This window comes from Triturus cristatus, chromosome 6 (genome assembly GCF_964204655.1).
Source record: "Triturus cristatus chromosome 6, aTriCri1.1, whole genome shotgun sequence".
NCBI lineage: Eukaryota > Metazoa > Chordata > Amphibia > Caudata > Salamandridae > Triturus > Triturus cristatus.
In genome coordinates, this window is record NC_140589.1 from 1,168,709,740 (window position 1) to 1,168,853,918 (window position 144,179).

Here is a 144,179-nt window from a genome sequence, read left to right on the forward strand (position 1 = left end):
ATGGCAATATGCCTAAATGAGCAAAGGGAGTATGCTGCTGTGGTCGCTGCCACGGACTTGGGGTCACTGCCATTCAGGACTCAGGACACAGTTACACATGTGGGATCGGCTTGTGTTGAGCAGGGTTAGAGGGACCACGTGCCGCCGGCCTTGCATATGGAAATATGCCTAACTGATCAAAGGGAGTATGCTGCCATGGTCACTGCCACGGACTTGGGGTCGCTGCCATTTAGGACTTAGGACACAGTTACACATGTGGGATCGGCTTGTGTTGAACAGGGTTAGTGGCACCACAAGTCGCCGACCTTGCATATGGAAATATGCCTAACTGATCAAAGGGAATATGCTGCTGTGGTCGCTGCCACGGACTTGGGGTCACTGCCATTCAGGACTCAGGACATAGTTACACATGTGGGATTGGCTTGTGTTGAACAGGGTTAGTGGCACCACGTGTCGCCGGCCTTGCATATGGAAATATGCCTAACTGAGCAAAGGGAGTATGCTGCTGTGGTCGCTGCCACGGACTTGGGGTCACTGCCATTCAGGACTCAGGACACAGTTATGCATGTGGTATTGGCTTGTGTTGAACAGGGTTAGTGGAACCACGTGCCGCTGACCTTGCATATGGAAATATGCCTAACTGATCAAAGGGAGTATGCTGCTGTGGTCGCTGCCATGGACTTGGAGTCACTGCCATTTAGGACTCAGGACACAGTTACACATGTGGGATCTGCATATGTGAAACAGGGTTAGTGGCACCACGTGCGGCCAGCCTTGCATATGGAAATATGTCTAACCGATGAAAGGGAGTATGCTGCTGTGGTCGCTGCTACGGACTTGGTGTCACTGCCATTCATGACTCAGGACACAGTTACACATGTGGGATCGGCTTGTGTTGAACAGGGTTAGTGGCACCACGTGTCGCACCTTGTGTTGGACAGGGTTAGTGGCACCACATGTCGCCGGCCTTGCATATGGAAATATGCCTAAATAATCAGAGGGAGTCTGGTGCTGTGGTTGTTGCCATGGACTTGGGGTCACTGCCATTCAGGACTCAGGACACAGTTGCACATGTGGGATCGGCTTGTGTTGAAGAGGGTTAGTGGCACCATGTGTCGCCGGCTTGTGTTGAACAAGGTTAGTGGCACCTCGTGTCGCCGGCCTTGCATATGGAAATATGCCTAACTGAGCAAAGGGAGTATGCTGCTGTGGTCGCTGCCACGGACTTGGGGTCACTGCCATTCAGGACTCAGGACACAGTTATGCATGTGGTATTGGCTTGTGTTGAACAGGGTTAGTGGAACCACGTGCCGCTGACCTTGCATATGTAAATATGCCTAACTGATCAAAGGGAGTATGCTGCTGTGGTCGCTGCCATGGACTTGGAGTCACTGCCATTTAGGACTCAGGACACAGTTACACATGTGAGATCGGCATGTGTGAAATAGGGGTGGGCGGAATTTGCGAAATCCACTTTCGCAAATTATCGCGAAAATGTTCAGAATTATCACAAACATGCGGAAATATCGCGAAGATGCAGAAGTTTTTTTCCAGCATGTTCGCAAGATTTTCTGCATGGTTGCGGTTCGCCAACTTACCCATGTGGTTGCTCGCGGGCGCGGCCATCTTGTTTTCAGTTGTCTCGCGGTGCATGATCGCGAGAAGAAAGACGTGATCGCGCGACGCATGACATCACTGTGGGCGCGAACTGTCGCGAGACAGCGCAAATGGCTGAAAACAATACAACATCTCATGGAGAACGCGACCGGATCAAGAAAACTTGTCGGCGAACGCAGGGATTCAGGTAAGGCGATCGCGCGCGCGCAAGAATGTATCATTTTACAGCACGAGCAAGAATCAAATTATCGCCAAGCTGCGGAATGCGGAAATTTTGAAATTTTCACGCTTTCCGCGGAACGCGAAAATGTCAAATTATCGCAATTTCCGCGAACGGAACTAAATTTTAGCCCATGCCTAGTGTGAAACAGGGTTAGTGGCACCACGTGCCGCCAGCCTTGCATATGGAAATATGTCTAACCGATGAAAGGGAGTATGCTGCTGTGGTCGCTGCTACGGACTTGGTGTCACTGCCATTCATGACTCAGGACACAGTTACACATGTGGGATCGGCTTGTGTTGAACAGGGTTAGTGGCACCACGTATCGCACCTTGTGTTGGACAGGGTTAGTGGCACCACGTGTCGCCGGCCTTGCATATGGAAATATGCCTAACTACTCAGAGGGAGTCTGGTGCTGTGGTCGTTGCCATGGACTTGGGGTCACTGCCATTCAGGACTCAGGACACAGTTACACATGTGGGATCATTCGGCTTGTGTTGAACACCAAAGTCCCTCACACTGCCAAAACCAACCTCCACAAAGGAATGAAGGTCGTCGCCAAATGGATGAGGAACAGCCGACTGAAGCTGAACTCGGACAAGACGGAGGTCCTCATCCACGGTTCCACCCCTTCGGCCTGGGCTGACTCCTGGTGGCTGACCACACTGGGAACAGCGCCAACACCCACCGACCACACACGCAACCTAGGGGGTCAACCTCGACTCCACCCTCTCCATGACTAAGCAGGTCAACGCCGTCTCCACCTCCTGCTTCAACACCCTCTGCATGCTCCGCAGGATCTACAAGTGGTTCCCCACTGAAACGAGAAGAACGGTCACCCAGGCCTTCGTCAGCAGCAGGTTGTACTACGGAAGCGCCCTCTATGCAAGAACTTCAGCCAAACTCCTGAGACGGCTGCAATGCATTCAGAATGCCTCTGCACGTCTGATCGTCGACATCCCCCGCCGCAGCCACATCACACCCCACCTGAGAGACCTGCACTGATTCCCCATCAACAAAAGGATAACCTTCAAGCTCCTCACCCACGCACACAAAGCACTCCACAACACCGGACCAGCATACCTCAACAGACGACTCAGCTTCTACATCCCCACCCGCCAGCTCTGCTCCACCCGCCTCACCCTCGCCGCAGTCCCCCACATTAAAAGAATGACTGCCGGCGGCAGGTCTTTCTCCCACCTTGCCGCCAAGACCTGGAACACCCTCCCCACCCACCTACGGCAGACCCAAGTCCTACTGACCTTCAGAAGACTCCTCAAGACCTGGCTTTTCGAGCAGTAGCAGCACCCCCCCACCCCCAGTGCCTTGAGACCCTCTCGGGTAAGTAGTGCGCTTTACAAGTGATATGATTGATTGATTGATTGATTGATTAGTGGCACCACGTGCCTCTGGCCTTGCATATGGAAATATGCCTAACTGATCAAAGGGAGTATTCTGCTGTGGTAGCAGCCACAGACTTGGTGTCACTGCCATTCAGGACTCAGGACACAGTTACACATGTGGGATCGGCTTGTGTTGAACAGGGTTAGTGGCACCACATATCGTGCCTTGAAAAACTCTCTCTTATCTGGAGTATCACAAATTAATTTCCTCTGATTAATCAAATTTCCATTCTTTAAGAAACATCCATCAGATCCAATTACAGCATATTTCACTTTATTTATTTTCTCTGTAACAGTTTTTCTAAAACTATAGTGCTGCAGTATTTCATATTGACATATGTTTTCCAGGTATGGACTTCAATTTGTATAGTATGCGAGGAACAGGAATTGAGTTATCTGCAACATATCGTATGTCCATATTTGTATTCCACATCTTCAAAATTACTGGATTGTAATCATTAAAGTACTTTGATTCTTCTGTTCTTTTTATATTATAAGTATTTTTGGGTGATTTTCGAGTGATAGTATGCCTCACTGCTGACATAAAACTGTTCACTCTTCCTTGCGATGACTTATGGTGCACTGAGTTAGTAGTACCTTTGGCGCTCAGCGTGTATGTACCCTGCGATGATGTGTTGTCCGGGAGGGCCGCATTCAGAGCAATGTCTTTTGTCTATTGAATTCTGCCTCAGTAAGGCGACGTGTCGATCTCTTGTGGTGCACTGAGTTATTGGCATCTGAAGTACTCAGCGTGGGCGCACCCTGCGATGATGCGTGGTCCGAGAGGGCTGCACTGGGAGCAATGTATCTTGGCACTGCATGGGTCATCTGCAATCGCTACTCCATCTGAATTGTAAGGCATGCTGTCCGCAGTGTAGATCGAAGACAAGATGTCATCAGTAATGTCATGAGTGATGTCACTGACCATGTCATGAGTGATGTAATATGTGACGTCATCACCAGTGCAATGCGGGCACGCGAGTTATAGTTAGCTCAACTAACTATAACAGGCGAATTTGTATGGTTTTATATGAGTCCAATGTCCAAGTAACTATAACGTCCCTATGGTTTGTTCAGTGAATATATATAGATACACATACATACTAAAAAAATGGGTAACACGGGCGTTACAGTTAGGAAATAAAACTGAACAAATAATTCGAAATTCACTGAAAATAGAAATTTTAAATGGACTTTATAGTTAGGCTCAGATTTTACACTCACAAAACTATAGAAATTCAGTAGTATAGTTATCTGAGCTAAGAATAGCTTAGGCCTCTGCAATGTTATGCTTATGACCTCACTCATTACATCACTCATGACATGGTCAGTGACATCACTGATGTAATCTCTTAATTTTAAAAATAGCCCTGGTGGATGAGCCTACTAAGGCTCCGGGAGGGCGATGCACGGCCCACTCCCCTTTTATAAAAAAAGACCACAGGGTGTGGTGTCCCCAGGGCATAATAAGGCTTGTGGAGGAGGGCAACTTGCCCCCTCCCCTTTAATAAAGAAAACTGCATTTTGCAGCATACTTAGAAAGAGGAAAATGCTTCAGTGGCTTTCTTCCTGCACAAAACGTTCCTGCCTGTAGCACAGGAAAGGGTGCCTGCGCAGGCTAGAGCCAGGCAGCAGGTTGTGCACCAGTGCAGACAGAGAGCAGTAATGCTCCGTATCTTGATAGATATGGGATATTCCTGCCCTCTTCATTTAATGCAGCACAGTGATGCAAAGTATCGTAATGCGTGTCTTTGCAAGACATATTGATAAATATAGAACCAGTTGTCCCTGTCACTTTCCAATGGTCCCCAAGGATAATTGCCAGTGGCAGCTCCTCCGCGATAGCAGAGGAGCGTTGCCCCACTGCCTGGCTCAGAGCCAGCAAATGTAAATTGAAATTATGTTTTTTCATCATTTTAATTTACATTTGCCAGCTCTTATCCAGCAGTGTTTGGAGGGGCAGGCCGAGGCATGGGAGGTGTGAGGAGGAGAGCTAAATGCACTCCACTCCCTAAGTGCGCATATATGTTTTAGCCGGCTGTCTCAGTCAGACCAAAACACACATGCGCACTTAGGTTTTCTCTAGCCCAGCTGCATTGAGCAGCCGGGATGGAGAACCCCCACAGATTCCCTAGTTTTAGCAGGGTGTCTTTCCTGCCTACTCACACCAATCTCAGCGCTGCTCTGCAGCACAGGGATTGGACAGGGAGTCTGTCCCAGGGGCTGCTGGGACCAACAGGCAGGAAGAAGAGAGGCAGCGTGAAGAGGCGCAACACTGGAGGCAGCCGGTGGCAAAAAGGTAAGTTTTATTTTTTTATATTCAATCCCCCGCGCGATGCCTCCTGCGCAACCCCACTCACCCACCACCCTTTGTTTATAGCAGCCGCCACTGATGATTGCAGCAGGCACAGGGAGGCTTGAAGAGAGAGAAAGAGCGAGAGAGAGAGAGAAAGAGAGAGATGAAGGGAGGGAGGTATGAGGTAGAGAGAAAGCAGTTAGAGAAGGAGGAGAGAGAAGACAAGGAGAGAGAGAGAGTGGATGAATGGAAAGGGAGAGTTTGAAGAGATAAAGAGAGCAGGGCTGGTTTAATTATTTTTGCCAAAGTTTGTTTGGTTTCCTAGATCGGCCCAACTGCTTACCATGGGTAGTGAGAGTTTGTACATGTTCTTGAAGGTACCCACAAAACTCTGAACTTACTTATTTAATTTGACAAATTCCTTACAAGGTTTAATGTTGACTTTCACAATTGTCCACAGCCTGGTCCTGGTCCTGTTCCTGTACTAAGATGCCTTTTATTTGACAAAGAACAAAATATCAGTTGGCTTTTCATTTACATCCTATTTTATTATTGTATTTATGGTGTACAATTATAAGAATTGAATGCCGTCACGGCAATCCCCATCTTTCTAGTCGAGTGATTTGGAAATGATACTAAATGAAGAAGCTTCTCATATGAAAGGGCAGCACTGAGGATCTCATGGAATTTAACCTAATCTCAATGCAAAAAGAAGTAATTTTACATTCACTGTTCATTAGATCTGTAAATAGTGCCCCAAGATGGAGTACTACATCATAGATTGTATAGTAAAACTACAGAAAGAAATACTCTCCTAGAGTACCGAATCAACCACCTAAGAAACTGAAGGTAAGTCTGTCCTTTTTACAGGTTCTGCGAGTGCCAAAAAATTGTGGATTTATTTTTTTTAGAATCCAATGTTCTCAGTCAAAAAACTGTTTGAAAGACGGTTCTGATGCAGATTGCTGTAAATTACCACGACATGCCGATTAAAATCTGTTTACACAGTGAAATAAAAGCATATTGCCCACAGCTGGTCTTTGTTACCCTCATAATGGACTGCAACCATAATAAAATATTTCAAATTGACCTTCATAGATGATCAAAACTGCCAGTTTACTGACACCCTAAATTGCGAGTCTATCTCACACTTCCATCACACTGTTATGTTATGAGTCCCATAATATGATAACCGCATCCCAATGGTCCTCACACATGACATCAAAACAATTCCCATATAGAATAAAAGTGAATAAACAAACTTATAACCACACACCCTACACAGGGTATTGAGCTACCCATGTAGGCATATGCCGTATAGCAGTAGCATACGCTATCTAAATATTTTATTACAATACACTATAATGCCCTTTGTTCAAGAAATGGCTTATGAAAATGAAACGTACGAAGCATTTCGAAGAAGCTTATGCTAAATGGGTGGGGCAATTAAGAAATTTTCACCGATTTGGGAAAATTTTGCTGATTGTTAACTTGATGATGGATAGTGCTGTATATGTTTTGTTATTTAATGATCAAAATGTTTTATTTTCGATCAAGTTCGTAGCTTTGTCAATTGTAAGTATTGTATGATTCTTGTTAGCTCTGCTCAATAAAAAAAAAAAAAAAAAAAAATACAATGCCCTGTTTGGCTAAAGCCCTGATTGACTGGTATTCTATTTGAGGAAAATACTCAATAAGTGGTTGTTTTATGTATATGTGACATGACCACAAGCCACTAAGAAAATTATCTGATATTTATCACCTGTATCGGGAGATAGATTAATTTGAAAATAAGCATTTTAAGTCCTACACCTGTTTAAGTGACTAGGTGGACAAATCCCAACTGCCCCTGTTTGTGATGATAAGCTAGTCCTGCAGTGCAAGTAGTCATGTTCACTTTTAATTTCGAACAAAAGTAAAGGAAATTGTTAACCAAATAATTTTTTCTGGCGTCCAGCGGAATCAGGATCAGACTTCCAGAACTGAGAAAAAAAATTGCTGTTGCTGCGATCTGAGGTAAAGTAAGCAGACTGCCCTTTATGATGAACTCCCACCTTAATTCTGCCTTAAACCAGCTCTGAAAATCCTGGATCCACTGCTTCAATTGCCGATGTTATACTGTACAGCTTTTGTGCTCATTACCACCTTCCCTACTGGAGAAGCCAGTGTGCTTTTCATATTATAAGTGTTGACCGTAAGTTACTGAAAGTCTATAAAATTAAGGTTTACTGCCTTATTGAACATTTTAAGGAAATAAAAGCTCTATTGTATTGAAAAGGTTATAACAGGTGGTGAGGCCTAAATGGTTATGAAGGAGTTGCTTGTCACTGCCACTCCTTCAAATACTCTGCATTCATAGCATCAACATTCAGCAAGAAAATGGTTGACATAAAGAAAATTAATCTCAAAGAGGCCATGGACCCTGAGGAATCTAATTTGGGACCTGAAGCTTGGCTCCTGTGTGCTGTCGACAGGTGGACACACTAGGTGGGCTGAAAGTCTTAGTGGTGGGGCGAGGTCATCATTGACCCCCACAGAAAGGCACCTGGCTGCTGCCCAACCTCAATGCTGAACCTTCAGTGGCTTTGAGCTATCTTGGAAATCATTTGTGCTGGGCTAAAGAGCCTGCTGGTGCCTTATGAAAGGATAGCATATGGCAGGCAGAAGACAAAGGCCTTTGGTATGAGATGTTGTCCTGAATGTACAGTTACAGAGGGCTGATCTGGTGCAGAGAGATACCTGAAAATAAACAGGAGTTGGGCCTAACTAGACAGGGACCCTGGGGCCAATGCATGTTGAAGGAATTTGATTTGTGTCGTTAGCATATCAGTGTTGAAGTGTGGTGGTAGAATTGATTCGCTAGCACTGGAGAATTGATGTGATTTTGGTATACCTGCTGCATGGATGAGAGATGAGGAGAATAAGGGGCAATGCATCCCTGAACAGTAGGCCTACCATTGGTGCATCATGAAACAGCCCTCTGCATTCCCTAATTTATTAACTGGACACATTTTTGAGGACTCACGACCAGCAAACATCAATGAATAGATAGCTTTGATTTTATTGGGTCTATTCTGCCTCCAGAAATAGCAAAATCCAGTGGTGGTGTAGAAGTAGGTGTATGTTGTAGCTAACGTTCTCATGGTGTGCCCCCTTCTAAAGTGCTTTCAGCACTCTTTAAATGGCAGGCAACAGGGTGAAAAGGGGTTTCTATCAAAGTGTATGAAAGGATGTGTGATCCAACGATGCATTCAGGAGATTCTGTGCTCCGGAGGTGACTGACAGGAAGATCCCCCACTTCGGTTGGATCTAATACATCAAGTTGGAATTGGATAACATGAAATCGGTAGGCAGCAGGATGTCCTCATCTGGATACATGTCTTTGAGAAGGAGGACCTAGTATATTAGGCTAGGAGGAAGGTCTCATCCTTTGGTATTGCAGGATACAGCTCTTTTGGATTTGGCTTCTTCCATATGTCAATGACACAGGAACTACAAATCAGTTACAGAGCATCTGAAGACACAGAATATGTATTACCAAAGGGGTTGTCAGTTCTGCATCTTTGGCTGGGAAAGAAGAAAGTGAGTGAATCACTTACTGACCTTGACAATGCCTACGCATCACTGATAACCCAAAAGCTGCAGCAGTGGTAAAATAAAAACTCACAGTGCTGTTCTCTATGCTGCCATGCCCGGTGTGGCACATAGTCAGAACCCGCTGCACGAAGAGAAGACCATAGCTTGAATATATGGCTGTGGAGAAGGCAAATATACTCTGACACCTGAGGGCAGTAGGTATAACCAGTGGTAGCCCGTGGGACTCCAGGGCTCATTCCCTGAGTCCCAAAAAGAAAGCTGAATCCCTTGAACTGACCAACCTGTGCAGCAAGACTTATATTGAAAATAATTGCCAGAAGGAACAACAATGGGGGTGCTGAAGTCCAAGAAGTCATGGAGTTCATTGTACTTGACCCTGCACATTGGTGATCCTTAAGTGTGACACTAGACATATTTGGTTTGCATAGAGTTAACCTGATCAATAACCTTATGCAGGGTTTTAAGTCAATCTAGAATAGTTCCTTATTCTTAACATCTCACTTCCTCATGAATAAACTCCTGAACTACAGGCACTCTTCCCATTTCGATTGGACAAATACTCAGTCACCTACTTGGGGGTCCAACTCACTCCACTAGATGATCTAGCGGTACCGGGTAATTATTCTGTATTGCTTTATTATATATTTAGAGACATAAATAATGAGCACAAGAAAGGGTTATAGTGGTTTGGGAGGATAGCTGCTATAAAAATGATCATGCTGCTTCTGACTTAATTTCTGTTTCAGGCAATTCTCTTTGTTGTATTTCATTTTTGCTGAAACAATTCCAGTTCCAAAACACTATTAATGACTTTGGGCATGATTTACAGTTTGGTGAATGGGTACTCTGTCACAAACATCGATGTCTACCATGTTTGTAGAGAGAAAGTTGCACAATAATGTATGCCTCATCAAGGTTAGTTTAACAGTGGTGCAATTTTTAAAAGTCTCCACATTTCCCATCTTTTCATGTGTGCTGCACTGTACGGCACACATACAAACTAGGAACACTATTAAAGTATATTTTGTGTACTGAAAGAACACACAAACCCTTGCACCATGGTGCAAGGGTGCATGCATTTGAAAGGAAAACAGTGCTGTATCTTAGTAGATATGGTGATGTTCTGCTCTCCACCTTTCATGCCACAAATGGCAGCAACTTTGGTTGCTGTGCTGCATTATGTAAAACATTGCTAACTATGCCCCATAGTGTTCTAACAACCATCCCCCAATCATTGGACAGTGTGCATACATTTGAGGGGGTAGATTTACTACTTTAAATTCAGAATTAAAAACATTTGGAAAGTATTCATGGAAAGGGAGTGACAAATGTGCTATTCTGAGTCCGAGCCTCCAAAGCTTGTGGAGATTGCATAATTTGGAGGAGGCATATTTATTGTTCTATTTGGAATTGATCAAAGATTTAGAAGAGTTTATAATTGATCAGGAGGGGTAAAAGTGTGGCAAATACTATTTGAACTCGAAATGCATTTTATTTTTACATTTTAATGTGCAGAAATACTAAACTATCACATAAAAGATGAACCACAAAATAGTTAATAAATTAATATAAATAATCAAAAACAACTCCCACAATAATAACAATATAGTGGGCACACATTATCAAACTTTACATTGTTTTCAGTTTTGAAAAATTAACATTCAGAATAATTTCTACAAATATTTGTAATTTTTTATGTTTGTAACCTATAAAGAGAACAATTAGAGTTGAACTTACACAGAACATTAAAATATTGCCCACTCTATCCCCCGATAAACTTTATTAGCGGACAAATAAAAAAGAATTTTGAATATGCACCATAAGATACATGAACCCCAACGTTTTTAAAAGTTACACCGAAAAAATATATATTTGTTGATAATCATATATTAATAATAATAACATGTAATATTGGACATTTATTTACATATTTATGAATTTCGAACCAAAAAACTATCCATTGAAACTTTCAAAATATTCCACATCCGATGAAAAAGAATTTGAAAAGTTAACAACTAAAAATAAATTACAAAAAAAACACAATTGAAAATGAACCCCCCCAAATTATGATAGTATTAAACATCTGCCAACTTGATCCCCAAGTAAACGCCCAATCTATAATACATAAAATAGTAATTTGTAACCTCCAACAAAACATTAACCTCAATACTTTTTAAAAACTGATTATTAAAGATGTATTTATTAAAAGAAAATTATTAAAAAATAAAATGGAAATCTAAAGCATTTTCATTAATTTATATTACCCAAATCCTCGTAATTGCACAACTCACATTAAAATATAACATAAACAAAAAAAGTTCCATACTTTAGACTAACACTCAATAAATTGCATAGTTATTTTAAAGAATGTAAAATAAACATAAAAGTAAAAAAAATATGCAAATGATATTAATTGTCACAATATTTTAGCAGACTAAATTATACAAAACATTGTAATTAGGTGCCAAAATGATATATTAATCTTTTGAAATTATATGCAGTATTATTTTTGCAGTCAAATATCACTACCCCAAAGTATTTGTAACTCAATATTCAGGCACCATACTGCCAGAACAGCAGTTCTGTATCTCATATTTAATAGCCTAAGAACATGCATCTTTTGTGGAGGTTGGCAACGGAGATATATTTGACTTCCAACTTGCACAAAAAGATGAGGGTGAAAAGTGTTCATTTGATTGTTTTTAAATGTGAAGATTTACATGGTGGTCCTTGTCATACCTGTTATTTCAGTCTACTGCAAGTGCATTTTTCAACTTCTTTATTTGTTAACATGTGAAGAGGAAGGAATCAGGAATTGGTTGTAAATCGAGTTTCAAATAGTGTCATTACATACAGCATTTAATTTCTAAGAGTCATTTTAAGGTTTGGTTTGTACAGGGCTTGTGCTATCTAAGCTTAAAAGGGCTTGGAGCACACCCATTACTTACTTTACTTAGCATTGAATGGCTCCATGTTACCTTTACTTACCATTGGCTGGCTTCTATGTGCCCCCCATGTCAGTGCATCCTCCTTGCCTCAGTCTTCCTCCTGGGGGAGCAAGTCTTTATCGTGCAGTGGAGCCTGGACCAAGAACTGCTTGGGTGGCCAGTGTCCTTCCACTGCAGACTCCCGCAGGTACTCTTTTGGCTCTCTTTGTACGTTTGCACCATCGTTGAGGACCTACACCAGAATTCCAGTAAAGCAGTCTTTCTGCCCAGGGTCCTCCATAGGCATGAATGTTTCACCCCCAGGAGTATACCTCCTTCCTGGACAGCATTGTGCGGCATCCGGGTGTGCTCTTTTGAGGAATTTCCCTTTCTGCTGTGTGCTTGGTGCTATCCCCAAGTGATTCCCGAACTTCTTTGTGTCCCTAGGCACTCTGCTCCTGTGCCTGACAGTTCTTTCTTACCTGTGGTTTGATAGTTCTCAGTCCCTCATGGTTCTCGTCCTTGTCTCTGTCAACTCTAGCCCTGTTCCTTTTTTCCTTCAATCTTTCCTTCATTGTTATTTCTATTTTCCCTGTAACTCCATTTTCTTTCTTTCTTTCTTGCTTTCTTTTCTTTCTTTCTTTCTTTCTTTCTTTCTTTCTTTCTTTCTTTCTTTCTTTCTTTCTTTCTTTCTTTCTTTCTTTCTTTCTTTCTTTCTCTCTTTCTTCATTTTTCCCTTGCCATTTTATAAAGCACAAACTAGGTCCAAGTGCTTTTGGGGGCTTTACATTGGTAGTAATTACATTACACAAGGTTAGATTTTGTTAAGGCACCGAGAGATTGTCTTCTTTTCTCCCCAGTTTTTCTATTTCTCCATTTCTCTCTCCCTCTCCCCAGTTTTTGTCGCCCCCTTTTACCCGTCTATCATCCTTAATCATCACCACCATCATCATCATCATCATCATCAAATACTTTATTCAATTTTAAGAAATGATTTCATACAAATGTACATGGAAAGAAAACCACATCATCACAGTTATACATGGGTACACCTGTTATACATGTGATATACAAATATGGATTTGTTCAATAAAAAGATATTATGATTAAAACCGACAAGAAAAAACATCTATGGCCAACACACTGATAATCCACCCTAGCATCCTGAGCTATAAACCGCCATAAGAAACCTTGACGCATAATAATGAAATTCTGTGTAGCGAAAATTTGCATCTAGAAAAGGGCAAGTCTAACCTGATAAAAGCCAGTAGTTACAAATAGAGTTTAAAAAAACTTGTGTTGGAGGGTTTTATAAAAGGACATATGAGTAAAATGTGTAGTGTTGCATATTGAGAGCTGATCACAGGACCATGAGGGCAGACAATACTTATACCATGCTCTCTCAAAATAGTTGATAGTTGAGATTATTGTACAGTTAATTAAAGCCTTTACAATCATGCAATAAAATTCCTTCTTTTTTTAAAACGTTTTTAGTGACTTAAAATAGATTGTTTTTAAAACACAATAAAATTCAATAAAATGTGAACCAGAAGTAATTTTAAACAGTAAAAAGAAGAAGTATCGAGCAAGCTAAAGTGCAAGGGTGTTCTACTTGTCTTATGACAAGAAGAGATGCTGTTTGCAGAGCGTCTGCTTGCTGAAGTTTTACTCAAATAAGGCGATGCATGCATAGCCATGGAGTGCTAGGGGGAACTGAAAGTTGGGTAGCCGTGGCTATAACTAACTATAGCGTAAAGCTATGGAGCAGTGCAAACCCTGCGAGGTACAGTGAGTTGCCCAGCAGCGTTAGTCTGGTGCCTAGCAGCAGTTTGATCAGAGGGGCCAAGCTGGAAGCAATGATTCTTGAAGATAATGGGTGCGAAGTGCTGGCAGCGAGTACGGCATCTTCTAGGGATTGGCGACAAGCAACGGTGTTCAACCTGACTTGCGACAGGGTAAGCTGATGTGTGCTGAAAGTGCTGTTGTTCGGCCTGACTTGCAAGAGGGTAAAGTGCTGTGTGCTAAGAGTTCTGTTTTTCAAGAGTCCTACTGTAAGGTAAGGAGCAATGCCTTTGTTGGAGATTGTTGAATGCTAAGTGTTGTGATATATACGGGGGCTTGCAATGGATTATGCAATAGGGCTTTGAGTATTTAGAAAGAAAAGTATGGTGAACTTAGAAAAAGAGGGTTGGAGAAGATATTGAACCTAGTGCAAGACATTTAAAGTGCATTGTATACATATTTGACATTACTAAAGTCCCCATTTGAAGCAGCTGCACAGTCCTTAAATTGCATGATGTGCCAGTCTTAACGCTACTGAAGTTCTCATTTAAGGCAGCAGGACAGACCCCGTTATCCATTCACTTGTAATACAGTCTGCGGGCTGGGTGGCCTGCCTTTTTCAAATTGTTTCTGCGGCGTATAAGTATTTTACCAGGCAACAGGGTAATTCCCCCATGGCGCGGGGGCAGCGCTGCGGTGCGTGTGATGAGTCCAGCTCGTCATAAGGCACAGTGGAGCTGTGCTCATGACGAGCTGAGCTCGTCACGACTCCGCCCACTGATTGATTCTCCCGCACAGGCGGGGAATCAATCGCGCGTGGGCGTAGCACGGCCGTTATGACGAGCCCAGCACTTCTCCCTCTCATAGCTTCACTTCTGTGGCTGATTGAAGGCATGAGCTTTGCCTGCATCACTCTGATCAAGGGAAGTAGATATGGGCCAGAGATGTTGTTCTTAAGATTTCTTAGTGCCACAGCGGTCATTAATCCCTTTTTTATGGCCTCCAGTTGAGCTGTGTACTTTTCTTTATCATCGATGATGATTACCAGGTACTTGTAGTTTTGTAGCTCATATGACGCCAAATTCCAGCGAGGCTGTGTCTTTTTTTTGCACCAGTTCATGCAGAGAGTTTTTTTTTTTCTCTGTTAATGCTGAGTTTGTTCTCCAAATACCGAGCTGTAGTATCAAGCAGACCCTGTAGGCCCACTGGTGTCCGGCTTATGATGGCCAAGTTGTCTGCGTAGAAAAGATTAGACAGCTCTAGGTCGCCTATTTTGGGAGCGTGAGAGTTTTTGTCATTGCGGGAGATTGAAAGCTCTGCCATGAAAAGATTAAAGAGTAGCGGAGCAAGCACGCAACCTTGCTTTAGTCCGTTGGTGGTTGGGATCTTTTTTGTTAGATGGTCTCCTGTGCCCAGTTTTACTTGCACCCAGGTGTTGCTGTGCAAGAGGACTAGCTGTTTTAGTAGTAGCTGTGGAATGTTTAGCTTTTTTCGTTTTTGCCACTATAAGTTCCTGTTTATATGGTCGAATGCTGAGCTGTAGTCAATGAAACATAGATACAAGGGCTGTTTTATGACAAGTGTGGCATCTATCATTAGTGAGAGGGTCATGATGTCGGTGGTAAACCCCATGTTATTACAGAAGCCTGTTTGGTTTATCAGGAATGCAGAGATTCCCGTCGCCCACGATGTTAATTCTTGTAAGAGCAATCTGGCGTAATATTTGGCTTCATTGTCAAGTAGAGCTACCAACCGATACTTTTTTGGGTTGTCCCTGTTGCCTTTTTTGTAAATGGGGGAGATGATCGAACCCCTCCATGAAGATGGTATCATCGATGAGCGCAGGATTGATTCCAAGGTCGGTTTCAATACAGATGCCCTGTAATTTGGGTCTTGTTGGAATAGTATGGGCGGGATCTCGTTTGGTCCCGGAGCTCCCTCGCGCCTTCCCTTTGAAATTCTTTCTCTCAGAATAGAGCAGCTGCTGAAACAAACCCAGCCTCAAGTAAGTCAATAAACGACACTGATGATTTGGTATTTCAAGGAAGAGATATGGCTCTATCCCAGATACTGTTTTTGCCATGACAAATTTCCTATATGATGTTTTGGCCAAGGCTGTGGCTTCCCTCTCGGCTGCCACCCTGAGAACAAAGGTCTTTCTGAACTAGACAATATTGTTTTTGATAATTCTCTGTAGGTTGGAAAATAACCCCGGTCTTTCAAGAGCTCTAAACATTTCCTTGATATCAACTAGCCAAGGAATATTATGCATATTGTCCAACTTAAATCCGAGATAACTAGTCTATTGACAATTAATTCTTCCTTCATCCAGACAGCACACCACAGCAAGATGGGTCACAACTGAGTAAAATCAGTAACATAGCTCATCCCTATCTTCATGTAAGATGTCAGTACTCTGTCCCCCCATAGGGCCCTAAAAAGTGTTTTCATCACCGTCGTTGATCCTAGATTCTTGTAACCCCAAATCGTACAGCCAAAATCTCCAGCATAGTTTTCAATAGCCTTTGGCCCAAATGGGAAGAGAAATCATTTACTCCAGCACATTAAAATTCGTAAATAGGTATCAACATTATCAATCTTACTTAAGAACTGGCCCTGCACAGAATAATTGGCACGTTTTTGTGTTTTTCAACCCCAGGACTATCTTGGATGTAGGACAAGATTCTATGTTCCTCAGCCCAATGAACTAATCTCTTTACTCTGACCCTGCCTATGGTCTTGAGCACAAATTAAAGAGTTAGGCCGATAACAGGAAGGGTCATTCCTATGCCTCTTCTTGAACACAGATACAATAATGGAATGGTGCCAAGCCTCACGTAGGGAGCTACTAATAGCAGCATTAATGTTTAGGGTAAGGAGAGGGGCCCAGAGATCCACAAAGATTCTAAACAGGTACCCGGAATCCCATATGCATCAGGAACATTCCTAATGTCAAGGAAACAATAGCATTCCTAATCTCCTCTCACTGTGGCGCCAGTTTGGCACCCAAGCCATGGACAAAGGAGGAGAGACTAGGTCTTCCCCTGATATCAAGCTAAAAAATGGACCTCTCAAGCCTGGGCAGGGTCTAGAGCGGAACAAGGTGCTATCTTTCTGAAGGCAGGGAAAAATAAGGTCCTCCCACAGCTCATTCTTTACTTTCAGCTTCGTATGCTTTACTGTGGCTCTATAAATAACCCTACACTTGCTTACCTCCCCCGTGTCACAAGTTTTCTTTTTTACCGTGGCTAGAATTACCTTTGGTGTCTTAGTACACGTATTATCAACCCATCAGCATGAAACCTGATGACTGGACCTCGCAGTCCTTAGAAGGGCAGTATTAATGTAGGTACACATCTTATCAAACACCAATAAACTAGTGTGGTGAGGGTCCTCTGCATTCAGAGACATGTGTATCTCCGGAAGCAGGACGTAAATAACTTAGTGATAAAAGTCTCAGGGATAATTTTGTTCCACTTCAATCTACATTGAGCTTTAAGGTGGGAGACATATTCTTCACTCTCCGTGTCTCAATAAAAGCTGACAGGAAGAGGGTTATGGTCACTGGAAATAAACCAATAGAGAACTATATGTAGTCAATAAAGAACCCATTTCAAGTTTTTACATCGAGGATTTTTTGCTATCATATAGAGTAAGTAAGTAGTATTGTGTTGTATATATACTGAATTTTGGAATCCAGGCATGAGATACTATATAATTTTAACTTTATTATTCTTTTTCATAGATCTTTTGCCCTACTATCCACTCTAGACTTTTCTCTAACTCTTCTGTCCCGTTTCACCACTAATTTAATTTTTATCCATCATATTTCTTTATCTTTATTTGTTTTCTCCTTCATCCTTCTCTTTTGTTCCAATTGTGTATATAATCAGACTGTATAGGGGTTGTATATAATGTATGTATATTATGTGTATAATGAGGTTCAATTGTATATGTTGTGTATGTCACATTAGTAAGTCTATTACCGTTATTCATTGTTATTATTCATTCTGTAGATCTAGCTGTAAGGATTGTATTAATGTGTATATGTAAATATGTATCAAAAACCGTATAAAAAACGACAAAAAAAAGACAAATTTTTCCAGTCTAGGAGAAAAATGTAACCATTATATTGTATGTTTTTTATATATTTTATACAGTTTTAAAGCAATAGACGGCCTCCTGACGAAGGCTACACTGCCGAAACGCGCGTAGTTCTACATCTGCCGCATTGCTTGTATCAATTGTATTTGTATATATTGTCTGTCTGATTATCTAGTGATGATATATGAACTTGTACATAAAAGAATAAATCAACAATAATAAAACACTAAATGAATGATATACATACAGAAAATGAATAAATAAATATCATATTTATATTTTTCCAACTAATAACTGTGTATGGTCTATATTTTTCACTTGATTTGTCATGAATAGTTGACTGTATGGTTCACACCTAGATGCTGGTTTTTGATAGATTCATTCACTTGCTATAGCACTTTTTACATAAATAATTCATTTCCTTACATATAGCAAGTCTATTAGGTTTGTAGGGGTCCCCTTCTTTCTAAACAGTCAATAAAGAACCCTTCTCCAAGACCCTTGAAAGTAGGGATGCTATTACCTAAGAGCCTGCTCCCAACACTCATGAGGTTAACCAGATTATATCTGCTAGACTGCTCATTCATAAAATCACCCTGTGGATTATGCTTGAGGTGAATTTGGCCTTGAAACCCACCAATATCCTTCTCACATTCCTCATAAAGATAGCAACCTCTACAGGGGTGAAGATTAAAATCACCAAGGATCAAAAAACTTTGGTAAGGCAAGTGGTACAAAATAATTTGTAAGAAAGTACTAAGTGAAATCAGCATATCCCCAGACTTTTGCCATGAATCGTATTATAGATAATAACACACAAAATCCTTGTGTTATTTTTAAAGGAGAGGATAACGCCTAGTATATGGGGAGAAATACCAACAATCACTTCCATTTCTTAGGACAGGGTAAGTTTGACAAAGGCCACTAAGATGCACTTGCCCTCCGACTGGGTAAGGTGTTTATTACAAAGAGAATCATATCTACTTAAGTGAATTCCTCCTCTTATTCCAGGTTTCCTGGAGCCAAACATTATCTGAAGGGGAAAGTGTCTTTGACCAGTCAGGTACATTAGATCTCTCCTGCAAACCTGGCAGGTTCCAACACATGACCTGGGAGGCCCTAGAGGTGGTTGACCCAGAAGTGGTAACTCTAATATCGAGGTCCCTCCCCAGTCAATCTTGATCGTTCAGTCCACTTTGGTCTCGGCACAATTGGACATAGTGTCCTGGAATCAGCATGTCTTGTAATCCCTCAAACAGATATAGTCAAAGGTTATTAAATGAAAAAGAATATAGTTTTCTTTTTATTTTAATAGAAAATTTGGAAATTACAGAACAATGTTTTTCTTTGCCAGAAGCAAGTGCATAGAAACCAGAAAGTGCCCATGCTGCTTATTGTTAAATAGGCTAATACCAGACAGACCAGATTTGCTGCCTTTAGCTGGTGGAAATATTCTCCCTTTTAATGATTTTTAATGATGCAGCAGTCATAAGTTGCGTGTTCTCATTGTACGCTATTGATTAAGCCAGTTCAAGGATATTCTCAATGATCCTCATTGCTTGCAAACAGTGGGACGCATGTTTCAATGCAGCCATGCGCATAGTGCTATTCAAGTTTAACTGATCATTTCTCTTGGGACCTTACCATGATGGCCTTTACCCAAGCATCACAGAGCGCAGCACCTGTCTTCTGTCCCTTCAGGGTGTAAACAAATTAAATTAACCTGGCATTTAAATCAGTTAGTGCTTTACTTTCAGTCAGCACAGTATGTTATTCTGGGCATAGTGATGCAAGAAACATCTGATGGCTAATGTTTCCCATGGATGTAACCTGGAATGTGGGGGATTCAGATGATGATGGGAGGTTGATGTAAGTGGAGATGGTTACACAGATGTGGCAGTGGCCGGGTATGATTATTATAGAATAAATATTACTTCAAGCATTATCTCATTGTGCTGTGGGATATATTTTCCCATACTGCTCAGGAACAGAACATGGCAAACCTTGCTCACTGTTTCTGTGCTGCACTGTCTAAAAATAGCTTAGCACTACACCAGTAAACTGTACCACAATATAACCCACATGATTGTCACTGTGCTATTTCTATTGCAGAGTTTAAGGACAGAAAATACATGTGGTAGGTAGGAGCCTTATATTTCTGAGACAGGCACAACCATAGTGTTGGGACGGAAAAGTCCTCTCCATTGTAAGAGACATGTACCCCTGTTGGGAGTGGCCAACTGTATTGTGGTCTGGTCTCTTGATGCTGATTTTTTTGTAATAGGTCAACATGAATTATGCATGTGCATCATGACATAGGCCTGTCTCATGGATTGTGTTCTTGTTGGACCTGGAGGAGCACCTAAAGAACTACCCTTCTAGTTGTGGAATGCTAACAACTACACTAGGAGTTAAACAGTGGAGGCTTGGTGGCAGCAGCATACCATGTAGTGATCAGTAGTAATTCACAGCTCCTTTTTACACTGTGCCACTGGAATAAGGCCTACAGGCTCACTCGACTTGTTTAAATGTTCAGCTACTGTGTGTTTTAATCACCCCTGGCCTACATCAGGTGAATGTAGAAGTGTGAGCATGATGAAAACATGTGCTGAGCGCATGTGGGCCTGCAAGGAATGCACCATACCTAGGGTGAAGTGTGGTAACATAATATATGAAGACCGCAGTATTAGGCAGTGGGTGTGCTGTGAATGTTCCCTGAGTGTCTGCACGAGTACATAACATGGAGGACCTTGGGGAGCCCAGGCATGCCTGGTGAAAACATGAGGTGGGAGGGACAAGCACTGGATGAGGGGAGAGCCGGGCTCCCCTGTGCATTTCAAAGGGCCTTTTGATTCAATCACATATCACAAGGAAAGGGGCCTTGACACTTCTCAGGAAGAGGGAGATGGGGCTCTGGTCACTACCATGAAACTTATTGTGGGTTCATCAATTTCAGAGTCCTGCTTGCTGTGATAGACATCCTTCAGGAGGAAGAAGAAAAGAGAGGGATGTCCATTCAAAAGAAAATGAACCACAACATAAAACTTCAAATGTTCAGGCACTAAATCACATTTGTGTGCCTGCAAAAGAACAATAAGTAAGGAAGCCTGAGGCCACAAACTTTGTCATCTGCCAAGCAGCCAGCCCGGCTGTGTGAGGAGGAGAAGCTCAGCAAGACTTCTTACTGTGATCAGGACTAGGGGCATGCCTCCTAGTCTTCCTGCTGGTTGAGGGGACACCACCCATCGAAACCAGGATGACTTGCCCTGAAAACTGGAGTGGCAGCACCTGGCTGCTCACCAAGACTGATGCACCCGTGAGGAAGAGGAGTGCATTGGAGGAAGTTGAGTTTCAGAAGAGAGCTCTGGCGGGAAGACTCTCTCAGTCCAGACCTGCACCATGAATTGGACTTCATTGCTGAACCTGTATGCCAGGAGGGGCCATCGTGAACAGAGTTAGAGGAGTGCATTGGGAGAAACCCACTCTCTGCACTGGTTGGGATGATGCCTGTGTAACGAACTAAGTAGGCAATCCACTTGCCAGGAGGGGCCACCACTGATTGACTACTGATTGTGGCGGGAGAAGCCCAGCTCCACACTGATTGGGCTATTGCCAGTGTGCTGAATTAACTTGGTGACCCAGTATTGCAGGAGGGGCCACACTGACTATCCATATGAGGCTATCATAACTGGAATCTGAAGGCAGGAGTGGTAACCCTGTGTGCCAGGAGGGGCTGCTAGAGACACCAAAGCCAAGAGGTCTGGGACATTGCCTGGGATTGGTAGCTGCTGTGACCAAGTTGGAACTTAACAGCATCTTGTGGACTGACCCAAAGGAACCCTGTTCGAGAAAGGAGACCTACCCCTGCCCTCTTCCAAAGGAAGAAAGACTTTTTGCGTGACCACTGGAGCTGGAGTACCTCGCCCGTCTGACTACCACAGGTAAAGAAAGTACACACCTGCCAGGTGCTGCAGCTTGCGACAGTAGGTGGCTGACTCAGCTGATCCAGAATAGGACTGTGCAGCAATGCAACAGATTACTTGGCTGCCAGCGTGGGTTGGCCGAGAACTGGGCCTTTGGGCCCCAGGGTACATACCATTACTGGTGCTGCTAAACCCTAGACTTTAAAAACTGAACTTACTTGCAGAGTCTGAGGAAAGAATTGTTGATTATGGTCTATTAGCTTATCATCCCTGGATGCGGCCAACAGTGAAAGGGGAATAAGACCGAACCAGTTACACTAGAGATGGGAGTACAGGGAGTAGTTTAACAACTACTAAAGCCTCAACTTCAAGGGAATTGTGTTATTGGTTTTTGAATGTCATAGACTTTTGCTTGTGTAGAGTTACAATAAAATACTTATTTTTATACAAAAACAAGTATTTGACTGGATATTGATTTATTGCTGTGCTGCCCTCGCGTTGACTTATGAGTCAAGTTCACTGAACTACATCTGAGTTTCCCCTGAGGGACCCTTGACTGCTTGAGCTACACTCCCCAGCTGAGAGTCAGATGCAGAACAAGGGAGGAGTTGACCCAGCTGAGCAGGAACCATATTAGGGTGGGTCCAGAACATCAGGGGTACACAGCCTCAACACCTCGGTTGGGCCCAGTAACACCTGCATATTAGGTGGCCCCACAAACAGGGTTCCGACACATGGAAATATGAATTCAAACAGTCTTATAAAGGGGTGTGAAAATCTGTGCAAAACAACATTTTGGAGTTTGAAATATTGTGATTCCTCATCTGAGATCTTTGCTGATAAAGTGTGTTAGACCTGACATCCTTGGCGTGGGTTTTTCCCCTATCTTTTGCCTCTGCTACCTGGATTTTTGATGCTGTGATGGATTTCGTTTTTGCTGGTTTAGATGCTTTGGACACCCTGCCACTGCTAATCAGTGCCAGAGTGTAAGTGCTCCCTGTGTAAAATATCATATTGATTGGATATACCTGATTGGCATATCTGTGTCACCATGAAGTCCCTCGTAAAGTGCACTGTGTGTGCAAGGGCTGGTGATGACAGATGCTACTAGTGGGTCTGCAGCGCTGATTGCGCCACCCACCTGTGTAGCTCTAAAACAGTGTCTCAGGCCTGCCACCGCAGGCCTGCCTGCAGTCCCCGGACTGCCATATCCTCCTGGCCAGTGTCCACACTGACCGGGCCTAACCCTTCCCTTTTTATACACGTCAGTCATCCCTATGGAAGGCCCAAGGTACCCCCCTGGGCAGGGTGCAGTGTATGTAAAAGGTAGAGCATGTACTAGTGCAGGTAACATGTTCTGGTAGTGAACAACGGCCATTTTGTGTGTTCACTGCTGCAAGGTTATCTTGCTCCATATGCTACCATGGGGGAGGCTGGTGCCAATGGCTATCCGCCTACCTTCTCATAGGAACAAGATAAGACATGAGTGTTTGATATCCCTGAGCTCAGCATTTAATAACACATCTTTTAGGAGAGGTTGTTTTTAAATCCTGAGTTGGAGAATAGTACTTTTTAGAGAGTAGCTGTTCTCTTGTCTGACCCTTCTGTGTGCCTGGGCATGCTTGTGGATTGACTGTCTGGCTTGAGAGTGACAGGGGCTGGGGATCCCCCGGGAAGTTGGCTGAGTCAGCCCTCTGTTGAATGGTGACATTTGCAAGGAGAGTGGAGGGAGGGGATAGTACCTGGGAGTGAATAGGGCTGTGCCTGCCTACCACGGTGCTGGCTCCACCTCCTGCTGGGCGGCTGACGACTCTGCCCCTCACTCTGAAAAAAAAAGTAGAAGCCAGGAAAACAAAGTGCTCCAGCAACACCCAGAACTGGATCAGACCGGGCTCAGGACCCACTTGCACAAAGACTTCAAAGACTTTTAGGGGTATAAGTAAAGGACCCCTGACAACGGATTGTTAGATTCTACCATCAAGAGGAACCTCTGCTGAAAGACGGACCGCTGAAGAACTAACGGAAGATTGCCTTGCTGTGTGCTCTAAGGGCTGACTTGTTCTGCTGTACAACTGAAGCTGAGGAGGAGAATGGGTCTGCTGTGTGCTGACTCTACCCACTTGACCAAACAAGACTTTGCTGTGTGCTGTGTCTTAAACCGAATCTCCAAGGGCCTGAGAAGAGCTGGCCTCCTGTTTCGCAACCCAGGGATAGAAAGGTTGCCCCGAACCCAAGACTCTGCTGTGTCCCCCCTGCGCTGCTGTGTGCTGCAGGGACCGTGGACTGTTCTACCAAGCTTCTCAACATCTGCCTGTGAAGTGGTCTGGCTGCTCTCTGTCTTGCTGGAGAGTGCCGCACTGACCCGGGCCTGACACCGGTTGCCGCATCAAGAAGACCGACGTGCTCATCGGCACGTGCCTTGCCGCGACCCGGAGGCCTGAAGCAGATCGAGAGTCGTACTTCCCTGCTCTACGAAGCCGCACTGTGAGTGGCTGACTCCGGTGACGTCGACATCGTCACTGGGGGCTCGTTGAGGGAGTTGTGGAAACCTTGCACCGAACAGCCAGAGGAGCGCTTTTACAACGAGCGCAGTGACACCGTCGGAGCAACGTAGCTGCCTAAACAACAAGAGCCTACGAACTGATTCATTCTCAGTGAGTATCGAATCACGCAAGAGACTAGAGACTATCGTCTTGAGATCCCGACCAACCAAAAAAGCGAATATAGTGTAAACCTGTGATGCTTGATTTCAACTGCGGAAACTAGATAAAGATATATTATTTTTGATATAACTCACCTGTGTGGTCTAAGTTTGTGGTGTGCGGAGGGGGGATCATTGTGGTGTCTACGTGCAAATACCTTACACATTGCCTTGGGGATAAGCCTGTCTGCTCGAGCCAAGCTACCTAGAGGGTGAGCAGGGGTTATCTACCGTGTGTGTCCTTGTACCCTGACTAGAAGCAAGGGTCCCTATTTGGTCTAAGGTGTATACCTCTGCCAACTAGAGACCCCCAGATCTAACAAAGTGTGACACCTGGAAAGTGCAATTTGAAAAAGAAACATACATTAGCTCTTAACTGAAAGTGCCTCTTCACTGGTTTCTGAGGTTGTTCAAGAGGTATTATGGTTTACCAATTATTTATGCATTTCTCAGAACTGTTCACTTTTCAATTGGTCATTAAAGTGCGATGTCATGTTGCAGGCAACATGCAGAACATCCTCTTTTACAGTTGGTATGTTCCTTTGGCTATGCCATTTGCCCATTTTTATTTTCAGCAGTTGCACTTCCCAGGGCACAGCATGCCCTCGTGGAAATGACGTCATCCTAGAACAAGAACAATAATCCCTTCTGCTCCATCGGAATGTTAAATGCATCAAAGTCATACAAATACACTTCTCTTTATAATGGTGTTAGTAGGGAGAGAGGAATATATGGGGATATGGAGCCTATTGGAGTAGCATTTCTAAGAATTCTTAAAACATATGGAGCACCCTACAAATGTAGGGGATATATGCAGGGAGGGCAAACTCAATCTTTGTTTTTCTTCTTCTTGTATATCTAAGCACTACTCACATACACAAATAGCACACTGGAGAAATGGGGACCATAGTTAAGGCAGACTACATAGACCACTAGGCAGGCTCATCAATGAGGTGCAGATAAAATGGTCCAAACCCCATTACTGAAGACAAACTGGCATCAATTGTCTTTAGATACCAAGTGGACACGTCATTTGTAAAACCTTTAGCCATACTTGACCCTTTAACTTACAGCATGTGTCATGTCAGGAATTTTACTTTCAGCTTTCTAAGTATCTACTAAAAAATACCTGCTTGCAAAATGTTGTTAGCTAAAAAGCCAGAACCAACTCAAAGTCTCACAAATGACTTTGAGACACTTTGCAGCTGTGCTTTAATCATGTCACAGGGTGGTCATGCGAACAGTAGTCGCTCATGACAAAAAGAGTATCACTTTGGGCTCACCCCTACTTTCAATTCCCAATGTGTAAAATACTGTGAACTACATTCAAGAATATGCAGAGCATCTCTTGTGGTGTGACATCCACTACGGCAGAAGAATTTTATGCATTATATCATTCATTTTGACATATGGTGTATGATAATCTACAAGGGAGCAAATTGTGTCCTGCTGTTTGAGAGATGATTACAAAATTAATTGTACTTACATTCCAGCTGTATACTCCCATTTCAGGTCATAACAGGAATATTTTTTTCTAGATTTTACTGCACACAGGATTATTAGGTGTAGAAAAAGCAGACGCAGTTCTGCCTGCTGAATATGCTGACATCCCTGCCTTGTAAATAGCTTGGTTATAGGGAAAAAATGTGGATATATATGTGATAATTCAGAAGTCCCCTTATTTTATTCTGATCATGGGACATTAACTCATAATTGCATAGAAATAGAAGAGTAACACCACACATTACCAGGAATTTCAGGTGTAGAGTTGCCACCACCCCTTTACAATTCAACTTTAGGATATAGAGACTCACTATTTCCCCTCACTAATGGTATTTCAGGTATAAGTCAGTGGAACCTAGCAATGTTTTTTGTCTGCATATTGTAATAATGATACCTGGTACAAAGTACCCTCGCCAAACATAATAAGACTATTGCATATCCCCAACAAGTTCCATGGTGATGTAAAGGAATAAGGCTAAAGTCTGAATTCCTTAATCAGGTCATAAAGTTCCAAAGTGACTTTCAGTATCCTTATAATGTACTGTACAGGCTACTTTAATCCTAATAATACACGATCACACTATCACTCTTCCGACAGACCACTTAAATCCTTGATCTTTCAAATGAAAAAAAATAGGTTGATTGCATATGTGAAGGAAAAAAAGGATCTGTAGTGCAAGATTTAACACATCACAAAGCAGTGATATATTTGTTGCAAAAGCTATTAGAATCAGTTTAATACAAGTCAGATTAAGAACAAACTCTGTAGCTCAGCATGCATAGAAACGTGCAAAGAAGTGCTATCTTTCCCGTAAATACTTCAAACTGTGAAACCGAGTTGCCATAAATATTTATTTTCTGCTAACCACTGTTCATATAAAAAACAGAGCAGAAAAAGGAAAAGCTAGGTTTTGATTTAGTTGTTTAAGCTGCAGTTTTACATATGCTCTGCGTCCTGCCTTTACCCTTGCCTTCTCGGCCTGGCAACAGGCATGTGGCATCAGAAATAAATTGCAATAAGTTATTACAGTTGAGCAGCTACATCAATTCTTTATTACAGGTGCCTAGAGATATCACAAATCATTTATAATAAGGAAATTAGAGATGCGCGTTCACACAGTGATTGCAAGCTTCGATGCATTATAAGATGAGTAATCTAGTGTCTTCTCAGAGAGAAACACAATGCAAATTGTGCACACACTTAATACCAACAAGTGTTTCTCCCCTTCCAGTCTCAAACAGCTATACACTGTGCTTCTGTCTAAACCCCTTAGCAATAGGTGATTTCCAATACCACTGTGCTTAGCAACAGGCCCCTAGGCAACCACCTAATGTTACAAGGTGTGCTGACATGTTTACAGGTTACCATGCACCTGCACCCGTGCACTGGTTGTTATGCCATCGCTGCCTTGCAACCACAGTAACCATGCCCAACATTAAATAGCCTTGTCTGTCCCATTAGGAAAGGAAGACCATCTCTACCCACCTGGGAGTTGTTTCCATCTCAACGCAATTGTCCCATTGATAAATAGGCAACTTAGTGACCTAGAAAGTATTAATATATGCAGGAATTAGCTTACAAAGCTCAGAGGATCTGAGAATGAATGCTGAGCAGAATTTTGCTAAAGTTGATGCTTACTATGCTCCTATTATACTTTGTAATTCTGATAACCTTTGTAAGCCTTTTCCTTAAAATTATTAACATTCCGATCTATAGATTCTGTAACAGATTATGGTAGAAAATACAGCCACAAATATATTCTATTTTGTGCATGAATTGGTTTGGGAAGGGTTCATAATGGGGTAAACCCATCACAAGTCCTTTAAGTCCTTTGCTGTCTTCAAAATGTCTTTCGGTCAAATGTGTGAAGAATACAGTGGTTGGTGTGAGATACTCAAAACTCTGGGGGTATTATTTATGCAAGGCTTGTGTCACTTTTACACCACACAACATGATACATGTGTGAAGCAAACGTCTAAGTCAGATTTTTGAAGCCACGCAAAGTCACATTTGGACCTCGAAAAATCTACACATCCACTTGCTATGGCAAGTCTGATTTTATCAGTTCAAGCTATTTTTAGCACCTACTCATCCTTTCTGGTGAGTGAACTTAACCTGGAAAGGAACAGGTGTTCTGTTCATTCAGACGGTAAATGAGCAATGAAGACACTGTTAAATCTTGTTTTCATATTGACACATTTGCAGTATTCAAGAACAGCGGTCAAGTGTCAGTTTGTCTTTTTAATAATTGTTACTTATCTTATGATGCAAAATTGTGTTTACTTTCCTTTCCCTTCCTATAGTTAGAGGTTTTTGTCTAGCAATCTGTCTGACAATCAAAAGGCGCTAAGATGTCAGGTTTTTTTTCTAACATACAAAATGTAAACATCTTGCAAATGAACAGTGCAATTATTTCAAAATATATCAGGAATTACGAAGTAACTTTTTTTGTAATTCAGAAGTTTAATACAAACAAAAAATTATATAGGAGCAAAACAAATCAGAACATTTTACTTGGTGATGTGCAAATGAGAAATATTTGCAGAAACTCAAATTTCTGAACATTGTTTGTACACTATATAGTTTTATCAGTAAAACCACATCAGTGGGAATTTTGTGGCCATTTCAATGAAAAGTCTGCTGATTGGAAATAGGTGTACCACCACTTCATGCTTCATGTATGTATTTATTAAAAGTGATAGTTGTTAAACATTATTTGAGAAACCTTCCTGAACCTGCCCTGATGACAATGCGGTAAATGAACTAAGAGACATGTTAGAGGTCATGTGTATCCTATATATGAGTAGATTTGTATTATATATGGATCAAATGTTTAGTCTATTCATTCAAACAAAAGTGTTTTGTGCAGCAGACACGCTGAACTCACACATTTGAAGGTGCTCTCATATGTGATAAAGAAGAAAATGGCAGCCCAGTGAATTAAAATATTTGCCCAGGACCACATCATTTGAAACCAGTTTATAGCTCAAGAGCATTACAATTAGGTCGAGTAGATTATTTAAGGCACTAAACCTACAGTTTAGTAACATTTGTATGATTTTTCTAGGCCTGACTTTGTGAGGCTCTGAGTGGTTTTACAAACTCTTTAGTAAAGCAATGCAGCACAAATTGCTGCTCTGCTTTACTCTATTCTGGGATGGCATTCCATGGGCAGAGTGTGAGAGTTTCCACACAATTCACATGGATTATGATGCATTCCCAGATTTATAAGAACTTGTAAACCTGGCAATGCCCCAAATGTTTACACCTTCACAGGGGAGGAGTAAGAATGAGAAATATCTCTATTTCTCCTCGTTTCTTCCTCTTTCTATGTGTGCTGCATTCTGCAGCACACATAGAAAGAGGGATATTACTCCCAGGATTGTTTTTGTGCAGAAAGAGGCCCCGTCCTACACAAAAACAGTCCTACATGCAACACAGGCACCCTTGCACCATGGTTCAAGGGTGCCTGCGTTGGCTTTACACTGCCAAAAGGGCACCAGTGAAAGAGAAAGGACAGGAATGCACCGTTTTGACCTAAATACAGCACATTCCTGCCCTATACCTGTCACGCAGTGCTGCAAGGTGACTTGCTGCGCTGCACTGAGTCACAATCTCATAAATGAGCCCCTGGGGTTACAGAAAGCCACAAAGCCGACAAAAGGTAGAGGCGTGCAACACAATAATAAAATGTTTGCCATGTATTCCCAGCACAGAAAAAAATATATTCAGTTGGTCAGTTCATTAGAATGAACACATAGGAGCTAGATGTCACATGGTTTCTGCACCAGAGCCCTTCAGTCCTAGAGGAGAATTATGTTTTATTTCTGTACTTTAGGACATAAAACGATTGATACTGACAAATGATTCACAGTGAACAAAGGTTCTTGATTGGTTAAGAGTTTAGACTGCTGGCAGGTGAAGAGGTTGTGTTTTTTTGATGTCAGAGATTAAGCTGCCAAGGTATGCACATTTGGCATTTCTATTTTGTAACTGTATTGTATTGTAATTGCATGTATATAGCACTTGCTACCCCTGATGGGGCGCCTAAGTGCTTTTTTGGCAAGTAGAATGCTACTCCAGAACCCATAAAGGATTAGTGGTGAATTAGTATAGTGAAATATAAAAGTAATTTGAGTGGTTGATATGTTAGTCAGTTATTTGGATTAAGGAGAATAGTAGAGGGACAGAAGAGGGAAAAGGTTTGCATTTATATACCACTTGCTACCCCTGACGAGATGTTGAAACACTTTTTTGGCGAGTAGCACGGTACTCTGGAACCCATAAAGGATTAGTGGTGAATTAGCATAGTAAAATATGAAATTAATTTGAGTTGTGGACATGTTAGTCTGTTTTTTGGATTGAAAAGGATAGTGGAGGAATAGAAGGATTTAGAATTTTAATGTGGTTTTTTAAGGTCATAGCAGTGGAAGTAGGATTGGGATGAGTAAAAGGGAAGCGGAGGGGCAAGAGTCAGAGGGAAGGATTTAGAAAGGATTGTTTGGGAGAATAATAAAAGAGGTATGAGATGATACAAGGAGGGGTAGAGTAGGGAAGAGTCAAGAGAGGGTTATTTTGGGGATCATAGTAGTGGTATGGAGTTTGGGATGCGTGAGAGAGTGGAGTTAGAGGATATATTGATAGAGGTAGAGAGGCTGTGAATAGCCAGGGGGAAGGCCCTTCAACTGGACACTCCGACTAGCCAGGGGGCAAGCCCTTCAACTTTTATGCCAATTGAACTCCATTTTAATCACAAAGAGGTTACTGGAGCGACTAATGAAAGCAAGGGTGGCAAAGCTCCCGGTCCTGACGGGCTTCCTATTGACCTATTTAAATTAACACCCTCACTATGGTCTCCCCTAATAACACGTGTTCTCCAAGCCTGCTGCAAGAAGGGTTTTATTAAAACTTGGTCTGCATCCGTAATAGTACCGATTTTTAAAAAAGGGAATAGGGAAAACCCAGCATGCTACCGTCCAATATCTTTACTTGATTCTCTGATGAAGGTATCAGGAAGGATAGTCCTGAACAGATTTCAGACCTGGGCAGAGGAGAACAATATTTTAAGCGACGTCCAGTATGGTTTTAGAGAGGGTCTCGAAACAAATGACCAGGTTTTAAATTTAAGTATCTTAATAGGAAAATATACCCAGGCAAAAGCAGGAAAACGTTATGTAGCATTTGTAGACCTCACAGACAGTGTCATACACAGCCAAACTATAGGATATTCTGGCGGACTTGAAGGTCAGTCAGGTTTTGGTCCAGTTTCTAAAACAACTATATTCAAGGGCCACTGCTAAGGTGCGGTATGGAATCAAAGGGGAGTGTACTGCTTCATTTTAAGTGGAGAGGGGAGTGAGACAAGGCTGTGTCTTGGCACCGTTCCTGTTCACTTTATATACAAACTCTTTGGAACAGGAACTGTCAGGAAAGTCCAGAGACTCGCCGTATGTGAACAAACACCCGATTGTCTCCCTCCTCTACACAGATGACGCAGTACTCATGGCCCGCACGCAGCTTGGCCTACAGAAGGCCCTTGCTTCGTACTCCAGCTTTATGGATGACCTGGGACTCAAATTAAACACAAAAAAAACTTTTATTATGACCTCTGGGCGGGGGATGAAAAAATGCAGTAGTCTCCCCTTGGGAGATAGCAAGGTTGTCTCCACTAACGTCATTATATATCATGGTGTTGTGTTTGAGCAATCAGGTTTATGGCCAGCAGTCAAGGCAAGGAGCTTTCTTTTTATGAAGTCGACTGCGGCCTTTGTAAATTTCTCGAGGAAACTGGGCAAAAGACCCCAGGATATCCTCCTAAATATATATCATGCAAAATGTATGAGCATTGCGACATTTGGGGCGGGAGTTTGGGGTTTTTATGACGCATCTTCTACACAATGCATGGAAAACGCTTTTTTAAGGTATATTTTAGCAGTACCTGTCACTTCTCCAGTTTTTAACTGTCATAGTGAGTTGGGTATTCCCTATATTACTGATGTAATTAAAGTACAACCGGTGCTTCTCTGGCACCATGTTTGGACTTCCATCTTTACCGGCCTAAATAGGAAAATTATCAAGGACTCAATGAACTTTGTTTATGCAAGATTACTTGGCTGAAATATATTAAGAATTTTATGAGTGATTTGGGCCATCATGAATATTATACTTCCCCAGAGTCACTAAACTCTATTTCAAGGAAGGAACTTAAAGCAATTTGCATGTCCCATCTTGAGTCGCTTAGTGTGGTCGCTGAGATGAATAAATGTATGGTAGTCCAACATCAAATTACCTTGATCACATATGAAATCCAACCGTACCTTTTATGCTTTACTGGGGGATTCGACAGATTTCTTTTAACACGTTTTAGGTTTGGCATCTTTCATCATCTAATTAGCTACCCAAAGATAAATGACTGGTCCAGCAATCTCAGCCCCTGCCCTCGCGACAATATTTCCCCTCAATCCACTATCCACAATATTTTATTCTGTAAATACTATGATAAGGAAAGATCAAGATGGATTATGCCCCAACTAAAGGTGGGGGGATGGAGGCAATGTCGTCCAGTCTTTTTGTATTTGCAGTTGCTGGAAAATGTGTATTGTATAAGTGTAATGGCCGGCTTTCTAAAGTACATCTTGAAAGCAAGGAAAAGTATAAATGGCTAACATTTTTTTTGCCCAGTTTTTAAATGTATTAATACGATCAGCTTAGCATTTTTTTATCCAATGAATTGTGTAATATGTGTATATTTGTATGTTATCTGCTTGCTTTTATGACTTTAATGGCTAAAATCGAATAAAGCATATTCTGATTCTCATAGAGGTATAGGGTGAGAAATGGGGTAGTGCATTGGAAAGAGTAGTAAAATGAGGTTTGAGATGAGTCAGAGAGTTGAGGTAAAGGATATATTGAGAGTGGTATAGGGTGAGAAATAGGGTAGTGCATTGAATATGCTGAATTAGAAGAAAACTGATATATATATATATTATTTACTGGCGGTCGCCAGTAGATAGTTATAGTTAGGACCGTGTTTCCATAGGAAATCCGCAACATTCTATTTTGAATAACTTTGGCGCCGATTGACGAATCCTCGCGAAATTTTCAAAATAGGTGGGGCGCTCCGCTCCGCTCCTTTCCTGAAAGTCTCGGGGGGATTCGTCAAGCGGGGCCTGAGAAAAAGGGGGGTCCCAAAACGCGTTTTCCCCATGCATTTTTCCATAGGACCTTTAGTCCAAGCTGCAGCCCGAACGGCTGAACAGAATTACTTGAAATTTGGCAGAGAGGTAGTCCTCAGGTCAGGGATGTGCCTTTTGCAGGTCTGGTGTAAATCTGTTCAGTATTTCCTGCGAAAATAGCATTTAAATCAATATATATATCTATAGGCGCGCTCCGAGCGCGTACCGTAAGCTTACCGTACGCGCACGCTGCCGTGCGCGAGCGCGATTCTGATTGGTTGTTAGATCTTAGTAAACATTCGAATCGGTCGAAACCAGGAAGTGTCGGCCGCCATTTTGTCTCTCGCAGTCTGAGGGGGTGAAAAACAAAGGTGGATAACGTGAAAAGGGGGCAGGCTGGACAGTTCCTGACCCCCTAGCCTTGGTCAGGGGGTCCCAGAAGGACCCCCAAGGGCAAAAATGTATTTTAATTTTTTTACGAAAAATCGCGGAGTGCGCGTAGCGTACGCGCACGGTAGAAACGGAAAAATTCAGCGAACTACGTAACGGTACGCGCACGGTGAAAAAACTTTAAAAAAATAAATAAATAGATACATAAATTAGCATTTAAAAAAACCGTACAAATTCACTGAAAAAACCATAGGTTTCACACACGTTTTAGTTAGGAATTAGCATTTAAAAAACCTTGCAAATTCACTTTAAAAACCATAGGTTTCACACATGTTATAGTTAGCTGGGCATTTCACTCGTGAAAAACCATTGAAATTTCCACTTTATAGTTAGTGCAGGCAACTATAACTCACGCGACCGCAATCCTCTGTTGATGCTAATACTGTATTTAGGGGGGTTTGGAAAAGCACTCACCTGACGCCGTGGACATCACCGGACACCTCCTGCTGCATTCTTCCTGGGGCGGTCACGCTGTTGGTCTCCCCCGCCGCCACCGCTACTGCTGGCCGCTGTGGGGGGAGACTACAGCTCCCAGAGTTCCCGGTGCCACTTCCTGGTTCCACCGAGCAGCGCGCCCGGAGGCGCTTAAATTGCTGAGGCTCCCTCCGCGCCGCGGGATGCGCGCGGGCGGCGCCGGGCAAAGCCCGGGCCAAGGGCGGGCCCGTTAGAGACCGAGTAAGGCCGGGCCGGGCCTTCTCCCGTCGAACTACATCGAAAGGTCTGTTATTCCTCGATTATTATTTTTGGTCTTCTGACTTAAAGGGCCAACCTCCCTATGTACTGAACCTGTATTACATTAACATGTGTCCAGAGTGTTTGGTGGACAGTTGCGGGTGTTTGTAAGGAGTTATATAATCTGCCATTGAAGAATGACCACCGCACCTGTAACTGGACGAAAGTCCCTTGTCGGCACATTAGACCAATTTTTGGTAAGAGTCTCTTCTATTCTGGACAAGGAGATCGATGTTACCGAGAAACGATTGTCGTTGGGTCCTCTCACCAACAAACGCTCCTCGTTGGGTTATTTGTCACAAATACGTTCCCCTGTTCGTAATGTGGTACAGGAAACCGACATTAATGATGCTAGCCTTGTGCTGGATGTTTCTGGAAATACTTCCCTTTGCCATGTTACACCAGCACATTGCATCCCAGAATCTGACGGAGCCAACCTTACTACCAGATCTAAAAAGGGGCCTCCAAACTTAACCCGCACCAGAGGTGTTTCTGAGAGTGTAAAGACCCGGTCTGCTACGAACTTAAAGCTTAAAACACTCATATCAAACAATAATGAATGCCTGAAATCCCTGAAATCCAAGAGAAAGCGTAGAGAACCGCCAAACGTTGGACATACAGCAAAATCCAGAAGAATCACCCCCGGGGTCATACCTGAAAACATCCCTGTTTCCGAAGAAATAACTCTAGCTGGTGGGAAGGAGAGCTTCCTAATGCCGTCTTCTTCGGCCCCACCTAAGGACTTGCAAAATCTGGAAGAAGACTTTTGGGGGAAATTGGAGTCAATCTTTTACAAAACTTGCCAGCCAATCTATGAAAGGCTGGATACTATTGAAAATAGATTGACTTGTTTAGAGTTGATGTATTCATCCATGCAGACTCGGCAAAAAAATGTCACCAATTGCCAGGGGTGCGATAAATCATCTGCGAAGCCTCCTAATAAAAATGCCCCAACTGTTGATACGGTACCCATTTCCAACCCAACTACTGCTAAAACCAACCCGCCAGCGTGGTTTAAATACTTTCGACAATGGTCGCAGGGCAAGTAGAATCGATTACATATTGATTCACATTAAACTCTGGCCATATTTTATAGATATGGAGGTAGTCAACCGATCAGAGAGTGACCATCACCCACTAGTCTCTACATTCAATTCGTCCTTACTTGGCCTTACATTAAAGCCACAAGATATACACGAGTCAGAGTACCATCTGTCAAACGACATGCGCCACCTAAAATGGGATCGGATTGCCGATGACTCGAGGACTCTATTAGCAATCAAAGGAGAAGTCATCTCCGCACTAGAAGAATCGGGCTCATTGGTAGAGGGTCAAGACCCCCATCAAAAAATAGTGGGAATACACGCAAGGCTTTTTGCGGGCCTGCGAAAATATTTTCTCAAACCCGCCCCTAACAGAAATCTTAAGACTCAAAAAAAGGAGGGCTGGTACAATAACAAGTGCAGGAAAGCCCGGGACAAATTAGGTAGAGCACTCAAACAGAAAGATCCCATACTTGTAAGATCTGCCAGGTCATGCTATGGGAAGTGCCTCAAAGAGGCAAAGGTAAACAGGGAAAATGAAATATGGAAGGACCTCCTTGAAGCTTCAAGGAACAAGAACAGTAAAGTCTTCTGGGACACATACAAATGGGACAGGGGTGGCACAGCAGAGCTTCCCCAAAATAACGTGGCACAGAACGCTTGGGCAGATTATTTCAAGCCTCAGTACGCCGCGCCCCCCCAAAACTCTCTTATTGAGACTTTTCCCAACGTACCTTACAAAAAGGCTATATTTTCAATAAAGGATGTCGATAGAGCCCTAGATGGAGTGGTTAGGGGAAAGGCCCCTGGAAGGGATGGAATCCCTGCAGATATGTTTATTGACGACTGTTCTGCTTGGGTTTTCGGATCAGATAGAACCCGCTCAACAGAGCCTCTCTAACCCAGCCAGAAATTTACCCCCTCCCTAGGGTCTATTCACACCTAAGAAACCACATATATACATACCACCTAAGGACAGGGAATTCCTACTCATATATATATATATATATATATATATATATATATATATATCAAGACCTCTTATAATACAAGTGGCGGCCTCGCGGTCCCAAATGGACCCAGGACTTCCTGCCCAGACGGCAGCCTCAGCCTCGCGGTCCCAAACGGACCCAGGACTTCCTGCCCAGACGGCAGCCTTAGCCTCGCGGTCCCAAACGGACCCAGGACTTCCTGCCCAGACGGCAGCCTTAGCCTCGCGGTCCCAAACGGACCCAGGACTTCCTGCCCAGACGGCAGCCTTAGCCTCGCGGTCCCAAACGGACCCAGGACTTCCTACCCAGACAGCAGCCTCAGCCTCGCGGTCCCAAACGGACCCAGGACTTCCTACCCAGACGGCAGCCTCAGCCTCGCGGTCCCAAACGGACCCAGGACTTCCTGCCCAGACGGCAGCCTTAGCCTCGCGGTCCCAAACGGACCCAGGACTTCCTACCCAGACGGCAGCCTCAGCCTCGCGGTCCCAAACGGACCCAGGACTTCCTACCCAGACGGCAGCCTCAGCCTCGCGGTCCCAAACGGACCCAGGACTTCCTGCCCAGACGGCAGCCTTAGCCTCGCGGTCCCAAACGGACCCAGGACTTCCTGCCCAGACGGCAGCCTTAGCACAAGTTCATCCTATAATTACCACGACATACAACAAGGGAACCAGTGTTACTATGTATCAGATCACACAAAGACTGCTAGTTGAGCACAACCTGTTCCCCAGTTCGAGGGGCTCCTTTCTCCCTTATTCAGCTACCACTTACCTGATCAGGATTAACATATGTTCATATCAAGTCACAGCTGACTAGAAGAATAGGCTACCCTGTTATACAAGAACACGCAGCACATGTTGATTCACTACAAACTGGATACTTTATTTAGTCACTACATACACGCTCACAGAACATAATACATATCACATATGACCTGCAAAGAAAAGTGATAGATTAAGTTGTACACTCTAATAATAAAGGGGTTGACATCACCTTGGTCGTATGTAGCCTGCACTCAATGGTCATCTAGGTTCCCTTCTCGTCTGTGCCTCGGCTTCGCCTGGAAGTCACACCTCCGCAGTCACGGATCTACTCCCTTCTCCTTCTCCGAGTCACTGGGACCTCTTCCTCATCGGCTACTCTCTTTTCTTTGGCTACTCTGTTAGTAGAATATCTATCTCTCGGTTTTTCTCCACCTTCAAGTTTGTCATCTGTCTTCCCTGGAATAAGTAGTAGCTTTACTGCTTAACGGCCAGGTGCCGCCTACGGACTAAAAAGCAAGTGCCAGTATCTGCCTCAGACTTTCACTAATATAGAGGTGCATTTTCTCATGGAAAATTCCAGCCCGTAACCTGCCGCCCACCAAATTCTTGTACCTCCCCGTACCAAGGACACGTTCCCAGCCGGCCGGCCTGATGTAGTGTCTTCGGCATGAAGAAAAATACAATCCTTCGATAAGGGCCGGCCTGAACCGGTTCTCTCCAAGCGAATAACACCTCATAACTAAAACATCACCCTCGACCTAGAAACTTTCCAAGCTGCCGGAGCGGAAAGAAAGATGGAGTCTCTCCCGTTTAAGGCCTACCAGGCCTGGATTCAGCACGACTCCATGAAATACCCTCACTATAGAACAGATTACCCCTAATACTAACGGATCTATCCTCTAGGATATATGTGCAAACCCTAATCTATGGGGAAGAACACAGGATCATGTCGAAGTGCCTAATAAATAGGCTCTATACACTACTCTAACCCTTAGACTTGGATGGAAAGAGACTGAAGTCACATTAGTTCCTCTTAATCACAAGAGAGCCGAGAAAATCGAGCAGTACAACGACAGAAGTCTTTGGTCCAGTTATATCATGCGTCTAGCCAACGCAATTGCCCAGGGAGCGGATATCCCGCCCTCGTGGAAGGGTGCTGAAATCGTCCCTGTATTTAAAAAAGGGGACAAATCAACCCCAAGCAACTATAGACCAATCAGCTTAATTGATTCGGTCTAAAAGATCATAGGCCGCATGTTTCTCCACATAACACAATCTTGGATGGATGATCAAAACATCCTAAGCCCAATGCAGGCAGGGTTCCGCTCCCGGATAAGTACAATTGACCAAGTCTTCCGATTTGTCATCCTATATTGGAAGACGGTGGTGTTGGGGAACGGTGCCCTCTATGCTGTCTTTGTGGACCTAAAAGCAGCATTTGATTTGGTCCCAAGAAGCAAGCTTTGGCAGGTCCTGATGGAACTAGGAATTGCACCCGAACTTCTCACTGTGATCATCCGCTTGCATGAGGGAAATGTTGCCAGGGTGCGGTGGGGGGGTTCGGGAGAGGTGACCGAGGACTTCCCGGTTGGCAGTGGAGTGAGGCAGGGGTGCGTCTTGGCGCCGACCCTGTTCTCGCTTTTTGTCAGCGGGGTGGCCGGTCGGCTCTCGCAGACCCCCACCGATGCGCCAGCTCTGGCAGGAGTGTGCATCCCTATCCTCATGTTTGCGGATGACACGCGGATTATTTCTAAGACTCCTAGCGGCCTGCAAAAGGCAGTCGGGTGTTTTGAAGAATTCTGCACAGAAAGGGGCCTGGAAGTAAACACGGGGAAGACGAAGTTCATGTCATTCAATGGATCAAAATCCTTTAAAGGGAAAATATACATGAACAAGTCACCCCTGGAGGAAGTCACCTCATTCATATATCTGGGGATATCACTACAAAAAGATATGCGATGGGGAAACCAACTAGACCGCGCTGTGCTACAACATAAGCAAAAAACGGGGGCCTTGTTGACTAGATTCAAAACCTCACTCACTAAGCCAGTCTCCCCAGCCTTAGAAATCTACGGAACCAAGGTCCTGGGCTCGTGCCTCTACGGGGCCGAACTCTGGGGCTTTAATAACTTGAATAGTTTGAAGGCTCTAGAAAATGCATTTCTGCGTAAAGTCACAAACCTTCCTCTCAGTACACCATTGCGACCCTTATTATTGGATTTGGGTAAAAAACCTTTGGAATATTTGGCGAAACTACGCCCAATATTATATTGGCGCCGCCTCTGGTGTACTGATGAACTAATTCATTATAGGAGTGGCTTTGCAGATATTATAGAATCTGACAGGTCCCAAAAAATATCCTGGCTGCTTGGGATAAAATCCCTTTTGGGCAGTATAGGCCGGACCGAACTTTGGAAAAACCCCGCAAACACTGTTTTCCCATCTAAAAAAAATCTGAAAAAGATGTATTGGGAATGGGTTTACAAGTTGGAAACCACCCAAGGCCTTTCTACACATCTAACATCCCGCTTTCTTGATCTAAAAGCTCATCCCCAGTTAGAGAAATACTGGGACATTATTGAAAAAACTTCTGACCGCAAGTTATACTTTCAGTTGCGTGTGGGAACACTACCCGTTGCAGAATTCACTTCCAGATGGGGGAGGCAAGGCACTAATAATGATAAATGTTATAGATGTGTTGAAGTATGTGAGAACATCGGACATGTATTATTCTTTTGTCCAATGTATGTGGTACCCCGGAAGAAATGGCTACAACCTATTTGTAAGCTCTTGGGTACCAGAAGATATGCTATTGCCCTTCGCATTCTGTGCACAGATCCTGCTCCCCCAATATGTATAGCAGTGGCTAAGTTTCTGGGGTGGGCCTGGAGTATAAGAACAAAAGCTCTGAGGTAAATCGTCAATTTTCCCCCCCGTGAAATAGCATTGTAAATATCTCTTGCAGTAACTACCTTACATATACAGCTAAAGTACCGGGCCAATAAAGTTATATCTAGTAGCCGCCTGTATATTATAAGTTGATTTGGGCTGGCCTCACTTTCATGTCTTGCTATTATTTACTTTTTTTTTTTTTTTTTAAAGTAACCAAGCTTGACGGCTATTTACATATTTAATTGCAATTTTAATATTTTAGATAATTTATATGTATTTATATGTAATGTTTGTAAATGTGCTTTTATGACTTAATTGCCAAATAAAGCTAATTGAATTGAATTGTATTTAGACACTTATTTACCCATGTCTTCTTCCATTAATTTTTAGCTATACATATATTACAAATATTTTTTTTTCAGAAAAACACATATGTCATCAGTGATGTAATATCTGACGTCATCAGCAGAGGATTGCGGTCGCGTGAGTTATAGTTGCCTGCACTAACTATAATGTGGAAATTTCAATGGTTTTTCACGAGTGAAATGCCATGCCCAGCTAACTATAACATGTGTGAAACCTATGGTTTTTTAAGTGAATATATATATATATATATATATATATATATATATATATATATATATATATATATATATATATATATATATATATCAAATCGCAAAAGTTACCCTTAAAGAAGAGTCCTCAAACAGGTAAGTATCGCACGTATCTTTAATGAAGGTTGCAGCATGGCAGAGATGAACACTCAGCAGAAATGACAGCCTGACGCGTTTCGTGATTAGATCACTTTCTCAAAGACTATGTAGCAAGTAGGCAAGTCACAGGTGCCGCTACTTATTATCAGATCTCCAACCGCATAAGGCGTGGCCGTCTGCACAGCTTTATGGGATCTGTAGTTGCATTGGTGTTGCTCGAGTGAGCCGGCTTGCCAACTCGTCCAATTCCATAACAATTAAAACCTCAGTGGGATGCTGGGCTCATTTCATCTTTTCATGTTGCATCTTGTCACCATCATTTGGCGCCTGTTCCATATTGCGCCTGTCTGCAGACGTCGAGTTGATCCGTAGTGCACAGCGGGACTCTTCCACGGCTGGGTCAGCCGTTTAAACATCAAATCGCAAAAGTTACCCTTACAGAAGAGTCCTCAAACAGGTAAGTATCGCACGTATCTTTAATGAAGGTTGCAGCATGGCAGAGATGAACACTCAGCAGAAATGACAGCCTGATGCGTCAGGCTGTCATTTCTGCTGAGTGTTCATCTCTGCCATGCTGCAACCTTCATTAAATATAAGTGCAATACTTACCTGTTTGAGGACTCTTCTGAAAGGGTAACTTTTGCGATTTGATATATATATATATATATATTCACTGAAAAAACCATAGGTTTCACACATGTTGTAGTTAGCTGGAAATTTTACAGATAAAAAACCAATGAAATTCCCCCATTATAGTTACTGTAGGCAACTATAACTCACGCGACCGCAATCCTCTGCTGATGCTAATACTGTATTTTGACACTTATTTGCCCATGTCTTCTTCCATTAAATTTTAGCTATACATATATTACAAATATTTTTTTTTCATAAAGACACATATGTCATCAGCAGAGGATTACGGTCGCGTGAGTTATAGTTGCCTACAGTAACTATAACGGGGGAATTTCATTGGTTTTTTATCAGTAAAATTTCCAGCTAACTATAACATGTGTGAAACCTATGGTTTTTTCAGTGAATTTGCAAGGTTTTTTAAATGCTAACTCCTAACTATAACGTGTGTGAAACCCATGGTTTTTTCAGTGAATTTGTACGGTTTTTTAAATGCAAATTTTTTTTTGACATTTTTTGTAAACCTAACCTTTGTATAAAATAATATATGTACTATATCCTGCATTATGGAAAGGTTTTTTTTTTTTATGCATTTTTTTCCGTGCGCGTACGGTAAGCTGACGGTACGCGCTTCGTACGTCATAAGTACGGTGCGTGTACGTAATAGGATACGCGTACGCTAAGCTGACGCTACGCGCTCTGCACTTCATAAGTACAGCGCGCCTACGTGATACGTGCGTGACGTACGCGTACACCCGGAAGCAACGTTGCGGTTACGCAGGGGCATGTAATGCGCATGCGCGAGTGCATCTGACGTACGCGCTCAGTAAGCGCTCCGTAAGCGTCACGTTTGCGCATGCGCACTTGTTTACGAGCGCGTACCGTGAGCTTACGGAGCGCACACGGTAGGTCATGTGATCCACAAAGAACACTTTTCATTGGTTGAAATTACTTTCACTTCCAGAAACTTCCCACACCACACCCATTCCCCTCATTACTGCTTGAAAGAACACTTTTCATTGGTTGAAACTACTTTCACTTCCAGAATCTTCCCACACCACACCCATTCCCCTCATTACTGCTTGTGATTCTCTAGGAGCAGGAGCTGAATTGTCTTTGGGATACAATGGCAGAACAGCAGACCTCTTCTGAGAGTGAGGCTAGCAGCACCACCATCATCCAGAGAAGGAGGAAACAGAAGACTTCTTTTGTATGGGAGTATTTCACTTTTCCAGAGGGGGAGAGAAAGGTCAATGCTCCACTGGTCACTTGCACACTTTGTGACCGTGTTTTATCAAGAGGAAATCCTAGGAAAAAGTATTCCTTTGGAAATCACTCTATGATGAGACACCTTAGGGATAGACATCCCAGGACCTTTGCTCGACATACTGGAGAAAACTCTTCAGTAAGTCACCAGAGCCCAGCCTCAGAAGCTCAGCCGAGTACATCATCGGCAGCTCAGCTGAGCCCTTCCTCTGAGGTGGGAGCATCACCTTCTTCTGCTCCTCTGGACGTCAACCCTCGATTTGGGAGGGTTGCAATGAGGTGTACAACGTGCTGTGGTCTTATTGTTTTTGGGGAGACCAGTGTTTCCCTTATTAACAATAAGATAGACCAGCACGTTTGTAGACGCTCATAATATTCCCATTCTTTCTTTCCTCCATCCCTCTATGAACCCAACGGCTCTTTTAAGAGCCAACCTTACCTCACAATTTTTTTTTTTTTTTTTAAGCTTTCCTTTTTGAAAAAAAAATTTTACGCGGAATTTCGCGGAATTTCTCCGTTTACGCCGTGCGCGTACGCTGCGCGCATTCGGCGATTTTTTAAAAAAAATTCATTTTTTGCCCTTGGGGGTCCTTCTGAGACCCCCTGACAAAGGCTAGGGGGTCAGGAACTGTCCAGCCTGCCCCCTTTTCACGTTATCCACCTTTGTTTTCCACCCCCTCAGACTGCGAGAGAGAAAATGGCGCCCGCCACTTCCTGGTTTAGACCGATTCGAATGTTTACTAAGATCTAACAGCCAATCAGAATCGCGCTCGCGCACGGCAGCGTGCGCGTACGGTAAGCGCACTGTAAGCGCACCGTAAGCGCACCGTAAGCTGCCACAGATATATATATTGATTTAAAGGCTATTTTCTCAGGAACTACTGAACAGATTTACACCAGACCTACAAAAGGCACTTCCTTGACCTGAGGACTACCTCTCTGCCAAATTTCAAGTAACTCTGTTCAGCCGTTCGGGCTGTAGCTGTGTCTAAAGGTCCTATGGACCGTCGCCAAAGTTATTCCAAATAGAATGTTGCGGATTTCCTATGGAAACGTGGTCCTAACTATAACTACCTACTGGCGACCGCCAGTAGGTAATATATATATATATATATATATATATATATATATATATATATATATATATATATATGTTCCCACAAGTTGCCCAAGCATATCTGGACGCACTCAATGCTGCTACAAACCAGGGTTTATTAATTTCATCACGGCGACCAGCAGTCATGTTCCGGTATTTAAAATCTAGTGCCGACGCGTTTCGAGGTATGTAACCCCTTCTTCATGGGTAGCTGCATCAAAGTCTTTAGGAAAGCCCAGCATGCAATTTAAGTAATGTCCCGCCCTGAGTGGGTGTTTGCCTAGTGCACGGTGCATGCTGGTTCTTGGCGTTCATACCCTTAGTGGGTTCCATAGCTTCTTTGGCAGCTTGTGTAGATACTCTTAGTAGAGCTCCGGATTAGGCGCTGGTCTGTTTGAGCCTTAGCAACATTGCCGCATCGGTGAGGAATCGTTCCCACCACAGCCTCATTAATTTCCAGATGGTGCGCTCCAGCGCGGCAGGGCTGCCGCGTGTAAAATGTTCCCACAAGTTGCCCAAGCATATCTGGACGCACTCAATGCTGCTACAAACCAGGGTTTATTAATTTCATCACGGCGACCAGCAGTCATGTTCCGGTATTTAAAATCTAGTGCCGACGCGTTTCGAGGTATGTAACCTCTTCTTCATGGGCGGCTGCATCAAAGTCTTTAGGAAAGCCCAGCATGCAATTTAAGTAATGTCCCGCCCTGAGTGGGTGTTTGCCTAGTGCACGGTGCATGCTGGTACTTGGCGTTCATACCCTTAGTGGGTTCCATAGCTTCTTTGGCAGCTTGTGTAGATACTCTTAGTAGAGCTCCGGATTAGGCGCTGGTCTGTTTGAGCCTTAGCAACATTGCCGCATCGGTGAGGAATCGTTCCCACCACAGCCTCATTAATTTCCAGATGGTGCGCTCCAGCGCGGCAGGGCTGCCGCGTGTAAAATGTTCCCACAAGTTGCCCAAGCATATCTGGATGCACTCAATGCTGCTACAAACCAGGGTTTATTAATTTCATCACGGCGACCAGCAGTCATGATCCGGTATTTAAAATCTAGTGCCGACGCGTTTCGAGGTATGTAACCCCTTCTTCATGGGCGGCTGCATCAAAGTCTTTAGGAAAGCCCTGCATGCAATTTAAGTAATGTCCCGCCCTGAGTGGGTGTTTGCCTAGTGCACGGTGCATGCTGGTTCTTGGCGTTCATACCCTTGGTGGGTTCCATAGCTTCTTTGGCAGCTTGTGTAGATACTCTTAGTAGAGCTCCGGATTAGGCGCTGGTCTGTTTGAGCCTTAGCAACATTGCCGCATCGGTGAGGAATCGTTCCCACCACAGCCTCATTAATTTCCAGATGGTGCGCTCCAGCGCGGCAGGGCTGCCGCGTGTAAAATGTTCCCACAAGTTGCCCAAGCATATCTGGACGCACTCAATGCTGCTACAAACCAGGGTTTATTAATTTCATCACGGCGACCAACAGTCATGTTCCGGTATTTAAAATCTAGTGCCGACGCGTTTCGAGGTATGTAACCTCTTCTTCATGGGCGGCTGCATCAAAGTCTTTAGGAAAGCCCAGCATGCAATTTAAGTAATGTCCCGCCCTGAGTGGGTGTTTGCCTAGTGCACGGTGCATGCTGGTACTTGGCGTTCATACCCTTAGTGGGTTCCATAGCTTCTTTGGCAGCTTGTGTAGATACTCTTAGTAGAGCTCCGGATTAGGCGCTGGTCTGTTTGAGCCTTAGCAACATTGCCGCATCGGTGAGGAATCGTTTCCACCACAGCATCATTAATTTCCAGATGGTGCGCTCCAGCGCGGCAGGGCTGCCGCGTGTAAAATGTTCCCACAAGTTGCCCAAGCATATCTGGACGCACTCAATGCTGCTACAAACCAGGGTTTATTAATTTCATCACGGCGACCAGCAGTCATGTTCCGGTATTTAAAATCTAGTGCCGACGCGTTTCGAGGTATGTAACCTCTTCTTCATGGGCGGCTGCATCAAAGTCTTTAGGAAAGCCCAGCATGCAATTTAAGTAATGTCCCGCCCTGAGTGGGTGTTTGCCTAGTGCACGGTGCATGCTGGTACTTGGCGTTCATACCCTTAGTGGGTTCCATAGCTTCTTTGGCAGCTTGTGTAGATACTCTTAGTAGAGCTCCGGATTAGGCGCTGGTCTGTTTGAGCCTTAGCAACATTGCCGCATCGGTGAGGAATCGTTCCCACCACAGCCTCATTAATTTCCAGATGGTGCGCTCCAGCGCGGCAGGGCTGCCGCGTGTAAAATGTTCCCACAAGTTGCCCAAGCATATCTGGACGCACTCAATGCTGCTACAAACCAGGGTTTATTAATTTCATCACGGCGACCAGCAGTCATGTTCCGGTATTTAAAATCTAGTGCCGACGCGTTTCGAGGTATGTAACCCCTTCTTCATGGGCGGCTGCATCAAAGTCTTTAGGAAAGCCCAGCATGCAATTTAAGTAATGTCCCGCCCTGAGTGGGTGTTTGCCTAGTGCACGGTGCATGCTGGTACTTGGCGTTCATACCCTTAGTGGGTTCCATAGCTTCTTTGGCAGCTTGTGTAGATACTCTTAGTAGAGCTCCGGATTAGGCGCTGGTCTGTTTGAGCCTTAGCAACATTGCCGCATCGGTGAGGAATCGTTCCCACCACAGCCTCATTAATTTCCAGATGGTGCGCTCCAGCGCGGCAGGGCTGCCGCGTGTAAAATGTTCCCACAAGTTGCCCAAGCATATCTGGACGCACTCAATGCTGCTACAAACCAGGGTTTATTAATTTCATCACGGCGACCAGCAGTCATGTTCCGGTATTTAAAATCTAGTGCCGACGCGTTTCGAGGTATGTAACCCCTTCTTCATGGGCGGCTGCATCAAAGTCTTTAGGAAAGCCCAGCATGCAATTTAAGTAATGTCCCGCCCTGAGTGGGTTTTTGCCTAGTGCACGGTGCATGCTGGTACTTGGCGTTCATACCCTTAGTGGGTTCCATAGCTTCTTTGGCAGCTTGTGTAGATACTCTTAGTAGAGCTCCGGATTAGGCGCTGGTCTGTTTGAGCCTTAGCAACATTGCCGCATCGGTGAGGAATCGTTCCCACCACAGCCTCATTAATTTCCAGATGGTGCGCTCCAGCGCGGCAGGGCTGCCGCGTGTAAAATGTTCCCACAAGTTGCCCAAGCATATCTGGACGCACTCAATGCTGCTACAAACCAGGGTTTATTAATTTCATCACGGCGACCAGCAGTCATGTTCCGGTATTTAAAATCTAGTGCCGACGCGTTTCGAGGTATGTAACTTCTTCTTCATGGGCGGCTGCATCAAAGTCTTTAGGAAAGCCCAGCATGCAATTTAAGTTATGTCCCGCCCTGAGTGGGTGTTTGCCTAGTGCACGGTGCATGCTGGTACTTGGCGTTCATACCCTTAGTGGGTTCCATAGCTTCTTTGGCAGCTTGTGTAGATACTCTTAGTAGAGCTCCGAATTAGGCGCTGGTCTGTTTGAGCCTTAGCAACATTGCCGCATCGGTGAGGAATCGTTCCCACCACAGCCTCATTAATTTCCAGATGGTGCGCTCCAGCGCGGCAGGGCTGCCGCGTGTAAAATGTCTCGAAACGCGTCAGGCTTCAATGCTTACCGAGCTGTGAGGGCGATGTGTCAATTATTGTGGGATGGTGGGCTCGCTGCTGTGTGCGTCCTTGCAGCTTCAGGGCATTTTGAGGATTTATATATATATATATATATATATATATATATATATATATATATATATATATATATATATATATATATATATATATATATATATATGTAATTCAATAGTGAAGCAATTGTAGATAGTTATGCAGTCACTTATATACAAGTTAAAAACATAGAATAATGTAACTATCAGTAATATGTACATTTGTTAGGCAGAACTAACAAATATTGTTTTAAACAGAATTATTATACATGTTTATGCAAAGCAATACACATATATAGGTACATATCTATAGTCCAAATAAATGCTTATATACAGAGGAATATTCTGTATATTTCGGTTTGCGTGTGGTGGTTATGTGAGGACGAGTCAAATCTTGAGTAGTTTTCCGAAGATAAATTGGTTATCCATGGATCTTATGTTGGGGGTAAAGAGTTCCATAGTTTGGTTGCTTGAACAGAGAAGGATGTGCCACCCATGTTTTGTTTCTTGTATGTGGGGATTTTGAGGCAAGGTGTCACTCTAGAGTGGAGGTTCCTTTGTTGAATGTGTTTAATATTTAATATACATTTTTGAAAATTAAGATTACAGCATTAAAATTTGAGATTATAAATAAAATATTACAAACTATTTACCAATTTGACTCATTAACAAATAAACATATGAAAACCCCTTCCCACACTACTACCCTAAAAACCCAAGGACAAAAACAAATGAAAGGAATACTAGTTGTGCACAATAATTAACAAAAATGTATAGTAATATAAACATAATTGTTACATATTATATAATCATATTAAGTAATAATAAATACAAACATATTTAAAACATATAATCAAGTTAAATGATCTAATTAACAGTTAAAACAGTTGATTGCCATTTTTAAAATTAGCTGGTTCATACTTTATAAATATAGAAATTACATAACTAATAATCAAATTAACATATTAGCAGGTATTAAATAAATACATTATCCATAGCAATTATAACATATATATTAAAGATCTTCCCACATGCTCAACTTCAAACGCAAACAACCTACCAATCAATAAATTAATTAAAATAAAATAAAAACAATTTCTCAACTATTTTACCAAAGCAAAAAAAAGAAAACTATGCTAAAAAATGATTGCACTTAACTCTAAACTAATAACTTTTAACATAAAAAGTAATAAAACAACTAATTAAAAAAACAATGGTATTATTTACAACTATACTAAAAATATTATTGAACAGTTACCAAAACGGTATCATTACCAGCTTTATTCTGATGCACGATATTCTTCACATCGCAATATTTGTATCCGGTGGTTTTAAGGTTGTACACTGGTTTCTCAGCAGCACTGTGCTGTGTGCAGTTCCAAAATTGTCTTAAGCTCATTTGACCAGACTTCTACCGAGATCTTCTCAAAAAGCTTAACTCCAATCACCAACACAATGGTGCCAAAAATGAAAGGGAAGAGAAATGTCCGGTTCGAGATGAGATGAAATGCGCCTGAAACGCTATCCTCGCTTACACATTGACCTATGATCTATTAAATGTATTTTTGTTAATGAAAAATAAAAGCTTTCCAAAGGCAGGAGAATTTGAACATGTCAAAGAAAGATTCCAGAGCATTTCGTGGTAGCTACTTAACGTCTCAGCCAAAATGTCTTCCTGAAACCTGACTGAATATGTGTTATATTGCAAAACAATTTCATTCTGTTTTAGAATTTTTTTAGGGTATTTTCAGCGTTTTGGAAAGCACATCTAAACTACAGACACCAACAGAGCAAACACAATTTCAAGCTGTCTTATTTCTTGAGAAAACGGGAACCCAATGGTGGGACATTCGCTTTTTATTATTCATCATGACTCACCCACCATTGCTAGGAAACAGTTTATTCATCTTTCAACATGTATTATGCTTAACCCCTTGCATGCTCATGACGGAACCACTCCGTCATGAGCCATGGGCGCCGTGTGCTCATGACGGAGTGGCTCCGTCATGCTGAGGCCGTTGGCGGCCGCTCCGCCCACGCGGCGCTGTTTCCCCGCCTGTGCGGGCGATCAGCGCAAGTGGTTGGAGTCATGACGGAACCACGCCGTCATGAGCACAGCTCGCCCGTGACTCATGACGGCGTGGTTCCGTCATGAGCATGGCGGCGCTGCGCTCACCCCAAACCCCCCCAGCGCTGCGGCGGAATTTGCGCCGCAGCGAAGGGGTTAAGTGTGTTACTTTTAGTTAAATGCACACCTCTTTCAGCATTTAAGCTGTCATCGTGATGGAATCACGTAAGAAGGAATGTACACAGCCTCACTGGTGTTACGTGTGGGGAATCCGAATGAAGAAGGCCCATGATCAGGGGCCGATGAACTTGAGGGGAAGAACAAAAGGATGAACATCCTCAATAACCTGGGCCCTCTTTGGAATGAGATGACCGCCAAACAGACATATTTATGCCTTACGTGGCGCAGGGCAGCGCATTAGGGGGCATATCAGCAACACCCGGCGATAATTATCGCTCAGCGCTCTTAGCGTGAGGATAATTATCGCTGGGTAACAAGGATTTTTATCGCTGAGATAGCGTGGTATTAGCAACGCTTATCTCCTCAGCGATAGAAATCCTCACGCTAACTGCCTAACGTGAGATTATCGCTGGAAACCCAGCGATAATCTCATGCAATGTGGCGTTAGCTTGCTGATAGGGACTTACAAACTTAGCCATGATATCCACCCTCCATGGGATATCATGGCTAAGTCAGTCCTGAAGCAGGCGTAAGGAAAGTAGCGATAACAGGGGTTATCGCTACTTTTCTTGCCGCTATGCTTCATAGCGTGGGGCTTGATGATAGGAGAAATGTCGCTTAGCGACATTTCTCCTGTCATGTTAGGTCAGGAACGCCCACTTTGCATCTCATTAGAGATGCAAAGCTGGGCATAAAGAATCCCCACGCTAAAGCAAGGTTTCACGCGTTAGCGTGGCCTTGCTAATTAGGCGATAAAATTATCGCCGCTTTTCGGCCGAAAACGGCCGCAAAATCGGCGATCATTTTTTATCGCCTGCTTGTAAATATGCACCCAAGTCACCCTTGCTGTGCTGCCCTGCATCACAGGAAAAGGAAGGAATGTGCCATATTAATCTAATACACAGCATTCATGTCCTTTTCCCTTGCGCTGGTGCAGTTTTGGGTGCCTAGCGCCAACGCAGGCACTATTGCACTATTGTGCAAGGGTGCCTGCGTTGCATGCAGTATTTTTCTGTGTGCAGAGAGGGCATCTTCCTCCACAAAAACAATCCTGAGAGGTGAGGCGAAATAAAGGTATTTCTCCTCATCATGTCTCTCCTGGGGAGGTGTATTTGGAGCATTCCCAGGCATACCTGTTCTTCTAAATCTGGGAATTTGTCAAAATCCATGGATGTTGATTTGGAACACCCACACAACACCCATGGAAATGCCTCCCAGGTGAAGAGTAATGCAACACAGCGATTTGCACTGTATTACAATACTCGAGAATCATGGCATCTTCCATGGCTTCATAAATCTATTTTTTTTTGCGTCACTTTTAGACCACACTGCTTGATGCAAGAGCGATGCAACGGGGCTCATAAGTATGCCCTGTAATATTTAGAGAAATAGTATTTTGATACACACATACACTGGGCTGTAGGATGATCAGTGTGGGCAGGCAAATCTCTAGTGGTTTGATTGAATGAGTGCACATTAAATATTATATTATTGCTTTGCGTTGTTTCTGGAAGAGCTTGTACTGGCAGAGTGTACTACCTTTAGTAAGGAAAAGTCCACTTTTCAAGATTGTTTTTTTGTTTATAGGAGCATTAAAAGGCAGAATAATACCCAATTGCCAGCTACATGGCGTAAAAGGGAAATACTGCTCTAGCTTGATTTAAGATGCGATTAACAGTGGCTCTAAGCAATACCCCACCCAAAAAGAGAGACAATAGCTGAAGGGGGCATGACCTTACTCAAAAATATGCAAGAAGAAGCACTCCAGGAGTACTCTTTTACGTACTCCTACACGTCTTTGTGACTTACCCGAAAACATTCAATTCCCTATTTGTATGAGGGCAAAACACTTTTATTTCTTTTAACTATATATGACTGTTCTTTAGCTATGCCCATATTTGTATCATTTTAGATGCACTGGGGCCAATTCACAAACTCATATTAGAGAGCCTGAAGGAGTCCTACTTGGTATCCTCCCAAAAGCCTTTGTGGATAGGGTCCAAGAGATCTATCTGTTTGACTAGACATACAATTGGTCAACTAAGCAAACTGTTTACCCATAAGGCATTTCTCCGGGGTTCTGAAAGTGCTGAACATTCTCTATTGATCTGTCAGTGGGGGCGATGGATAGGGTTCTTTGTAATTCTGCTGAATCAAAAATGTTTAAGGCATCATTGTGTTATTGGATAAATATGGACACAATGGTGCAGAGATAATGTCTGTGAGCAGTGCACATCATTAAATTCAATTGTGAGGCTTAACTATATTTTTTGCCTTTAGTTGGATCATTTAATAGACTTTTGCATTGATAGTAAGGCATGCAGCATAATACTTTTTATGTCACTACAGCGGAATGAGAACAATTTGATATCTGTCCCAAAATAGGCCTCGACAAGCATGTTTTTAAAATATTTGTTCCGATTTATAACAAACACAATTATAAAAAAAATATTTGACATAGGTAGGGGGATTGGAATGTTTTATTTCTATTTGGCAGAGTTCCAAAGCGACTGCTGATGTCTTCATATAATTCATTTCAAATCATTCGCTGGATTATGGAGGGTCTGACTTACTCAGGAGGAACGCACGTTCTTTTCTAAGCTTCAAAAGGCATTTCTGTTTTGAAGAGGCCTGTGTTATTGATTAGGACGTTGTTTACAACTGAAGCATATCACTGGGAAGACTCAGTAGAAGCAACAAAGGATTTGTAATAATCTTGTTCTCGTGAAAGACGGCAGCTGTAATAAAACTTTAGTAACACCAATAGGCTTAGTTTGAAGGTAAGACAAGGAAATATAAATATATTCTGTTGTTTTCATTGCATGAACATACTGCCTAACCCCTTCAGCGCTCATGACGGAGCCACTCCGTCATGAGCCACGGGTGCCGTGTGCTCATGACGGAGTGGTTCCGTCATGCTGCGGCCGTTGGCCGCCGCTCCTCCCACGCTGCGCTGATTCCCCGCCTGTGCGGGCGATTAGCGCAGTGGGCGGAGTCATGACGGAACCACTCCGTCATGAGCACAGCTCAACCGTGGCTCATGACGGAGTGGCTCTGTCATGAGCACAGCGCCACCGCGCTGCCCCCAAACCCCCCCCAGCGCTGCGGCGGAATTCCCGCCACAGCGAAGGGGTTAATATATTGTGTGTAAATTAGAACTCAAATCCAGTGGTTCAGTTTGCAAGAACAGTAGACAAGGAAGTCCTTCCATTATAGGAAATTCTGTTCTCCATGCCTATAGAAGTGCCTTCCCAGTGTGTTTTTGTGTTTTGAGTGTCTGCCATTTAATGCAGTATTATACCTCCACTTGTACTTTGTACTCTTTTGTAACATGCACACGTCACCTTTCCTTTTGTAATGTATCGTTTGCTACCTCTTGTATTTTGTTTGCTTTTGATACATGCACAACGGCCACCACTGCCTCATGTAACGTAACTTTTGTTTTAGTGTTTTGAGTGTCTGCCATTTATTGCAATCTTTTTACCTCTATGTGTACTTTGTATGCTCTTGTAACCTGCACACGTCACTTTTTCCTTTTGTAACGTATCGTTTGCTACCTCTTGTATTTTGTTTGCTCTTGATACTTGCACAATTGTCACTATTGCCTCATGTAACGTAACGTTTGATTTTGTAACATGCTCACTTGTAATTTTTCTCCTTATGTATCATTACTATTCCTATTGTGAAGCGCTCTGACACCTTCGGGTAAAGTCCGCGCTATATAAAAATGCATTAAATAAATAAATAAATAAAAAATAAATAAACATGGATGTCAGAAGTTAACATGCATATTGCATTCAGAGAGAGAGAGGTACTAATCCGTTGATACAGATTATGTGTGTGTTTGTAGTTAGTCATTGACCACACAAACTGCTTTATTGAGATAACGAGCATGCAGGGTCCAGTTTTAAAGTGCAAGTGAGTTTAAAGTAAATGCATGTATGTATATAGGAATGTGGTATTTCTGCAGCACAAACTTATCAAAAACTACAAGGGAGCGCTGTACCGGATCAAAGACAAGCATAAAGTCAATGAGTGATAGGGGAGGATGCTGGTTTGTGGACGTTTACTGCAGAGTGATGTAGTGTTCTTTACAGAGGGGTGCCTTTAACTCTTTCCTAAATTAGAGCAGCATTGGGGTTTTCTCTTGGATATGGATCCTAGGGGCCATATTCATGGGTGAGTCACACAGTGCCACGCAGCGAGTCACCTTGACCTCACTGCGTGACAGGGAAAGGGCAGGAATGCACCATATTTCAGGCAATACAGCGCATTTGTGCCTTTTTCCCTGTGCTGACATACTTTAGGTTGCCTAATGCCAATGCAGGCAACTTTGCACCATGGTTCAAGGGTGCCTGCATTGTAAAGTGGATTGTTTTTGTGCAGGAAAATATTCACTTAAAGCTTTTTCCTCTTTCTATGTGTGCTGCAAAATGCAGCACATATAGAAAGAGGAATACACAAGGATAAATAATCATATTCTCCTTGTTATGCCTCACTACGGAGTCGTAGGTTTTATTGCATTCCCAGGTTTACCACTTATACTAAATCTGGGAATCCATCAACATCCATGGATGTTGCATGGGTACACTCATGCAATGACCATGAAAAAGCCTCCTTGGAGCAAAATATTGCAATACAGCGATTTGTGTCTCGTTGCATTACTCGAGTTTTATGAAACCATTCAGAGCCATGCAAAGTGGCCTTGCGAGGCTTCATAAATCTTGCTTTTAATGTGCGTCACTCTTGCAACCCATTGCGTGATGCAAGAGTGATGCAAAGGGGCTCATACATATGCCCCTAGGTGCACAGAAGGAAAAGGTCTACTGACTTTTATTTTTTAACTTTCATTCTGTACTCTAATGGTGTCCTGTTTTCTGGTTTGCCGAGAACCATTAGAGACGGTGAACTTGTATGCAAGATGAGCAGGTGTGCTGGTCATTATGGTTCTGTAAGTGATGCAACTGGTTTGGAAGATGGTGCTGACTGGCAAAGGGGAGCTAATGGAGTTCTATCAGAATGGGGAGATGAGATAATTTTAATTCAGGTCCTAGATGAGACGTATTTCGCAATGTAGGGTGCCTTCAAAGGGTGTCAGTGTGAAGCCTGTGAGGCCACGGTGTGAGACATTACCATCACTCAAATGTGAGAATATGAGGCTTTGAATCGCACTTCTGAAGTAATTTCTGGTAAAATAGTTTCACTTTCTTTATAAGCGAGAAATGCTATCAGGCTAACGTTGTTCTCTTGCCAATGTGTTCCATGAGGGTGAGGATTTTGTCCAGTGATAATGCAAGTGATTTGGATTTGGGTGAAAGTTGGGGTTCAAAATCTATAAGATTTATGTGAACCAGTCAGGTTTACACTATTTGTTTGCTTTGCTTTGCAAATAATAGAAAGTCTGTCTTGGTTGGATTGAGCTTCAGTTAGGAGCTGAACATCAAGGTCTGTATTAGGCCTGGGCAGAGTTTACGGAGTTGTGCTACGTGAAACTGCACGAATTGATCGAGAAACTACGTCCTGCTAAGCCGAGTTCCACAAGGAGGGTGGAGTTTCCTGGTGTGCCCTTTCATGTATCATTTCACCATCAAACACAACCCAGAGAACGTCTTTGATTTCAAAATCAAGCTTGCACTGCGCCACGTCGTTTGCATGGGTGTGGCCATCTTCTTTTCTTTCGGTTATGACGATGGGCCTCTTTGTCAATCCCTTAATAATCAGTTCAATCCTCTGCGCTCCCAATTAATCTACCCCTCATTTTTATTTATTGCATTAGTGTCTGTGTAGTTTCGATTTTTCATGTTTTTGTGTTTTTCTTTTCTTTTTACCTTTACTTCCTTATTTCTTTCTTCCTTCCTTCCTTTTCTGGTTTCTTTTCTTTACCCTACCCAGCAGCATGGCTGAGCAAGGCTACCAGGTGAGTGGTGGCACCAGGCTCACCCCAAACAGCCAGCAGCAGCAGCTACCTAGCGTGCGGACTGATGTGCCACCAAGGGGTGCAACCATGGCAATCTTTTGTGAGCTGGCAGCACTTTTTTTGTGCATCGTCACCTCCCATCCATGCTGACAGCATGCGGCAGGCCTAGCAATAGGGATTTGAGGATTAATATGGCCAATTTAACAATAGTCAGTACTAGTACTTTAGGCAATCTGTTTTAGACAAATTCAATATTACTGTGATTGCCTGTCATAATAACTTTGTGGAGATTAACTGTACTACTAATCTGTTTTTTTAATCTTCTTTATTCTTTACATCAGCTTGCAAGGGCATGAAGAGGGACAGCGCACATGCGGGTCCAGGAAAAGCTGGGAAGAAGGGGCCGACCCAGGGCCGGACTGGGAACCAAAACCGGCCCTGGCAAAGTGCTCGGCCGGCCCCCCAGGGGGTTGGGGGTGCCGCCGAGCTCTTTGCCAGGGCCGGTTTTTGGCCGATTTTGCAGCGTAGGCCCTGTAACAAAAACGGCCCCCTTGGGCCCAAATCCAGGCCCCACTCGTGCGGCGCACCGGGGGATTGCCTGGTGCCCGCTACGGCCAGTCCGGCCCTGGGCCGACCACTAGCGCCACTGTTGAGGGCCCAGTAAGTCCTCCTATATTTATTATTTTTATTTCCCTATTTTTTACCTCTACCCACTATTACACTACTTTTAATTTGACCTTTTATATTTATTTATACTGTTTCCTTTTTTTCTAACTCCCCTATCCAATTCTTTTATCCCTGCATTATCTTTTGTTTTCCTTTTTTCATGTTTTTTTACATAACAGACTTTTTCCAGTCTGTACTAGTCTGTAGTTTTGTTGTGCTTTGCTGGTCATCTTACCCTCTCCCCTATTGATTTGTGGTACTGTAAGACTAAGAACAGATTTTTGGTACTCTACTGTCTACTGTGAAGATTTCAGGCACAAGCAAGCTAGTATTATAAATAATATTCACCATGTATCTTTGTTGAGAAGGCTTTCTTATTCTTGCTCATTCTCTTACAGTTAACAAGAGAGTGGCCACCCCCCTCCATCCCCCAATGTTGGGCTGTGTAATTCATTTTACAGTATCCCAGCAGTTCCCATGATAGCAGAATGGCTGGAAAGCATGAGGTCCCATTATTATACCACCACTTTAATGAGTCATCATCATCATCATCATAGACTTAAACTCTGCCTCTCCATTATGAAAAGATATTGGTTGGCTTGACTACCTGGATTTTCTAACAATGTGAACTAACCAAATGCCCAGAGTGATTTTTTTGATAGAAGATACTGCAGTGCTAACAGAACTGAAGTGATTTATTGTGGTTGTAGGATTTTACTTAAAAAAAATTAAGAGGTGGCATATCTGCCATCTAAAAAATGTATAACTTTTTTTTAGCCACACAGAGTGACGCCGGATCAAGTGACTCTGCAGGAGGAGAAGGAGATTCGGTTGGCGGTAGGGAAGTGGCTGCAGGGACAGGCGGTGGTAAGTTACATTGCTTGATTATTGAGAATTACAATTACACTCACTGGCTACAAGGGCATTGTTGTGACTCGTGACCATGAACCCCCCCCACTTTACGATCTACAGTGGTGGTTGAGTTATGGCCTCTTCTATCTGCAACTCAGAATGAGCTCACATAATGTACGCTAAAAATTATAGGTTGATGGAAACAGGATTGAATGGAAAATTAAAAGAATGGATGGGTGAATTGGTATATAAGTGAAAGGTAAGGATGAGTGGGTGGGTGAAGGATGCATGGGTGAATATTGAAAAAATGGATGGATGGGTGAAAGGATGATTGGAAGAAAGGGTGGATACTGAATAGATAAATAATGGATTGGAAATGTTGGTGAAAGACTGGAGGAGAGACAGTGAAGCTTAAACCATGGTAGATATGTGTGAATATAGTAGGAAGAATGTAAGGATGATTGAATAATTGCTTGGATGAAAAACCACGGGAGCTCTTCTCGGAGGGGCATGCTGCTCAACTACTTCACTTACTTCGTATTATGGTTATCAAAGCCTTTGGTTCAAACTGGGGGGTATTTTATTGTTTTTGTTTTAATCCCTTGACTCACTGTATTTGTTAAGCGAGGCAGATAGATCTCCTACCCACCATCATTCATCACCAACCTCCCTGCCTATGGCATTTCGACACCCATGACTGAAGTGCAGTCTGGTTCAACTTTTGACTGCAGTGTTGGCTGAGCAATGTGTTTCTGCTTAAGTAATGCAGCATTTACAAAGGTTTCAATGCATTGAATAACCAAACACACAAGGGGCAATAATCTACATTTCAATGCATTTTCCTTGTTTGCAGTGGGCGCACCTATTAAAGAGAATGCCTGGGGCAAACAAGGCGAATGCACTGTATTAGGATGAACACACTGCCCTCGGGGCATCCGCTAAATCGTGCTGCACTGGAGGCCACGCACTCATGTGAAAAACAGAGCAGCTGCTTAGAAGCCACTCCATGTTTCACAGTGCAGGCAGCAACCCGCATGCACTTTTAAGGGGGATTGGAGATCGCCTTGCCGGCAGGTGCAGTGAGTGACTGCACCCACCTGTGGGGGGATGTGTGTAGGGTCCATTGTACTCCCTTTCCCCACTCCAGAGGGCTGGCTTCAGGGAGCGCACTGTAAAACGAAAGTGCCCCCAGGGTTCAGAACGGGGGCACTTGTGTATTACGCCCAAAGGTGTGTTTTCCTTCATCCACTCAGTCACCTCCTAGTACTTCACTCCTTTATTCTTTCCTGAGTTCTTCCATCCCAACCTGCCAACAACTTGAAAAATCCATTCTTGGTATGTGCCGCATTTTTACGGCCATGTGAAGTGATTTGTATAACAGATTTATTTTAGGCCTGTTCATATTTTTCCCTTTAGATTGTCATCTAATACAGTGACTGAATAAGCCAAAGCCTAGGCACATGACAAATCGATGATCAGTGACACCCCTCTGTTCTTTAGCAAAAGCTCTACCTACCCCCTAATCCCTCTAACTTACACTGCAGTAGAGTAAGTTGAATTTATTTTTTTTCCTTACTACCCAACAAGTGAATTTGTTGGAAATTATTTGTGGTGGTTGGTGACGCAAGTGAGTGAAGTGGGACTAAGTGCCTAATTTGATTTCAAGTTTGGCATAAGGGATACTCAGTGACTAACATGCTTAAATACAATCTATCACAGCCCGTTTCTGTCCCTTTAATGCAGTGCATCATTTTTCCCACCATCTACTTACAGCAGGCAGGATAATAATATCCGCATTATAGGTGACACAGTATCTTAATTATTATTCATCGGCCTCTTTGGACTCAGGGTATAAAGTGAAGGGCATTTTGAGAAGAGCAGAGCAATTGGAATTAAAGATAGATAATTGTCAACTACAGATGCCCCAGCTGCAGACAGTGGCAAAGTCCCCGAAGCACTGGCTAGCATGCCTTCATTAATTTATAAAAGAACAATTGATGGACAGATATTTGAACAATGTCAAACATTCACCCCAGTACAGAGATCTGGGCCAAAATCCATATGCTCCCCATACCATTCAAGTTTAAACCCAGCCATGTGCAAATCAGTCCTGACCCTGTTCCCCATGGAAATAGTTCAGCTGGAACTGCCAGGCCATGTCCTCCCTGGACTGAAAACAAGCATCCTGGGACCGATTTGTGGATTTCACCCCTCATCAGCCAGGTAGCGTCACCCCAGTGGCATGGAGAGCATGGGACCCACATCGGGGCATACGCGTCACACCCAGGGTGATAATTGCAAAAAGAACAATTGATGGACAGAATGTAGAACAATGTCAAACATTCACCCCAGTACATCTTGTAATCCATACTGCATAATGTCTTACTCATTAATGAGAGGTAATTTATTTAATTTTTTCACTAAATGTGTCTGTTTAGTTACTAGAAAAACTTTAAAAAGAAATCTAATCACTGTTTTTTTTTATCTAGTGTTATTCTGCCTTAATTGTTCTTTGCCAGAGAGTCAGGGCATTTTATGAGAAGCATATGGGGCAAAAAAAATAAAATTGACCCTGCACTCCTAATCATTAACAGATCAAATTCCAATGGTCCTAGAATACCCGCAATTTACTGCTACTGTGCCACCCACTACTTAATTTGTCTTTTTTCTTTTGTTTTTTCCCAATATAGCTACTCCTTCTGGTCCACCAGCACCACCCACTAGGAGATAGTGGCCCGTCTGTGGTGGCAGAGTCTGGAGAACATCCAGTCTGAATAACGGACGTTAGTGGCCGTGGAGGATGGAGAGGCGGAAGTAGCTGCCTCTCACCCGGGTCCGAGTTCAGCAAGCCAACCCCAAACTCCAGCCTTTCGGCCATTACATGCCCAGTGCTGCTGCCAGCTGGTAAGGGCCCTGACTGCCACTGCTGCAACCCCCTCCCACTCCGACAGACAGTTTCAGGTTTGCATCCTACAGTGGCTCGACTGCATTAAATGCTGGCTAGGGAGCATAGAACAGAGCCTGGACTAGCTCCAGACCTGTGTGGACAATGCCCTCTTCTAAGCCCTTTTCAGAAACAAGTTTTTTGGGAGGGACTTGTGGGTAGAGAGGGTGGGAAGGCAGTCACGACTGGGTGTTTTTGGCTCGGAATTTTGTTTGGACATTGGTTGGGGTTAGGTCAATTTTCTTGGGGAGAGTGGTGGGCCTATTGTGGGTAGGGAGTGTGTTTTTTGTGAAATCATTTTTTACCACACTTTGGTGCCGATTCCGATCCTGTAAAACCCGGGTACGAACCGTCGGACGGAGCGTTTTCTCTGTCTGACTCGTACCCGGGAAAAACACCTTACAAACCTGCAAGTACGATTCGAATTTTTACGGGACCCAAAAAGTGCCGGAAAAGCTAAGTACGCCGCGATGCACGACGAAAAGGGGGCCCGGTACTTACCGCACCCCCATCCCTACACGTCCGCACCGTACCCACAGCCCCCCCCAAGTACGCGCCGTACCCCCAGCCCCCCCATGTACGCACCGTACCCCCACCCAACCCCCGTAGGTACGGAGTGTACCCCCACCCCCATAGGTACGGTGCTTACCCACACCCCCGTAGGTATGGAGCGTTACCCACACCCCCGTATGGACGGTGCAAACCCACACCCCCGTAGGTATGGAGCGTACCCCCACCCCCTTAGGTACGGTGCGGACCCCCAGCGCTACGTGCTGGGGGTCCGCATCGTACCTACGGGGGTGGGGGTACGATCCATACCTACGGGGGTGTGGGTATGCACCGTCCATACGGGGGTGTGGGTACGCTCCGTACCTACGGGGGTGTGGGTACGCTCCATACCTACGGGGGTGTGGGTACGCACCGTCCATACGGGGGTGTGGGTACGCTCCATACCTACGGGGGTGTGGGTACGCACCGTCCATACGGGGGTGTGGGTACGCTCCGTACCTACGGGGGTGGGGGTACGCACCGTCCATACGGGGGTGTGGGTATTTTCCGTACCTACGGAGGTGGGGTGGGGGTACGGCACATACATGGGGGGGCTGGGGGTACGGCGCGAACTTGGGGGGGGCTGGGGGTACGGCGCATACTTGGGGGGGCTGGACTTCGGCACGTACTGCGGGGGCTGGGGGTACCACGCGTACTTGAGGGGGTTGGCTGGGGGGGTGTTCGGCGCATATGTGGGCACATGTTTGGACGTCTCCATGGTTGTTATGGGAGTTCGCTCCGTACTGTGTTTTTTCCATACGGTTGTGCATTCGGACAGACAGGACGGATCGTACTTGCGCGCTCGGACTTCAGTTTCCCGATTCGTATGTAAAACTGTCCGGGTACGTGTCGGACACTTTTTCCGACCCGAGGACGTGTCGGGGAATTTTCCCAATGCGATTCGTATGGATTTTTTAACATACGAATCGTACTTGCCAGTTTGTACGGGACTTGTACGATTTGTACATAAAAAAATCCGGATACGATTCGTACGGGGAATATTTTTAACGGATCAGAATCGGCACCTTTATGTCTGAAATAGTTTATTTGTGTTTTAGTTTACTTTGCACTGATGGGTTTATGTGTAGCCTATTTTTTAAATCTGTTTATAAAAATGTATACTGGTTAGTTATAATTAATCATATGCCCTTGTCTTATTACCCTTGTAACTATCTTGACCATTCGGAGGGATGCTGACATGACCTATACTGCCTACAACTTAGATAAATGATTGCATACCTGCAGTAGCAGTTAGTTGCTTACTTACTACTAACTTAACTAGTTCTCTTCACTCCATAGTTTTCCTACCTGAATATAGATGAAGCAATAACAGGGAAGGCATCACTACTTCAAAAGTGAGGTCCCACTCCCACCCAGGTGAGCTCCGACTGTAGGATTAATTGAAAGGATTATCCATCGCAGGCAACAAAATGGAAATATAAACACTGAGTTAATGGGTGATAAATTATATCATAGCTTTACAAAGAATTTAGACCAGGCTACTACATGACACAACAAAGAATACCCGATAGAGATAAAATAGCAGAAAATATCAATAGTAACTTCTTCTGAGCAATGGGGAGATAGCATTTAATTAAAGCTAAAGTTATGTAATACTCAAGTCATGAAAAGTGGACTTAAAGTCTTGAGTGGACAAGGATAAGCATTTATGTAACACAAGGCCTGACAGATTATGCTGAGAACTGATGTTCTTATATATCTAAAATATGGATCATTTATATTTGTGAGTGAGTAAATGGGGTCAGTGTTGCTTTCACCATATCCACCCCACAAAATGTGTGATCCATTTATGGTGTAAATTGAGTCATACACAACAATAGATCATACAGTCCGAGTCAAGAGAATTAGGTGTTTTATGAATGGATGAGAAAGGGGATTTGAGGAAAGATGTTACAAAGTCAAATACTATACAAGGACTATATTCATCGGAGCTATAAGCAGCACATCATCGTCATCAATCAGTTGTGGAAGTAAACAAAGGAATGAGTCTGGCACAGTGCAGTTAAATGAATTGCAAACAGTCCTTCTGCCACAGAGACCCAAGTTATCAGATATCTAAATGTTCTTTCTTTTAGGACAGAAAAAAATGAATTTGGAGGAGTAAACCCACCCAGTTCAAAAATATGTTTGTTAAAAGAAAAATGATATTATATTGCAAAAGTGAGTGGTGCATCTGCATTCTCCTTGCGAAAGTTCATCACTCTTGGGTGTCTGTCTGGACTGGTCCAGTAGGTAAGCAGGAGTGTTTAGTTTAAGTTTCACCTTTTGTTCATACAGAAGACCAGAAGGCTCACGGATTGTAAGACAGAAACTGTATAGCGGAGTCAAGGAGAAGGATAGAAGGAAGGTAAGCTTCATGAGGAGTGTACCAGGAAGACTCAGAGGAGAGATTCAGAGTTTCATGTTTGCCACCAGTGCAACACACACACACTCAGCAGAATTTTCCAGAACAACACACCTCTCACCATTTCACATAGCTGAGTACTAGGCCTCAGGGTCATGGTTTCCTTTTGAAGTTGATAATTTCTTTCTTCTATCTGCTCATTAGGTAGATCCACCCTGTGGTCTTCCATCCTCCTAACTCTGAGTAACTCCAGCCCAGGCTGACCTGAGAAAGATAGACATGTAGTGCACTGGTTTTAAAGATCAAGTAGAGGAACAGAATTGCAGTATTTTGTATAGGTTTTTGTTTGTTAACCAAAGTGGCTGATCTGGTCTCTGAAGAAACAGAAAAAAGGAGTGAACCCTGCAAGTAAATCTGGCTAAGTGTTAAAGGGCCAATCACCTCAGAGAAAAATGAGTACCCATCATTCAGGCCCCAAATATTGCAAATCATCTCAATCAAGTTAATAAATTACAGTTGAACACCCTCCCTTACTGTCTGCAACCACATGAATGATCAATCCTAACTCACAAGCATTCAATATTATATCACTCATTGGTGCAACAGCTGCCTTCTCCAATCCAAACACGGTGGTAGGTACAAAAGCGTATCTCCTCTTTGATGGAAGCAACAGATTGCAATTTGGCAGTCTTGTAAATCAAATGATTTTCTGGGGCAGCCATTCTAGGTGATATAAAAAGAAGGATAACAGGAGTTGGCTGTGCAGGTTAATTTTCACCAAGTAACTTTGTAAAGGCCAATCCCATCCAGGAAAAATGATCACCCATCATTCAGGCCCCAAATACAGCAAATCATGTCAATCAAGTTTTCAAATTACATGTGAACACCCTCCCTCACTGTCTTCCACAGCATGAATCATCAATCATGACTCACAATTGCTTAATAATATATCACTCATTGGTTGCCTGTTCCAATCCAAGCATGGTGGTAGGTACACAATTCTATCTCCTCTTTGATGCAAGTAACAGATTGGAATTTGGCAGTCTTGTAAATCAAATGATCAAATATTGCAAATCATCTCAATCTAGTTTACAAATTACAGCAGAACACCCTCCCTTACTGTCTGTCACGACAGGAATCATCAATCATCACTCACAATCACTCATCATACATATATTGCAATAGTTGTAGTTACCTCTTCCAATCCAAGCACGGGTAGGTTAGGTAGTAGGTAACAATTGTATCTTTGATGCAGGCAACACATTGGAATTTGGTATCAGCATTCTTATAAATCAATGATCTTCTGGGGCAGCCCTGCTAAGTGATGCAAAAAAGGATAGGCATGCAAGGGAGGCAGGCATTGTCACAAATGTTATAAAGGAATTGTGGAGGCTCTTTCACAGCACACTGGTCGAACTGCCGTCTGGCAATATATGTGACTAGTGAACTGTGGGGTAGGAATTTAAGTTCCAGCAAATGTTCTTCCAGGTCTCCGGCTTCCTCAACAATGAACCTCTTGTATTTTGAAACATTCCCTTCAGAAAAAGGAATGGAATTGGGCACAATGGTTTTGTACCATGAATCAAGTAGTGTGGCAGAGATATACTGTTTGGACTAGATGATGTTGTCTTGCAGGCCTGCTTTGGGAAAAAATCGAAAGAGTAAGCTGACAACCAAGGCATGCGCCTCTGTTTTCATTCACACCTGGGAGAGAACCCTTGTTAGTTGGTTCTGTGGCAGATATAACAATGGGATAGCTTGGCCCATCGTACTGTCCTCCTTGATGTATTCCTGTGAAAAAGGAGTAGGATCTGTGTCAGGCATTTAACTAGGCCTCATTTCTCCACATCCATGGTCATAGCTTTCCCAACTGCATCCCATACTCTTTGAATTGTATAGTCATTGATCTGTTGGTACTGCTCAAACAGACATTGTAACATGTAATAGGTTGAGTTCCAATGTGTTGGCACCTACAGTATCAGGTCTTTAACTAGTACTCTAATAGAAGGCTGAATAATTCACAACTGCTTCCAGGCTTTAAAAGAACGGCTGAAATATTTGCTGATTGCAGGTGGTCAGTATATTGCTGACTGTGTCTTCTTTTTTGTAAAAGTCTTGCACCACCAGGTTTATTCAAGTAGCCAAATACATGACCCTGAAATAGCCATTGTCTATAATGGCCTTGACTATGTGACTGCCATTTTCTGAGGCAACAAATCCAATTCTGAGACCTCTGTGTCACAGTCATTCAGATACCCTACTGTTAAAATCATCCAAGATGTTGAGAGCTGTATGTGATTTCTCCATGGTGAGCATGGCCACTGTTGCATGCCACCAAATGCTCTTAAAACTTTCCTCAGGGCCAAGACCTGTAGATATCTTTTTCTTCACCCCACAAAAGAGATCAAATGTGCAGTGATGCACATGTAATCCGTCATCTAACAGCTAACCAACATTTCTGTTGTCAGGTGGATAATGTGGACAACACTTTGCTGCAAAGCTTGTCCAACCAATTGCAGCATATCATGATTCAGCACTGGAACAGCAACTCTGATAAAATAGGTCCGACTTGGAACCTTCCATTTTGCGCAATGGCTGCCGCAAAGTCTAAGAATCTCTAGGTCCAGCTTTAACATTTTTGTCAGCTTCCCATTGTACAAACGTTCCGTTGAGTGGTTGTGGGCATAGGGCCCCTCTTGCCTAAATATGCCCATAATAGTAGCCTGTACTTTTTTTCTTTTTTTCTGGGACCCTGACGCAGGTGATGTTTGAGAAGTAGGTGGTGGTAGACTCAGTGAGTGCTGTGGTGGAACAGGCACTGTATGCCGTGATGTATCCATCTCACTCAGAGTCTTCTTGTGGCACTGTGAAGTAGGTGAAGTGGATGATTCTGCTGATGCACTGTTGGGGACAGGACTGCTTTGTGTCAGGGTGTGACCCTCTTCTTCCTCATCCTCACCTACCACTGTGATTGGACTTGTAGCTGATGTTCCCTGACTCTCTTCTCCTTCACTACCAGGACCACATTCAGCAATTTTTAAGGTGCTCCTCCCATCGGATTGTATGGTATTTTTTCAAATGGGTAATTTGGCCTCTAGTTCCATACTGTGAACCAGGCTGCATACTACAATATGCTCCCCCTGTGTGCTAACTGTACAGAAGTCCCAAATCTAGGAGAAATACTATTTTACTGTGCCACTACCAACCCCTGAAGAAGGCCTGAAGGTAGGTGGGTGTATCATAGATTGCCTCTCTGCAGTACATACTCCCACTGAGGTAGTGGTTAGTATAGGCAGGTTGAAAAGTTCTGTCATACTCCTCTGTGTTACCTTCCACACAGACTGGCTCATAATTGTCAATTTCGTCATCATCCCCTTCCATAACTCCAAGGTTTTCAGGAACATTTGTTTTCCCTTGTTTTCCTGGTGTCTCCCGGACTCTGGCGGGTTCACGCCATATCACCTTCATCATCATCATGCCTCACTGACAGGCATGGTCTTGGGCTTAGGTTGGAGTGCTGCTCTTGATGCAGTAGTACTGCTCCCACCTTGCTACCAGAGGCCGGTGTGGCTGACACATAATGTTATCTGAAAAAGTTGCCAGCTGACACGCCATTGGAGGAAAGCTTCCTCTACTCATTGACCACTTTCTCTGCAACAACTTTCTTTGGGCCATTTTAAACCTCTCAGTTGGCAGTGGCACTAAGTGGAAGAGAATGGATGACTGGAGGACTGACATGTGATGTCACTGCCCAGGCCTTTTGTTTGGCAGTACTGAGGGTGATGTCTCTTCTTTTGCACCTAAAAGCAAAAAAGTAAGAAAACATTTTAGCTAAACATGCCATTGTTACTGTTTGAATTAGTACAGACAAAGGCAATATTAGTGTGGATGGTTACTTATGTGATACCCACTTTGAAGTCAATGCACAACACCATGCCATAACATTTAATTCCCCATCAGGATAACACACAATATACAGATAGAGCTCTTTCCTTTATGTTCATATATTCTTAAGGAGATCCCTGTGGCACTCAGGGAAATACATGGATAAATGGAATAATATTCTTTAAAAAAATGCAGGTAAGTTTGTATGCATATGGCAGGCAATGTGATTCAGGGGGTAATTGAATAATCATTAAAAAAACAGATGATGCTGAGGTGTCTGCAGTGCACCACAGCCAGGGTGTCCATGAACAAATGGAATTATACCTTAAAAAAACAAATGCAGTTGCGCAGCTGTGCTCCTAGTGTGGGTGGATGGATGGCTGACTGGATGGACAGATGGATGATGGATAGATAGATGGATAAATGGATGGACTGAGGCAAAATTAAATAAAAGACAAAATTACAATTACAATTAAAAATGTAAATTAATTTTTTTTTAAAATAAATCAAATTTGAAAGCTAAATAAAAAATAAAAAAACTAGCAATAATTGGCAATGTTTTAATGGGAGGATGGGAAGAAACCTATTATTAGGCAAAAAGGTGCAAAATAAAAAAACACGAAAAAATGCATGTAATATATAAGCACTGTTCATCAAAATCTGTTCTTAATATACATACTAAAATGATTCTCAATCATAATATTAAACTGATATCACATCAATCCATGCAAGCCTATGGCAAAGGCACACTGGTTGGATGCACAAAATGTCTGCCAGCCAGTGCCACATGGTCAAAAAACAGTGTCAAGCAAGGAGGCATTGGGAACAAAGAATACATGCAATCCTATGGCAAAGGCACACTGACTGGATGCACAAAATGGCTGCTAACAACATGGCCAAACAACAACAGCAAACAAGGAGGCATGGGGAACAAACTCAAGGCTATGGACACAGACTCCACAAAATGGCCCCCGTCCACATGGCATGGAGTACAAAGACAAATCAATGGTGGCCCATGGCAAACGCACACACTGGACAGACAAAAGAGGCATGATAACACTAAATCAATCAATCAGGGTTCTTGTAAAGCATGACTACTTACCCGGAAGGGTATCAAGGCACTGGGTGGGGGGTAGATCTGTGGTTCAATCGAAGAGCCAGGTCTTAAGGTCCTACCTGAATTTCAGCAGCGATGGTGGTTGCCTAGGGTGCAGAGGCAGGGAGTTCCAAGTCTTTGCAGTGAGGTAGGAGAAGGATCTTCCTCCAGCCATGGTCTTGCGGATCCAGGGGATAGTGGCCAGGGTCTGTTGAGTGGAACAGAGAGGTCTGGTAGGAGGACAGAAGGAGAGGCGGTGGTTGAGCTATGCAGGTCCGGCATTTTGAAGGGATTTGTATGTGTGAGTGAGGAGCTTGAAGGTCATTCTTTTGTTGATAGGTATTGAGTAAAGGTCTCTCAGGTGGCTGTGGCATGGGATGTTCAGGATGAGTCTGGCAGAAGCATTTTGGATGTTCTGCAGTTTTTCCTGGGGCTTCTGGGTGGTGCCGGAGTAGAGCGCGTTGCTGTAGTCTAGTCTGCTGCTGACTAGCGCATGGGTGACCATTTTTCTGGACTCAGTGGGGACCCACTTGAAAACCTTATGAAGATGGTGGAGTGTTTGGAAGCAGGAGGATGAAACAACATTGATTTGGCTGTTCATTGAGAGCGAGGAGTCCAGGATGATGCCGAGGTTATGTGCATGGTCCGTGGATGTGGTGGGAATCTGAGTGCTGTGGGCCACCAGGAGTGTAGGGGGTGGAGCCCAGGATGAGGACTTCGGTCTTGTCTCAGTTGAGCTTAAGGCAGCTGACCTTCATCCAGGTGGTGACTGCCTTCATCCTGGTGTGGAAGTTACTTTTGGCGACTGTGGGTTCATCTGTGAGGGAGTGGATCAGCTGATTGTCCTAGGTATAGGAGACACTATTGAGTCTGTGGCTTCTAACTATGGCTGCCAGCAGGGCCATGTAGATGTTGAAACGGGTGAGTTTCAGGAAGGAAACCTGAGGCATTCCGCAACTGGTTTCTTTGGGTTCTGAACTTCTGAGTTAAACTGTAAAGTCTGAGTCTCTGTGTTAGGCCGGTGAGGAAGGAGCGGATCCGTTCTAGGGCTTTGTCACAGATGCCAAGCACCGAAAAAAATACTACCATTAATTCACCAATGTCAAAAACTAAAATAAAGAACACACATCCTCTAAAGGCATCAAATAATACCCCACATATACACATTTTGTACACAACAAAATGAAATACAAACCAAACCCATTTTTTTATTTAATTGAATGCCAGCCTAGCCCTAAATGATGTTTTAAAACAACATGTACCACAGAAGCAGTTGTTTCATGCACCCGTGACTAACACTGGCCTGGCCCTACTGGATAATACCTTAGCAGACTACGCCACATAGTAAAATAACTAAATATTGCAAGTTCAAAAAACATGGAGAATATGTACTCAACTGTGCAACGTTGTTCCTTTAAAAAGAAAAATAATTTATTAGAAAAATATAGCTAGGCCCCCGCTGAATAAATGCAGACCACCCACCACAATAACTTTGAAAACTTAAATAAAATTACAAATAAATACAGGTGCATGCCCTCCATCAAACAAACAAACAACACCCATATACAGGAGTTTTTGAACTTACTTATAAAATCTCAAATACAAAGTCCCTAAATTCAATGGTATATAAGCAGCATACAAGTAGAGTGACCCTTCCACCTTCAAATAAAAATGTAAAGTAACCAGGAGATTAACAACAGACTTGGAGGGGCCTGCTGGACAAAAACAGGAAGTTGGATTCTCTGGGGTACTTCCTTCCTGTTGGAAAAAAAGTTCTAAAAAAAGGCTTCTCACACACAAAAAAACTCCAACCGTCTATTGGAGAAGAAAATCGACTCAAAAAGCCTCTTTAGCTGCTTTTCAAGCACAAACCCACTTGAGAGGTGCATTCATGACCTTGATTGACACCACATTGGCTCCATCATGGCCAGAAGCCCTGCGAGTGGGAGCAAAGTCTTGCATGAACTCCCTAGCGGCGGAAGTTTCATGGCACTTGCAAGCGCAACAACGAATCCCGAGGATAAGAACAGAAAAACAACTCCGCTCCGTGCCTGGAAAGGCGGAAATCAGGAACTCCACACTATGCGGAGTTCCGCATTTCCTTTGCAGAGCACAGAGTGACTGCATTCCGCAAACTCCCTGAGCAGAGCGGAGGTTACCACAAGGCCTAGCCTGGATGATGTGTAAGCAGTAAGGGTATATTAGAAGGTTATACCCCAGTGGATCAGAATGTTTAAATAGCTTTCTAACCAACTATAGCTGAGTATTACAGACAACAAAAGCACACTCCCTTGTTATAGACATGTAACTGTGGCACAGTTCCAAAACATTGGAGTGGGTCTTTAGTGGTTAGTAAAAAGGTTTCGAATACTACCCCACCAAAGCATTGAAACATGCAAAATAAAGCCTGAAAGAAGCCCATGAGTACTGAACTTAGTTTAAAGTGTAGGCAGCCCCAGAGCTTTGACTTCTTGTGGACTGTGTGATCACTGGAGTAAGTGAGAAAGGAAAAAACAAATTGAAAATGAAGTAGCTTGCCCCTGTTTCGTACCATATGAAAATGTGTATTTTGCTAAGTTACCATGTTTTAGAGTTTTTAGTCAGACAGTTGCAAAATATTCTATTTAGAGACATCTTTACTTTATATCTTACATCCTGAGAAAGAAATTGAAGCTGAACCCACATGGAACCCCTTGGAAACATACTTCACAAAGGGTCTGAAGCATGGGAATCTGCTAGTACTACTGAAGTGTTGAGCTTCATCTTTTAAAAGTGGAATAACAACTTAGAGCCTCATTCTCAAACTGTACCTTGTAGTACATTGTTAGTACTACAAATTCCACTACAATTCCGATTCCGGCCGCAAAACGAACCGACCGACACAGACCCGGACCGAATACCGACCGACACGGACCAGCGCCGTACGACCCATGCAGTACGATGCAATGCGACTGAATTGCAACCGACACGTACGGAATCCAAGCCGTACGACTGAGCCGGAGGGAAAATAGTGATCCGGCCGGAAAACCGACGTGATTTTCACCGACCGACACGAACCAGGAATGAACCTGACCGACCCGTACCCGCGATGTACGATTAGCGCAGTACGATGCAATGTGTGTAAAACCAGACCGACTCGCACGGAGATCAAGCCGCACGACCGACACGCACAGACAACCCGGCACACAAGCAATAGAGACCGCTGCGAATGATGCGTACCAAACACAGAAGACAGGCAGCGCGAACGAGGTGGAGAAGCCCGCACGAGACAACAGCAGAGTCCGTTTCCGTCACATGAACGTCTCCTTCATGCCTACAAAACAGAAAGGAAAAAACACAAAAAAAGGACCAAACAAGCAATAACTAAGCCAATAAATACCGTCAAAAAAAACATGGGACAAAGACACACCCACAACTCCAACTATATAAAGGACTACAATCACTACCATCATCCCTTGCAAACAGGAGACACAGCCAGCAGCAAACACCAGTACACAGCAACCACAGACACACTCACAACTCACCCATCACACAACTCACACACCATCAGCACCTCATACAAAAGCACACACACATACACACAGCAAAACCAACACCTAACCAACATCACTTGCACCCTCACACACACATCCCCCACCACCACCACCCATCACCATGCCTCCCAAGAAAAATCCAAAGTTCACAGATAGTGAGTTAGAAGTGCTGGTAGACAAGATCATCAGAGTAGATTTGTTTGGTACATTGGTTCAAATGACCCCCATCTCACAGAAAACCAAGATGTGGGCGAGGATTGTGGACAAGGTGAACGCATAAGCACCAACGTTACGCACAAAGGAGGATATCCAGAACTGGTGGTATGATGTGCGCAGGAGGGTCAAGAAACTCATTGAGAAAGATCACGCCCTGAGTCAGTGCACCGGCGGTGGCCCTCCTACCAAACCAGTCTACTTCAGGACCTGGGAGGAGAAGGTGTGGGACATCCTACCACCAGAGAGCGTCCATGGCCTAACAGACATCCCAGAGCCTGGTGAGTACATAAACAACACAACCAAGATTGTGTGGCAAGGGGACAGTGAAACCATGCACCGCAAGCAAAGCTACACTAACCAATAGATAATCAACCCAAGATGTGTATGCCAGTCACACAAACACAATACCTGCCATCTCATAGTGACTGGGGACTGTCTCATGACATGCACCAACCTACAAACAAATAGAGCAAGCCAGTGGCACTAAGCCAAATACACCCAGCCAGACAGTTTGCCACCACAAACACACCACCTCACAGTGCAGCTGACTGTCAGGAAGGAATAGTGGGGATGCAGGTGAAGTGAGTGTAGACAAAAGCATGGCGGGGCCTGTAGTCACAGATAATGTCCCCCCTGTTGATTGGCCCATCAAGACCACTCTGAAACATGCCCACATCACAGGGAGTGGAACATGACTGACAAGATGGCTGACACTGGCTCCTGCTGTGGGGAGCACAAGGATCTGCTAGGGTTTGTGTACAAATCAGAAGCAGGACACTACTGACTGACATCCTGAAAGACAACTTGCACGCCCTACAATGGAAGCACGTTTCATGATGGGAAGGAGGACTGACAGCCCAGACCATACTACTCAGCATGGGGAGACACTCAACTCACCGGGTACAATGCATTGACACACACCTCATTGAAATATCAGCAAAAGATACCCCGTACTGGGTGCTGCTGTGTGACGCACAGGGGCTCACTTGGGACTTGTAGCCAAACAAACACCAGGATTTCACAGTCAGCCATCTTGCCATTGATGTCACACCCCCTCACAGGGAAGCAGAGTCAAGAGGGAGGAAGCATGGGCATGCTGGGAAGGGGGGTGTATCCAAGAGTATGATGGGACTCGCAGTAACAGACAACCTACACCCACCCACATGGCCCTGCAAGATCAACCTGAACCATACTCGCCCCACAGGGAGTGGGAAGGGACTGACAAGATGTCTGACACTGGGCTCTGTTGTGGGGAGCACGAGGCCATGCTGGGACTGGTAGCCAAACAAACACCAGGATTTCACAGTCAGCCATCTTACCATTGATGTCACACCCCCTCACAGGGAAGCAGAGTCAAGAGGGAGGAAGCATGGGCATGCTGGGAAGGGGGGTGTATCCAAGAGTATGATGGGACTCGCAGTCACAGACAACCTACACCCACCCTCATGGCCCTGCAAGATCAACCTGAACCATACTCGCCCCACAGGGAGTGGGAAGGGACTGACAAGATGTCTGACACTGGGCTCTGTTGTGGGGAGCACAAGGCCATGCTGGCAAATGGCCAACAACAAGATCAAACTCTGTCTGTGACAAGCTGGGAAAAAGCAGTGTACAGGCAGCCATCTGTTTGAAAAGTAGAAAATGTCATGTTTGTGAACCAACGACGCATGTAGAAACATAAATCACATTGTGTGTCTCTTCCAAACACAGGTCGTGCTGGGCACCCAGCGCCAAATGATGAGGATACCCAGTCCCAGACTCTGGTGGACACTGAGCTCTCTGGTCTGACTCTCTCACTGTCCTCTTCGGATGACGACGACCAACCTGGCCCCTCCGGTGTGAGCCATCATGCAGCACCAGTAGCAGCAACATCTGCCCCCCTGTACCCACGCCTTCAGCATCTGGACACTGACAGGGCACCCCCGCCAACACGGACAGACCAAGGACAATCAACACCCACAGCACAGGGACACAGGACCCCCCCGGAAGCTACAGCCAACACCACCAGCAACACCACCCAAGGGGTCCCAGTGTCAGCTGTGCGTACCGCCGCTGGTCCTGCCCGTGTGGAGAGGGGTGCTGGGAGGGGTGCGAGGCACAGGGCACGCCTTGCAGAGGGGTCTGGACTGCTTGATGAACCCCAACTGGCACGCATCTTATACGTACCAGGATAGCACCGGAGGATTTGGCCAGGTAGTGGGGATCCTCAAGGACATGCAACAGGAGCAGGTCACCCACCATGCCGCATGGAGGCAAAGTGGGATGCCCAGTCTTGGAAACGATTATAGAGACGGTCATCTTAGTCTGTAATACTGTATTTAAAACAGGTATCTATCCAGATAGCCTAAAAAATACGACAATTAAACCTCTTCTTAAGAAACCCTCTTTGGATAAAGAGGAACTTAAGAACTACAGACCTATTGCAGGACTACCATTCCTGGCAAAACTGCTTGAGAAGGCTATAAATTTCAAACTGGCAGAATATATAGAACAACATAAATTGCTGGATGATACACAATTCGGCTTCCGGAAGCTGCATGGCACGGAGATGGCCTTGATTAAAGCCGCAGATGACATCAGAGTCATCAAAGACCATGGGGGGACAGCAGTATTAATACTGCTGGACCTCTCGGCGGCTTTCGACACGGTCAATCATTCCATCTTGATTGACCGTGTCGGAAATCTAGGCATTCAAGCAAAAGCCAGGGACCTGCTTGCCTCCTTCTTATCAGGCAGAACACAGGCGGTAACGCTAGGCCCTTTTAAATCTGCAAGCCTGGCGTTGCCTTGTGGGGTTCCGCAAGGCTCATCCCTAAGCCCGACACTATTCAATATCTATGTGTCGGACTTAGCTAGGGTTATTAAACAACACCAGATGAGCCTGACCTCTTATGCGGATGATACCCAGCTTGTGCTTGCCATTAAGAACGATGGGGAGGAGGTAGCGGTAAGGTTCTAGGATGGTATGCTGGCAATCAGAGACTGGATGGCAGCGAATTGCCTGAAATTAAATTCTGAGAAGACTGAGGTGATCATCTTTGGAAAACTTTCCCCAGGGTGGTCATCCGTCTGGTGGCCTCCATCTATGGGAACGCTGCCGACTCCGGTATCTAAAGTTAGGAACCTAGGTATCGTCTTCGATTATAAACTTAATTTCGCCTCTCATGCAAATCAGACGGCCTCAACTGCATTTCAGAAATTAGGAATTATTAAAAAAGTCATTCCGTTCCTACCTGACAACGCGGCTAAAAAAGTAGTGAGCACTTTAGTTCTCTCATCTTTAGACTACTGCAATGGCCTTTTCGCAAATGCTCAAACTCGGGTGATAGCGAAAATGCAGTCAATCCAGAATGTGGCGGCAAGACTGCTTTCTAAAACCCCCAAATTTGATTCTATTAGTCAAACCATTAGGGATTTTCACTGGCTTACAATCAGGAACAGGATAAAATTTAAGACCTTATGTCTTACTTTTAAAGCCCTAAACAAGCAAGGTCCACAAGTTCTTCAAGATCAATTAACCTTATATCAACCCACCAGATCCCTGAGATCGATGATGAGTTTACAAATCATTGTCCCACGCACAAAAACTGTGTCTTGGGGAGACAGACGTTTTGTGGTATCAGCAGCTAGAATGTGGAATATGTTACCACTACACATCAAATTAAGTCAAACTCTTCTTCAGTTCAGGAAATTACTGAATACTTGGCTATTTAACCAATAACTATGCCTACTGTTTTTGCTATAACTCATCCCCTTTAATTACTGCTAAAGTCTTACTCATCCCTTTGATTATTGCTGAAGTCTTAGCGCCAAGACTCCTAAGGGCAAACGTTGCGCTTAATAAATTGTAAAAATAAATAAATAAATGCCCTTACTGTGGTGCATCGGGACATACTACAATGCCTCCACCAGATCAACACCAACCTGTCAACACACCCCTGTGTGCCCACAACATCTGTAGCAACACCATCTGCCAGCGCCACAGGGAGGGAGGAGGACTCTGGCGGAGAGTCCCCTGCAACGCAGAGGCCTGCACATGAGGATCCCCCCCGGGAAGAAGAGGGGTCGTCCGGAGAAGGACATGTGAGAGGCAGATGTCCCAGCACATCCCCCAGGGCCTCCAAACCTGTTCTGGACAATGTTCTTTGTGCGCAACCCGTTCACCTTGTCCAATCACACACAACTCACCCACATTACATGGAGGGTTCATGTTGGGCCAATGTAGCAGACGACTGTGGACTTTTCATCTACCAGCACTTCCAACTCCAATGTGAACTTTGGATTCCCAAACCCCTGTACAGCACCCACCATCCTGTGCACTTCACTCACACATGTTTGTAAATAAACTCACCAGTACTCCATACTTGCCTCTGTTGTGATTCCAACTTGTCATGTTCAGGGCGAAGTCGATCTGCTACACAACACAGTGCATGCCAAATACTGCAACAATGTGACCAACGTAAGGTGAGTCATGGGGATGTGACACATGTGAGGGAGACACACCACTATGGCAACACAAAACATACTCACCATGGCCATGTTACTCATCCCACACAATGATGTTGACCTGAAACACATTGGCATGCACAGACACAACACCAAGCACAGTGATTGGCAACAAGTCCACAGGTGAGGTAAGCAGATGTCACTCAGATGCGGGAAGACAGACAACTCACATAGCAAAGCATAGCACAGGTTCATTACACATCAGCAGCACGTTTATTCCACACTAGTTGCACGGTAGTTCTATGTAAAAGTGGACACACGCTCACAATGTGTTGGAGAATGGAAGTCCAGGGATGTGTGGTACATCAGTTGATGGGAATTGTCAACTTCCACACTGGTGTTGGCTTCTGGGTGTTGGGGTCAGTGATGACCACAAAACAGGCAAAGGACCCTGGGAAGGACAGACAAGATACAGTCAAAAGCACAGACGAACAGGAGAGAAATGCAATACACATGCACAAAACATGTTGCAAAACACCTACACAAACACTAGTTAGCAGTACTACCCTATTGTGGAGTACACACCACCTGAATGGACATATCACAGCACGCATCCAGTCAAGTGGCACACAGACACACTCAGACAGCAACAGAGCTGGCTCAACACATTCCTGGCTACCTCCATACATTCACATAACAACCCTGGAAACTCACTTTCAGGTGAAGAAGTTGTTGATGAGCTGGGAGCAGACGTCACCATCATCTTCATCATCACTGGCATCCTGGCCCAGGCCGGGATCCTCCACAGGTGCCGGACGTTGGTCGTCATCATCCTCATCCAGGATGAGAGGCACCTCCTTCTGCACCGCCATGTTGTGTAGCATGCAGAAGACCAGTATTATTTTGCACACCTTTGCAGGCTCATATGGGCTCATATGGGAGGGCCCCTCCGGTCTTGTCCAGGCAGCGAAAGCGGCTTTTCAGGAGGCCGAATGTCCGCTCAATCACCCTCCTGCTCCGACCATGTGCCTCATTGTAGCGCAGCTCAGCTGGTGTCACAGGGTTCCTGAGGGGTGTCAGCAACCACGGCATGTTGGGGTATCCAGAGTCACCTACACACACAAAAATGAACAAGTAGCTGAGTTTTATAGGAGTGCGGAATACAACACTGACAAACACACACAGTGAGAAACAGTCAGCACACACCGACAAGCCAGGCACGCTGAGCTGGCATTTGTGACATCAGCATTGCAATGTGACTACTCCTCATAATGTAGGCATCATGCGCCGAACCAGGGAACCGTGCACACACATGTGTGATCAACATGTCAGTAAGACAGACCACCAGAGCATTGATCAAATGGTAGTGCTTCCTGTTCCGGTATGCCTGCTCATGTGCCTGTGGTGGTATCAGGGCAACATGTGTCCCATCAATGGATCCAATGACATTTGGCATCCTCCCCAGTGTATAAAAGGCATCCTTAATTTCAGGGAGTTCATCTTGGCTCAGGAACTTGATATACAGGTCGAGGAATTGCAACATCCCCTCCAAGACATCGCGTAGCACCCGACTAAACATTGTTTGCAACATACCACCAGCAGTAGCCACAATGTACTGGAAGGTACCAGTAGCAAAGAAGTGCAGGGCTGCCATCACCTTCACCTCTGGGGTCAGTGCCGTATGTTATGGGTATGTACGGCCAGGTAGTAGATGTGGCGCCAACTGCTCCACCAACTCCTCAATCAGTGTCCTGGTGAAGTGGTACCGTCTGATGCTGTCACGTTCCTCCATGGTTGCAAGGTCTGGGAACAGACTATGGACAGCTGGTGCCCTGCAGTACAGAGATGAACAAAGGAAGATTGTCAGTACATCCACCCATGTGGCCATGACCACGATCACTATCACATGCTAGTTCATGACATTAAACAATGTACTGAGGTGTGTGCTGTTGGTCATGGACACATATGTCACCTACAAGACCACCACCTCACATCTCAATTCCACATGTCCACATGAGTGCCATGTAGTGCGATGGGCTAATCATCTGGCTGTGTCACCCAACCTATGTGCTGCTGCAACGTTCAAAATACCCACCCCAGTGACAAATGAGGACTCATGTCTCCCAGACATCACAGATCTTTGCCATGCAGAAACCCAGGCTCCCTGTATTGCCACATCAACACAGCAATAGACATGGCGTAGCACGTGCACACCACAAGGCAAGCGTAAGTCCCACAGGTAGTGGCCACTGTTGTTCCTGCCGGCCCTACATGTACGTCTCTTAGACACACACCCCATCAAGGTTGATGCATATACCACATGGATGTGGAGACTGTCACCCATTGGTAACATGTGATCAGACACATCTGAGATACAACATGCACACGGACTGTGGTTGCACATCAGTATTGGGGCTACAGGTCTCACTGTGATGTACATGCCATCACCCCCAGGACTCAGGGTGTATCTGACATGTCTTAAAAATATCCAACCTGACACTGTGGCCTTCACTCATGCCCATTACTGTCCAATTGCACATCACAGTGCTAATGTGCACAACACACAAAGGACTCTGCCCCCATGTACACGTGCACAGTCTGGGAGTTGCTGCACAAAGTGCCAGACAAAAAAACAGCTGTGGCCCCCTCAAACACCCAGGGAATGCAGCCTCACATGCCATGGGACACTGTGTGGCCAATGCTATAGTGTGGCAGGTGTGTGCAGGTGTCCATGGCCAGTATATGTGTGTTGCATCCGTCTCATAGTCACACTAATGAGGTCCGACACGTGTGACAATGCATACGCATTGCACGGGTGATGACCAAGCCGTGCGTACGCCTTGTCATTGCATACAATGAGGTCCGACGCGGGTGACAATGCGTACGCATTGCACGGGTCATGACCGAGCCGTGCGTACGCCTTGTCATTGCATACAATGAGGTCCGACACGGGTGACAATTCGTACGCATTGCACGGGTCATGACCGAGCCGTGCGTACGCATTGTTATTGCATACAATGAGGTCCGACGTGGGTGACTATCATGCATACGCGTCGGACAGGCATGGTCCGAGACAGGCGTACGTCTTGGCCAGTGAATCGTATGGAAACGGGTGCATGTGTATATTCAAAATACGCGTTGTACAGTCAGTTGAACGAGCCGGGCGCACCCATTGGCTCAGAACTGTCATGGAGACGAATGCGGATTCAAAACTTGTACGAGTTGTGCACTGGAAATTCAGTTGGATGCCTACAACAATGTTGCAATTTCAAGTGTTCCATGAAGGTGAAGATTTGAATGATGCAGAAGTCATGTACGAGTCATACTTTTGAAAGGATTGGCCAGATTCATATGATTCTACCGTGTTGGACCTATCACTTAGGACACATGGCACAGAGTCTGCCTCTGCAGCACAGATATAAGGCTGGCTGGCCCCCAGGGAGCTCACTTGCCTGCACTACATGCTACTGGACAACATCCCTGCTACCACTGCTGCTGTCTATGCATCCTCTGGCTCCTGCTATGGAACGGACACTGGAGAGGGCCCCAGAATTCACTGAGGAGGAGAACCAGGCCCTGCTGGACGGGCTCCTTACAGAGAACAGAAAGCTCTATGGGACACCAGGGGAGCAGGTGAGTGTGCTGTCCACTGCCTTCCTAATTATGCATGTTGTCTGACTAGCAGTACTAGCAGTGTGTACACCAGTGGCAAGCATTCTCACTGACTACTTTCATCCACCAAAGTGTGTAGGTATATGTAATGAATAGTTTCCATGCTGCTAAAGTGTTAACATGTCAGACATGCATATGAATTTTAATTCACCATGGTTGCACTACCTGTGTAATTTATTTCCCTTTGTGATGATGACATGTATATCCAATAGTGTGCTGTACAAATCTGGGGCATGTGTGTTAATGTACTTTTCACTTTGTCATCCTCACAGGTTGATGCCCACCAGAAGCAGGAGATCCGGCTGACCATCGCCCAGGCTGTTCGTTCTGTGGGGGTCTACAAGCGCCGGATCCGCAACTGCCAGAAGAGGTGGCAGGACCTTCGTGGCTGGACCCGGTGGATAGCTAGAGTCCAGCTGAAGCTGTCACCTCCACGCAGGAGGGGCGGACACCGGACCCTTACTCCCCACATGCTCCGGATACTGGCGGTGGTCTTCCCGGACCTGGATAGGCAGCTGAAGGCCAGACAGCAGCAGGAAGGGGGTAAGTCCATGCCTGATCTGTGTACTATGTCTGACATGCAAATAGCAGTATTTTGTCCTGGTCACACTTCCACATTACGTAGGTCTTGTAGTCCCAAAGTTTGGTCCCTCATTTGTGTGATGCACCCTCCTCATCTGTTCCACAGGTGTGGCCCCTACAGTCTGTTGCTTGTGTCACTAGGGCACTGTGTCCCAGCAGTCAGCTATGTTTCAGGTACCAGTCAGCATCAGTTCCATGACTCTGTTGTGTGTTTCATGGGTGGATCAATTGTTTACACAATGCTTGAGATCTGACATGTGAACTGTGTGTGCCCTTGAGATGTGTACCAATTGCTGGTCTGACTCGCAACATGTTTCTGGGGTATTCAAAACAAAAGCATGCATCAGGAGACTCGAATTTTTGGACATCAGGAGTATGTATATCAAGTATGTCACAATTGCTTAGCCACCTGACTACTGTCCGGGGCAATACACTGTTTCACTTAGCCCTGCCCAGTCATGCCCCCTCAAGGGCATTCAGAAACACTCTGTAATCCCACTCCTGTGTATGAAATTGCAGGTTGTGCTTAGTGACATGTGTCCTCAGGTGTGTGCCTCTGTGTCATTAGGGTGTGGCTTGTTGCTACGTACTACTGGGGTGTCCATGATTCAGAGGGTCAGCATGACATCTGCAATGTGACTGTGGGAGACAAGACCTGTGTGACATATAGGTGTGTGATCATCTGACAGCGCACAATGGTGTATGCAACTGAGTCCCTCATGCAGCTGGGTTATATGCATGGCAGACTGTGATGTGTTAATGTACATGGATTTGTGTTTGCTGAGACTCATATGAATGAGTTGCATGATGTGGGGTCTTCTGGGTCCTGGATATGTTGTTTGCATGGGATGGGCAAGTGCGCCAGTTATCTGCAGAGTCAGATGTACCCCTGAGCTAGGATTGTGAGTCAGTGCATATTGTTGTTGTCTGGATGCCCTGCCCCTGTGACAGGAGACAGTTTCGACTGACTTTCAGGGCATCCCAGTGCCATGGCATCGAACTTGCTATGAGTAAGCCTGCATTGGGTTCAAGTGTGCACCATGCACCCCATTGTGGCCTTGCCCATCAGGCCATGAGTACATCATAGTGTGTGTTGCTGGCATGCATGCCAAGCATGTGAAATGAGTCTCTGTCCATCCCTTCATCTGGATACCTATACTGAGTCAGTCGCAAGAGATGTGCTGTTTGTCTAGTGACATACTCCTACATGTTCACTTGCATGTACAACTAATGTGAGGGTGGTGCATGTTGGCACATTGGTGTGTTAGCATCCAACATGCAATGGACATATGTGTGAAAGTCAAGGAGGGATATGTGTGCCATGGCTGATGTTGAGAATGACATTTGTCTCATCCTAAACAGTGTTGGCACTTTGAGCTGTGTTCAGTTGATGATGCCAGGGCTTGCCCTGTGATGTGATGTACTCACTGTGGTGTGTGCAGTTGGTGCAGGTGAGTGATGTGGTTCTGTTGCTTCCTATTCCTATCCAGATACATCCACGGCCACAGGAGGGGACAGCTCCACGGACCAGGAGGAGCCACAGAGCCTTACAGACACAGAAGGAGAGGAGTCAGGTGGACCCAGTGGCACGGAGGGCGAGTTGAGCCACAAAGAGGAGTCGTCAGCACCATTCCCCCCAGCTGAAGGCCACAGCAGCTCTGAGGATGACTCCCCTGTGGAGGCGGGTGTCAGCAGCCACCAAACACCAGCTAGTGAGGCTGTCTCCGCCACCACCACCCCCACCCTCCCATCGGCTCCCATCCCAGAGGTCCCTGTGGACTGCCGTGTTCGTGAGCATGTCTCCTTTGTGCCAGGCACCGCACCCCCTGCCCCTGTGTCCCCTGCTGCCCTGAGTGAGGAGTCTGTGGACTTACTTCGACAGATCCATGTAGGGCAGACGTCGATGCTGAAGGTCCTCCATGCACACACAGGTCTGTTGACACAACTGTTGTCATTCATGAAGGGCATTTCCTCAGGCATGTCTGCCCTACAGAGGACCAACCAGTCTGTGGCCTCCTCCCTGATGGCAGCAGTGTCACTCCTCTAACAGTCCCACACCCCTCCTACCCCTGCACCACCCACGATTCCTAGCAGCCTACCTGTCCCAATCACAGAAACCCCCAAACCAAGGGCTAGACATGCACACAAGCAAGCGCAGGGGACTGATTCCACACTCACAGGGGCTGGTTTGCTGACACACACACAGTCATCCACAACCACTCTGCAGTCCTCCGAGTCCTCTCCCTCCCAGCCCCCTTCCCTTGCCTCACCTGCAACCCCATCACCCCAGAAGCTCTTCCTCTGTGACCATGGCCTCTTCCCCACCGACCCAGCAGATCCTGATTACAAGGTGAAGAGGAAGTCCCCACACACAGAAGGGAGTGCCCCTCACACCCGGACACCCTCCCCCAGGCGCAGTCAGACCGAGACGCCCACCCGCAAGTCAACCCGGCGCAAGAAGAGCAAGACCCCCCCCGCCACCACACAGCTCCAAGGCAAAGTCTCCGTCCTCCATCCCCCAGGCCACCACTCCAGAGGTTCCCCTGCCACTCCCTGCCCCGGGTTCCCCCCCACACAGATACACCATCCCCAAAATGCTAAGGCCATCTCCCCCGAGCACTTGCTCCTCCACACCTGGTCAGACAGTTGGTGGCACTGATGTGGGGACCATGTCCCCCCTGCCCTGCCGACCTCACCTGTCCCCCATTCCACTCCCATGGATGTAGGCACTGCTTTGGAGTTCATGACCCCCTTGTCTGACTTGGGCACTGCAGTGGTGAACCAATCCACTCCATCTGACCTGCCCACTGGAGATGTGCCGGCACCCACCCCATCTGACTTGTGCCTCACAGTCGTGACAGCACCCACCACTTCAGTCAGCTCCACTGCAGTTGCAAGTGTCTCGCCTGCATCCCCCACCTCTTCACTGCCTCCTTCTGCTGTGCCCTGATCCTGTCCCTGCGGTGCCTGCCCTGCCCCCATGTATGCCCCTCCGAGGGGATGACCACGGTCCTTAGCAGTGCAGGCAAGCAAGGTGTGGCAGTTGTCACTCTAGTTCACTCCTTGGCATTTTGACGTGTACTGGCCATTGGCCTTTTGGTTGCACAGACGTTTAGCATTTCATATACTGAATTTGTCAGTCTAGTTCACTCCTTGCCATTTGGACATGGACTGGCCATTGGCCTTTTGTTGGAACAGACGTTTCGCTTTTCATATGCTGAATAAAGCTTTTTTCTTTGTCCCTGTGAACTTGATTTAGCTGTACATCATGTCGATGTTGTTTTACATGCCCTTGCACCTGTAATGCTTGGTTTACAATGTTGCATACTGATGTGTTGATGTGAGGTACTCCCTGTGGTCCATGAGATATGTATCCTATTCTGGTGGGTATCCATGTCATCCTTTGCAGCTACCTGGGTGTGTCTGGATCAACTATTTGTGTACATCTCTCTGTGAGCATTTCATTGGCATGGTCACATCTGTGGCTTGCACCCCTGCACATGAGATGTGCTTCCCATTGTCCAAATTGTCACTTCCACATACTTCGTGCTCATCACTACTGGCCCTACAGGTGTGTGCGTCATTGTAATAGGAGCAACTGGGTCCTCTGTGCAACTTGCTAGACATATGTTTTGGGTATGTGCAGCTGACTTAGGGGAGACTCCCGTACCCAGGCTGTTGTGACCAGAGCCTTCATTGTGTGATAACTGATGGCTGACTGACCAAGTGTTCTGCAAACATGAGTGGGACTTGCAGTGAATATGTTTGGCACAGCTGGGCTCCCACAGGAGTTGTGTCCCCTCAAGTTAGTGTGGTGTCCAGTGACATGGCCTGGGCCCATGGTATGTGTTGTATGTGCATGTGTGTGTGTCCACATCCCTGTTCACACACAGACAGGGTTCCCTTGATATGTTCCTGTTGTTGATGCTTGCTGAGTGGTACTGGGTTCATCCCACTACTTTTCCAATGGGCTACCACATGTGAGTGCATGACACACTACTGTTAATTGGTGTATCATCATTGGGATTTGTAAGTTCTGAGTGGTGATGATGTTGTCAGACACAGATGGGACAGAATCCGGGTTCCTCAAGGCACTTGTTTGTTCGCAATATCATGTAGTTTTCCCTAGGTGGTAGTTTTCAGTGATTGAGACATTTGTATGTGTGTGTGACTGCTCCCACTTGTCGGGTTCACGGCAGCGATGCTGGCAGGTGTCACCATGGGTGCCTTGTGTTCCTCCTTGGCACCTGCATAGTCCTGGGACTGTGGCAGGGATTCTGAAGGTTGCATGAGCTTTGGCCATGTACCGCATACTGTGCAGTATGTCTGTCATTCCCCTGGGTTGTAAACAGTCCTTGTGTGATGTGTGTGTGTGCACCTTAGTTCCTGGCAACATTCCTGTGTTTGTCATGGGTGCATGTGCAATGTCACCTGTCCATGTGGACTTCACAGATACACATTGTTGCAGTTCAGGTGTGTGGTTTTGATGGTGGACTGATGTGAATGTTTGCATGGATGGTCCCCTAGCTCACGTTTGTCCATGGATGAGCGGCCATGCTGAGTGATTTGTGTTTGTGTAGGTGTGATGTACGTTTGTGGCACAGGACACATGTCTGGGTTTCCCAGTTTGTACGACATCTGCCTTTGTCATCACAGTGGAGGTGTCATGCATGCTTGTGTCACACCACTGTCTGGTCCCTGGGGGTAGTGGTGTTGTGTGTCAGTGTCTTGCGGTGTTCGTTGGTGTTGATTCCAGCTTGTGTCACATGTGTCTGTTGTGCTCCCTATCATCTCCCAATGCCTGATTGCCAACTGAGGGTGTCCCAATAATGGTTTACTTTTGTATGGCACTATGTCCACATCTGTGTCACTGTGGTTCAGCCCCCCTCGTGTGTTGTGTAGTTGCCTGGGGATTCTGTGACACACACACACATGTTGTGTCTGATGTGCAGTTTGAGTTTGCCTGTTTGTGCATCTGCACCAGTGCATTGGTATTGCTGTTGTGTTCCTTTGTCTGGATGCTGTTTCTGTGATTTTGCCTGCTGTCCCTATGAGTCATTTCACATCATTGTGCACATTCATCCTTGTTGTTTTGTGCTATTGCTGTTATGGAATGTGAGTTTGTGAGCTGACACGTACAGTCTACACATGTTGTTTTGTTTGGTGTGTCTTTTTTCGAGATGTGTGCATGCTTGTTGATGGTCACTTCTGCTGTTGTGTCATTGTACGCTGTATGCATTGTCAGCCCCCATGTGTGGTGCTTGTCTGCACATGGCCAAGAGTGTTATGTTTTCACAGCACTGTTAGCCTCACCACATCTCTGTGTGTATCGGACACAACCACTAGTTTGCCCCAGAAGTGTTTGATGTGTTGGGAGCAGGGATCATACATGCTGTTTGTTATTTGCAGCTTTGACCATGATGACACTTACCTTTTGGTCACTGTGATGAGGGGGGTTTGGTCTCCATCATCACAATGCTCCACATCTGCTGCATTTTGTGAGCCCCCACTTAACTTCTGCTCTACACAGTGAGGGGGTGTTCTTTTTACATTGCCACAGTGATGCTTGCCTTGTGTATGTCACACTCATGTGTTGGTCACACATGTGCTGTTACTTACATTGTATGCTCGTAGCCATAATCACTGTTTTGGGCATTTGTCACAGACAACACACTGTTGTCATGATGTCATGGGGGATGTATTTTGCGGACATTCCTGATGTTTGCGTATGCTGGATGTGTTGCGCATCACCCATCCTATGGCTGGGGGTGGCAGGGGTGATAAGCAACATAAGCCCTGTGAGTGGGGGTGGCAGGGGTGATGGGCAACATAAGCACTATGGGTGTGGGTGGCAGGGGTGATGGGCAACATAGTCCCTATGGGTGGGGGTGGCAGTAGTGATGGGCAACAGGTCCCCTGTGAGTGGGGGTGGCAGGGGTGATGGGCATCAGGTCCCCTGTGAGTGGGAGTGGCAGGGGTGATGGGACACAGGTCCCCTTTTTGTGTGAGTGGCAGGGGTGATGGGCAACAGGTCCCCTGTGAGTGGGGGTGGCAGGTAACAGGTGCCCTATGGGTGTGGGTGGCAGGGGTGATGGGCAACATAAGCCGTATGGCTGGGGGTGGCAGGGGTGATGGGCAACAGGTCCCCTGTGAGTGGGGGTGTCAGGGGTGATGGGCAACATAAGCCCTGTGAGTGGGGTGGCAGGGGTGATGGGCAACATAGTCGCTATGGGTGGGGCTGGCAGTAGTGATGGGCAACAGGTCCCTTGTGAGTGGGGGTGGCAGGGGTGATGGGCAACAGGTCCCCTATGGGTGTGGGTGGCAGGGGTGATGGGCAACATAAGCCCTATGGCTTGGGATGGCAGGGGTGATGGGCAACAGGTCCCCTGTGAGTGGGGGTGTCAGGGGTGATGGGCAACATAAGCCCTGTGAGAGGGAGAGGCAGGGGTGATGGGCAACATCGTCCCTATGGGTGGGGGTGGCAGTAGGGATGGGCAACAGGTCCTCTGTGAGTGGGGGTGGCAGGGGTGATGGGCAACAGGTCCCCTATGGGTGTGGGTGGCAGGGGTGATGGGCAACATAAGCCCTATGGCTGGGGGTGGCAGGGGTGATGGGCAACAGGTCCCCTGTGAGTGGGGGTGGCCGGGGTGATGGGCAACATAGTCCCTATGGGTGGGGCTGGTAGTAGTGATGGGCAACAGGTCCCCTGGGAGTGGGGGTGGAAGAGGTGATGGACAACAGGTCCCCTGTGAGTGGGGGTGGCAGGGGTGATGGGCAATATAAGCCCTGTGAGTGGGGGTGGCAGGGTGATGGGCAACAGGTCCCCTGTGAGTGGGGGTGGCAGGGGTGATGAGCAACATAAGCCTTGTGAGTGGGGGTGGCAGGGGTGATGGGCAACATAGTCCCTTATGGGTGGGGGTGGCAGTAGTGATGAGCAACAGGTCCCCTGTGAGTGGGGGTGGCAGGGGTGATGGGCAACACAGTCCCTATGGGTGGGGGAGGCAGTAGTGATGGGCAACAGGCCCCCTATGGAAGGGGGCGTTAGTGGTGCTGGCCATGTAACCCCTTGCTAGCTTAGATAAGGTGAAGAAAGTTATTCAATATGTGGTTGCAGAAAATAATTATTTCAGAGATGTAGACATTGCTCACTAGTTTGCTTTCAGTTGCCACACAGCCTTCAAACTCTGTAGAGGGGGCAATTTCAGTGGGTAGATCCTGTTAAAGCAGAACATGTATGTGACCACTACAGCATCCCATCACTAAATTCAAGAGATGTCCTCAATCATTCCTTGGAGTTGAACCAAATAAGGCAGGCAAAAAGTGAACTAATCTGTGTATGGGAAAAGGGGTTTAGAAGACTGTTGTTTTATATTTCTTTTTCCTACAGGAGAAGGAGGTTGTTACAAGGATGTTTGAGTTCAGATCCTTGCTTCTGAATACAGGTCAACGACTATATTCTGAATATCCATAATTGAGACAGAATGGTGAATATCTTTGTTATCTTCTGTTTAAAACAGAGCTGTTGTGTGATGCTGTAGCACATATTCTGAATACCGCAGCATGATTCCTTACCTTGAGTGGCTGAGAATATCCTGAGAAAGTTTTCAGTAAAGATTAAATTCTTGATTGGTTTGACTGCTATGTAGAGCACTGCCAACTCAAATGAGGACAGTGCAAGCTAACACACATGTGTCTCATTCTGCAATGGGTATTCGTGACACTGTCAATTGGTGTACAGGTAGAACAACATTTACTTTAAACTCCAAAGAATCTTCCCATGACTTTCTCATGGTAGTTCTAGTTATTCTAGAAAATGAGCACATTCCATTGATGAATACTTTAAAAGTAGCTATTCCTAAGATTCATGAAAGTGTGAATTGTTATCATTGTTTGGAAACTTACACTAGTTCAAAGTAATATGAAACTTAACCAAAGCAGATTTCATATCAGTGTTTTTTTGATAGTTTGTTAAAAACTGTGCATAACAACTTGTTTCCAAACTGTAGAGCAGAAGTACTTTCAAGTGTGGTTGTTAGAAATAGCAAAACATATTTCATCCTAATTTTACACAAATTTAGACCAGAAGGCAGTAAAGCAAACACATAGGGGCCTATTTACAATTTTGTAGGTCATTTAGTAGTACTGAAATAATGCTGTTACAGTAGTACAACATTTTATTCAGAAATATACAAGTTTAAAGCATCAACATCTCTTATCTTTTATATTGGGAGATCCTAATATGGGTAAGTCTACTACCTAGTAGTAAATATGGGTGGGACCAAGGGATGTGTCTGAAAAAAGGGGCAAGCATGTTACTAAGTGTGAGAGGTTTAGTTAGGGATAAGGAACATTTTAGGGATGGACAGAGAGGGGTTTAGGGAGGGGTAGGCACCAGTGCTTAATTTGTAAAATATGAAATGCAGGTGCTCAAGTAATGGTCGGAGCCACACCTATGTTTCCCTGGCTCCACCCACTTCCTCCACTGGCTCCACCCACTTACTCTATTGGCTCCACCCACATCCTCAACTGGCACTGCTAAAAGTCAGACGTAATACCCAATCTGAATTTCAGCAAGGGAGCCTTGCTCATAGTAAGGTTTTGATAGGAGGCTCCCTTCCCCTGTGAACCTTTTGAAAAAGATTTCATCAAAGTGCATTTAAAGCACACATTTGGCATATATTAGATAAAGTTAGTACACAGAAGGATCAGTGCAAAAAACAACTTATGCACTGACAGTCCAGGACAAAAACAACTTATGCACTGACAGTCCAGGACAAAACCAACTTGTGCACTGAGAGTCCAGGACAAAAACAACTTGTGCACTGACAGTCCAGGACAAAAACAACTTTTTTATGGCATCCAGTGATAAAACAACGTTGACACAGAAAGAAACATGCATAAAAACATTTTTACAACTTGTGTCTGACAGTCTAGTACTAAAACAACATTTACACAGAAAGAAACTTGCATAAAACACATTTTTTACTGACAGTCCAGTGCAAAAACAACTTGTGTCTGACAGTCTAGTTCTAAAACAACGTTTACACAGGAATACCAGTGTAAAAACAACATTTGCACAGACAGTCCACTACAAAAACAACGTTCAAACATGAAGACCAGTGTAAAAACATCTGCACTTGCAGTTCATTGCAAAAACAACTTTAGTACTGACAGCCCAGTGCTAAAGCAACATTTGCACTGACAGTTCACAACTAAAATGACATTTGCACAGAAACACCAGTGTAAAAACACTTTTTTCCACCGAAGAACCAGTCCAAAAACAACATTTAGACAGAAAGAGCAGTGTAAAAACAACATAGTCACTGACAGGCCAGTGCAAAAGCAACATTTGCATCGACTGTACATTGCAGAAACAAACACCTGCAGTGGTCCAAGCCTGGGCAGCACTTACTCTGACAGACTGGCACAAACAACAGCTCCTCTTACCAACTTCTATGAAAACAACATTGAGCCAGCATTTTTTTTACAATGTTTTAGCAGCAGTTGGCTTGTGCAAAAGTGCCCTGGATCAGTGAAAATGTTGTTTTATCTGACCCCCGTGATCAGTCTTTTCAGGAACAGATTCAGGAACTACATTTGGTTTGGGGCAGAGTCAAAGCTGGAAATGTATGTGCCCAGGAGGCCCAGTGATGCATGAACTCATCCCGCCCGGATCAGCTAATGGCTCTTGCAAGCGAGAATTAGGCTATGCTAAGTGATTGTAAAAGAAGTGGCACGTGGCAGGGGAATGTGTACTCTGTGGGCACCATTTATCTGAAGAGGAGCCAGAGTGTTACAAAATATGGGAAGCTGGCCTTGGCAAGCAGAATGGGGCTAAGCTCACACCACAGTCACTGGATATCCTTGGTAACTCCCCGGATCATCCAGAGTCGCTGCGGGCCGTTTCCCAGTGCTTTGGCGTTTGCTGGCGCTATTTTCCTCTCTCATCTACTGCTAAACCTCCCTGACTGACAGGAGAGTGGTAGACAATGGTTACAAATGAGCATATCATTCCTCAAACACAGTGGATTATCAGTCAGGCTAGCAGATGACTTTACGTCACCCAGGACACGGAGCCGTAGTTTTCACTTCACAATCTAGTCCATTCTGGAAGTTGTGGCTCACGTCAGTTGATCTACTTGAACTTCACAGGTGGAAACAATGGATCGTCAAAGATAAACTTATCATTTTTTAAAGATACATACACAGCGATGCCAACCTTCAGTTCTCTCAAAAGAATGTGACAAATGCACCTTAAACTGCTACTCGGTATCTCGATTACCGTTTCGAATATTAAATTCTGAGGAAGTAATAACAGATGAATTCATGTCAGTTTGGCAAGATAAATGAGAACCAAGCGGTTCTCTTCTGCACCCACAAGAGTTAATCAAATTCAAAGGTCTCCTCGTATTCTGTAAACTGTTTCCTACTGGAAATGAATGGGGAGCTGCTCGCTCTATCTCAAGGTTATGGTGCGTGTGAGGCAGCCCCCAATTTGTTGCAGAGTAGGCCGCGCAGCTAATATCCGGGGTTAAGTAAAGTTAAAGGCAGGCCCTGCACAGCCCCTGCCCTTCTTCCAGCCATCTCCACTTGGCCCAGGGCCGGGTAGTGGAATTGTACTAGCACTTGCACACAGTACCCGGCGCCGGAGGCATGATTGCTCAGGGCTGACCTTGGACTCGTCCCTCGGTGCTTCACTCACCTCACAGTTCACTTTATGCGTATAAAGTGAAATGCGAAGTGAACAACCTAGTGAGGAGTCCAAGGCCTGCCCTGAGCAATTATGCCTCCGGCGCCAGGCACGAGGCACCAGGCACCAGACCAGTACAATGCCACTGCCCGGCCCAGGGCAGGAGAAGGCTGGAAGAAGGGGGGCAGTGGCCGGTGCTCTGGAGGGCCGCCCGGCTACGCAGCACGTTTACTTAACCTTAGCCGGTCGGGACTTCATTTGGAGCTGGAGCAAGCACACCGACGCCGTTGACTGTCACTTGATGCCACCCACAAGTCCACGCCACGGCGCACCAAAAAAAACTGCTTTGGTAATGTAATGGCTGTTACTTACCGATACTGCCCTGGTGGTGGAGGGCAGGTGGCCACTGGCATGCCTGCCTTCAGTTATATTAGACAGGAGGTCTAGGCCAAGCTGCAGTGTCTGCAGCATAACGGCATCTGGCTACCTCAACTCAGTACTGCCTCAACCTCTGATGACTCGTGCTCGTGGTGGGGACGGGTGCGTGGGCGCCGTGCGTGGTATTGAAAAAAAATCTACGCGCGCTGCCTGCCGCACAGCCCTACCCCTTCCCCCACAGATTCAAATCCAGGACCAGCCCGCTGCCCAATCAGGGCTTAAAGCTATTTCAAAATGCGCATCGCATCTGCAACGTGACCGTCATTCACACGCTCATCTGCATATTGGATTCACATTCATTCATGCAGAAAATAAATTCAGTTGGACGGTCTGGACACTGGACCAGTATGTGACGCGCTGAGTCATAAGTGAGGTAATTTAATTTTATTTACTGTCTAGTCTGAGGCTACACACGCAGCACGCGTATGTATGCCACATTCACATTGCCATATGACGTGCAGTCAGAGTTGCAGATGTCTGGTGTTACAGTAGACCCGGCCCTCATAAATAAGTGCCGGTGCTAAGCACCGGAAAGCACCGCCACAAATTAAGCACTGGTAGGCACCCACCCACAAAAGAGTTAACACATTGCTATTGACAAACAGCACTTATGAAGTTACTACTACAGCAAGAAGGGACCCAATACAGGAGTATATTGCACTAGGTCAGAGCTTGTAGTTTGCTCTAAGTTTAATTTAGAAACTTTTTGAACATAAAATAAATGCAGTATCAGTGTCTGACCATATGTGGGGTTGGACATATTACATTTGTTTATGGTGGTAGTAACCCATATCTTTGGCTCCAACCCCTTTTTCAGGATGTGAAAACATGTAAGTCTACTCTTTTGAGTAGCTTTAGACTCAGATTTTTCAAATGGCCAGAAGTAGTAAAATTACTCAAAAGTTTCAATTATGGTTTACTTTTGTATGGCACTATGTCCACATCTGTGTCACTGTGGTTCAGCGCCCCTTGTGTGTTGTGTAGTTGCCTGGGGATACTGTGACACACACACACACATGTTGTGTCTGATGTGCAGTGTGAGTTTGCCTGTTTGTGCATCTGCACCAGTGCATTGGTATTGCTGTTGTGTTCCTTTGTCTGGATGCTGTTTCTGTAATTTTGATTGCTGTCCCTGTGAGTCATTTCACATCATTGTGCACATTCATCCTGGTTGTTGGGTGCCATTGCTGGCATGGAATGTGAGTTTGTGAGCTGACACCTACAGTCTACACATGTTGTTTTGATTGGTGTGTCTATTTTCGAGATGTGTGCATGCTTGTTGATGGTCACTTCTGCTGTTGTGTCATTGTACGCTGTATGCATTGTCAGCCCCCATGTGTGGTGCATGTCTGCACATGGCCAAGAGTGTTATGTTTTCACAGCACTGTTAGCCTCACTACATCTCTGTGTGTATGGGACACAACCACTAGTTTGCCCCAGAAGTGTTTGATGTGTTGGGAGCAGGGATCATACATGCTGTTTGTTATTTGCAGCTTTGACCATGATGACACTTACCTTTTGGTCACTGTGATAAGGGGGGTTTGGTCTCCATCATCACAATGCTCCACATCTGCTGCATTTTTTGAGCCCCCACTTAACTTCTGCTCTACACAGTGAGGGGATGTTCTTTTTACATTGCCACAGTGCTATGGTGATGCTTGCCTTGTGTATGTCACACTCATGTGTTGGTCACACATGTGCTGTTACTTACATTGTATGCTCGTAGCCATAATCACTGTTGTGGGCATTTGTCACAGACAACACACTGTTGTCATGATGTCATGGGGGATGTATTTTGCGGACATTCCTGATGTTTCGTATGCTGGATGTGTTGGGCATCACCCATCCTATGGCTGGGGGTGGCAGGGGCGATGGGCAACATAAGCTCTGTGAGTGGGGGTGGCAGGGGTGATGGGCAACATAAGCACTATGGGTGTGGGTGGCATGGGTGATGGGCAACATAGTCCCTATGGGTGGGGGTGGCAGTAGTGATGGGCAAGAGGTCCCCTGTGAGTGGGGGTGGCAGGGGTGATGGGCATCAGGTCCCCTGTGAGTGGGAGTGGCAGGGGTGATGGGCAACAGGTCCCCGTTTTGTGTGGGTGGCAGGGGTGATGGGCAACAGGTCCCCTGTGAGTGGGGGTGGCAGGCAACAGGTCCCCTATGGGTGTGGGTGGCAGGGGTGATGGGCAACAGGTCCCCTGTGAGTGGGGGTATCAGGGGTGATGGGCAACATAAGCCCTGTGAGTGGGGTGGCAGGGGTGATGGGCAACATTGTCCCTATGGGTGGGGCTGGCAGTAGCGATGGGCAACAGGTCCCCTGTGAGTGGGGGTGGCAGGGGTGATGGGCAACAGGTCCCCTATGGGTGTGGGTAGCAGGGGTGATGGGCAACATAAGCCCTATTGCTGGGGGTGGCAGGGGTGATGGGCAACAGGTCCCCTGTGAGTGGGGGTGTCAGGGGTGATGGGCAACATAAGCCCTGTGAGTGGGGGTGCCAGGGGTGATGGGCAACATAGTCCCTATGGGTGGGGGTGGCAGTAGTGATGGGCAACAGGTCCCCTGTGAGTGGGGGTGGCAGGGGTGATGGGCAACAGGTCCCCTATGGGTGTGGGTGGCAGGGGTGATGGGCAACATAAGCCCTATGGCTGGAGGTGGCAGGGGTGATGGGCAACAGGTCCCCTGTGAGTGGGGGTGGCAGGGGTGATGGGCAACATAGTCCCTATGGGTGGGGCGGGCAGTAGTGATGTGCAACAGGTCCCCTGTGAGTGGGGGTGGCAGAGGTGATGGGCAACAGGTCCCCTGTGAGTGGGGGTGGTAGGGGTGATGGGCAACATAAGCCCTGTGAGTGGGGGTGGCAGGGGTGATGGGCAACAGGTCCCCTGTGAGTGGGGGTGGCAGGGGTGATGGGCAACATAAGCCCTGTGAGTGGGGGTGGCAGGGGTGATGGGCAACATAGTCCCTATGGGTGGGGGTGGCAGTAGTGATAAGCAACAGGTCCCCTGTGAGTGGGGGTGGCAGGGTTGATGGGCAACACAGTCCCTATGGGTGGGGGTGCCAGTAGTGATGGGCAACAGGCCCCCTATGGGAGGGGGTGTTAGTGGTGCTGGCCATGCAACCCCTTGCTAGCTTAGATAAGGTGAAGAAAGTTGTTCAATATGTGGTTGCAGAAAATAATTATTTCAGAGATGTAGACATTGCTTATTAGTTTGCCTTCAGTTGCCACACAGCCTTCAAACTCTGGAGAGGGGACAATTTCAGTGGGTAGATCCTGTTAAAGCAGAAAATGTATGTGACCACTACAGCATCCCATCACTAAATTCAAGAGATGTCCTCAATCATTCCTTGGAGTTGAACCAAATACGGCAGGCAAAAAGTGAACTAATCTGTGTATGGGAAAAGGGGTTTAGAAGACTGTTGTTTTATATTTCTTTTTCCTACAGGATAAGGAGGTTGTTATAAGGATGTTTGAGTTCAGATCCTTGCTTCTGAATACAGGTCAACGACTATATTCTGAATATCCATAATTGAGACAGAATGGTGAATATCTTTTTTATCTTCTGTTTAAAACAGAGCTGTTGTGTGATGCTGTAGCACATATTCTGAATACAGGAGCATGATTCCTTACCTTGAGTGGCTAAGAATATCCTGAGAAATTTTTCAGTAAAGATGAAATTCTTGATTGGTTTTACTGCTATGTAGAGCACTGCCAACTCCAATGAGGACAGTGCAAGCTAACACACATGTGTCTCATTCTACAATGGGTATTCGTGACACTGTCAATTGGTGTACAGGTAGAACAAAATTTTCTTTAAACTCCAAAGAATCTTCCCATGAATTTCTCATGGTAGTTCTAATTATTCTAGAAAAGGAGCACATTCCATTGATGAATACTTTAAAAGTAGCTATTCCTAGGATTCATGAAAGTGTGAATTGTTATCATTGTTTGGAAACTTACACTAGATCAAAGTAATATGAAACTTAACCAAAGCAGATTTCATATCAGTGTTTTTTTGATAGTTTGTTAAAAACTGTGCATAAAAAAGTGTTTCCAAACTGTAGAGCAGAAGTACTTTCAAGTGTGGTTGTTAGAAATAGCAAAACATATGTCATCCTCCTTTTACACAAATTTAGACCAGAAGGCAGTAAAGCAAACACATAGGGGCCTATTCACAATTTTTGTAGGTCATTTAGTAGTACTAAAATAATGCTGTTACAGTAGTACAACATTTTATTCAGAAATATACAAGTTTAAAGTTTAAAGCATCAACATCTCCTATCTTTTATATTGGGAGATCCAAATATGGGTAAGTCTACTGCCTAGTAGTAAATATGGATGGGACCAAGGGATGTGTCTGAAAAAAGGGGCAAACATGTTACTAAGTGTGAGAGGTTTAGTTAGGGATAAGGAACATTTTAGGGATGGATAGAGAGGGGTTTAGGGAGGGGTAGGCACCCACCCACAAAAGAGTTAGCACATTGCTATTGACAAACGGCACTTATAAAGTTACTGCTACAGCAAGAAGGGACCCAAAACAGGAGCATATTGCACTAGGTCAGAGCTTGTAGTTTGCTCTAAGTTTAATTTAGAAACTTTTTGAAAATAAAATAAATGCAGTATCAGTGTCTGACCATATGTGGGGTTGGACATATTACATTTGTTTATGGTAGTAGTAACCCATATCTTTGGCTCCAACCCCTTTTTCAGGATGTGAAAACATGTAAGTCTACTCTTTTGAGTAGCTTTACACTCAGATTTTTCAAATGGCCAGAAGTAGTAAAATTACTCAAAAGTTTAAATGAACATTCTGATTAGCCCCAAGTGATTAACAACTTTAAATGCCGTCGGGTATAACAATAAAGGAATATTTACACTACTATCTGCATCATATTTCATGAAGGTAGAGACCAATACATCAGATCATTACAAAGTGCGCTTGAAAAATAGGTCAGATTTGACTGATTGTTTTGACACTTGTCTGACACTCAAGGAGAGGTTACAAATAATTTTTACTCATAACTATGATTTCTGGAAGTTCTAAATTGTAACATCTACTGTATTAGAGCTAGCTGTATTGATGAAGATTTGTTTATGTTGCAAGTGTATTTTGCTGTTCAGTCTGAGAATAGCGACAATCACTATAGGCTTGTAAATGTTTTGGACAAAGATTTGAATTACTGTTGCCTCCAGCATAGTTTTGGGCAGTACATATATTTCTTCAGACTTTTATCTTTTTTTTTTACTAAGTTCTAGTTGACAAACGTTGCAGAATAAATGACATCTACAATGTAGTGAACTGTAGTTTCTACTCTTTACAGTTGATATATGTAGGACATTTTGCAGTTTTATACAGCCCAACCTCAACCTAAAGGTATCAGAGTGCTTTAAATGAGCACCAGTTGCATTACAGATGGACACATTCATTTTACAGAAACAGGGAGATTAAGTGATTTCCCAGAATCACAGGATGCTTAAACTTCCCGCCAAGATTCAAACCTGGTACTCCAGCTTCAAGTTTGGCCACTCTGGCAGTTATGCCTGCACAAGTAATAAGTCCACTATTTCTCATTACTTAGAATTAAGTACCCTGTTGTAGCTCTTTACTCTGTAGAAGCAGGTAGCGACAAAGAACAGTCCAAGGCCTACTTAAGTGGGTGTTGTGGGCTAGTAATCAATCAGCAGTCTTGGCACACATTAGTACTCCATAAATGATTATCCAGTCAGTGATATATTTTTAGAAAAAGTAAAAGCACATAGATAGCACACATGCTACTAAATACTATGCATTTATTTACAAATATGTACATAAGGCAGATTTAAAGCAAACTTAAATTACTTTATGAAACCTCATTATACCCATACAGGGTTATCAGTCAAGTATGCTTTATTCGAAGTTCATTCATAAAAGCAAATACAACAACAATAAAAACATTCCATACAACGTTTAACCCCTTCCCCGCTCATGACAGAACCGTTCCGTCATGAGCCACGGTTGCCGTGTGCTCATGACGGAACGGTTCGGTCATGCCACGACCGTTGGCGGCCGCTCCGCCCACGCGGCGCTGTTTTCCCGCCTGTGCGGGGGGATAACGCAACTGGGCGGAGTCATCACGGAACCGTTCCGTCATGAGCACAGTTCAACCGTGGCTCATGACGGAGCGGCTCCGTCATGAGCACAGCGCCACCGTGCTGCCCCCCCGCACCCCCCCGCGCCGCGGCGGAATTTCCGCCGCGGCGAAGGGGTTAAAAAAGGATTAAATTCCAGTCATAGATTTCAGAATACAAGACATACATTTTTAAAAATTTCAGACTTAATTGCTAAACCTATTTATATAACATACTGTTCTAATGCTCAGAAAAAATCTAGAAAAGAATAATAAGAATAAATGAATACCGGGGTAATTTAAAAATAAGTATAGGTTAAAATGCAGACAAGAAATGGCATAACAGAGAATAGTCAGATGACTAGCAATCTCTATCTAAACAAGAGAATAGTCAAATAACTAGCAGTCTCTTTCTAAGCAAGAGAGTAGTCAAGTGGCTAGCAATCTCTGCCTTAACGACCATGCCCACCCTAGATATTTTGCAGTGGCTACTGAAATCCAAGTCAAAGTACTGGTGCAAATAATACGCAAAGCGACAATACTACTGGTTGTCCCCAGGTTTTTACACATCGGAGACAACCAGATACGTCTTGGAACAGCATAAGCTTTGCATGAAAACAAAAAGTGGCCGATTGTTTCTTTAGAGATACCACAAACAGGGCAGCTGTCACAGGAACCACCTTCCCACCTAGCTGTCAAGTACCTAAGGGGAAGAGTGCCTGCTCTTAATTGAAAAAGAAGCTTTCTTTCTCCAGGCTTGGTTATGATGTCCCAGTAAGGTTCTAGACAGGGGACATCTTAACTTCTAGGAATACTCCAGTCATAGATCCGGCACTGGAGCTTCTCCAATGCCGGAAAGCAACCATCTCCCAGTAAATGCTTTTTAAGGTGCTTTTAGATGGAAAAGTTGCTCTCTCCGGATCTTCCCAAAGTGGACACAAACCAAGCTCAGTCAAGGTTGTCTTAAGCGATTTTAACCACCCTTTTTTGTGGAATACATCAGATCTTATAATGTCTAGAAAACCCTCAGCATAATGAGAGAGCACAGAACTCGTCCATAACCTGCGCCAATATAGGATCGGGCGGAGCTTAACCAAATCTGAAACTGCTTTTCTGCCCAAATCGTATTTGAGGGGCAACAAAGGGGTGCTTTTAGGGACACCCGTTATAGCCCTTAAGACCTTGTTTTCAGAGGATTGAAGCACAGACACTTTCTCAAAGCCCCAGAGCTCAGCACCATAAAGGGCAGAGCCTAGAGCCTTCGCTTCATAAACCTGAAGGGCAGGCTTTTCTGGTTTGGTTAAAGATTTTCTGTGTTCTGCACAAATAGCACCAGATAATTGCCTATGTCTAAGTGCAGCAATGTCTATATGATGCCGCCAGCTCTTATTGTTAGAAATATGCAAGCCTAGCTATGTGAAAGTATTTACTACTTCTAGCGGGCGGTCATTCAAAGTGATTTTGGATTTAAAATTACGATGGGGATTAAAAACCATAAGTTTTGTTTTGGCTGAATTAACTTCTAAGCCATACTCCCCACAGAATTGGTCAAAAATAGACAAGGCACGCTGCAAGCCACTAGGGGTTTTAGATAAAATAAGCGTATCGTCTGCAAACATTAAAATAGGGATTCTAATCCCAGCTAAAAAAGGGGCATCCACTTGGGCGGAGAGCATACGGGCAACAACATCGTTGATGTACAGAGTGAAAAGAACGGGAGCCATTGAACATCCTTGCCGGACTCCCCTCTCAACTGGGAAGTCTGCAGTTACCGAACCTAGACCCCCCCACTGAATTCTTGCAAAATTGGATTCATGGAGTCTCATTATCGGGGATAATAAGTCACTAGGTAGTCCCTGATTCTTAAGGACCGACCAAAGCTTGGACTGGGGGACTAGGTCGAAGGCAGCCCGCAAATCTACAAAAGCCGCATACAGGCTGCCCTCACCCAAAACAACGGTCCTCCATTGCAACAGGGTGAAACGAAAAACCTGGTCCACCGTACTAGTGGACCTTCGAAAACCTGCCTGAAAGGATGAAAGGGCATTTGTCTCCTCCGCCCAGTCCAAAAGCCTATTGACAATCACACGCCCCACAATCTTTTGAATAGTGTCAATAAGGCTTATCGGTCTGTAATTACCCGGAAGAGACCGGTCTCCTTTCTTAAAGACAGGTATAATTACGGCACCATGCCATGAAGTTGGTACCCCTGCGCCCAGAGCAATAGCATTCATAAGAAGATGGATGTACTTGCGCCAGCGCTCTTTGTCATTTATGAATACATCAGCTGGTACACCATCGAGACCAGGGGCACGTCCCGAAGCTACTGAGCTAAGGGACACCATAATTTCGTCAGCACCAAAGAGATTGGCTTGAAACTGACTTAAGCTAATGTCTGGGCCTATCACAGCATTGTTTAGCTCAGCATACTGGTTTTTAAAAAATTTCACCCATTCTTCTTCTGGGACGTTGTTGCCTGGAGGGCCGGGTGAGCCTGAACTTCCCCATTTAACAATGTGCCAGAATAGCCGAGAATCCTTCCTATCGCTGGCTGCCTTTAACTCAGACCAGTGGTGCTCATCCCAAGCTTTCTTTGCCTTGGATATACTAGATTTATAATATTTCCTAGCAGATTTAATTACAGTAGATTGCCCACCTTTGATGGCAATACCTAAAGCCAGTCGGGCATCCCGACACTGATCATTATACCATTTTGCGGGCTTTAGGGCACTAGCTTCTTTAAGTTTTACAGGTCTGAGGAAATGAGCCTTGATTGTGCAAAAGAGAGAGTTGTGAATTTCTGTTATCTTGTCCAGCCCAGTGTTAAGTTCTTTAGATTGCTCTATGGCCAATATTGCTTTATCAACTTGATCGTTGATATTAGCAATAACCTGATGATTAGTCGCTATGTTTTCCCACCTTAATCTACGCATGTCATTGGTGGGAACAATCAAAGGAGGGACTATCTCCGTGTGGCCAATAGGCTGGTTAATGTAGGACCACCATTTATGAACAGCGCACAGAGGGTCGTGGTCACTCTCTATCCGCCGGACTATTTCCATGTCACAGATCAAGGGCCAAAGATTGAAACTACATAAAACGTAGTCAATCCTACTATTATATCGCCCGTTATCAAATGTGCTGGACCCATTTTTGTCACTACGGGTCCTTCCATTTAGGGCTCTTAGACCCTTTTCGTAACAAAGAGTATTTAGATAAATCACGTCATCAGTCCAGCGCACAACTGGGGCGAGCTCCAATTTAGGAACACCCCATTGCCGGTCCTCTTCATCCTCAAAAAGATCATCATCATTAACTAAGGGTTCGAATGTTCTGTTAAAGTCGCCCGCTATAACAATATTGTTGTTTGTAGAATGGGTATCAAGGAGACAGCCCAAGGCTGTTAAGACCTCAGTCCTCCCTCCCCTATTACTCCTAACATAAACATTATAAATATCCAACATTCCTAATTTATCTAGCTTTATCTTAATAAGTTGAATATCTCTATGGCTGGTATCAATAACTTTAACAACTAGCTTTAAACTCTGGCGAACCCAAATGGTTAAACCCCCCATAGGTCTTCCCTTTGGGCCCTTTAATGCAGGAACAAAATAATTCAAGTATCCATGGACAAAAGATGGTTCACATGACCAGGTTTCCTGGAATAAGCATAGATCAAAATTGTTGACAAAACACAACCAATCTTCAGATTCCAATTTAGAAGTCAACCCTGCAATATTCCAGGAAACAAACTTGCCTGTTATAGCCTCAGCGTCAGCCAAAAGGCTGGCAAAAGGTGGAAAATCAGGGACGGAGGAATGATTGATACAAATATCCACACTACCTTCAGGTATTTGAATTCTTAACTCATTGGAAGATGGAAGTGTATCAAGATGTGGCTCAGCAAGAGCTAATGACGAACCCATAGGGTGGTTAAGTCAATCTACATCTTCAAGGTTTGCTAATACTTCATAACGATTTCTGAGCGGTATATAAGAGTTAAACTGGCTGCAAAGTGGGACGCCTGAAGTAAGAATAGGAACTGATTGAGGACAAGGATAAAAGTGAGTCAGCTCCCAAGTAGTAATAAAAGATTTCACATGAGTTGCATGCCAATTAAGAATGTAAGTCACAGCTCTAGAATCTCTAAAGTTAACTATAACAATGTCCCCATTTATATTCTTAATAGTGTGACCCAGCCAGGGTAGACGCCGAACATGTAGAATTTCCCCATTTATATATGGGGGAAGAGGTCGATTCTGGCCGAGCCAGTGAATTACTTTGTTCTTTAGCTGGGAATAATCCTCAGTTACACCCTCCTTTAAAGTTGGAACACCCGCAAGAACAACTACCAAGGGGACAGCTTCTGGTGGCAATTCAATAGAAAATGACCTACAAATCTTTGTAGAAGTAATTGGAGTATTAGCTTCACTGTCGCGTGTTATGCCTTTTTGTAATACATCTTTCCCTCCCAATGCGACTCCATCGTTTAAACTAATGGGTTGCGTTAACTTCGGGAGATTAGTACTTACTACATTGTTGTAGGTTGCATTATTGGAGCTTGGGTGGATTTGCGGAGTAAGCTTTGATGTTGCTACAATGAGGGGTGATATGACAGGGACAGGAACAGTAGGGGGCATTGTGGTTGGTTTATCAAAATTCCTAATTAATTCCCTATTATTGCTTATTAGCAACTCGACTTTATTGAGCCTGTTATCAATAGATTTTAGACTCTCAACTATAGGTGACAGAAGGAATTTCAGTAACTGGTCTATATGACCCAGTAACTCTATAGTAGTAGTATCATTTACAGGACAAGATACTAAGGTGACTTGGGGTAATAAGTTGTGGACAGAAGATGTAGGGCCTTTTTCTTCTGGAACCAAGTCAGAAATACGAGTAGTTTTTTTTTTCTTGTACTTAAGCAACTCGGGATCTAACTTTCTCCTTTTTCTAGCAATTGGACCTGATTTTTTGACTTGTCTCGATGAATTAGTCTTTTGCAATAAAGGTTTGATACCTTGAGGAGGTGACCCGTTTGGTGCAGCTGATTCAAGAGATAAATTTAGGGGTACAAGTGAGGGAAATGCAGGCATATCCTTAGGTGACTCAATTATGGAGATTAGATTTACAGATGGTATTGACGAATCATCATTACAGGAAGTACATAAAGCTTCTTTGGAGGTAAATCCACTCCTAGCTGGGGAAGTGACTATATGAAGAGGGGCCACGGCGAGAGGCGTATTTTTAATGAGCTCAATAGAGCAACGACGCCTCGCCCTTAATTCCGCCAGAGCGGCATCCCGTTCATTCCCCGAGGTGACTTTAAATACATAACCATCAAGGGTCCCTTTACCTACACGATCAGCCATGTTACTACAACTATATCAATAGGCCGCTACCAGTAATACATACAACCAAACCCACAAGAGCAGCAGTGATTAATTCCAAATACTAATAATTATTCTGCAAAATAAGTGAGCAAATAAGAACAATACAATACGAAGGTTAGAAAGTAGGCCCGGCCCGGCCTCCCTCGGCTCCGGAGGGCTACAGAGGGCCCGCCCTTTGCCCGGGCTTAGCCCGGCGCCGCCCGCGCGTGTCCCGCGCAGCGGGATGTGAGTCCGGATTAAAGAGACTCGTGAACCAATAGGCGGGAGGGCAACCGTAACACACCTGAAGGTCCGCACACGCTCCTGGGAGATGTAGTCCAAACCAACTCCCTTCCGTGACCTCAGCTGCAGTCCAGCGGCAGAGACAGCCCCTCCTGAGGCAGCAACACAAGGTTTGCACAGATAGCCCAAGTTACGAAGCGGGACCCGCGTCAGCGGGTTCCGCAAGGTTTTTAAATGATTGTGGGCGGGAGGGCAGCCATAACACACCTGAAGGTCCGCACACGCTCCTGGGAGATGTAGTCCAAACCAACTCCCCTCCGTGACCTCAGCAGCAGTCCAGCGGCAGAGACAGCCCCTCCAGAGGCAGCAACACAAGGTTTGCACAGATAGCCCAAGTTACGAAGCGGTTAACAATGGGGTAACCCTGTGTCCCTCAGAACCTGGGTATAGTTTTTTATAAAACAATGGTTCCACAGGGTTATACAAACACATAAGGTAAGTCAAATCTCTTGGTCAAAGGTTCAGGACCAACAAACCACACATTAAAGCACCATAATTTTGTATGCAAATGCAATCATCAATGATAACCATGTGTAAATGCACTTATTAATGTTAATAAAGCAGGTCTACCTTAATCAATAATCACTGTCATAATGATGATTTCAATAAAGCAGTTTAAAAAGACCCAAACCATGAATGAATGAATGAATGAATTCTTTATTGTGTGGTTAATAAAAACCATTACAAAAACAGCATATGTATATACAAATTGAGGGAGAGCAGGCTTTTGGCAATTCTTTAAAAGAAAAAAAATAAATATATATGCACAGCATGTTCGTAAAACCTCCTTTGCTATCTTTAGTTAAAACAGAATAATAACAGTCTTTTGGGCACTACAAATCAGTCCTTCGGTGGTGGCCAGACTGGTGGGTAGGCTCCCCCAAGTTTTAAGAACCGCCCGGGTTTTTGCAACAGTCGGCCTGTAGGGACTTATCCATCAATGCTGTATGGGTGTAGTAGATAAATTTGGCAAAATTGGCCATATGCTTCAGTGTCTAACGTATAAAGCTGTCGGACTGCCTTGTTTGCTGTGCGCGTTCCCAGTTGGAGGAGAATGGGCTTACGGTGGATTTGGCGACCTAGCCGCAAAGCAGAGCATCAAAGTAGAATATGAGCCAGAGACTCTCGTTTATAATTGCAGAGACGACACTCCGTGATGACCGGCCTTGCTTTCACCGTTGGATACAGTTCTTTTAGGGGAGGGGATGTAGTCTGACTGCAGGAATCATATGTAGGGCTAGTTTCCCCACGGGCTGCGTCAGATGTTGTTTAAGGCCGGATAGTGTGTGGGGAAGCTTTGGGTCTCGTGGAAGCCTCTGGCTGCCAGGGCTTCAATGTCCAACATGCGAGAGTGTGATCGTACTTGCTTTTTTATAATTGTTTTGATGGTGGCATATTTAATTATGCTGGAGTCCCAGTTCTCGGTGGCTAATTGCAAGAGTTCTTTGGCAGAGGCAAGACTGGTAGACCGGGGATTGGCAGGTTGTCGGAAGATATCATTTATAACAACCTTCATCGAGTTCTCTGGTGCCGCAATAGTTAGATAAAAGTATTTCGATAAAGTCGCCAGATCTTCTAATGTTTGTCGGTTAAGATTGAATTCCAGGTGAATTAAGGTATTCCTGGTGCAGGTTGGTAGGAGGGAATACCTTTTTGTAAGCTGTACAATGTATTTTTTCTAAGTCCTTTGCAAATTTACCTGGAAACGCCTGTTGCGCGTAATTGAGGGACGGTAGTAATTTCGCCCTCAGCACTCTTTCAATAGCCATTGTTGTTGGACTATCGAACACAGCATAAAATTTACAAAGAGCATAGGTGACCATTTTTCCTTTCTGCTGCAGTTTGTAAAGGTGGACCCTTGATAGACCCGTTTCACAGATACAGGCCCCAAGATAATTGTAAGATTGTACACTGTCCAAAGTTAATAGACCCAACCTCCACTTTGCCACTTTTTTTTCGGGTAGTGGCCAAAGATCACTATCTTTGACTTGGTTGGGTTAGCGATCAGCTTGTTTTTGGCGTTGTACTCTGAACGGGCTGTCAGCGCTTTTTGAAGGCCGATTTTAGTGTGATCAAAAAGAACCAGGTCGTCAGCATATTGCATTAGCTGGATCTTTGTCTGTCCGATCCTGGGGGTCGCTAAGTGGCTCCATGCAGAGAGCTGCTCATATCTGCTGTGTATAAGTTGAAGAGCATCGGGGCGAGGACGCAGCCCTGCTTTAACCCCTGGTCCATAGTGATTTTTTCTGTAGTGGACTCACTGGATAGTTTAACTCTCACCCAGGTTTGTGAGTACAGAGATCTGATGTCTTATAGCAAAGACGGGCTAATGTCCAACTTGCCAATATCTGCGATAAGATGGTACGGTCTACCCCATCAAAAGCTTCTGTATAATTGCTGAAGCAGGTAAAAAGTGGTGGGGTTCAGTGGGCCACCGCTTGGTGTGCTAGGTATGACAGGGCAATGATTTTATCAATAGTGGAACCACCTGATCTGAACACAGTCTGATAAAGGGGCAAGAGACCTTCGCTGCTGACCCAATCTGCTAGGTCCGCCAAAAGGGCGCTTGCATAGGCCTTGCCCTCGATGTCCAATAGGGCAATCATATGATAGTTCCTAGGGTCGGTGCTTGGCCCTTTCTTATATATTGGGTGCAGAAGCAACCCCCTCCAGGAGTCTGGAACATCCTCCAAAAGCCTGCATTCGGCGTATAGCTGAGCCAAATTGTCAACCCAAAAGTCGACGTCCTCCCTAAAGAGGGAGCAAAGCAGGCCATTAGGGCCGGGTGCTCCATTATGTCGTATCATTTTTAAGATGGTGTGAATTACTTGTTTACCTCGGGGTGTAAAATCGTCCCAATATGCAGTAAGGTTTGTTGCGATATTGTCAAATTGCTACCCTTGGGTTGTAGTTCTCTCTGAAGGAGTTACATTCGGATCATCAGTATAAAGGGGTTTCACATGGGCTACCCAAATGCCAATGTCAAGTGGGTTCTCTCTGTTAGTGGTCCCATGAATTAGCTTGTTTAGATGTTGCCAACATTCTTGGGACTTGTTTGGCGCCAGCAGCTCAAAGATCTTCAGCCATTTTGCCTCTGTAAGTGCACGTTTTGCCTTCCAGACCTATTGTGAATGGCTCTTGGTTGCTAATTTGAGTTATTTTTGGCAAATTCGGACCTGGTTTCCCGATAGGCCCTGCGTTTGGAATTTTGTTGTTAAGTGCATTCCTTGATGGCTGTGAGATGTCCCAATTTGTATGCAGGATTTGCGGTAGTTCTATATGTAATGCTCCCCCGAAACAAAGAAGCTAGGTCATAGGCAAGTGTCCCCAATTCCCCTATAAGGCCCCAGTTGTTAAGACAGGTCTGCCAGCCTTTCCACACTGCTTTCCATAAGTCAAATGTGTTAATTGGAAGCAGCCCCCATTTGATTCTTCCAAGGAGTCTATATCATTCTACCCCCTGCAGCGGAGAGTGTGGTGGATTTTCACTATGATGGTTAACTGCAGAGTTAGGGCAGCGTGGTCATTTTCATTCCGGGGTTGCACTGCGTAATTTGCAATATGTGTTTGTAGTCTCTCGTTCAATAAGATGTAGTCTATTGTGGTCTGGTTGTTGTAGGTGGGTGCAAATCATGCCCCTGGTTTGACCTTTATAGTTAGAGAGTGTGTCGTTGCCAAATTGCATACCCGCATCAAGGCATTGAATCTTCCGGTGCTCCCGTTGGGGTGAATTTCATGTACATACAGCCCTATTGCATGCATGTTAAAGCCCTCAAGGATGATAAAGTCCATGGCTGCAAACTGTAGTAGCAAGGTTTCAATCTGGTTTATCAGCCGAATAAGCTTGTCCTTCGGACCTGGCCTGTGGGGATTGAAGTGCACATTAATTAAAAGTATTGGTAATGGGCCATTAGCCTTGTTCAGGCCTTTGAAAGTGCCGGCCAAGAACATGTCCGAGGGGTTCTTTATCTCTGTAAGATGTACTTTCAAAGCTTGCTCTATATATATATAGAGATACCCCCCGAGGGTCTCCCAAAAATGTTGCCTTTAATTGCAGGTTTGAAATATTCCGCATAGCCTCCTATCGGTATAGATGTAGTTACCCATGTTTCTTGGGCGCAAGTTATATCCGCTCCAGCAAGGAATGTAATTGCAGATGGGCCTTGCAGAACCTTGGTGATACCCGCGACGTTCCAAGTCATGATGCTAATTGTTTGAATGTTATCTGAAGGGCGTCTGTGCAGGGCGAGGCCGTTGTTTAAAAGGGGCCGGACCTTTGGTGGCATCGACATATTGCTTGGTAAGGGCCCGGTATTAGGGACTGGGGTTTAAGGCCTGTGGGAGCCAGGACCAATCTTTAATAGTATTCCCCTTGGTCAAACAGGAGCTGTTGCCCCCTTCTACGTGTGTTATGATTTGGATTGAGCTATCGCTACTCAAATGTATTTTTTGGCCACTTTGGAACCATGTAGAATGGACCCAGTTGCTGGCCGAGTTGAATCTTTTCTGTTCATCTGTTTCTGGTTGTTCAATTCTTGAATTCCCTGCTGTTCCTTTGGCCCATTACTTTTCAGGATCACTGGATATTTAGTAACAAGCGGGGTCTTGATTTTTATTCCCCAGTTCTCCAGTTGGGTTTTGTATCCCCTCAGGGCCTCAGCCATAACCGGATTGGAGAATGTTATCTCCGTTGTGTCATTTATTTCACTTGACCCTGGGGCAAAGAAAGCCACACTATCGATGTCAGTCGTTTTTATATTTTCTAAGACCGGTATATTTGCGCAAAGCTTCAAGAGGTTTCCTCTATTAATGATGTCCCATTTCCCCTGCAAGATATATTCCGGGTATAGCAATACTTTTAGATTTTCTAGATCTGTTGCTTGGTCTTTGAAGGGCTGGATATGTTTAAATTATGCCTCTTGGGCATCCAAGGGCTCTGTAGGATTCTGAGTTGGATACCCCCAGGAGTCAGAACCTTCCCCGGACTGGTTTGTACTTGGGGCCCACATTTGTGCATCACTCCTGGGATTGTAGATATGGGCAGGGGGGTGGAGGTTCATCGGTACTCATTTGAATAGACTTCGTCTCCCTTTGATTGTAATTTGTGTTTACAAATATGGGCTCCTGATAAACTGTTGGCAGTGCGAAGGCGCATTAGTTTGTATTATGTGGTTTAAGTATTCCTGGTTGGGTGCTGTTCGTGCTTGCGTTATCCACTTTAATTGCTAGGGACCGCACTAAGTTAAGTTCCAGATGTTCCTTTTGTTCATAGCTTGGTTCTTCAGCATGTAGACCTTGTGTGTTATCAAAATAGCAACTAGGTCCTAAGACTGTCATGTTCGGGCTTTTGATTGGTTGCTCCAGTAAGGGATGTATGACGTTACAACGCATGCTGTTACAACGCATGCTGTTACAACAAACGTTTTACAACGCGAGTGCATTGACAACGCAGGACATTACAACGCAAGTCTTTACATCGACTTGCACTAGATGGCGTGCTAACATTAAAAAAGTGTAATTTACTATTCCAACTCCAGTCCACGTAACAGTAGGGAAGGTGTTGGGATAGTAAACTACACTATTTTTAATGTTAGCACGCCATCTAGTGCAAGTCGATGTAAAGACTTGCGCTGTAATGTCCTGCGTTGTGAATGCACTCGCGTTGTAACAGTTTTGTTGTAATGGTAGTGCGTTGTAAAAGTTGAGTTGTAAAGGTTGTTCCCCTCCAGTAAGTGTCCTGGGGTACAGTGAGTGGATATATCGTTTGCAATTGTGCCGTCCATTTGTGTACCTGAGGTTTGATTATCAAAAGTTGTTTTTTGAAGAAGGCGGTGTCATCATGGTGCTCCTTATTATGATCTTTGTTTTCCTTGTTTTCTGACACAAGCCAATGCCTGATGGATCCTTTGTGATGGCTTTTACCTTTTTTTGTTTTGTTCAGCTTTTTTAGTTTTTTCTTATTTTTCCTGGATAGGTGTTGACATTCTAGAATTGGGGATTTTAATTTGTTTGACATTCCAGGGCATTTGTCAGAATTAGAGAAGGATTGTTTTTCAGACTGCAAATTAAGCTTGGAGTCCAAATCGTTGTCACTAGGTGAGCTTTTAAGGCTGTTACTGTCATGCCTGGAGGTTTCCTGCATTTTTTCCGGTCTGATCTGGTTGTCCTTTGGCCTTGACTGTAAGGAGGAGGTAGGTATTGACTGCAAGTCTTCTGTCCTTATTCTATTTATTTGGACTCCCATGGGCCCGACAGCTCATACAAAACTTTTTTCTCGTTTGTTTGTAACGCCTTCCTGCTTGAGGTCGGTATTGGGTTTAATTGGAGAGGGCGGTATGTGTTGTTTGACTGCCTATTGACCTCGCTCTTAAGGTCCTTTACTAAGGTGCTCATTATCTCTGGGAGCTTTTGCAGGTTCTGCAATACTGGGCTACATCCACAGCTTTCGTGTTTAACCATTAAATCCGTATTTGCCTTGGCTCTCTGGATCACAGCATTTAAATGTTCCAATTTCATGTACCAGTCCGGGGATCAGGCCAGCAACCATTTGCAGTGTGTTTATTTGGGTGTCCAGCTTATCTGCATGCATTATGGACGCGTTTCACATTGAAATCAGGGCATCATTATTCAGCACAAGGTGATTCTCGATTTATTGAGGCAACAAACCGGCTTCCATTCCAATTTTTAGGAAGCTAGAGACCTGAGGCTTGTTTGCACATGAGAGGAGGCTTGGGTTTGATAAATCAGGGCACCATTTGGATGGAGAGCTCTGACTTATGGGCTCAACAGGCACAAAGGAGGAAACAATAGGGTCCGACTGAGGCTTCAGGGTGGTGATGCATTTGCCAGTGCTGTATCTTGGTAAGAAAGGAAAGTCCCCGCTTGTTTCTGAGATAGTGACGTTGGTGGATAAGTTGAGCTGGGTAGGCTGTTCCCCACTATTCCCTATGTGATTGTTATCAGTATAGGATGGTTGGAGACCAGAAAGGTCTGTGGTTGAAATGAGCAGTGATCCCAGGATTGACTGATGGTTTGTGTCATGTTTTGTTGATTTAGAGCCAGTTGAGTCTGTGACCATTGGGACTGCCATTAGTTCGACTCTTGTTTCTTTTGCATCCTTTTCATTAGTGTTGAGGCATGTTAACATGCGTTTTGGGCCTGGCAGCAGAGTGTTGTTTAGAGATGAAGTAATTATCTCCCCGGTTGGCTGGGCAGTTGGATGGCACTTCGTTGACAAGCACCCTTGACTTGGATGCTGCTGTTGGGTGCTGGCCAATAGAAATGCCGTTGTGTTAGAGAGGTGGGCTTCCTTGACCCCTCCGTCTGAGTTTGCAGACACTAGAGCACAATTTACTAGGTTGTTAGGGCGAAACAAGCCTTGATCAGTCGTAGTTGTAGTTTCTTGTGCTTGTGCTCTTTTGCCCGTGACTATAATAATTTCCGGGGAGAGTGAGATGGCAAATGGGGATCTTTGACTTAGAACCTTGTGTATATTTGCCAATGTACTGGCAATAGTTTTAATGCACGGTATATCGGTTATTGTTCCAGGATTGCTTGATTTGTCTTTTTTAATTGTTTGATGAAAATATGCTCTTATATCACTTTTGCCACTAGGGCTATTACAATTGACGACTGCGTGAGTTCACTCGGGTTTGTAATCTCCTCGCTCAAATTTGGGGTAGAAATTGTTGACTGTTCGCCCATTTGTTGCCCAAGTTTTACACTTCCTCTACCTGGAGGTTACAACATTTTAGACTTTTGCCGCCTTGCGGATTTGTGCGGGCGATAGTTGTCTTGATGTTGGGCCAGACCCGAGTTTCTTGTCCGCATGATTCTTCTATGCTCTAAGCTCTGTGCACTAGAGGGGGAAAATGTCAGTAGCGGGCTGGTGAGATAAACTAATAGTACTGGTGAACCTGTCCGGCAGTCCTGGTTGCCTAATAGCCTAAAAGTAGCTTGATAGCTTGATTTCTTGGTGGTTAGGTCAGATCAGATAACCCTGTCGGGAAAGTGCCCCAGTCACCGGAGCGGTGAAGAACGAAATGAGTGGGGGCTGGAGCGGAGCCGGAGCTGGAGCCTGGAGAGAGAGCAGGGCACACTAGCAGACTGCAAGCTGCACCCAACCTATTTGGGTCGCTTCTGCAGTCTTGCTGGTCTCTACACTCAGTGGCCACCAATAGTGATGGCTGCACTCTCTGCTCTCAGCTTGCCACGCCTCATGATGCCTCTGGTTGTGGGTCTCCCTCTCCCAGGCCCCCGCTGATCCGATTGATCCCCCTCAATTAAATAAATGGGTTGATCCATCGTGTGGCAAACTCCTGGCCCTGGTTCAACCCGGAGTTAATTAGTGACTGGGCAGTGGAGGCCCACACGCTCCATTGTTGGTAAAAAGGTCAAAGGTCAACCATCTTGAAAATGCAATAACTCTAGCCTTGTTTCACTGAATCGATCGCTCTTATGCTCATTGTACTCCTGGTGATGAGCTCTAGCCACAAGGAGTTTTAGAAGACCACCTCATTTCCAAAGTGGTGTGATCTACTGGGAGCTGGTTCTCCTGGCTCCCTGATCCAGCCTTCCTCTTTCTCTTTGTCTATGGGCGCAGAGGTCCAGGGCTTCACCCAACTGGTCCTCATGAGTTGTGGGGGGGCCAGCCGCACTGGCCCTTGGGGACACTCACTAGTCCTGGGGTCAACTGGGATAGAGTTCTTAGTTGTTTTTGGGCATAATGGTTCCCCCTTCCATTTGCTCATTGATGTCGCAGTCTCAGGGTTCAGCAACATTGAGCACTAAAACATCAACCAAGAGAGATTCTCAACCTTGTGCAAGAGTTTTTAAAGTGGGGGTAGAATCTAGGCACCCCTGGCTAATCCTAGGGTGCCACATCAACCCTCTACCCATTCCAACCCTTCTTCACAGCATGCTGGGACAGTTCAAGTTTGGCATCTTCCAGGATTCACTCGTCAAATCTGCTCCTAGTGTCTCAGCTCTACCCTCACTGTCGGGCCTTTCCCACCAAATGTTCAAAGAGGAGCACCCTCCTCTGTTGGCTCCAGTTGTCTGGGTTTCTCCTTTATTCAGTGCACTTGGACTGTCCCCAGCCCTGGCGCATTGTGACAGGTAATTAACAGCTGAATATTTTTTCATCCCTTCCCTTTCCTCCTCAGAAGCTGAGGAAAGCACTGTTAATTACTCCTTTTGTGTGGAGCAACTGTTGTGTAGTTTCCACTAATCCGTATGCTCTGCACGTTGATCGGACAACATACACTAGGGGCTTGGTGCCAAGACTGATTCTGGACACCCCCACAGCATATTTTGACCTATTGATCAGCTAGCTCACAGTGCCACAGTAAGCCTCCCTAACCTAACACGGAGTGAATGATTTCCGTCAACCACTAAACATGACAACCCTGACCCCTCAGGTATCGTTGAAACAGTACAGGTCTTTCGCTAAGTCTCTCATGCTCATTTATTATTAGAGAGGATTACAGAGAATACACAGCGGGACGTTTTCAATAGATTTATGGTAAAAATGTAAATCCGTATTTGTAAAGCGTGAACCACTTACCCATACAGGTCTCAAGGCGCTGGGGGCTATTGTGGAAATTAAGTGAGCTATTGCCCAGAGACACATGGTGTTGAGCTGAGCTGCCGCCGGAGCCGGGGATCGAACCGTGAGCCCTGTGCTCCAAGGTTAGTTGCCCTGGCCACTGCACCACACCTCTCCACTGAACGAACAATATTCTTATATAAAATGCATGTACAGCAATGATTGATAGACAGAAGCAGATAAAGTGGTTATGATCACCAAAAGCATTATTGTAGATATAGTTCTTCTATTGTGCTAGAACAGTGTATATATGCAAGCATATAAAACAAGGCAGTAATCGAGCATACTCCTACTATGCAAAACCTAGTCTAAGTGTACCTAGAGTATGTGTAGGTTTTGAGTCAAGAATACCCCAAGGGGAGATCTACCCCATTACCTGGTGGGAGAAAATAAAGGACCCAGTCTTGGTCTCAAATTGGAAAACCCTCACAAGATGTCAGATCTCTGTGTGGTGAATTCTCTGCATGCAAGGACCTCTGGTGTCAGCTGGAGTGCTTCCTCTGCTAATCTTACAGGTTGCTCATCTTTTATATTGGAAAGCAGCCTTGGGATGTGCGTATAGATTAGTGATGTTATGGATATGTAGATAGCCCTGTTTCGTCTGGATGTGAAAAGAGACCTTGTACATGATGTTTAAGGCATTGTGATAATGTTGTGCAAAGCTAGATGTGTAAACAAGTTTTGTTTCAGGAAAACAAATCCAACATTGTTACACATGAAAATATGTACAAATGGTTATGCTTAAAAATAGGACAACATAAGAAAAAACCTGCTTTGCTACATGGGCCTAACTCGGGACTATAACAAAACCTTTGATCCTGCTTCTGGAGAGAAATGTAATGAACTTGGCATAGCAGGGTGACAAACGCCTGGTCTGTGATACTGAGCTGAAATGCCACAATTCTGGATGGCAGGAGAGATTGAACCTTGTTTTATTTATACAACTAACACATACCCTATGCAAAGAGTTAGTATTTCTGGTAACATTTTAATGCTCAACAGCATGGCATGGTGTTAAAGATCACTAACCTTGACCTTTATGATATTGTGACACACTTTAGAAAATTCCAATGTGAAGGGCTTCAATGAAGACAATGGAGTATTAGCAGACAATAAACAGGGCTTTAGGCCCACTGTGTTTAACATTAGAATGGCCTAATCAGCAGCCTTTGCCTCTTTTATTTCTTGTAACTCTCCAGTATATTTGGTCTCAGTAGAGAAAAGATAAGTCAGACACTGTGCGCTGCAGTCTAGAGGACCTTTGCCCTTACACTGCTTAGCTCAGAGTCAATAGAGGCTTAGAAAGAGAGAGAGGCACATTTTGCTGAGCTTGGTGGGTGTCCCTGACTCGCCTGAACTAGGAAATGTAGTTTGACCCGCACAAACAAAACCCGGGTTTAACTTCAGACTCCTATAACAGCTCCTGTTGAATATGTTAACAGTTAACAGCTGTGATCATGCACATGTTTCTTACTGTTGAACATTCACAGCAATGTTATGAGACAATAGCTTTGTAGCTGTGAGTTATATCAAATCCCTCTGTCTCCTGGAAGCTTTTACTTTTTAACTTGGACAGTCTGACTTTATGGGTTAGAATGTTCTCATAGCATTATAGCCCACTATGTCAGGCTATACTGGCCATTAAAGTCCAATTCTCTTGGTATAGTACTTTTCCTTCACACAGAGAATACAACACTGGTGCAGCCCTTTAAATGGCTGGTATAGTCCGCTACTGTAGGATAAAGGACATATTGTAGGCCGACTCAAGTGACACTGATCCCATATTTATCACATAGGACTATACTGTATAGTATGTGGGAAACTTATATCTGTAGGTAAAAAGTGCCACAGCAAGATGAAAAGTTGTTCTCTTCCATCAGGCTGTTTGTCAATAGTGATATTTTTATCCAAATTCAGAGATTCTGGTTTTCCCCTTTTGTCCCCCCCCCCAAAAAAAGTATCGAAAAATACATGTACATGTTGGAAAAAACCACAAAAATAAGTTATTTTTAGAGCCACCTTTACTGGTTGAAAAACAGAAAGAAATCTTTATGTTGTTTGTCATGTTTATGAGTCTTAGTTCATTATAGTAACAGTAGGTGCAATGCACCACAGCACCCTTACTTATCGTGCTATATTGAGTCAAACACAGAGTGGAAAATTGTGCCATATCTAGTAAGAAATTACACATTTTTTCTTTCCCAAAATTCTGGTGCACTGTAGAGTATTGGTATGTGCATTTTCTCTAGCTTACTTTTGTATATATGTATGTGTATAATGTGGATATATGCAAAATCAGGTAATTTTGCAGAAATGCCAACATTTCTCCATGCTGCTGCCTGCATTGAGAAAGACGATGGGCAGGCCCTGCAGCAAACCCCCTACATGCAGAAGCCACTGCTGAACAAAGACTTTGGCCATGTGCAGAGCAGGGGTTGTCTGCAGGGCTGCTTTCAGCCATGCCCTGCAACCAACTCCACAGCACGTGGACAATCCGGGCTGTGCATGTCCTTTGACCATGTGCAGGTGTGAATTTGCTGCAGGCACGTCAACCAACCCTGCATTTCCCGGCAGCCGGTCTCGGCCTACCATCCTCCGCTATACATGGCAGTCTCTACTGTGTAGTAATAGTTAGGTCAGAATTTCCATAGGAAGAATTTGATTCCGCTAATAACTGATATGATCATTGTAATATTTATCACTATAACTACTTGCTATTGAAATGAATGAAAACATAAAAAAATTACAATAAATATTATCTAACGAATCATCCAAAAATTATTATAATTTTTGTAATCAAGTAATAAATCATTTTAAAAACATATATCATTAATAATCAAATGAACATATTAAAATGGATTAAAGACTGTTTATAAACAAAAATTACCTAAGTAATAAAAAACCTTTCACTCTAGTCTTCTACACAACCAACAATCTGCCATTAACAAAATAAATTGAAATGAAATTACAGAACACGTTTAATGTATGACTAAATACAAAAATATATACTAAATGAAACATACAAACTTGAAGGTGAAGGTTCTAGAATCAAGGCACACCTGGCCACTCCTAAGGTGCCACATCACCCCTCCACCCCTGTTCCAACCCTCCTGCACAGCATGCTGGGACAGTTCAAGTTTGGTTTCTTCCAGGAGTCACTCGTCACATCTGCTCCTAGGGTGTAAGCTCTTCCTCTCACTGACATCACTGCCGGGCCTTTCCCACCAAATGTTCAAAGAGGAGCCCCCTGCTCTGTTGGCTCCAGTTGTCTGGGTTTCTCCTTAGTTCAGTGCACTTGGACTGTCCCCAGCCCTGGTGCATTGTGACAGGTAATTAACAGATGAATATATTTTTCATCCCTTCTCTTTCCTCCTCAGGAGCTGAGGGAAGCACTGGTAATTACTCCTTTTGTGTGGAGCAACTGTTGTGTAGTTCCCACTAATCCGCAGGCTCTGCACATTGCTTGGACAACATAAACTAGGGGCTTGGTGCCAAGACTGATTCTGGATACACCATCAGCATATTTTGACCTATTGATCAGCTAGCTCACAGTGCCACATTAAGCCTCCCTAACCTACAAGGGAGCAAATGTTTTTTGTCAACCACTAAACATGACAACCCTGACCCCTCAGGGATCGTGGAAACAGTACAGGCCTTTCTCTCAGACACTCATGCTCACTTATATTCTCAGAGAGGTATACAGAGAATACACAGTGGGACGTTTTCAATAGGTTTATTGAACCAACGTTACTCTTGTATAAAATGCATATGCTGCAATGATTAATAGGCAGAAGCAGATAAAAGTGATTATGAGTACCAAAAGCATAAATAGTAGATATAGTTATTTCATGCTGCTAAAACAGTGTATATATTAGGCATATAGAATAAGGCAGTAATCTAGAATACTCCTACTATGTGAAACCTACTCTAAGGGTACCTAGAGTGTGTGTCGGTGTAGAGCCAATAATCCCTCAAGGGGCAATCTACCTCATTACCTGGTGGGAGGGAATCAAGGACCCTGTCTTGCTCATGAACTGGACTCCCCTCACGAGATGTCAGACCTCTGCTTGGTAAATTCTCAGAATGCAAGGACCTCTGGTGTCAGCTTGAGTGCCTCCTCTGCTAATCTCGCGGTTTGCTCATCTTTTGTATTAGAAAGCAGCCTTGGGATGTGCATAGAGATTAGTGATGTTATGGATATGTAGACAGCCCTGTCGTCCCTTGGATAGATCGTAGTGTGAAAAGAGACCTTGTACATGATGTTTAAGGCATTGTGATAATGTTGTGCGAAGCTAGATCTGTAAATAAGTTTAGTTTTAGGAAACCAAATCCAACATTGTTACACATGTAAATATGTACAAAAGATTACGGCTGAAAAATAGGACATTGTAAGAAATAAACTGCTTCGCTTCATGGGCCTAACTTGGGAAAATAACAACACATTTGATCCAGCTGCTGGAGTGAAATTTAATGAACTTTGCATAGCAGGGTGACAAAAGCCTGGTCTGTGATACTGAGCTGAAATTCTGGATGGCAGGAAATACCGTACCTTTTTTTATTTATATAACTAACACATACCCTATGCAAAGAGTTAGTATTTCTGGTAACATTTTAATGCTCAACAGCATGGTGTTAAAGATCACTAACCTTGACCTTTATGATATTGTAACACACTTCAGAAAATTCCAATGTTGAGGGCTTCATTGAAGACAATGGAGCATTAGCAGACAATAAACAGGGCTTTAGGCCGACTGTGTTAAAAATTAAAATGGCCTAATCAGCAGCCTTTGCCTCTTTTATTTCTTGGAACTCTCCAGTATATGAGGACTCAGTACACGAAACATAAGTCAGATACTGTACACTGCAGAGTAGAGGAGCTTTGCCCTGTCACTGTTTAGCTCAGAGTCAACAGAGGCTTAGAAAGAGAGAGAGGGGCATTTCGCTAAGCTTGGTGGGTGTCCCTGATTCGCCTGAACTAGGAAATTTAGTTTTAATGAGCACAGACAAAACCAGGGGTTTACATCAGCCTCTTTTAACAGGTGTTTCTGTAAATGCTACCAGTTAACAGCTGTGATCATGCACATGTTTCTAACTGTTGAACATTCACAGCAATGTTGTTAGACAATGGCTTTGGAGCTGTGAGTTGTTTCAAATGCCTCTGTCTCCCAGAAGCTCTTACTTTTCAACTTGGACAGTCTGACCTTATGGGTTAGAATGTTTTCATAGCATTATAGCCCACTATGTCAGGCTATACTGGCCATTAAAGTCCAATTCTCTTAGTATAGTACTTTACCTTCACGCAGAGAATACAACACTGGTGCAGCCCTTTAAATGGCTGGTATAGACTGCTACTGTAGGATATAGTGTCACATTAGGAAATTTTTCCCTCACGGGGCAGAATTTTCTTTTTTTTTTTATTTCAAATTATCTTTATTAATTTTCTGTAGAATCATAACAAGAGCTGGTAACAAGGTCGAGTACAACAGTATACTTGACATGGTATTTCAGCTGATCATAAAGCATTTACTGGCGATAGATGTTCATCTTGACAATGAAGTGACCTCTTAGTCAACAGCTCCAGAAAGGAAAGATAGAGTGAGTAAAGGAAAAAGGAAAGGAGAACCATAAAGGGAAGAGAAAAGAGAGAAGAGACAGTCCAGTGCCCTAAGCCGCTTACTTAGCATAGCATAATACAGTAAATATCCAGGAAGCACAATTTCCATAAATGTAAAGCCCACAAAGGAATTATCGTTCCAAATAAAGAGTTCATGGCGGTTTATGAGAAGCAAAGTAGTCGTCCAGGGTAGACCACATACTCCTCATTGGGGATTTCCAAGGCGATTGTTGCAAGACAATGTTGTCTGCCCCCCTGAGGTGTATGACCCAGTTCATCCAGCCATTGTAAGAGGTCTTGCTAGTATCTTTCCAATTGGTGAGTATCATTTTGACTGCAGAAATCAACAATAGATCAAGAAGAGCTCGGTCATCCTCCGATTGCAAATCCTCCTGTAAAAAAGCAGTTACCACGGTCGGAAAATTCCTGGGAAGTACACAATTAAATAATTTATTCAAAAATGAATGGACCCTATCCCAGAAGGGTTTCACTACAGCACAGTGTATAATAAGGTGAGCCAAATCTCCTCTGCCCTGGTTACAATTCCAGCAAATGTCATCCTCCCGGATCCCCATGGAAAACAGCCTAGCCGGTGTCCAAAAAGCCTTGTGTAATAACCAGAATTTAGTTTGAGAAAGAACTGGGGAAATCTTATTGCGTGAAACTGAACCCCATAAGGAGGGCCACAACTCTTCGGTTAACTGAGTAGGTGAGAGCAAGTTCCAATAATCGACTACCTTAGCATTAATCTTTGAGGATTTTGGGCGCAACAGTTTGTAGATCTGGGAGACCTGATGGCCAAGCCTATTAAGTTTTGTTACAAATGCGGGCAACGATGGGGAACTAGAGGACAGTCTGGATTTCGCAATGGCAGCCCTCACCTTCAGGAAATTATAAAACTCAATATCAGCTAATTGGTATCTAGTTTGAATTTCCCTGAATGTCAAAGGAAATGCAGTGTTTTCCAATTGATGGAGAAAAAAAATACCTTTTTTTGCACCAGGAGTCAAAGAATAGTGGTTTACCATTATAGAGGAATTTGGAGTTTAGCCAAAGCGATTCCATGTTGGAGCCCTTCATCCTGACCTCCATGGTCCTATCCATTTTCAATAGAGCTAATTTAGTGTTCTTAAAGATGGACTTGGAGTGGAAGGCGACAAGACGATTGGCAGTGAGAATCGACAGATGATGTATGTTATTGAGGAGGGCCCTTTCCACTTCCAACCACACTGGTATATAATTACCAGGAGGAGAAACCCAAAGTAGGCCTTGTTTCGCCAGAAAGGCGTATTGGTAGAGACGAAAGTCAGCCAGGTTAACGCCTCCCAGCGTCTTATCGAGCCTCAATTTACGAATGCTAATTCTGGCTTTTTTCCCGCGCCAAAGGAATGATGTCAAGAGGGTATCTAATTTATGATGAAAGGAGTCAGTTAACATAAGTGGAAGCATGCATATGAGGTAATTAACTAAAGGGGTAACCATCATCTTGACAGTCTCAATTCTTCCCCACCACGTGATGAATTTTGGGGACCATGCATCCAAAAGTTTCTTCATTTTCTCTAGAAGCACCTTCTCATTTTGATACAGGGTGTCCATAATATTGTTTCCAAATGCAATCCCCAAATATTTAATGTAACCCGCTTGCCATGTTAACCCAGAGTCCCCCAACATATCGCTAGTGCAAAACACATTTAATGGTTTAACTTCCAATTTGTCTCTATTGAGTTTATACCCGGAGTGTATAGAATATAATGCAATCGTGTCCATCAGGGCTGTAATTGAGGAATCCGGGCGCTCAGTGACTATCAAAATATCATCCGTATAGGCGGCCAATTTGACTCGTACGCCATTGATGTCGACTCCTGTAATATCTGTATTGAGTTTGATGGCCTGAAGAAGAGGCTCCAATGCCAAGAGAAAAAGTGATGGAGATAAAGGGCATCCCTGTCTGGTACCCTGATAAAGAGGGAAGGCCTCCGAAAGTGACCCGTTAACAGCTATACGGCCAGTCGGTTTTAGGTATAGTGACATAACCATTTTAATAAACTCATCACCTAAATAAGAGAAATGCAAGCAACGTTCCAAGAACGCCCAAGAGACTCTATCGAAGGCCTTCTCGGCGTCTAGCGTGATGGCAACAGAGGGCTCACTTTTAGTTGCAGCATTTTCCAATACATGGCATAACAGACGTGTGTTATCATTGGATAAACGATTCCGGAGAAACCCCACCTGGGAATTGCTTATCAATTTATGAAGGACCGAATTTAGCCTAACCGCAAGAATTTTGGCATATATTTTACAATCAACATTTATAAGCGAAATAGGTCTATAATTTTTTGGATATACGGGGTCTTTCCCATCCTTGGGGATAACGACAATGTTAGCTTCGGACATAGAGTCAGGCGTGTGTCCTGTGGTGGCACTATGGTTAAAAACCTGTTTCATAGTAGGGCCTAATTGAGCTAAAAAGGATTTATAGAAGGACGCCGTGAAGCCATCTGGTCCTGGCGCTTTATTCTCTTTCAAGGATCTGACCGTCTTTTCTATCTCCGAGCTATTGATTTCCATACCTAACATGGCCGAATCCGCTTCTGAGAGTTGTGGCAGATTGAGATCACGGAGGAAAGCAGAGCATCTCTCACTGTCAAAAGTCTGATTATTAGAATACAGATCTTGATAAAATTGTTTAAAAGTACTGAGAATGCCATTATGTGTTGTATGAGTTTGGTTATTAGCGTCTTTGATTGAAGAGATGACATGTTGGTTTTGTCTATGTTTAAGATATGAAGCTAGAAGTTTCCCAGCCTTATTGGTTTCACATAAATTCAGAGCTTTAAATTTATTAATCCACACCCCCGCACGTTCACTTAGTATCTTATTGTACTCATATTTCTTCTGTGTCAAAGTCAACAATAGAATAGCATCATTAAAAGACGCAATGTGGGCAGTCTCTAAATCTCTAATTTCTCGTTCTAGCAGGAGTAGTCCTTGATTCAGGCGTTTATTTATTTTTGTTTTTATTGCAATGACTAGCCCCCGTATAGTGGCCTTCAGTGCATCCCAGTGAATATTTATATTAGTATCAGTCACCTTGTTATGACTAAGATAGTCTGTAATGGCCTCCGCAATCTTCTCCCTGTCTGCAGGGTCCGACAAAACATCATTGTTAAACCTCCATCTTTTAGGAGTTTGTGCCTTGTGGCTTCCCGTTAATTTAAGAGAAATGCAAGAATGATCAGAAATCAACCTTGGGGCTATATCAGTATCCTCTATGAGGCAGGTGTATGCCCCAGAGACAAGGATATAGTCAATCCTAGTGTACGAGTTGTGAGGGGCCGAATAGAAAGTGTAGTCCCTTGTGTCTGGGTGCTGGAGTCTCCATGGATCTTTAAGATTATGTTTAGAGCAAATAGTTGTGAGTATTGCATGTGAGCTCGTGGGATGATACTGGCAGTTGGACTGCCTGTCAATTATCGGATCCAGGGGCAGATTGAAGTCTCCTGCCAATTCTATAAGATCTTCCTGGGGTATACTGTCTAACCTGTCTGAAACGCTGGACCAAAAGGAGGGGTCGTCCGTGTTAGGCCCATAAATATTAACCACATGTAATAAATCCTCTCCTCTCCTCAAGTGAGTGATCAAAAGACGACCTTCATTGTCGTGCGCGGAGGATTCTAGCGTTATGTTAGCAGATCTCGAAATCAAGTTAATGACACCTCGTTTCTTCTTATCAGCTGGAGAGCATGCCATTTGCGAAATCCAGTTACCTTTAATGAGGTTAATGTCATCCTCAGAAAGCTTTGTCTCTTGTAACAACACAATGTCACTTTTTGTCTTGGCCAAATACTCTAAGACCTTACGCCTTTTCACGGGGTGATTAAGACCTTTAACATTTAGAGACACTATCTTCAAATCGCTCGATAGGGCACATTGTTTGTTAGTGGCCATCAGGGTCGGTTGCAAATGGTGAAATCAATAAGTATGGGACTTGACATAGGAACAAATGCGAATAGTTTGAATACCATATAGCAGGGCTCATATAGCAGCCATCAAAATCACATATCTGCAACAGCATAATCAACTTGAAAGCCAGACATTCAAATCCTGAACATTGTATATGGGATACAGGGCACCAGACATGTCTAACGAGCAGAAGAAGCCAAGAAAGGAGAAGAGTGAAGGAGAAGGAGAAAAAGAAGAAAGAAAAGAAGAGAAAGAAAAGTATATGGAGAGCAGCCGAGGAATCAACAATAAAATCAGTGAAAACGTTATCGAAATCGTGGGCGCTCTCAACCCAGTCACCCCCCTTCCCCTCCCTCCCCACCCCAACCGGAATACTTAGCATGTGGGAGGTGCGACGACAGAAGTGTCCACCCGCACTCCGGAGGAAACATCATAATCAGAACATATACAGACCTTCCCAATATCTAACGATCAGTCAACCTTCGGCTAAAATGCAAGCCTAAATAGAAACAAATATCATCCCACCAAAATACCATCTCAACCCATAAAGGACGTGTACATAATCTCAAATTACGTATGAATAGATGCAATACCCCGGGTCTTCCGGAGGGAACAATGTTATGAGATACGATGGAAACAGTACCCGCATTACGCCGGACCTGGTGAGGACTTTCTCTTACTGGCAGAGATCTGTGACGAGTCCATGTCTTGAGCAGGAGGACCCTCTAGATAATTCGCAAGGTCTCTGGGATCGTTGAAAAAGAGGTGTCTACTCCCATCAGTGATCTTAAACCTAGTAGGGCCGACAAAAGAGAACAGAATACCTTTGCTCTTCAACTTGTCCCTTAGATTTAGGAAACCCCTACGCATATCAACAGTAGGTTTCGAAAAATCTTGGGTAAAAATAATTTTGTGACCCTTCCAGATGAGTTGATGGTTTTTCCGGGCATAGCTAAGTATTGCTTCAACCTCTCGAAATCGCAGAGGCTTACAGATGATTGGACGGACCCCCTGCCGTGAAGAGGATTTGAATTAAGGGATTCTGTGTGCTCTGTCCAATTCAAAGGGGTGGTCAAACGATATGCCAGTAAATTTCGGGATCCAGTCCTCAAGAAAGGCTAAGCAAGAGCCTAGAGCCTCCTCCGACCCCTCCGGAACACCAAGGATTCGAATGTTGCCTCTCCGATTACGGTCCTCCAACTCAGCTGTCTGTCTCATGAGCATAGACGATACATTCTGCAAGGATTTTACCTCAGAACGTGACTTGGCAACGATGTCCTCAACATCACTGATCCTCTGTTCAGCTACAGAGAGTCTGTTATTCACAGTGTTCATATCTGCTCTAATGGCCGTTATCTCCAACTGTATAGAATCTGTAGTTTGTTTGGTTGATTTGGCCAACTCATGAACATCAGCCAGTTTTTTAAGAATTAGGTCCAATGTACTATTGATATCTGGTTTCACTTTGATGGGCGAATCTGACTGTGAGGGTTCACCTTTATTTCTTTTGTGCATCAACTTAGAATCGCGGTCAGCCATTTTAAAGATAGTGGGATGCGGTATATAATTGGATAGTTAGGCGGTTGTCTGCTTGGTTAATGAAAACGTCTAGGGACTCTCGAGATCGCCGTGCTGGAAGAAAAGAAAGTCACAAAAAAGGACCTCTATAAAGATAGTAGCGGCTCACAGTGACGATGCGTGGTCATAATGTGGGTTCTTATGAAGCTCCATTGGGCCAGGTAGCCATAACACATGCGGATTGCCGTTAATTTGCCCAGGTATAGTAGGAATAGCCGGCAGAATGTAAGGTGGCAGAATCGCAATATGTCGCAGATAAAGTATATCGTGCGAAGCAGGCAACCAATGGTGTCAGGTAAGATAGCGGCCTGCACAGATGCATCCGGAAAAAGGAGCAATCCTGTCTCCAGCTTGGTGTACAGATCCCTTCCTCTACAATTCGTACCAATAGAGCACAGCGCTTGGTGTGGCAGAGCTTGGTGTGCAACTCCCACCCTCCGCAATTCTCAACAGAAGAGCACACACTAGAGCATCAGAGCACAAAGACAGGAAAAGCAGGAGTGTCAAGGATGCTACCAGTTTTTAGGGCACGAGCCATGCTTAAATGAAATGGTATTCGGCTGATGAAATGGCGCCGTAAGAGGACATCAATCGGGACACAAGCAGACCCATGGCATGCGCTGGACTCACGCTGGTTTCTCGAGATCAAGCGATAGGTGAAGGACTGAGTTTTAATAGACGTTTAGTGCAGCCTTGCCGCCATCTTGAAGTCAGGCATGCCGGTACCCCAACAGACAGCTCACCAAGGTTACCCAAGACTCTGAAAGCACCCTGGCCTCAACGCGACATCAGCGCGAATGAGCTGCCATGCTCCGCAGATATCCATGTACCTGTCGTGAGACGTCGTATCAGCCGCACGGGACCGTCCAAACGAGACATTCAGGTAGGCGCCATTTTGTTTCCCTTCGTAGCGCGTCGTGAAGCGGATCCCTCACCAAAGTCGGCTTTCCAGCCTCCGCCGTCAAATACAAGGGGCTCCCCAAACTCCAGACACCTTGCAAGGCGATACCTGCGCCACCCGGTGCGCGCCTAGTCGGGCACAGGGCTCGGGAAGGACAGCGTTTTCCTCCGGTCTGACGGAGCGACTAAATCAGGCGGTCATCTCCACTGCCGTCCAAGCCACGCCCCACGGGGCAGAATTTTCTAATAGTGTTATTGTACCCTGTAGTTGGTTATTGCAGTCATTAAAGGCCCAATTCCCTGTTACAGGTCTTTGCTTTTACCTTGGGCTACAACACTGGAGTAAGTCTTCAATGGTCAGTACAGCCAGCTGTAGTGAGCTATATGGTTATATTAAAGAAAAGAGACAAACATGACAAACATCATATATTGTCTATCTTTTTAAGCAAAAATTGAGTTTTTTTGACAAGACCCATTTTTATTTTTATACATTTTCACATTATTTCGGTAAAACATACTAGAAAGCAGGGCATTTAAACTTGAATCCGAAAAATTATAAAAATATAGTTCTATCAGCTTGCTTGTTAAGCAGCCAGCAGTTGGTTTTGAGATTCTGTGTATTGTTCTCCAACAAGGATTATTTTGGCACATTTTGTGCAATAGTAAGCAATATTGCTACATAACAAATTGATGCCTTGGATTAGGGTGAGGACAGTTTCTGCTGGAAGATCATCACCAGGCTGGAAACTCTGGAGTGCAGCAGATGATGCAGAACCGCCCTCTTCTTCTTTACACCTTCTTTTGGTAACATTATAATGAAAGTTATGTCAAGAGATCGAGTATTTTCTGATTTAAGATGTCCCCAATTAGTATTTTTTCCAGTACCCCAGGAAAATTAGCAGTGGCAGTGGTTACATGTTGCCACTATGCTGACACTTTCTTCTCTCCTAAAGAGATTATAAATAAGTCCTAAACAATGGACTGAAAAGAGTTCCTAGAATTCTTCCGATCTTCCTTGTGCCATTTTGTCTCTGCAATTCTTTTAAGATGTTATTTTTTCAATATTTTAGTTGAATTCTCCGCAAAATTATCAAAACTGCTGAACAACTGTGCAGAGAATGCCGAGAAGGTCAGCACACTGAAGTGCCCTTCCATGATAACAATAATAGGGTGGTGTCACCTTCAATAACATTAAAACAACAACAACAGTCCATAAAATGTGGGTTTACTGTGAGTCACAGTTACCATGGTACCAGTTTCAAGTATTGAGATACCCTGATACCTAAAATCACAGAAATGTCTCTAAGTTGCACCTGTGATAGGCAAAGATGGACTTGAAATGCATGTACACCAAGCTGTTTGTCTTAAAAACAAATCTGGTAATGCTGGTCTCTAGAATCATTTGAGGCTGTTTCTAAAGGCTTTGGGCTTCTAATTGAGTGGTGGTCCCTGAGCAGCAAATAAAATTGCTGTTTCTATTTCTTTCTTTTGATGTCCAATAAGTACCATGTACACTTGGAGGCTATGACAGAGTACTGTGTCACTCCTGTCAGGCATTTATTTCCTTTTCTGGCACCTGTGGGAGTATTGTGGGATTCAGAAATTGTACAAAATATTATGAAGGATTTTTTTTATTTTAAATTTGAGACTAGGGGTATTGGCACAAGTAACAGAGTCTCTTGCAGTTTTTAGTAAAATGTTTGTGCTTTAACTTTTTCTGGCACCACAAAACCAGAAGATGGTACTGCAGTATCTATGGTACTTAGTGATGTTACATTTAGCTGGTTCGTATCGCTGCAAGAAAGTCAGTGCCAAAACTGTCACTTGCAAAATATGCAATAAGGACTTTAGTGATGACACAGAAAAAATACAACATCGGGACCAGTGGCATGCACCAACTTCTAAATACATGGCATAAAAAACAATTCCTTGCAATGAAGCGCCTCCAACAGGAAGATCCAGGTCCATCATCTTCTGCTGGTGCTGTTGGTGTACCTAAAAAAAATGTACCACCTGTAACTGCCATGCCAAAGGACATATTGAATGCTGACTCAACTGACACTGATCACATATTTGTTACATAGGAATATACTGCAGGTAAAAAAGTGCCACAGCAAGATAAAAATGTGTGCTCGTCCATCTGGCTGCGTGTCAGTAGTGATTGTGTTATCCAAATTCAGAGTTCCTGTTTTTCCCTGTTTTTGTCCCCCCCAAAAATAAAAAACTATGGAAAAATATATGTATATGTTGGGAAAAAACACAAAATAATTTATTTTTAGAGCCATCTTTACTAGTTGAAAAAAAAGAATCTGTATGTTGTTTCTCATGTCTATGAGTAAGAGTTGATTATTGTAACAGTAGGTGCAATGAAACACAGTGCCCTTACTTATAGTGATATATTGAGTCAAACACAGAGTGGAAAAAATGTGCCATATCTAGTAAGAAATTACAAATTTTTTCTTTCCCCAAATTCTGTTGCACTGTAGCACATTGTGGTATGTGCTGAGTCCCACAAGAGCACATGAGGTCCTTGCTGAATCCCACAAACATACCTGTAAACTCATGAGAAACGCAGGAGGGAAACATTTTAATTGCAACTTCCCTAAAGCACTTTTGTACAATACATAGGATGTGCTTATTACATATTTTCCACCTATTTGAACAGCAATGTGTAACAGGACATGTCTGTGTGTAGTAAACATTGGTAAGGAATTGGCCTGCCACTAAAATCTCTGTACAGGGCAAAAACTGACCTTAAATCGGTAGGATGAAGGACAGCCCTATATGCAAACTAATCTATTCAGAGCAAAGGTTGTCTGTAGTAGTGTTCAATGAGAAACTGAATTGTCCACAAAGCTTTCTGTACATGGTAAAGGCTGTGTGTGTTCGGGTTTCATGAAGGACTGGCCCGTCCTCAAAGACTTCTGTACAGGGCAAAGGCTGTTTGTTGTAAGATGTAATGATGGACCCACCTGTATGCAAATACCTTTGTGCAGGGCGAAGATTGTCCTTAATAGGATTTCTTGAAGGACAAGGGTATTGATAAATACATCATTGCAGGACAATAGGTATTCATAATAGAGTATGGTACATGACTGGCCAACCCGTGAACACCTCTGTAAAAGGCAAATAATGTGTGTAGTAGGGTTTTTGGAAGGGCTGGACTATCCACCAATACCTCTCTGTAGGGCAATGGCTTTGCATAATGATAGTTAGTGAGGGCACACCTGTGCACAAAGGCATCTATGCAGGGAAAAGTCTTTCTGAAGTAGGATTTGTCAACAAGCAGCTCTGTGCAGGGTGAAGGGTGTGTATAGTAAGGTTTGCTGAGGGACAGGTCTCTCCACAAGCATCTCTGTATAAAACAAAGGCTGCACATAGTAGAGATTGGTGAAGGACTGTCCTGTCTGCAAAGAACTTTGAACAGACCCAAGGCTGTATGTGGTAACATTTGGTGTGAGACAAGTCCCTCCACAAACAACTCTCTATAATGCAAATACTGTGTATATCAGTTTTTGCTAAGGGACTGACCTGTCAGCAGAGACCTCCCTACAGCATAAAGATTGTATGTGTAGGGTTTTGGTTAGAGATTTTCCTGTCCGCAAAGAGGTCTATAGAGAGTGAAGAGCAGTGTAGTAGAATTTCAAGAGGGTCTGGCCTGAAGACAATGATCTCAGTAAAGAGCAAAGATTGTGCATAGTAAAGTTTGGTGAGGGATTGATCTGTTTGGAAAGACCACTGTACAGGTCAAAGAGGGTGTGTAGTAGAAATTGGTGAGGAAATGACCTGGCTACAAAAATTTGTTGATAGGGCAAAGCCTGTATATAGTAGGATTTGATGGGGAACTGGCCAGTCAGCAAAGACTTCTGTGCATGCTAAAGGCAGTCCACAATAGGGTTTGGTGAAGGGATTGACCTTTTTGTGTATATGCATAAGTAGTTCCTTACACATAGAGAATTGCCTTCTAATAAGATTTTTTCAACTAAAATTCAGATATACTAAATGATAAAGTTGCACATGCTAAACAGCACAGAAACCTCCACTTATAACACTCATAAAATCCCTCCCCCTCTTCCAGTACTCCCAGTAGAGCAGTTTCCTAGGCAACCAAGTAAGACCTGAATATAGCATACCATCAGTTCAAAAGTTCACCAGACATAGCCTGCTCCAGAGTAGTGTGAAATCTTTCAATTGGCAGTCTCTGTGTTCTATTAATTACTGTTAACCTTTCAATGTTGAAATAGTAAATGTTAAGGTGAATAGCGATACATTCATATACAGAAACGAAATTGCATCATTATGGATGAATTCGCCTATTAGGAAATCCACGCCAACCCTGATTCAGAAATACGCAGTTATGAAGGCTCTGAGACGCATGCCCGATATCACTGAATGACAGGTCACAAAAGTGGGTAACACGTAGCCAGCAGACAATTGCGCGAACATTAAATCCCAGACCAATGCCAGTGACACCACAATGGGACAGGGAGGATGGTCCTAATAAAGCAAACATGGCTGGAAGGGTGTATGCTTATCCAAATCTCCATATAGTCTGATGACGCTCAAAGTTAGGAATACTTAGCCAAATAGGACACAGCAAACACAGTACAGGCAGTGATTAATTGTTCCCCATGCCGGACATCTGGACATGTTATCTACTGGCCGCATTTTGATCATGCAAGTTCAAGGCCCGCCCGGATTCCTCATCCAATATATTAAATTATGGCTCCAAAGACAGCAGTCTGCATTCCTTTCCAAAAAAAGGATTGGCAGAATAATTTTATTGCATTCAATGAACTGTCTAAAAGTCTATATTAGACCGATTGTAAATTGAGATCGTTTTTAGACAGTCTAATGCCTGTTACTGTGATTACAGCTGCACTGTTTGATTAAATGAAAAGTTCCTGATTTGTCACATGCCTCTTGTCTCTTGTATTGTCAAGGTATTTTATGTTCAAGTAACAAACTAATAGCAGGCAGGACTACAGCCAAAACTCATTTTTTCAATCAGAATTAACAAAAGAATGGCAGTTACTGACTATCTAATTTACTATGTTATCTCAGTAACAACAACCAATCACAGTCCAGCACTGGAAAAGGCCTTTTTTTCTTGTCAAACTCCATGATCTTGTGGAATATTTCTCATTATGATACTAACTCCTCCAGTGTTCTCCTCAGCATACCAAAGTATACAAGTATTATACAAAAATGTGATGGATGGAATGGTTGAATTAGTGTCAGTCACAAGTAATCTATAAGGCTGCCTCTCAGTCCATTGTTATTTTGCACACCATGCTACTTCAGTTTGGACCCGGCCATATGCTATTCAGTCTTGACCATGCTCCAATGGGAACCGTTTAGCCTGAACTGCCAAGCCAATTTCTCCCTGAACTGGAATACAAGCAACATAGGACCAGTTTAATAGTAGTTAGGGCTTATCAGCCAGGTATAGCCTTGTCCCAACAACACATTGTCGGTAGGACCCACATCTGGGCATAGCCGTCCCTCTTAGGCCAACTCACAAAAAAGTGATAGATGGAAGCTTGAATTTATCTCTGATACTGGCAACCACTCTGCCTGCATCTCAGTCAAATGTTATTTTGCAAACCACACAAACCAAACTTAAAATACACAAATATTACAAATCCTTCACATATAGTTATTCCTTAATTTTATAATTAACGCGCCACCTTTAAATTATTAGCACTTTATTTATTCTTAATCCACAAACCAAACATAAACTACACAAAAATGTAAGTTTCTAAACCTATACCTTTAATTCATAATTTATGCAATACCTTCAAACTATTATAACTGGTGCACCTCAATGCACAGTGTATTTAACTCGGTAGCCACTGATGCCTTCTCCACGCACTGCTTATTAGGGGTGCGTAGAACTAATGGAATTTCAATCCATGGAATTCTGCGGAGTTACATAAAAACTTTAGGAGTTACACAAATGAGTAGAAAATATGTGCACTGTGCTGCTCACACTGTGATTTTGCTCTACTAGCGTGGTCCACACTGAAAATTTGGTATGAATGGCTGCACGCGATGCACGAAAGTGCACCATTTCATTTGATTTTTCTGCCATTCCAGAAAATCTACTCAAGAAGCAACTCTGATCGCTTCCACACAGCATAGAAAATCGTGCAGGAAATCTCACTAGGGAATGCCAAATATCACTAGCCCTCAAAAGCTTGCTTTCTGGAGCCTTGTTTTAGTCCCATTGACATCGAGTTTCTCGAACAGGTAAAACATTTCTCCATCCAGCGATTGGGGAATCTGGCCAGAACTCTGTGGAAAAAGAATATTACAGAGTCGCCAAATTGCTTAAATTCTGCGAGTGGAATTGAAAAGTCTGACTGGGCCTACTGCTAATACTGTTTTATATTATCTCACTTATACTGTCTGAAAATAATAGTATTTACAAGAAGAGTTATGAGATCGCAAATCACACCTTTTGTAATATCACGTTGCATGGTAGAGTGGCAAGTTATGGTTAATGTAGTGTGTGTATGAAGTTGAGAGCACTGTGTATGAAGGTACACAAATGATATTAATTTGCATAAATGATAAATTTAAGGTATAAGCATAAGTTTGCAAATTTTCACTTTTGTCTGTTTAAGTTTGGATTGGAGACAAAGAATAAACGAAGTGATATATATTTTTTCATTTTCTTTTCTTTTAAATTGTTTAAAATCTCAGTTTACTCTTGTCAAAGGGAGTGCTCTTAAGTGTAGTGTGGTAGGGTACAGTGGAGGATAGTGTTGTACAGTGTGCTAGAGTTTAGTGTTGTAGAGTAGAGTAGATTAGATTAGAGTGAAGAAGCGTGGAATGTGGTACAGTGGAGTGGTATATAGTGGAATAGTGTACAGTGGAGTGGTGTTCAGTGCAGAGGCGTAGAGAGGAGTGGTGTAGAGTGGAGTGCCATAGAGCTGAGTGGGGCAGAGTGGAGTGGTGTAGAGTGGAGTGAAGACAAATGGAGTATAGAAGAGTGCAGTAGAGTGCAGTGGTGTAGCATACAGTGGAGTAAATTGTTATATAGTGTATTGGTGTGTTGTATAGTACAGTAGTGTGGAGTGCACTAAAGTGGAGTGGCATAGTATGGTGTCAAGTAAAATTGTCATACATTGGAGGGAGGTCTTTTATAATATTTTGGAGTGGTGGTCATAGAGTGCTTGAAAGTGATGTAGAGTGGAGTAGTGTTTTGTACACTGTGGTGTAGGAGCATAGAGTGGAGTGGAGGATTGAACAGTGTAGATTAGGGGCATCGATAGAGCTCCCACTTATCTATTTTTACTGATTTTTACATATAAATACAGACAGAAACAATATATTTCCTGTCTATATTTATTTTTTTAATTGGAAAAATACTGAAAATTGTGCTTCTTGTGAGAGACTCTCCATCCTACCTTTCATGAACTCCAGGTAAAAGCTGAGCAGCATGGGGAGTTAAAAGCAGGACAAAGTTTCCTCAAATACTGGCATAAGCTAACATATATTTGTTTTATAACACTAATATGTGCCTAATATTTAGTTGTAGGTGGCTGCTTAATTCGCTAAAACACGACAGAAATCCACATATGTGTGCATGTCTAAGAGTTAAATAAATGTAGAAATATACCAAATTAATTACTCCATTTATTCTCATAAAACAAAAAGATATGGATAAATACCAATAACACTGCCAAAAAATAACTATGGATAAATACAAATGGAAATGTAACTAAATTCTGTAAAAGCGGCAGCCCTAGGCATAGGGTGGAGCACAGTGCTGCATAGTGGCACAGAATGTAGAAGAATCTTGTAGAGTGGAGTTGCATAGAATGGAGTAGAGTGTGGTAAAGTGGGGTGGTGTACCGTGGAGTGTTATAGCATGCTATAGAGTGGGGTAGTGTGTCATGCAGTGGTGTAGAATGTAATGGATTCCAGTGGAATGATGTATCAAAGAGTGAGGCAAAGAATTGTTTAGTACAGTGGTGTGGAGTCTAGTAGATTGGAGGGCCGTTATGTACAGTGGAGTGGACTGTCATGCTTTACATTGTGAGAAAATGCCATAGATTGGAGTAGAGTAGAGTGTCAGACAGTGGATTATAGTGTTGTACAGTTGAGTGGCATGGAGTAGAGTCAAGTGTAGTACAGCATGGTCAAGTGGAGTTGGATAGACTGTCATACAGCTGAGTGGCATAGAGTAGCATATGGTGGAGTGGGGTAGAGTGCAGTAGTAAAGTTCAGTGCAGCACATTGGAGTAGTGTCTCATAAAATAGAGTATATTAACTGTGGTGGAGTGGCATAGAGGGAATTGCATAGAGTGTCGTAGAATGGAGTAGAGTGTCATAAAGTGCTATAGAGTAAAGTAGATTGCTGTACAGTGTCATTGAGAAGAGTGCATTGTTGTACAGTGTAGTACAATACAATAGAGTATAGCCTGGTACAGTGGAGTGGCGCAGACTGGTGTTGTATGGAGTAGGCCTGGGTGGTGAACTTCACTCCGTTCTCAGAGTTTGCAGAGTTTTCTGCACTCTGCACTCCACAGAGCTCGCGGAGTGCAGAAACCTCCGCTTCACGATGTGCAGCAGAATTTTTTCCCTGCTCGTGATTGCGTACGGTAAGTTCGCAATCGCGAACGGTGAGTTTGCGGGCCCGAGGTGCCGCTCGCGTAGAATTTCTACCAGAGCGGCAGGAATACCAGCAAAAACTGCAGTTCGCACTGCACTCCGCCACTCGTGGAACTTCACTGAGTTTTTTTGTAACTTCGCGGAGCAAAACTCTACAAACTACGCCCAGGCCTAGTATGGAGTATAGTCCAGTTAAGCAGAGAATAAGGAAGTGGCAAGCAGTGGAGTGGGGTAGAGTGAAGTGGAATGCAGTGGAGTAGCATAAAGTAGAGTGGTGTACAGGGGAGTGGCGTAGAGTGGAGTGGCATAGACCAGGGTGAATTAGAGTGGAGTTGTGTACACTGAACTGGCATACAGTGAAGTGTTGTAAATTGGAATAGTGTACAGCGGAGTGGAGTAGAGTTAAGTAGCCTACAGTGGAGTGGCATACAGTGGACTGGAGTATAGTGGAGTAGCCTACAATGGAATACCATACAGTGGAATAGCATATAGTAAAGTGGGGTAGAGTGGAGTGGCGTAGAGTAGAATAGCACACAGAGCGGAGTGACAAGAGTGACATTATATACAGTGGAATAGTCTAGGGTGAGGAAGCATAGAGTGAAGTATCCTAAAAGTGCAGTATTGAAGTCAAGAATGGCATAAAGTGGAGTGGTGTAGAGTTGAGTAGCAGAGAGTGGAGTGGCATAAAATGGAGTGGGATAGAGAAGAGTGGTGTAGAGTAGAGTGACATACAGTGGAGTGGATTACATTGGAATATCATATACTAGAGTAGCGTAGATTGGAGTGGCATAGAGTAGAGTGCCACAGATTAAAATAGCATACATTAGAGCGTTGTACAGTGTAGTGGCATACAGTGGAGTGGCATACGCTGGGGTGTGTTAGAATGGAGTGGCTTACAGTGGAGTTTTGCATAGTGGACTGGTGTAGAATGGATTGAGGTAGAGCGGAGTGGCATACAAAGAAATAGTGTACACTTGAGTGGGATTGAGTGGAGTGGCATAGGGGGGGGAATCGCCTAGAGTGTAGTGGCAGACAGTGCAGTAGCATATAGAAGAGTGGCATGGAGTGAAGTGTGGCACAGCATAGTGTCATACAGTGGAATAGCGTAGACTTCAGTGGCATACAGTAGGGTGGAGTACAGTGCAGTGGCATAGAACAGAGTGTTGCGAGTGGAATATCATGGAGTGGAGTGTTGTAGTGTGGAGTGGGGTAGACTGCAGTGGTGTACAGTGGAATAGCACAATGTATAGTGATGTAGAGTGGAGGGTTGTAGTCTGGAGATGTGTACAGTGGAATAGCATAGAGTGTAGTGGAGTGTTGGTAGGAGCATCTGATAGCATAAATGACATTCTGACTATTACAGTTCATGAATTGAGAAAGGTCATATGTTTTTCTATGGTGCATGAATGCGGATCCTGTCATGGTATGTTTGCACATTTTACAATGGCTACATCATACGAAGTCCAAGACGCAATGCATAAGTCCCAACAGTAGATATGATTTCATGTTCGGGATTGGGAAATTGCGTGGACTAATTGTAACTAATTGTAACTGTAACAGATATGGCCTCAAGTTGGATGTCCATATGTTACGGCCCCAAATTGTTGGTAAGCATGATGTCGCTATTGCTTCTCTTGCTTTTTTTGCACCAGGTACACACCTTCCTGACCTCAATATTTAATATTCTACAAGCTGTCACTTGATCCTTTTCCCCCCGTCCTGACGAAGACCCGCTTCTGATGCCTAAAATGCTGCACAATTGTCAAGGGCCAAAACGTCGACGTTACAGTTACAATTAGTCCACACAATTTCCCAAATCCGAACATGAAATCTTATCTACTGTTGGGACTTATGCATCGAGTCTTGGACTTCATATCATAAATATCCCCCTGTGTCATGTATATGTTATTTATGTCACTTTTGTACAGCACTATGTCATGTATCACTACCAGTCACTAACTGTACACTACAGTTAATTGTTTCTTCGCCGTATGTGTTGTGTCACAGACAGCCAATCCATTGATTTGCCTACATGAATGCAAAGTAAAGAAATTGAATTATTTTCACATATAAGTTGTTCTTCTTTATGTGTCACCTGGTTATATGACTAATGCATTTTCCTTCATGTATTTAATACATTGTACAAATGATTTGAGCTACCCGACAGAACCACTTTCTCTTTAGTACAACTCAACACTGACAAAACAGAAGTACTCATCATGGGCCCACACCCAGATGCCTGGAACGACACCTGGTGGCCTCCCGCCCTCAGAAGCACATCCACCCCTTGGACCACGCACACAACCTTGGAATTATCCTGGACTCCTAACACAAAATGGATCACCAGATCAAATCCATCGCATCCTCCTGCTTCCACACCCTCCGCCTCCTACGTAAGACCTTCAAATGGATCCCCCTCGAGCACATAAAGACAGTCACTCAAGCCCTCTTCACCAGCAGACTCGACTACTACAAGCACTCGACACCGGAATAAACAAAAACCTCACCCGCAAGCTGCAAAACATCCAGAACGCCACCACAAAACTGGTCCTCAACCTGCCAAGACACTGCCATATCTCCCAGCACCTGCGCACTCTCCACTGGCTCACCATCTAGGCTAGAATCCCCTTCAAGATTCTCACCCACACACACAAAGCCCTCCATAACACAAGACTAGCACACCTGAACAGCCGACACAAATTCCACGCTCCCCAAAGGACCCTAAGATCAGCCCAGCTCTCCTACGCTGTGGTCCTCTGCACCAGAAAGACCAGATCGGGAGGCCGCTCCTTTTCCTTCCTCATGCCCAAGAGCCTGGAGCGCACTTCCACTACACCTCAGACAAACAACATCACTCCTGATCTTCACAAGAAACGTCAAAACTTGGCTCTCCGACAGACCCCGTCCTTGATGGACTGGAACCTGCACCTCCCCTCCTCCCCAGCGCCTTTGGACCCTTATGGGTGAGTAGTCATGCTTAACAAACACATGATTGATAGATTGATTGGTGTAGAGTGGAATAATAATGAGTGTTACTAGTGTACAGCGTAATGACATAGAGTGGAGTGACATATAGTGGAATAGCAGAGAGTAGAATGATGTAGAGTAGAGTAGTGTACAGTGGAATAGCATAGAGTGCAGTAGGGTTGAGTGGATTGGCGAAGAGTGGAGTGGCGTAGAGTGCAATGATGTAAAATTGAGTGATGTACATTGTAATAGTGTACAATGCAGCTGCAGCACGTGCAAGTAAGAGTAGTGGGGCCATGGGGCCGGTGAGGGGGGATTTCAACAGACAATGACGACTGAAAATGTATAATTTATTTAATTTTCCCTCATCATCGTTCATCAAAATCCCCCCCACCTAGCCCCACCACCCCACCGCTCGTACCTGCATAGGCCACAGCTGGTACAATGGATTGTGGAGTAGAGTGGTGTATAGTGGAGTGGTGTATAATGGCATGGCAAAAAGTGGAGTGGCATACAATGGAATAGTAAACTGTGCAGTAGTGTGCACTGAAGTGGCATACAGTGGAGTGTAATGGCATGGCATAGAGTGGAGTGGCATACAATGGAACAGCGTACAGTGCAGTGGTGTACACTAAAGTGGCATACAGTGGAGTGGCACAGAGTGGAAACAAATAGAGTGTAGTGCCATAGAGTGGAGTTACATACAGGGGAATAGCATACAGTAGAGTAGAGTTGAGTGGAGGGGTGTACAATGGAGTGACTTACACTGGAGAGTCGTAAAATGGGGTGGCATAGAATGTAATTGCATACACTGTAGTGGTGTAGAGTGGAGTGGTGTCGAATGGAATAACATACTGTAGAGTGTCGTAGTGTGTATAAGCAGAGAGAGGAGATGTGTAGAGTGGAGTGGCATATAGTGGAGTGGCATATAGTAAAGTGGTATATAGTAGAGTGGCATAGAGCAGAGTGGGGTAATTGAAATAGACATAGCGTGAAAGTGGATAAACGGATGTAGATGTAATATGGCAGGAAAGTACATTATAAGGTTTAAATGGCAACTTTTGGTAGTATGTGTGAATGATGTAAGTAGTGTTAAAGTTTTTTTTAATACTTAGTTATATATTATGCCACAGTATACAGCGGTAGGTTTGCGGTATACCGTGATACATGAGCATCATCAAGCAGTACGTGAATGGCTGTGCTTAACAAAAGTTAAACGCAGCCATGATGTTTTCGGCACAATTTGGCTGTGTTCTATGTTCTGCGTTCTGCATTCTGCGTTTCGCTGCGTTCTATGTTAGGGTCTTCAATCTAGGTAAGCAGTGGATTTTATTGTTGTTCCCTACCAAATTACTACTTTATTAAAGTGTTGATATGTAGAGATTGTCTTCTTATAATTTTTCTGTATATTTGTACAGCATATTAGGAAGAACTTTGCATTAAAAAAAACTATATGTCTGGTAATTTTTAGGTAGTGCAACAGTACTCCATACACTTTTTGTGAAGATATCAATATGTAAGAAATAGAAAATACATGTTACTATTTGTAAAATATAGGGAAGTACAGTGTATTTTAAATGTTTTAACATAATAATTTTTTCATTATTTTGAGTACTGTGGTACTTCTGAGGCAGCACTCTGTACTTTTCTTTCAAATTTATAGAAACTTTCCATATTTTCCCTGCCAATTACCACCATAATAAAGTGGTAATACATAGGGAAAAATATCGAACCTAATACTTATCTATATCTAAATGAAAAATACAGAACACAGCCAAGATGTACCTAAAAACAAAAAGGCTGTTTAACTTTTGTAAATGCAGTCATTAGCCCATCACATAATAGCTTGTCATTACTATGTATCACAGTACTTTCACAAAACACTGTGAAATATCATGAAATTTCATGAAAATACTGTGACAACATATATATATATATATCATTATATGCATATAGCTCAATCCTGTCCAAGTGCACAGTATATTAATGTTTTCAACTTGTCAACATAACACATGGATGCAATAGTTAATTTCTTATTTGACAAATATAATTTAGAAACTCATGGACTAATTAATCAAGGATTGGTACATTCTGCATTTATAAATTAATTATCAATTCTGAATGAATTGAATATCTCATATATGAAGATTTTACCTAAAGGGTAATGCCCACAGTCTTTTTTTTTTTTTTTTAAAACCTTTATTTGTGCATATTAAAGGAACAAATACGGGCCTACAACCGTCAGGCCGGCCACGGTACATTTAAGCACTGGTACAAACATTACATCCCCTGTGCATCAGCGGTCAAGGTTAGCAACGAGTCGTGAGGTATACACTGGAGAGATCCTTGACACCAGGGGAAGGAGAAATGAAGGTTAATTTTAAAGTTTTTCAATATAATTTTATCAGGGAAAAATCAGTAAAGAATGAGAACCAAGGAGATTCGAGTCCGCAAGATAGCTTCACCACACGGGAGAGCAGCAGCATCATTAAAACGGTCATAGAAGGAAAACCTCAGGCAGTGAGGCGATGCAGTTATATAACAGGATAGTCACATGAGTAAATATGCACCCCTCCAGAGCCGCCCCCACTCAATCCACCCCACACCCGGACCCCGAATCGAAACAAGTATAGCGCAGAAACAGAAAAGAAAAAGGCCCATAGAACTAAGTAGAAACAATGAATTACCCCCCCACCCTACACCAATGCGGAGGCTACGGCCTGCCCCCCCCCCCAGCATAGTGCCTGTCGCCCAATGAACCCGAAATATAGACAAGAGAGAAAGTAGGAATAGAGTGAAGAAAAATAAGAGAACAGAGAGGTAAGTGGGTAGGAGCCTACGTTACCCCAGAGCGCCCGAAACCATCGGCCAGCTGTGGCCTCCACACACTGAGAACCCACTACGCCAAAAGCGGTCGTGGGAAGATGACGTGGCACAACAATTGAAGTGAAGGCGGACAAACCGCGACGAGTGCGCACAACATATGCAAACAGTTCCAGTCCCAGTCCAGTCCATCCGTGAAACCATGGCGATATAAATCAGTTTAGCCCTGGCCCGATCGCGGGCTTAAGATTACACCAGCCCCTACATGAAGGCCCCGCCCCCCGTGCAGACAAAGACAATATGGCCGCTTGGGAGAAGATGGTGAAGTAGAGTCACAAAATTGCCGCCGACCATCTATTGAGGTCCCCTTGTACACCACATAAAGTCCAAACCTAGCATGTAAAGCACAGGAGTTCCACAGAAAAGAAGCAGTAGGCCGCCGTGAACAGTTCCTCGAGGGCGTCAGGTGTCGCTCTGCTGGATACCCTTGCGGGCACGATGAGGCATGCAACAACGAAGCAGGCAGCAATAAACGGGGAGACAAAGTATCCGCAATTGAGCTGAAGAGCGATTGATCCTGGGTGCCGGTAAAGCCAGAGGCATGCACCAGTGTAGCACGATCATAAACAGCCATTGCGTCCCCGCAAGAGGACAAAAGCACTGGCAGACCCACGCCTTGTTGATGGCAAACGGGGCGCTCACGACCTGCAGCCGACAGTATGGAGTCAAACCGCTCACTCAGCGCTTGCAAGCCAAGACACATTTGTAGACGCAAGTCCCGCAGGGCAGCCAGAACGGAGCCGCATGTCAGCGGAGGCTGCTCCCCCCCATCGGTAGCAATCCGGGACGGCACTGTGGAGCTGGTGTCTGGTAGAGGGAGGGCGAAGCGGGCAGCGGGCGAGACCGGAGTAGCATCCCCCAGCCGCGAGCAGGCAATCATCGCCATGTTTTACCGCAGCACGGTACGGTGGCCAGGGGGGGAGGTCGTAGCAAGGAGGCAATTCCCCTCAGGTCTGCGCCGCAACAGGGAAAAGCCAACAATCGCTGCCCTTCCCTCGGGTTCTCTCTGCAGCCGACTAGGCAATAGAAGAAGGGGGTCTGCAGCCTCCCACAGCGCGGTCCACGGAACGGGGCAGGAGACCCTCCGCACCGGGGCTTACCCTGTAGCTCCAGCCCATCAGTTGCGGGGCGCGGGAGGTGTCTGGGCGTCCCTCCCCCGGCTCATCTGGCGACAGTCCGTGGTGTGAGGTGGGACCGGGACCGTGGGGCTCAGGTTTACGCTAGCGGGTCCGGTAACTGCGGAGCTTCCAGGGGGCCGGCCAAGGCCACAATAGAGCAGGGGTCCAGTGCGGAGAACAAAAGCACCAAGAACTCCGGCGTCCGGGCGGGCTACGACTCCGGGAAAGCAGCAGCGCGGTCAGCGCGTCGTCGCACACGTTGCACCTCGAAAATCGGCGAGGATAGGAAGCAGGATGATAGTCCGAGGCCAATGGCCGACAGAGCCGGGCGCTCAAGCGTCTGCTCCGGTCGCCATCTTGGCTCCTCCCCATGCCCACAGTCTTAAGTTTGCACATTTCTGCATACTCATTGTTAATGAAATGACAGATATCTTCTACATAATAGGAATCAAAAAAAGATTTGCTATATCCACAAAGCATCATATATCCAATTAAACATCTAATTTCTATTGACATTCTGTGATGCTCATGTCCCAGACAAACTAATCCATACCAAAGTGTGTTTCAAATACCAAAGGGGTTTAAAAATCCATTAAAAAAACACCCATATCCTAAAACCAACCGAAGATGACTGGCTTTAAATGGTCTCTTTTGTTATTTCTGCTAGTTTGGGCACATGGGGGCATATCAACAAGGGCTTTATCTCTGCTTTTTTGGCTTTAAAAGCCAAAAAAGCAGAGATAAAACTAGCACCCTATCAACAACAGGGTGCTAACACGCAAATTTACATGTTAGCACCCTTTTTCTCTACGCTTCCCCTTGCATCTCTAATGAGATGCAAAGGGGGCGTTCCAGAGTAAAATAATAGGAGAAATGTCGCTAAGCGACATTTCTCCTATTATCAAGAATGTCGCTAACCCTGTTAGAGACAAAAAAAGCAGCGCTAACCGCAGTTAACGCTGCTTTTTTACGTCTGCTAATTTTCAGACTTAGCCATGATATCCTATGGAAGGAGGATATCATGGCTAAGTTTGCCTGTCCCTATCAACAAGGTAACGTGTGATTATCGCTGGGTTTCCAGCGATAATCTCACGTTAGCCTGTTAGCGTGTAGATTTTTATCGCTATTGAGATAAGTGTTGCTAATAGCACGCTATCTCAGCGATAAAAATTCACGCTAGCCGGCGATAATTATCCTCACGCTATGAGCGCTGAGCGATAATTATCGCCGGTTGTTGTTGATATGCCCCATAGTTCTTCGATTGCCTCATTTGTCTAAATGTACCCATAGTTCTTCATACTGAATCATACTCATTCAGGCCTCCAGTGTGTTTTTGTCAAGTAAAATTATGTATTTCGAACTATGGGTGCAATGCCAAAGCTGCTGCATCTTCCTTGATCTTGCTTCATGTTTTGGGAGGAGGGTCTCCACCAATTCAATAAAATTGCATCCACAAAAAGAAAGGGAGGAGGTCAAGCACTTATATTTTTGTGTGCTTCCCATTGTATAAATTGATTTCCTCATGGGTTTAGGGATACAGCAACTTCTCGATAAACACATCCCAGATACTTAGTTGTTTTGACTGTTTTCTTTGTGATACTGCCACTAGTGAACTACAGGGAACAGATAGGTTGATAGAGTGCTTTTGTTTTGCTGTGCCCCTCAGTTCTTTATGCCATTTTGGAATTTGCTATGGGTAATGAGTGCACACCACTGAGAAACAATCACAGGGCAGCTTCAATAGACATTCATATCCTCTTCTTCTCATTAATATCTCCTTCTATCAGCTGAAATTCTACTTCAACTCCTACAGATATGCTTTTGAGATGCTCTTCCTACATGACTGAGTGTTGATTATTCAGATGGGCAGTTGGCCCCCAGGATCATAATGTCCACTTCAGTTATGACACCAATTTATTTTTTGGTAAATTGAGCATTCCTTGATGTGCTAGTCATATGGCCTGAGTGTGAAGAAGTCCCAGGAGAGCGCTCTTATTGTGTCATAGTCTGAATAACTTGTTGAGGTGGGGCTAAGCAGTTGTTTTAGCATTTTTCTAGTGTGGGCTGTGACTGCGGTAGGGGTGGTGGTGGTTGCTTGAGGTTTTTTGGTCTTCTTAAAAAGATGGAAGCAGGCTGTGAGTTGGAACGACATGACATAGCACAGATTGAATAGAGGTGAGCTGTACTTCCTCTGTGCCACTATACACAAACAATCACTGGCTCATTATCACCTTTTTCACTTCCAAGTCTTCCAGAAACCTTCCTTTTCCTTGTCTTTTATGTCAAGTCTTGCTCAGGGATGACTCCATGTCAAGATCATCAGAAAGATGACTTGTATAAGATGGGGGAGTGTTTTTTCGTTTCCATGCAGGAGAGCTTGAAGCCGATATGTCCAATGCAAGGGCTGTCACAACAACATCTTGCTAAGCAGCAAGCTTAATTTCCTGCTCTAAATCTACATCTAGAAGATCAGGTATTGCTGTCTATGGATCCAGTTGTTGATTTTCATATGAAGATTCAGTTTGATGCTGTGACAAAATTGATTTGAGACTCTCTGATAGTCTCCATGACTGCAGTCACTGTGGCGTTGAGACATTTAGGTTTTGGTTTTGCTGGTGTTGCCACTGATCCATGGGGATCCTCCTCCTGGTCTCGTGTAACCAGAGGAGGGTGCAGCAGGTGGTTTGTATTTCCAGAAAAAGGATAAGGGTTTGATACCAGTGGAGGCACTGACAACAGGCTTCATCGTCTCCTCACTGCCCACTTTCTTGGTAGTAACCCCAAGTTTGTTTCCTGACTGGCAAGCATATGCCCACATTCAATCTCTCTGTGTACTCCTCTGGTGACAAGGGTAATGAATTGCCATTTTATTATAGATGCCTAGATTCTTGCCCTTTTCTATATACAATCTGTGGCTAACTACTGAGGTCATATTTCCAGGGAAAGGGAATTGTCCTGCCTAACATGTGCATCCACTTGCCCCTGAGCTATAACACTCACATAGATTTCCACAATGCTGTGATCAATTTGTGATTATTGTACAGGGTATGAGACCTCAGACAAAACCCCTTTCCACATTTGTAACTGCATTTAACAGCATCTGCAACCACATTGAAATTCAACATTCATGATCTTTGTACTTGCACTAAAACACTCAGTGGCAAACGTTATTAGCATACAAGAGCACACCTGGGGCCACACATGATTATAGAAATACACTTTACCTATGTCATTGCAAGTGACATAAGGCTTTTGCAGTCACTCTATGGAGCCATATTTATTAAGGCCCCTTCTACCGATTATGGTGTAAGTTCCCATTGACATGCCCCCATCCCTCGGAGGGACACAAATACTTTGCTTCAGGAGCACCTCTAGGTCAAAGGTGGCGGGATCAGCAGAAAGTACCTTTCACAAGCAACAGCTCTATGCATGGCCAATAACTAGCCCCATGGTACATTTGTTCAGTAAGGCTTTACTGCATTGGTAGGGGTACATGTCATTTCCTTTACAAGGGCAATGTTGTAACCTCCTTCCCTGCATTTGAAA